Source organism: Oncorhynchus mykiss, chromosome 10 (assembly GCF_057628025.1).
Source record: "Oncorhynchus mykiss isolate SJ-2025 chromosome 10, ASM5762802v1, whole genome shotgun sequence".
NCBI lineage: Eukaryota > Metazoa > Chordata > Actinopteri > Salmoniformes > Salmonidae > Oncorhynchus > Oncorhynchus mykiss.
The window spans coordinates 42783161-42927339 of NC_143031.1; the positions used below are offsets into that span (position 1 = coordinate 42783161).

General features: G+C 43.1%; 5 protein-coding genes, 1 long non-coding RNA gene, 1 other non-coding gene and 1 pseudogene across 10 annotated transcripts; 4 read left to right on the forward strand and 4 right to left on the reverse strand.

Annotated features, from left to right (window-relative positions):
- Positions 1–10868: 10868 nt before the first annotated feature.
- Positions 10869–50839, forward strand: LOC110533930 (A-type potassium channel modulatory protein KCNIP1). 3 transcript variants are annotated; one of them, XM_036990353.2, is made up of 8 exons: positions 10869–12099; positions 46097–46221; positions 46999–47068; positions 47920–47990; positions 48135–48242; positions 48332–48436; positions 48605–48667; positions 48902–50839. In XM_036990353.2, the coding sequence occupies exons 1-8, from the start codon at positions 12012–12014 to the stop codon at positions 48947–48949; spliced, it is 678 nt and encodes a 225-aa protein (XP_036846248.1). In that variant the 5' UTR covers positions 10869–12011; the 3' UTR covers positions 48950–50839. The 3 variants fall into 3 exon arrangements, with proteins under 3 accessions (XP_036846248.1, XP_036846249.1, XP_036846250.1); XM_036990354.2 differs by lacking the exon at positions 10869–12099 and adding an exon at positions 22819–23423; XM_036990355.2 differs by lacking the exon at positions 10869–12099 and adding an exon at positions 30075–30433.
- Positions 50840–58100: 7261 nt separating this feature from the next.
- Positions 58101–62541, forward strand: LOC110533931 (nucleophosmin). Its single transcript, XM_021618522.3, has 11 exons — positions 58101–58329; positions 59435–59514; positions 59635–59754; positions 59870–59963; positions 60169–60275; positions 60540–60580; positions 60661–60709; positions 60796–60876; positions 61089–61220; positions 61389–61463; positions 61728–62541. Exons 1-11 carry the CDS (start codon positions 58281–58283, stop codon positions 61776–61778), a joined length of 879 nt encoding a protein of 292 aa, XP_021474197.2. The 5' UTR covers positions 58101–58280; the 3' UTR covers positions 61779–62541.
- Positions 61578–61648, forward strand: LOC118937078 (small nucleolar RNA SNORD61). The gene has a single exon (XR_005034474.1). It is a non-coding gene; the product is annotated as a small nucleolar RNA SNORD61 (small nucleolar RNA).
- Positions 62542–64277: 1736 nt separating the features above from the next.
- On the reverse strand, positions 64278–72991 carry LOC118966777 (T-cell leukemia homeobox protein 3). The gene is made up of 3 exons (XM_036990356.2): positions 72261–72991; positions 69842–70079; positions 64278–65770 (listed from the first exon to the last, which is right to left on the reverse strand). The coding sequence occupies exons 1-3, from the start codon at positions 72700–72702 to the stop codon at positions 65557–65559; spliced, it is 894 nt and encodes a 297-aa protein (XP_036846251.1). The 5' UTR covers positions 72703–72991; the 3' UTR covers positions 64278–65556.
- A 19782-nt stretch (positions 72992–92773) lies between these two features.
- LOC110533933 (UDP-glucuronosyltransferase 2A3-like) lies at positions 92774–100406 on the reverse strand (annotated as a pseudogene). The gene is made up of 3 exons (XR_016484059.1): positions 100295–100406; positions 95078–95188; positions 92774–94465 (listed from the first exon to the last, which is right to left on the reverse strand). The product of XR_016484059.1 is annotated as a UDP-glucuronosyltransferase 2A3-like (transcript).
- A 6288-nt stretch (positions 100407–106694) lies between these two features.
- On the reverse strand, positions 106695–109970 carry LOC110534922 (cornifelin homolog B-like). The gene is made up of 5 exons (XM_036934573.2): positions 109887–109970; positions 109286–109401; positions 109107–109142; positions 107366–107487; positions 106695–107151 (listed from the first exon to the last, which is right to left on the reverse strand). Exons 2-5 carry the CDS (start codon positions 109386–109388, stop codon positions 107032–107034), a joined length of 381 nt encoding a protein of 126 aa, XP_036790468.2. The 5' UTR covers positions 109389–109401; positions 109887–109970; the 3' UTR covers positions 106695–107031.
- A 7675-nt stretch (positions 109971–117645) lies between these two features.
- On the forward strand, positions 117646–119800 carry LOC118966778 (uncharacterized). The gene is made up of 3 exons (XR_016483711.1): positions 117646–117714; positions 118056–118431; positions 118663–119800. It is a non-coding gene; the product is annotated as an uncharacterized LOC118966778 (long non-coding RNA).
- A 4975-nt stretch (positions 119801–124775) lies between these two features.
- LOC110533934 (claudin-7-B) lies at positions 124776–132851 on the reverse strand. The gene is made up of 4 exons (XM_021618523.3): positions 132179–132851; positions 126188–126352; positions 126007–126091; positions 124776–125836 (listed from the first exon to the last, which is right to left on the reverse strand). Exons 1-4 carry the CDS (start codon positions 132399–132401, stop codon positions 125677–125679), a joined length of 633 nt encoding a protein of 210 aa, XP_021474198.1. The 5' UTR covers positions 132402–132851; the 3' UTR covers positions 124776–125676.
- Positions 132852–144179: the final 11328 nt, after the last annotated feature.

The window sequence follows — 144179 nt, forward strand, 5'->3', positions numbered from 1 at the left end:
AAATCCTCTCCGATAAATACTGATGGCCCACCTTGGTGCAGGACGTCGCCCACCATGTCAACTCATGTTGGGTATGTACTCAATCCATATCTCCCAGCATGCTCCAGCAGGTAACCTATACCTATACTTCCCACCAACCACCGGATCTCATCCTCCTCTCATGTTTCCCTCCTCGGGCCGGTGGTTCCTGGTCCCTAGGCTGATGCCGTCCCCCGCGACACACCTCCACCTCCCCTGGACATCGAGGGGTCCCGGTGGCGGACATGCCTACTTCTGCTTCCTCCCGCTACTAACTACCGGTCCTGCAACCCACATTGCGCACACCTGGCAACCATCATTGCGCACACCTGGCAACCATCATTGCGCACACCTGCTTCCCATTTATAAGCACACCTGGACTTCCTCACCACCCTGATTACTCTTTCTCCATATGTCCAGACGCTTGTATTGTTTGGTAACTCTCCATGTTCGTTATTATTAAACTCACCATCTGCACCTGCTCCCTGACTCCCTGCGTCTTCATTACAGCCCTGTCCCTATGCCTGTACCCTCACTGGGGCCTGCTGCTGTGATGAGCATGCCACTCTCATCTCCCCACATGTACCCGAGAGACAAATGTGTTCTGATATATAACATTTCAAAATGCAATTGCTGGGAAAACACAGCTTTGAAAGCTTCGTCCCCTTTGTCACCGCTGAAGAGAGAAGCATCTCAGCTTTCTGTAAGTACAATTAGCATTTCTCAATTCTCAATAGCATCTATTTTAGAGTTAGCTTTCTACTGCGTGCCTTTAAAAGCACACAATGTGTACATCATAAGGCCACACACAGCAGAGCGGATGTTAAACGTATCACACGGTATAATCGGCATGTTAACTTCAAACCTCACAGGCTGTTTCAGGGAAAAACAAGATCAATCAATTTTACACAAATTTGCTTATATTCGTACACACATTCCACAACACATGCACAGATACTGGGAAATACATTAGATACATACGTAGTTATCTACACTTCAATGCAAACATGAGATCACTGTATGAGACATCTCTTACTCCAGTACAACGATCTGGTTTTAACTGAGTGTGAACTGAGCTGATATATGACAGCTAGTGTATTATGAATTATGCATGTGTCATGTGTCATGTGTCACGAGGTGGGAAGGTGACAACATGTATTAAGACATGGTTTTCCATTTTTCCATTTCAACACATTCCAGTTTCTATTTTCCATTCAATTGCTTTGTTTCCACGAATATCATTTATTTGACTTTTTACTCTGAAACCATGCTAGTTAAAATCATCAAAACAAAACAAAGAAAACAAAGGGGCACAGGAAGTGGTGCAGCACGGAAGGCAGGCATCCATCTTCTCAACACTTCCATTTTATCTTACAGAACCTCCATTAGCCATGAGTGTTGCTAACCTCCATTAGCAAGTATGTGTAGCTGCATCCCAATTTGGTGACCACAGAATGGGCGAGTGGGGCGAGTCGAAAGGAGTAGGTGTATGGAAAGTGAATCAGCTAATTGGGCAGAGTGTTTGCCACTTAAGACCGTTTTGCTTGACTGATTGGGCTGCACTACGAGTCGCTAGTAAGCCGGCATCCAGTGCACCGGTGTTGTGCCTGCTTCCTATTGGGTATCATGGTCGTGTCGTAGGTGGTAGCTACGTGGTCATTCTTCCTCATATGATTTTATTTCATGTATGATAGCAGCTTATACACAAAAAAAAAAAACTAACATTGATAACCATCTAGATGTCAGCTTGATACATACATAAAGTCTACTACTCAATGGGGATGGCATAAATGTCAACAACACAGCAACAGCACATGGACAGAGTGCCCTTCACTCCCGCTTGACAAGCACTACTGTCCGACAACGGCGTGGAAAGTCGCTACCTAGCCAATATTAGGTTCACAGTCACAGTAAGCACACACATACAATGTATGAAGCAACAGTACACCCATCATCAACACTTTTAATACAAAATAAATCATCTTCAATGTTATAACTCAAAGAGTACAGTTATTTGTGTAAAACTAACAGTGAAATTAGACTCCGACTAATCGTCTGGCTTAAAAACAGAGGTCCAAACTCTTTCGGTACGGTAGCTCAATGTACGGTAGTTGCATCATGGTATGAAAGGAAAGAAAAAAAACACAGCTGAATCAAAACGGTCTAACCTATAGCAAAGCACTTTCGACACACCCACCCCTTTCCACAAGCCCACTACGTTCCTTTCGACACACCCACTCACCCATACTCCGGTCGCCATATTGGGATGCAGCTACCCCCTTCTCAAACAAAGCCCTACATTCACGAACAAAACCTAGGATCCACCATGCCTTCGGACTGCATTCACAAAACCTAGGATCCACCATGCCTTCGGACTGCATTCACAAAACCTAGGATCCACCATGCCTTCGGACTGCATTCACAAAACCTAGGATCCACCATGCCTTCGGACTGCATTCGCTTCTTGTCGGCGGCCGCCGAGAACACAAAAACAAGAGAGTTTGAATACACAGATTCCAAATCACATGACTCATCAATTATCCAATAGATATTCTTAATTTAGATTGCATGCAAATAGCTTACCACTGTGACACATCTGATGTACACTGAGTGTACAAAACATTAGGAACACCTGCTCTTTCCAGACCAGGTGAATTCAGGTGAAAGCTGTGATCCCTTTTTGATGTCCACTCCAGTCAGTGTAGATAAAGGAGACAGGTTAAAGAAGTATTTTTAAGCATTGAGACAGTTGAGATGGATTGTGTATGTGTGCCAGAGGGTGAATGGGTAGGACAACATATTTAAGTGCCGTTGAACAGGGTATGGTAGTAGGTGCCAGGGTGCACCGGTTTGGGGTTGTCAAGAACTGCAACGCTGCTGTGTTTTTCACTCTCAACAGTTTCCCGTGTGTGTCAAGAGTGGTCCACCACCCAAACGACATCCAGCCAATGGCAGGCCAGTGGTCGAAAGCAAGTCATTGATGAAAGAGGACAAAGGAGGCTGACACAAATTGTGCAGAGCAACAGACGGGCTACAGTTAGTCAACTGACAGTCCAGTACAACATTGGTGCACAAAGACCCATAAAAAAATTGCACAACTTGTCGTACCTTGACATGAATGGGGTATGGCAGCCGACAACCTTACAGATTTCCTCTTCTCTCAGCAAGAATTAAGAAACTGCAATTGCCGTGGGCTAAGGAATGAAAACACTGTACACTGGAGAATTGGAAAAACATTGCCTGGTCTGATGAATCCTGGTTCCTGCTGTTTCACGCTGATGGGAGGACCACGGTATGGAGAAAACCATGAGTACATGCATCCATCATGCCACGTGTCAACATTACAGGCTGGAGGTGGTGTTGCGATGGTGTGGGATGTGTTTTCAAGGTACACATTGGGCCCCTTGATAAAAGTGGGCCCCTTGATAAAAGCTAAACCTCTGGAACAAGTTGACTTTCTCATCCATAGCCTAAAAACGCATATTAAGTGCAAGGGCACTATTTACCTCACATCTCAAGGCAGGGGGGAATTTAGGACGTCTACTGTGGATCGCTAAAATATCCTAATGATTAAGATCACACTTACTCAATTCAAATATTATGGTTTGGTATGGTTTAGAAACTTGGGAATCAAGTGTTAGAGTTGCGTAAATTTGAATCTGGTATCAGGATAAATATGACAATGAGTCACCGATTGTATACTATGTATTTTTTTATTAGCTAAGCAATAAATGGCAAATGCAACTTTCGTATATACGGGCTCACTGTAATACCATGCAGGGCAGAACAGGGAACTGACAGGATATACGTAAACAGTTGTTCTTATACTGTGATAGACATAGTTCCAACCTGTCTGTTGGCCTATCACAGTAGAGGCTGAGCGTGGTTTAGACTTGCTCAGCCTATCGCAGGCGCTCAGGCGAGTCCCCGCCTCTTGGCGCTTCTTGGAGTCCTCCCTCCGTCGATGTATAGATTCTTGCTGTTCTGGTATCGCAGCCTAGTTATAACAGTTGCTCAGTTCCTGCTATTGTGTTGTTCATCTCATTTTCCATCTCATTACCTGATTAACCACAACTTTGTAAGATACAGGAAGTAACACCATGTGCTCAATATTGTCACATACAAACACAAGGACAAAGCATCTGCTGGGCTGTTATCTACAGTTTTGCAACATGCAGGTCACACCATGTTACTCAGTTCTTGTCACACACACACAAACAGGCAAGTAGATGTAGCAAGCAGTTGTTTAATCTCATGATGATGCTCAAGTGCACAAATGCAGATACCTCACACAGCCAACATCAGATAATATTTAATCATATATATATAGTAATGGCTATAATGTAAAATAGAGAATCCCACACAAGCTCGAGACATCAGTGTAGCCTGTTCTAGTGACACCCCATCCCGGATCCGGGAGCGTAATCATCGATCGGACACTAATTATTATAATGCAACGGACATAAATATTACTAGAAAATATTCCTATTCATGAAAATCACAAGTGAAATATATTGAGACACAGCTTAGCCTTTTGTTAATCACCCTGTCATCGCAGATTTTCAAAATATGCTTTACAGCCAAAGCAAGACAAGCATTTGTGTAAGTTTATCGATAGCCTAGCATAGGCTATGTCCAGCTAGCAGCAGGTAACTTGGTCACGAAAATCAGAAAATCAATCAAATTAAATCGTTTACCTTTGATGAGCTTCGGATGTTTTCACTCACGAGACTCCCAGTTAGATAGCCAATGTTCCTTTTTTCCAAAAATATTATTTTTGTAGGCGAAATAGCTCCGTTTGTTCTTCACGTTTGGCTGAGAAATTGACCGGAAATTGCGGTCACGACAACGCCGACAACGCTCCATAATATCGACAGAAACATGGCAATCGTTGTTTATAATCAATCCTCAAGGTGTTTTTCAAATATCTGTTCGATAATATATCCACCGGGACAATTGGTTTTTCAGTAGGACCGATTGGAAAAATGGCTACCTCTGTATTTTACGCGAGCCATCAGGTGACCACTTACACAATGTAGCCGCTTACGGGTATTCTTCAACATAAAGGCGTAAAAATACGTCACAATGCTGTAGACACCTTGGGGAATACGTAGAAAAAGTAATCTGGTTGATAGCCCATTCACTGCTCAGTAGGGACGCATTGGAACACAGAGCTTTCAAAACATGAGGCACTTCCGGATTGGATTTTTCTCAGGCTTTCGCCTGCAATATCAGTTCTGTTATACTCACAGACAATAATTTTACAGTTTTGTAAACTTTAGAGTGTTTTCTATCCTAAGCTGTCAATTATATGCATATTCTAGCATCTTGTCCTGACAAAATGTCCCGTTTACTTTGGGAACGTTATTTTTCCAAAAATGAAAATACTGCCCCCTAGTCACAAGAGGTTTTAACATCTGGACTTGTCTTCACGCCTAGAAAATAACATCCAGGCTTACGTCATAGCTGTCAAATTATAGAAACATTTGTGTAGTACTAGTCTTGTGTGAATAGCCTAAATTCGAACTCCTGCAGAATTAAGCATTTATTGCAGTAAAATTATACACCAAATGTAGGCAAAATATGGATAGCTTCTACCCCTAACCATAAGACTGCTGAAGAGCTAATCAAATGGCTACCCAGACTATATGCACAGTCACTTTACCCCTACCTACATGTGGGGCCATATTACCTCGACTAACCCGTACCTCCGGACATTGACTCGGTACCGATACCCCCTGTACATAGCTTCCTTATTGTTATTTTATTGTTTCTCTTTTATTTTTTACTTTAGATTATTTAGTAAATATTTTTCTTAACACTTGTTTTTCTTAAAACAGCATTGTTGGTTATTAAGGGCTTGTAAGTAAGCTTTTCATGGTAAGGTTGTATTCGGTGCATGTGACAAATAACATTTGATTTGATTTGACTTGGCAACAGGAGTGGAGAAATATGTTTTATTTATTTCTGCATCTTTAAGGAATGTAATGCTCAGTTAGATACCATCTGTTGAGGTGCTGTCTTAATCATAAAAGCATCATTAAAGCTGATGGTATTTCAACCACATCAAATATGCATCAAAGCGGAACTGAAATCTTATCAGAAACACACTGGGTTGTTTTCACAGCTTTCTGATCAAACTGATGTCATTTGGAAATGTTTCACAAATCTTTCCCGTTTTTTTATTTTGCGTTATTGTATTTACTCCTCTCTCCCTAAACTTATTTGCTCTGCGGAAAATGACAGAGAACCTTCCCGATGTCAACTAGATTTAAGAATTCATTCTATCGAATGAATTCCAAAATGTCGGAAATGATAAGCAAAAACATATGGGAACAACAAAAAAATACTGCACCCCCAGTCAAAAAATTGCTCTGCAGTCTTAGACTGTAGCCTATAGCGCATTTTCTATATTACTTTAACACACATGGTCGGGTGGTTGTGGATGGGTTATCAGGGTGCTGGTGAAAAAACAGCTGATCCAAGCACCACTAGTGTGTATTACTAACTCGCTACACTGTCAGTTCATGGCTGGACTATTTTTATTTTGACTAAAGACCAATTAGTGAAAGAAAAGAAATATCAGAATTGTGCTGCCTGTGTAAACACAGCCTATGTCTCTCACTCCCTCTCTGCTTTTAATGCCAATCTATATTTAAACCAGCTAAAAGAGTGCATCATTCACTTCACATCAATCAAGCCCTCCTCCCACAGACATGTTAGAGTCCCCTCAAGGAGCAAGACTCTAACCCGGACCTTATAAGAAATCCTGCTATGCCCTCCGACGAACCATCAAACCAGCAAAGCGTCAATACAGGGCTAAGATCGAATCATACTACACCGGCTCCGAGATGAGCTAAATAACTTATATGTTTGCTTCGATGCAAGTAACACTGAAACATGCATGAGAGCATCAGCTGTTCCGAAAGACTGTGTGATCACGCTCTCCGCAGCCAATGTGAGTAAGACCTTTAAACATGTCAACATTCACAAGGCTGCAGGGCCAGCCAGATTACCAGGACATGTACGAGCATGCGCTGACCAACTGACAAGTGTCTTCACTGACATTTTCAACCTCTCCCTGACCGAGTCTGTAATACCAACATATTTCAAGCAGACCACCATGGTCCCTGTGCCCAAGAACACTAAGGTAACCTGCCTAAATGACTACCAACCCGTAGCAATCATGTCTGTAGCCATGAAATGCTTTCAAAGGCTGGTCATGGCTCACATCAACACCATTATCCCAGAAACACTAAACCCACTCCGATTTGCATACCATACCAACAGATCCACAGATGATTGCACTCTATTGCACTCCACACTGCCCTTTCCCACCTGGACAAAAGGAACACCTATGTGAGAATGCTAATCATTGACTACAGCTCAGCGTTCCACACCATAGCACCCTCAAAAAAAATGTATAAGCTAAGTACCCTGGGACTAAACACCTCCCTCTGCAACTGGATCCTGGACTTCCTGACAGGCCTCCCCCAGGTGGTAAGGGGAGGCAACAACACATCTGCCACACTGATCCTCAACACTGGGGCCCCTCAGTGGTGCGTGCTTAGTCCCCTCCTGTACTCCCTGTTCACCCATGACAGCACGGCCAGGCACGACTCCAACACCATCATTACGTTTGCTGATGAAACAACAGTGGTAGATCTGATCACCGACAACAATGAGACAGCCTATAGGGAGGAGGCCTTGTGGTGCTAGGCTAACAACCTCTCCCTCAACCGTGATCAAGAGAAGGAGATTATTGTGGACTACAGGAAAAGGAGGGCCCAGCATGACCCCATTCTCACCAACGGGGCTGTAGTGGAGCAGGTTGAGACCTTCAAGTTCCTTGGCATCCACATCACCAACAAACTAACATGGTCCAAGACAAAACCTATTCCTCCTCAGGAGACTGAAAAGATTTGGCATGTGTCCTCAGATCTTCAAAGGTTTTACAGCTGTACCATCGAGAGAATCCTGACGGTTTGCATCACTGCCTGGTATGGCAACTGCTAGGCCTCCGACCGCAAGGCACTACAGAGGGTAGTGCGTACGGCCCAGTACACCACCGGGGCCAAGCTTCCTGCCATCCAGGACCTCTATACCAGGTGGTGTCAGAGAAAGGCCCTAAAAATTGTCAAAGACTCCAGCCACCCTAGTCAGAGACAGGTCTCTCTGCTACCGCACGGCAAGCAGTACCGGAGCGCCAAGTCTAGGTCCAAGAGGCATCTAAACAGCTTCTACCCCCAAGCCATAAGACTACTGAACAGCTAATCAAATGGCTAACCAGACTATTTGCATTGCCTGCTGCTACTCTCTGTTATTATCTATTCATAGCCCCTTTAATAACCCTACCTGCATGTAAATAATTACCTCAATTACCTCGAGACCGGTGCCCCCGCACATTGACTCTGTACCGGTACCCCCTGTATAGAACCCCGCTTTGGTTATTTACTGTTGCTATTTCATTATTTGTTATTCTTATCTCTTACATTTTTAGGGATTTTCTTAAGGGCTTGTGAGTAAGCATTTCACTGTAAGGTCTACACTTGTTGTATTCCGCACATGTGACATATACAAATGTATTTGATATACTCTCCTCCTCTAAGTATCCCCCCCCCCCCCCCCCCCCCCCACCGAAGTTCCTGCTCCGTATTAGACGTTTACAATATAGGCTTTATCATTTACAACCCTTAAAAATAACCTCTCCCTCTCCCTCTCCCTCTCCCTCTCCCTCTCCCTCATTCTCTCTCTCTCTCTCCCTCTCCTCTCCCTCATTCTCTCTCTCTCTCTCTCCCTCTCCTCTCCCTCATTCTCTCCCTCTCCCTCATTCTCTCTCTCTCTCGCTCTCTCTCTCTCTCTCTCTCTCTCTCTCCCTCTCCCTCATTCTCTCTCTCTCTCTCCCTCTCCCTCATTCTCTCTCTCTCTCTCTCTCTCTCTCTCTCCCTCTCCCTCATTCTCTCTCTCTCTCTCTCCCTCTCCCTAGTTCTCTCTCTCTCTCCTTCGTTCTCTCTCTCCCTCGTTCTCTCTCTCCCTCTCCCTCTCCCTCTCTATTTCTCTCTCTCCCTCATTCTCCCTCTCCCTCTCCCTCATTCTCTCCCTCGTTCTCTCTCTCCCTCTCTCTCTCCCTCTCCCTCTCTCTCCCTCGTTCTCGTTCTCGTTCCCTCTCCCTCATTCTCTCTCCCTCGTTCTCTCTCTCTCTCCCTCTCCCTCATTCTCTCTCTCCCTCTCCCTCGTTCTATCTCTCCCTCTCTGCAGATGAATTGTTTATTATTATTGCTATCCTGGTATGCAGCTGTGTGCCTGTAACTGTACAGGCAAGACACTGTGCATTGCCTACATGCTCTCCTCTCTTTTCCTGCCAGTACCTTTCTGTGTGTTGTTTCCATTCAGTGGTAGGTGGCTGTATACAGTGGGGTCCGGAATTATTGGGTCGATTGATAAAGCTGATCAAAAAATATTGTATAAAATGAACAATACAAATACTGAGCTATATTGTATGCTCCAAAACATGGAAAGATTAGTATTATATTATATATTATACTAATACAATTCCTCAGATAATTATTTTATTTAAGAAGTAAAAAATATATAAAGAGATCCCCTGTTTTCAATAATCCAGCACCCCTCCGCCCGCGAGGATAATGACACTGAGACTTTTTTGAAAATGGTTTATGATATTGGAGAACACATTGGGAGGGATCTTAGACCATTCCTCCATACAGAATCTTTCCAGATCGTTAATATGCTTTGTCAACGCTTAGGGACTGTCCTCTTCAGTTCAAACCACAGGTTTTCAATAGGGTTCAAAAGTCCGGAGACTGAGATGGCCATTGCAAAAAGTTGATTTTGTGTTCAAAGGCTCAGTGTCGTTATCCTCGCAAGGGTAGAGTGGCGCAGTATTGAAAACAGGGGATCCAATCATTTAGACCCATATTACTTCTTAAATCAAATATATTTCTCTGATGAATTGTATAATATTATATTTCCATTTTTTTAACAGGGTAGGTGCCAGGCGCACCGGTTTGTGTCAAGAACTGCAATGCTTCTGGGTTTTTCACGTGCAACAGTTTCCCATGTGTATCAAGAATAGTCCACCACAGAAAGGACATCCAGCCAACTTGACACAACTGTGGGAGGCATTGGAATCAACATGGGCCAGCATCCCTGCTTTCGACACCTTGTAGTGTCCATACAATTCAATATTAAGAAGGCAATATTAGGAAGGTGTTCTTAATGTTTTGTACACTCAGTGTAGCTAGTGTTCATATTTGAACAGCTTTAGTAATGACAAAATGAGATATGCCTTCTCGTGGGGATAATCCACTTTTCAAACTCACACCATTCCAGATAAGAATATCTCTATGGACCGAGCAAGTCCCAACACTAATCTGCACTTTAATTAGAACTATGAAAGGCTTTTTAGAAGCATATTTTCTCCTCTTTGCATACCTATTTCTCACCAATCCCCCTTCCATCCATCCTCCATCCCTTCCTCCCACAGCCTCTTCGCACAATAATCGCAGTAACTTGCCCTACTACTGTCATCTCAGTGGCTTCCTCCTCTAGCAGTCACAATCCCTGTAGCTGGCTGGTGTATTAACCCAATGACGGCAAGCAATAATCAGTGGCTTAAGGCTCACTTAAAAAGGATGAAATAATATACATTAAAATAAAGAAAAGATAGATTCAAGGAAGAGGAAGAGGGAACCAAGGGATGTCAATTGTTGTCTCATCCTCATGTGGCTATGGGGGGGTAGGAAGAGGTAGGAAGAGTGTGAAGTAGCAAGAGTGTGATGAGACAGAAAATGAGAGAGAGACCAACAGAGAGATAGAGAGAGACAGAGCACATGTGCGAAAGGGGAGGAGGGAGAGCGAGGGAGCAAACAGCGGTGGAAGTGGGTGGCGTTCTCTGCTGCAGGGATCTGTCCAGGAGCAGAGCTAGACAGCGGCAATACACAGTAGTACAGAACCGAACAGAACAGAACAGCACAGACGCAGGGCTCCAGCTATAAGCAGCCCAGAGAGGACCAGGCAACAGAGAGAGAGAGATTGAGAGAGAGGTATATAAAGATAGAGAACCCGCTGTCCACAGAGCCCTCAAGAGGAACACCCCAGAGACTGAGGGAGAGAGAGGGGTGATCAAAAAGACAGAAACACAGAGGGGAGGAGAGAGGAGAGGACACAGGAGAGAGGAAAGGACACAGGAGAGTGGAGTGGACACGGCATCTCCACGGACACAGAGAACTTTCTGCAGCGCACAAATCTCTCTACGATGGTCTGCATTCTACGCCTTCCTGAGCCACTCAATTATTAATCTTTCCCTTCTCATCTGATGTTGAAACATAACTTTTCCTTTTAAAAGTCTGAGAGACCGATGTCTGGGTATTTCTTACCTACCAACATATATTTGTTCCTGATATTGCTGGCTGTTTTTCTGTCTGTGGAACAGAACAGGCTTTGGGTCTTACCAGTGTGCCTGAGTGTGTGTGTAAGTTGGTGAGTGTGTGAGTCTGTGAGTGTTAGTGAGAAAGTGTGTAACTGAGCGTTTGAGTGTATAAGTGATTGAGTGAGTGTTAGTCTGAGTGAGTGAAGGATTGAGTTTTGGATTCAATGTAAGAAAGGCCGGAAGACAGGTACTGTACCTCTAACTTAAAAGCAACTTCATCTTTCCTCACAGTTTTCCCCATGAGGATTCTCTAAATGGGACTTTGAAATCTCTTCTCTAAGGGCCTCATCAAGAAGATATGTGTTTTCACACTGGATAATTTTAAAGGGTACATCTTTTGCGTGTAAGGAGCCAGTGAAGGAGACATTTCTCCACCTTAGGCTCCTGTCAACTCTTTGAAGGAGGCATTCCTGTCACATATAATGAACCTTTGAGAGACACTTTGTTTCTACTCTTCTCTACCACATCAGGAGTGGGTGAGGAGGACAGTGGCAGATCAGCTCCAGTGAGGCTCCAGTGGCCACGTCGGCCAGTCTCTGTCAGGATGGCTGGCTGTACCTGCCGCTGCAGACAGGGGGTGCTGAAGTTCATTCAGTCTCTACGCAGACTTGTCTCTGGGACGCTTACCAAAGGTACTGCACCCGCCTCATCTAACACGCCTTTACATCCTCTGTTTTATTTCAGTTCTCTTGTTTTCCTTGGCATCCTCTTTTACTCTCACGCCAGCTATGTACTGTAGATATGATATTGTAAATATTATGCGCGAAAGGAAGTAACTACGTCTGGTCATTTCCATCTAGAAGGACCCATGAGCACCAATGTGAAGTTTATCGGAGCATATCAAATTGGGTGTCAAATGACAGCTAAGAGACTATATATTTATTTTATTTTAATTAAGGTATAAATAACATTTTCAACCATTTGAAATTGTAAAAATGTAGAATAAGCAAAGGCTTTGATTTCTTGTCAAAGACATTGAAAAGGGAGGTTTAGAAAACGGGAAAAAGGCTAAAAATGTATTACAAATATAGTACCAGTCAAAGGTTTTGGACACACCTACTCATTCAAGGATTTTTCTATTTTTTACTATTTTCTACATTGTAGAATAATAGTGAAGACATCAAAACTAAGAAATAACACATATGGAATCATGTAGTCACCAAAAAGGTGTTAAGCAAATCAAAATATATTTTAGATTCTTCAAAGTAGCCACCCATTTCCTTTATGCCAGCTTTGAACACACATTCTCTCAACCAGCTTCACCTGGAATGCTTTTCCAACAGTCTTGAAGGAGTTCCCACACATGCTGAGCACTTGTTGGCTACTTTTACTTCACTCTGCAGTCCAACTCATCCCAAACCATCTCGATTGGGTTGAGGTTGGGTGATTGTGGAGGCCAGGTCATCTGATGCAGCACTCCATCACTCTCCTTCTTGGTCAAATAGCTCTTACACAGCCTGGATGTGTCTTTTGGTTCATTGTCCTGTTGAAAAACAATTGATAGTACCACTAAGCGCAAACCAGATGGGATGGCGTAGTGCTGCAGAATGCTGCTGGTTAAGTGTGACTTGAATTATAAATAAATCACTGACAGTGTCACCAGCAAAGCACCCCCACCCCATCACACCTCCTCCTCCATGCTTCACAGTGGGAAATCATCCTTTCACCTACTCTGTGTCTCACAAAGACATGGCGGTTGGAACCAAAAATCTCAAATTTGGACTCATCAGACCAAAGGACAGATTTCCACCGGTCTAATGTCCATTGCTCGTGTGTCTTGACCCAAGCAAGTCTCTTCTTAATATTGTTGTCCTTTAGTAGTGGATTAATGTCAGCAATTCAACCATGAAGGCCTGATTCACGCAGTCTCCTCTGAACTGTTGATTTTGAGATGTCTGTTACTTGAACTCTGTGAAGCATTTATTTGGGCTGCAATTTCTGAGGCTGGTAACTCTAATGAACTTATCCTCTGCAGCAGAGGTAACTCTGGGTCTTCCTTTCCTGTGGTGGTCCTCATGAGAGCCAGTTTCATCATAGTGCCTGATGGTTTTTGCGACTGCACTTGAAGAAACGTTCAAAGTTCTTGACATTTTCCGGATTGACTGACCTTCATGTCTGAAAGTAATGATGGACTGTTGTATCTTTTTGCTTATTTGAGCTGTTCTTGCGATAATATGGACTATTTTACCAAATAGGGTTATCTTCTGTATACCATCCCTACCTTGTCACAACACAACTGATTGGCTCAAATGTATTAAGAAGGAAAGAAATTCCACAAATGTACTTTTAACAAGGCACATCTGTTGATTGAAATGTGACTACCTCATTCCAGATGACTACCTCATGGTGACTACCTCATTCCAGATAACTACCTCATGAAGCTTTTTGATAGAATGCCAAGAGTGTGCAAAGCTGTCATGAAGCAAAGGGTGGCTACTTTGAAGAATCTCAAATGTAACAAAATATTTTGATTTGTTTAACACTCTTTTGGTTACTGCATGATTCCATATGTGTTATTTCATAGATATGATGTAGAAAATAGTAAAATCGCAAAACATGGTTGGGTCACCTGCTACTGTCCTACCGTCCACTGCCATACTGTTCAGCTGATAACTGTTTTCTTTCTCTTCTGGTCGTCTGGTGGTCAAAGTAAGAGTATGAAAAGTCTGGACAACCCCTACCTCGCGCTCTTTCTCTTCTCTCTCCCTTCAGTTAATGTCACCTCTCCCATCTCTTACTGACACCTACCCATGAGCCCCCTCTCTTTCCATTTACTTTAACCAGCATCCTCACCCCTGAGCACCGGCCAACATGGGATGTTCATGGACGTTGAAAAGTAGTTGAAATTTGGGCCGTCCGCCCTGGCCTTGATTTCAACGTCCACAGACGTCGCTTTTTGGTCCTTCATTTGGCCCAAACCAAATCTGAACCAATTATAGATGTCTGTATTTCACAAGTTTGGACAGCACAGTACAGTACTGTACAGTACATTGATTTGATGACAGTTCGGTACAGTACAGAAAAGTAGAGTATAGTTCATTACAGTACAGTCCTATACTGTACTGTACTGTTAATTAGAGTATAATATAGTGGAGTAGAGTTCAGTACACAGCAGAGCAAACTAGAGTTGAATACACTATAAAGTACTGTCATGACGTTGGCCTGGGGGGTAGGTTTATGACAGTCATAAATACCTCTTCCCCCCTTTTTCCTCTCTCTACTCTACTGAGGTTAGATTTGCAAAACCTTTGGTTAACATAGAGATTCTGGGAACATCAGAAGGTGGGGGGAAATTAACTATATTCTGGTAATCCGAACAATGGAACATATAAGGTGGTACTTAATGAATATGATGTCAGTTCGGTTGTCATCTGAGACATTCTCGTCAATGAAACTTTGACATTAGCTAGGTGCTGGGTCAAGCCTGAGGCTGACAGTAGAGAACAGCAGTATCACATCAAACCATTGATGCCACTATATGACCACTCTGACTAATACAGCTCCTCTTATCACATACAATCTATTGTCCATTTCATCTTCGTCTTTCTCACACTGTCCAATCTAGCCGGTGTCTGTGCTTACTGGCTGTAAGCACGGGCTCAGGATCCTCAGAGGACTAAGAGACTGGCTGTAAGCACGGGCTCAGGATCCTCAGAGGACTAGGAGACTGGCTGTAAGCACGGGCTCAGGATCCTCAGAGGACTAGGAGACTGGCTGTAAGCACGGGCTCAGGATCCTCAGAGGACTAGGAGACTGGCTGTAGGCACGGGCTCAGGATCCTCAGAGGACTAGGAGACTGGCTGTAGGCACGGGCTCAGGATCCTCCGAGGACTAGGAGACTGGCTGTAGGCATGGCCTCAGGATCCTCAGAGGACTAGGAGACTGGCTGTAGGCATGGGCTCAGGATCCTCCGAGGACTAGGAGACTGGCTGTAGGCATGGCCTCAGGATCCTCAGAGGACTAGGAGACTGGCTGTAGGCATGGCCTCAGGATCCTCAGAGGACTAGGAGACTGGCTGTAGGCATGGCCTCAGGATCCTCAGAGGACTAGGAGACTGGCTGTAGGCATGGCCTCAGGATCCTCAGAGGACTAGGAGACTGGCTGTAGGCATGGCCTCAGGATCCTCAGAGGACTAGGAGACTGGCTGTAGGCATGGCCTCAGGATCCTCAGAGGACTAGGAGACTGGCTGTAGGCATGGCCTCAGGATCCTCAGAGGACTAGGAGACTGGCTGTAGGCATGGCCTCAGGATCTTCAGAGGACTAGGAGACTGGCTGTAGGCACGGGCTCAGGATCCTCAGAGGACTAGAAGACTGGCTGTAGGCACGGGCTCAGGATCCTCAGAGGACTAGGAGACTGGCTGTAGGCATGGCCTCAGGATCCTCAGAGGACTAGGAGACTGGCTGTAGGCATGGCCTCAGGATCCTCAGAGGACTAGGAGACTGGCTGTAGGCATGGCCTCAGGATCTTCAGAGGACTAGGAGACTGGCTGTAGGCACGGGCTCAGGATCCTCAGAGGACTAGAAGACTGGCTGTAGGCACGGGCTCAGGATCCTCAGAGGACTAGGAGACGGGCTGTAAGCCCGGGCTCAGGATCCTCAGAGGACTAGGAGACTGGCTGTAAGCACAGGCTCAGGATCCTCAGAGGACTAGGAGACTGGCTGTAAGCACAGGCTCAGGATCCTCAGAGGACTAGGAGACTGGCTGTAGGCACGGGCTCAGGATCCTCAGAGGACTAGGAGACTGGTTGTAGGCACGGGCTCAGGATCCTCAGAGGACTAGGAGACTGGCTGTAGGCACGGGCTCAGGATCTTCAGCTTCAGTTTCTTCAATGAAGACTAATGAAGTCATTCAGCCTCTGGCAACTGGTCTGTGTTCTCAATGATCTCACCTGCTGAATAAGGAGGAAACAACCTGTCCACTTTCTCTCTTACTCTGGGCTGGAACATCTACACTACAGACAATCCATCAGTGCCAAAGGAACCAGGCATTATTAGATGGCAGTTCAATTAAAACCCAATTGTGAACCTTTCACTGAAGGGATGTCTAATCAAATGGGGGCCATCGCGCTCTCCCAGAAGTTCGGTTGGTGTGTAAAACCCCTGAATTCAGATTAGCAAATAGGTGTGAGGGGTCCCCAGGAGGGATTTCTGGCAGAGCCTGATAAAACTCACTGGTAGTGTGTCAGGGATGATCATTTCTTCCCTCTCTCTCTAGGTGCCACGGTCGGTTACCATGGTGGTGAGTCTGTGTTGGATGGTGTTTTACGGTGAGCGAAAGCGAGGCTAGCTCTTATTTATCACCCTGGTTTACAGCTCTGTGTGACAGTAAGCTCTGGAAGATAATGAAAAAGTGCTTGACATTTTCAGAGAATGACAGTGCGATCAATCTGGCTGTTTTGGGAAGGGTACAGGTGTAAAACCACTTCCCTCGCGCGTTGGATAAAGCATTGCGTGTGTGAATGTGTGGGTGTGTTTCCTTGTGTTTGAGTCAGTGTGTGTGTTTTGGATTCTAAACCTGAATTCATGCAGGACTAAGTCCTTCCTCTCCCTGCCCTCTCCTTGAGGCTGAAGCCGCAATTGAAGTGTCCGTTTACAAAATGTGCCTCACTGCTTCCATTTCAAGGTTCTCTTTCTCTCCCGCTCTCTCCTTCCCACTAAGTACCATTACCTTGTTTACTGTATCCTCTGTCCTTTCATCCTCTCATTACAAATATTCCAATTCCAGCCAAGATGATTCCTTCTTCTCTCATATAGCACCACTGGAATATCCTGGTGCCAAATCGTCTCCGGCAGAGTCTTATGTAAATGTAACATTAGATCCAGCAAGCCTTTATTCAGGCCCACCACACTAGCACGCAACCCCCCCCCCCCCCCCCCTTCTACCTCTTAGCTTTCCTCCCATAATGAGCAAATAATGACTGCATGATGATTATGTGTGTGTATATTTCTGTAGGTTTTTGTGTATTTCTGCAAGAGTGCCTGTAGGTGTATGCCTGGGATGCATCGTAACCTCAGGCATAAGCACAAGCAATGCTGATAGGAGGTATCTCAGGTCAGGTCCTATCTGCAGGCTGCATGGGCCTGGCTGGCGTGCCATGGGACTGCTGCTCTGCTACACCACTCATCCAGTCATCCGCTCAGATACACTCAGAGAGAGCATGGGAGAGATGGAGTGAAAAGAGTGCCCTGCCTTCCTGGCCTCTCATGGACTGTATTTGGATTGCTATATATGACGAGTATTGGTGTGTGTGTGTGTGTGCGTGTGTGTGTGTGTGTGTGTGTGTGTGTGTGTGTGTGTGTGTGTGCGAGAGAGAGAGAGAGAGAGAGAGAGACTTTTCTAATCACAGCAGGCCCTAAACAACAGTAAAGGTCCATGTTTTCTATTCAACCCTTTGAGGGTTGTTTGGACCATTAATTAAGGGCATGTTTTTTGTCTCCGTTTAAATGGCTGTATGATATGCAATATATATATATATTTTATTTTTTTACTTATTTGATCACTTAATTCTCTCCATGTACATTGTGAAGACAAGGTGTAAATATTTCCTGGAACATTATCCAGTGATTGCTGGTGTTCTGTACCTTGTGTTTGGCGCATAACATCCCAGTCTCAAGGTGTTTGTATGAGCAAATGTGTCCATTGGACTGTGGCAGATCTGATTTGTTCAGGCATATCTAAACTGCTGAATTAATAAACAAATAAATTCCAAACTAATTACCATAGACATGTGAGTGAGCTGTAGCAGTTACCATGGTTATGGTTAACAGTTATTTTTTGAAAGACCTTTCAGGGGTCTTGAGGGGAAACTTGAGGGAGTGAAGCGAGACATTGAAGTGAGAGTGAGAGCAACAAGAGAGGCGCTGCTGACTGCACCTTATGCCCAGTCACTCAGCTCTCTCCCAGAGGATTATGGGTAAAGTTGGGCGTCTCTTTCTTTTGAGAGACCAGAGGAGCACAAACTGAACACACACTCACACACTTGGACGCAAACAGAGACAAAGACACATTCTCTCACGAACATGCAAACACAACAAAGAGTCTTACACACAGATACACACACACTCACAGAAAAACCCACACGACACACTTCAAATGGGCCCACACTCCTTAATACGGGCACATCTACGTTCCTATGAAGGTTATAAGGTCTGATCACGCACATTGGCATACACTCGGGTGAGTTTAGTTAGAACATCTGGACCCAGGTCCCCACTGGTTGGGGTGTGGGGCCACAGCAAGGTCATTTGTCCCCCTCCGTTATATCCTAGCCCTGCCCCTTACACCCTGGCTAGACTGGCCACATTGCGTGCAAGAGCATTGCACCATAAATGTATGCGTATATGTTATTCAATCATTTCATCTACACTGCTCGCGCACGTCAATGAGCATCTGCGTTGCTAAAATGTAACTCATTTCAATTTGAGACGCTTGACACGCAGCGAGTACTGCCTCTCCCATCTCCTTATTGGTTTTCACAAAGATCCCACGTGGCTGCTTGAAAGAGGAACAAGGAGAGATTAATCAAAGACAACTAAATAACAACTCAAATCTGTGGATGAATCATTTTAATAGAGAAACACACAATTGTGTTCTACAAAGAACCAGCTAAAAAGTGGACCATACTGTATGCATGTCAGATATAATAAGAAACCAATATTAATCTCCCAGGACAAACTAGCTAGCAACAGCTAGCTAGCTAAATATACATGAATGTTTCATGTGTGCTTCGACCTGCCCTAAAATGAATATAATTGATTCACAGTTGGTTTTGGTATTTTAACTTGATGGTGTCTGGTGAGGATAGACAAAATCCTCATGTGCACGATGATGTACACGGCATGTTGAACCAAGGTGTTAGGTATTTAATCCCCCTCTCTCTTACCCCCAGTTGCTCTCTGCAGCATCACTCTTCCCCCTCACCATCATGACCATGCTCTCCCCCATCTACCACCGCAGGTACAGTGACATTCTTTGACTCTTCATACTCACTGTGACTCAACCTTCTCTACAGTACATCCACCTGAACACCCTGCTCACTTAGATGTACACAGGTGACTTTCCTTTCTTCTCCTCCACTTACACCCTCTCTCTCTCTCTCTCTCTCTCCCTCCCTCTCTCCCTCTCTCTCTCTCTCTCTCTCTCTCATTGTAGTAGATTGAAGCTGACAGTGTGCACGTCACCACTTTTAATTTTTAAATCCTTTCTCCTCCCTTTTTACGTAATATCATTCCCTCTCAGTTTATTTATATATCTGGCCTCCTCTCTCGCTCTCTCTCTCTCTCTCTCTCTCTCTCTCTCTCTCTCTCTCTCTCTCTCTCTCTCTCTCTCTCTCTCTCTCTCTCTCCCTCTTTTAAACACTGCCCTCATTTCTATCTCTCTCCTATACATCTTGTTCTTTCTCTCCGTCTCTTTGGCCTATCCTCATTTGCCATCAGTATGGTACTGTATATTACAGTACAGTTTGGTATAGTGTAGTATGGTACGGTACATTACAGTACAGTTTGGTATAGTGTAGTATGGTACGGTACATTACAGTACAGTTTGGTATAGTGTAGTATGGTACGGTACATTACAAAATGATATAGTATATAATGAAATAGAGAAAAAATCCACTCTTTGTTTTTTACAATTTCAATAAACTGTATGTACGTCTGGTATTCCATTCGCTTATAAGGAAATGAGATGGCCCTGGCTTGAAGTGGTGGTGACAGGAAGACTACTGTAAAGCTACTGAAATTGTGTGCTATGCTGCCCTCTGTTGGTCATGAATTTGCACCACAGCAACGTGTTACTACAGTAAGTGCGTGTTTTGTGTGTGCTCGGGTGTTTGCATGTGTTTTTGATGTGCTAAGTATGTATGCTTGATTGTAATACAACTCGTAGAATCTCAACAGCCTTGGTAGAGATAAACTGATCTGTTAGAGATGCAACTCTCAAACACAGAAAAATAACCTCTCTGAGTTGACAAAATGTGAATAAAATGCTATTTTGCTGTTCTTTGGTGATCAACTTTCTATCTCATTTTACCACAGATGGAAATGTGCTCCTTGCTCTATCAGGGGCCATGGAGAATGGAGAATGGCATTGAGTGAGAGACAATATCTGAAACAGAGTGAAACCAAACAGAATAGAATACGGAATAGGGGGTCATTTGAGTGTATGCTATAGGGTGAGTGTATGCTATAGGGTGAGTGTATGCTATAGGGTGAGTGTATGCTATAGGGTGAGTGTATGCTATAGGGTGAGTGTATGCTATAGGGTGAGTGTATGCTATAGGGTGAGTGTATGCTATGGGGTGAGTGTATGCTATAGGGTGAGTGTATGCTATAGGGCTATAGGGTGAGTGTATGCTATAGGGTGAGTGTATGCTATGGGGTGAGTGTATGTATGTGAGAGAGAGTTTGAATTGGATAGGTGTGAAAAACAAAATGTTTTGACTACGAGAGAGAAAGAAAAAGAGAGAGAGAGAGAGAAAGAGAGAGAGAGCGTGAACATGAGGATGTAAATAAATGATAAGAAAAAGACAGGAAGGGGGAACATAGAGAGAGCGTCGGGCTATGGGTGAATATTTATGAATGGAGAGCGGAAGCCTAAGTGTACTGTCCCACTCTTCCTGTAGTATTTAACGATTAACCTCCCATTAAAGTGTCTGATTAATCCTGATGGATTTAACTCCCTTAAAATAAAGGTCAAATTAAATTAAATATGTAGAGGGCAAAGACTCAGGGAATCTTGGTTCATGTCTCAACAGTAGTACGTCTGGATGCCTTGTAGAGAGAGGGCAAAGACTCAGGGGATCTTAGTCCATGTCTCAACAGTAGTACGTCTGGATGCCTTGTAGAGAGAGGGAAAAGACTCAGGGGATCTTAGTCCATGTCTCAACAGTAGTACGTCTGGATGCCTTGTAGAGAGAGGGAAAAGACTCAGGGGATCTTAGTCCATGTCTTAACAGTAGCACGTCTGGATGCCTTGGTTCTTTTCTCTCGTTCATCCACTCAGGTATTCATGTCTGATATCACTATTGAATAGCTAGAATCATTCAGAAAGAGTCATGATCCAATAGTAGAGACTAGTAGAGAGCACCGTCATTATAAACCAATTACAGACCCTCTCCTCCTGACTCACCTCTGCTGGTTGGTTTCCCTGTCCTCACTGTCCTCGGGACCCAGTGTGAAGAGCGGCACAACGTGGGCAGAGCAGGAGGGGGAGAGATGTTAAGGTTAAGGTGAGAGCAAGAGGAGAGCTACGGAGAGATGAAAGGACAGATTAAAGAGCGTTTAATGGAGGCCCAGAAGCACTAAGGCTTTGTTACACATTTGGCCTCTGACAGTACCATCCACGTAGACAGGGAAGAAATGAAAACGCTCATATTTCCTCCCTGATCTCTAACACTCCCTCCTCTCTTTGAGGCTATTTTCTCATCTAATCATCGGTTTCTGTATCCCCCTTTCTCAGTCTTTATCTCTTGCCCTCATTGAAATAGTCACTACCAACACATCACCTTTTCTCTCTCACAACATTATACCACCAAAAGTGAACCAGAGACATGGTCTCAAATGTTATTGGTTTTTCCTCCAAATAATCATTGTTCAGTGCGTTCAGGTGCACTCCAATCTGTATTGTCCTGGTGTGTGGTCATCTCTCTGTTCTCACCGTAGGGGGACATCGAGTCAGTGATACAGATGAACACTCCTCCTTTGACCCCCCTCCCAGGGGATTGTAATGAACTATCTAATTTCATCTCTGCTCTGCTCTCTCCTCGGTGTGTGAGGGCCACCGAGTGAGTGTGTGTGACCCTGAGAGGTCCATAAAATAGCTAGTGTGGGGCAATGTTCATTGGCAAAGGGTAGAGGAACTATTTCTGTGAAGACTTACAAGTGAGCATGTGTGGAGACAAACGACAGGACATGGGCAGGAGCGAGCATTCAAGGATGTGTTGTTAATTAATCTGCTCACAACTTTTCGTTAGCGCGTCACACTTTAGTGTGCTGCATTTGAATGAGCATGTTGCCCATTTGTTTCCAAGTATGTTGTGTTTTATTTATGCCGTTGACTTTTATGAATGACAGACAGGCGACAGGAAGGGATGAAGGGTTCTCAAGAGGGAAACTGTGAAGAGAAACCCATTGATTTGTCACGCAAAGAAATGTCCCCTTCAAGTCTTCAGGGATTGTGTGAGATAGAGGGTAATGGAGAATTGAGGCGAGAAGAAGAACATATGTAATCAAATGTCAAATGTCCCACTTAAATCACAATGTGTGACTTGGCCTGTGTGTGTGTGTGTAACTCCCTGTGGACGTGTGACACTTTTATCCATAACCTCCTCTCCTCACTCCCATCTCTCCCACGTATCGCCGTGTGCAACACACGCAGCCCTCTTTATCCACAACATAGAAAGTAGAGGAGGAGGAACTAGAGAGGAGGATTCAGAAAGTAGAGGAGGAGGAACTAGAGAGGAGGAGGAGGAAAGTAGAGGAGGAGGAACTAGAGAGGAGGATTCAGAAAGTAGAGGAGGAGGAACTAGAGAGGAGGAGGAGGAAAGTAGAGGAGGAGGAACTAGAGAGGAGGATTCAGAAAGTAGAGGAGGAGGAACTAGAGAGGAGGATTCAGGGAGCAGAAAAACAAGTTCGGAGAGAGAGGGGGAGAGAGGAAGAGCGAAGATCACAGCATTTTGAAACAAAGACCATGGTTTACCGCAGAGAGAAGCACACACTGGTGTAAGAGAACAGCAGGGGCTGAGACCCGCCTGTAGAGGGGTAGAGAACAGCAGGGGCTGAGACCCGCCTGTAGAGGGGTAGAGAACAGACTAACAGCGAGGAACTCGGAAAGACAGTGAAGGAGAGAGGTCGAGAAATCCAAAGTCTTGAGAAGAGAAGAGGACCTAGACATTGAGATGGGGGTTGTGCTGGGGACTTTCTCCGTGCACACCAAACAGGTCGACTACAGAAGACGAGGTATGAGAACACCTGAACATGTGTGTGTGTGTGTGTGTGTGTGTGTGTGTAGACACATGAGGAGTTCTAGACCAAGTCAATAGCACAGCACTCTCCAAGAGATGCATTTCAGAGGTTTATTATAACCTGTTTACCTATTGATTGTTCATTGATGTTGTTTATGAGGATTCAGCACATCAGTCTTTAAACACATTACAACTTTGATGTGAGAGCACTGTGTGCATTTGTTTTAGAGGAGTTACTTTGTGTTAGTGTGTTTAATGCCGTATGAGGCTGCTGAAGAGTACAGAGCTGGTTACCAAACCAAGCATGTTTTAGGGCAGTTCATGTGTGTGTGTGTGTGTGTGTGTGTGTGTGTGTGTGTGTGTGTGTGTGTGTGTGTGTGTGTGTGTGTGTGTGTGTGTGTGTGTGTGTGTGTGTGTGTGCGCGCGTGCGTGCGGTATGTTGTGGTGGCATTTCTGTATATTTTCCCTATGTTTTGGGCCATTATCAAAGTGTTACAAAGTCTCTTCGTGGTTACAATTGGCTGCGAGCTGTTTTGAATGGAAAGAGAGGGAGTGAGACAGTGCCAGTAGAAAGCAGAGAAAGAGAGGTGAAGAGGCTGTTAACATGAGATGAGAAGGGGAGATACAGGAAGAGAAGGGTGGGAGAGTCGGATGGTTACACATCCATGATTATTCACGCCTTGATGTTTAATTCATCGCTGCTGTATGTATGAATACACACTCACTCACTCTCACACATGCACACACACGCAGGCACACACAAACAGCCTCACATCACTTGCTCGGTTTGGTAACCAAGACACTACCTTTCAAGTGAAAGTGTGCGTATAACCTGTTGACGTTCAGATGGTTGTCTATACTACTCTACTGTATGTGGTCTGATCATCTATTTCTGCTGGTAAAGCAATGGTGACACACAGGACGGTGTTAGGAATTAGTGGAGAAACACTGATCTATTGTCAATACTGAGATGCATACAAAGGCATCTGACAGAGCCCAAGGATAACCAAAACACCAACTGATTTCATGGGAATGCCTAATATAGTAGATATTGGCTATTGGACCGCTTCTTATCATAGTTATCAACATCCCTTCCACAAGAATAGAATGCATCATATAACCGTTTGATGTAAATCTGCACTTTGTTGTTGCGTCCTTACTCTCTCTCTTCTCCAAGCCTTCCAGTCTTTTTGCTATATGAGAGAGAGAGAGAGAGAGAGAGAGAGAGAGAGAGAGAGAGAGAGAGAGAGAGAGATCCTTTCAAGTATGAAGAGAATGTTGAAAGGGCTGTAGAAAAAAGAGAGGGGATGCATTTTTAAACGATGGGAGGCTTTTTTAGAATACTGACACGCAGACACACGCAGAAAGAGAGAGGTAGAGAGATGTACAGTGTTGGTACAGATCCAATGGGATTAGAAGTTCTGGGAAAAAACACAAAATCCCTCAGAATGTTTGAAGCCCTTTTTTCAAAACCACAAGAGCTTTCTGGTGGAAAATGTCCTGTCCTACTGTAACTCTCTCTGTATGTCTGTCAGTGTCTCAGTCTCTTGCATAGGCAGGAAGGAGATAGGGGTGCTGTTGAATGAGTCATGGATCCTGTGTAGACTGGTTATGGTTGCTGGCTTTGTTTCTGTGTATGCCTGGTTCAGATGAACTCTTATACTGTGGGGACTGACTCTGATGGCCTGCTTTCAGGACTAAATAAACCAGGTTGGTGTGGTGTGAGAGGACTGGCTATGAATTGAGTAGTAAGATGCAGACACAGCTAACTATGTATTGGCAGGCTCTGAATGCTCTAATATTTATCTTACACCAAATTAAGCCCAGAGGGGATTCTGTCTGTCTAACTACTGAAGCTCTCCCTATCCCCCCTCTACTTCTCTTCTCTCCCTATCCCCCCTCAACTTCTCTTCTCTCCCTATTCCCCTCTACTTCTCTTCTCTCCCTATACCCCCTCTACTTCTCTTCTCTCCCTATCCCCCCTGGACTTCTCTTCTCTCCCTATTCCCCTCTACTTCTCTTCTCTCCCTATCCCCCCTCTACTTCTCTTCTCTCCCTATACCCCCTCTACTTCTCTTCTCTCCCTATCCTCCCTCTACTTCTCTTCTCTCCCTATCCCCCTCTACTTCTCTTCTCTCCCTATACCCCCTCTACTTCTCTTCTCTCCCTATCCCCCCTCTACTTCTCTTCTCTCCCTATCCCCCTCTACTTCTCTTCTCTCCCTATTTCCCATCTACTTATCTTCTCTCCCTATCCCCCCTCTACTTCTCTTCTTTCCCTATACCCCCTCTACTTCTCTTCTCTCCCTATCCCCCCTCTACTTCTCTTCTCTCCCTATACCCCCTCTACTTCTCTTCTCTCCCTATCCTCCCTCTACTTCTCTTCTCTCCCTATCCCCCTCTACTTCTCTTCTCTCCCTATACCCCCTCTACTTCTCTTCTCTCCCTATACCCCCTCTACTTCTCTTCTCTCCCTATACCCCCTCTACTTCTCTTCTCTCCCTATCCCCCCTCTACTTCTCTTCTCTCCCTATCCCCCCTCTACTTCTCTTCTCTCCCTATTTCCCATCTACTTATCTTCTCTCCCTATCCCCCCTCTACTTCTCTTCTTTCCCTATACCCCCTCTACTTCTCTTCTCTCCCTATCCCCCTCTACTTCTCTTCTCTCCCCATCCCCAGTCTACTTCTCTTCTCTCCCTATCCACCCTCTACTTCTCTTCTCTCCCAAAACCCCCTCTACTTCTCTTCTCTCCCTATTCCCCCTCTCTATTTCTCTTCTCTCGATCAATCCCCTCTCTGAATACCAATTGTCCCATCATCATACTAAGGCAGTAACACATATATTCTCACAGCATGTAGAACACTGAGAGTTATGCAAAAAATATTCACTACTCAAATGCTACAGAGATAGGGTTGAGTAGAATCCCGCCATGTGCAGAGGAAAGACTGTATTAGTCTCTAATAGGCCGTTCTGTGCTCTGTAGCCAGAAATCCAACATAATTGGGACGAATCGGAATCTCAGTTCCTGAAATAGTTTGTTTTTCTTATAATTAATTAGGATGTGAAGTTTTGATTTAACTTCAGGAAACTCTCTCTCATCTCAAACCTCTCAGTTAATGAGAGCAAACATCAGACAAAGCAGGGAACGAAAACAAGCAGCTATTTATACAGACCATTAGAGACAGAGGAGGCTCCAGCTAAAGGAACTGGGCTCCGAGACACACAAACACAGCGTGAGTTTGTGCATGAGTGTGTGTTTGTGCGTATGTGCATACGTGCTTACATGCATTCACAACTATGTGTGGATGATGGGATTTTGTCTACGTTTTTCTACATAATTCTAATTTCCATCATTATCTTTTTTCTCCTGAAATGGAGAATCCACATCTCCTCTACTCATTCCTCCTCGCTGGCACTGACATGTTGTTTTTCGGGAAAATACACATGCAACAGCAAGGCAGGACCCTGCCATATGTCAAAGCAATCATGCATGAAGGGAAGCAGAGGGGTATTTTAGAGGTCATCGTGTGTGTGTGTGTGTGTGTGTGTGTGTGTGTGTGTGTGTGTGTGTGTGTGTGTGTGTGTGTGTGTGTGTGAGAGAGAGAGAGAGAGGGGGGGGGGGGATTTTCCTATGGTTTGCAAAGAAGGGTACCTATTGGTAGATGGGTGAAAATAAAAAAAAAGCAGACATTGAATATCCCTTTCAGCATTGCAAAGTTATTAATTACACTTTGCATGGTGTATCAATACACCCAGTCACTATAAAGATACAGGCATCCTTCCTAACTCAGTTGCCAGAGAGGAAGGAAACCGCTCAGGGATTTCACTATGAGGACAATGGTGACTTTAAAAGAGTTCAATGGATGTGATAGGAGAAAACTGAGGATGCATCAACAACATTGTAGTTTCTCCACAATACTAACCTATTTGAGAGTGAAAATAAGGTACAGTATAACACATATTCCATAACATGCATCCTGTTTGCAATAACTTTGCAATAATAAATACTGCAAAAAATAAGAAATTAACTTCATATCATGAATACAAAGCATTATGTTTGTGGCAAATCCAACACAACACATCACTGAGTAGGGTAACACGCCGTCATTTATTTTGCCTTGTCTTCCAGGAACATTTTGTGGGGTGAGGCTTTCAGGACTGTTGCCGACTCAGCCTTTCTTTTCCTAGGCCTCGCCTTTCTGTAATCCTTGGCCTATTACCTCTGCCGCTGTTAGTCGTTATAGAACTGGTACTTTAAACAAAAATAAACAAACAAATAAACAACAACAAAAACTCATTGGTTCAACAAGCACTTCTTTCTAAACACTCTATATGTTACTATATATTTCAGAGAATTTGTGATGACGTTTTTTTTTCTTGCCAACGTTCGGAGCAAGGTCACTGGAGACCTGTGGGTGCTGGCTAGGCTGTGGGGTGGAGGTTGTGGCAGAGGTTGTGGCAGAGGTTGTGGTAGGGGTAGAGGTCATAATGGGGGTGAAGCCAACAGCTCAAACCAGACAGTTCTTTGTGGGATACGGATGGATAATTCTGGGTGCTGTTTCATAAAGCTGTAAAACAAGTCTATGCCTGCCAACCACCTTTCTTTACTGAATGCGTTATGGATTCCTGTCCTCTCCGCCAGGTCAAAGGCCAGTTTCCGGACAGCCGGGGGCTCTTTTCATTTCTGGGATATGACTCACAAGCAGTTTAAAACCCTGAGGCCCTGCCGAGACAAGCAGGTCAAAACCACCCCAAATGGCAGGGCCTCAGGGTTTTGACCTGCTTGTCTCGGCAGGGCCTCAGGGTTTTGACCTGCTTGTCTCGGCAGGGCCTCAGGGTTTTGACCTGCTTGTCTCGGCAGAGACTCAGGGTTTTGACCTGCTTGTCTCGGCAGGGCTTCAGGGGTTTGACCTGCTTGTCTCGGCAGGGCCTCAGGGTTTTGACCTGCTTGTCTCGGCAGAGACTCAGGGTTTTGACCTGCTTGTCTCGGCAGGGCCTCAGGGTTTTGGGTTTCACATTAAAAGCATGTGCAGTAAATGCCCTGCCCTATTCTGACCCCTAACAATTACCGCTATTCTGACCCTAACCTTCTAACCCTAACCCCTATTATAACCCTATATATTCTCACCATAACCTTCTGACCCTAATCCTAACCCCTATTCTGACCCTAACACTTACCCCTATTCTGACCCTAACCTTCAGACCCTAAACCTAACCCCTATTCCTTACAATAGCCCTAATATATTCTCACCCTAACCCTAACCCATATTCTGACAATAACCCTAACCCCTATTCTGACCCTAACCCTAACACCTATTCTGACCCTAACCCTGGCCCCTATTTTAACTCTGACCCCTAACCCTAATTCTAACCCTGCTAACTGGGAGTTATCTGGCTATACTAGCAGACATTACCTTATGCTAACTAGCTGGCTAGTATTTATTTCACCTCAGATTGACTAAATTACTGCTAGAAACAAATGATCAACCATAAGGGGGCATCTCACATCCATTGTGGGGGGGGGGGGGGGGGGGGGGGGGGGGTCCTCTTGACCCCATCATACTAAGTGGCAAAACATTTGATAAATGTACCTCAAAATCGTTTAGATGGAATGACTTCAAAAATGTTGATGAAACAGAGGTCATTTATAATTGATCAAGACTAGTGGCAGCTAGAGGAACTGTATAATTATTTTAGGGTTTATCTTGTGGTTTTTCTGAGAATTACGGGACACACACACACACCTAGCACCATAGTACCTTACCACTTTTCATTTTTCAAGCATGGTGGTGGCTGCACCATGTTATGGGTATTCTTGACATCGGCAAGGAATAGGGAGTTTTTTTGTCATAAAAATAAATGGAATAGACCTAAGCACAGGCTAAATCCTAGATTGAAACCTGGTTCAGTCTGCTTTCCAACAGACACTGGGAGACAAATTCACCATTCACAGGATAATAACCTAAAACACAAGGCCAAATATATACTGTAGTTACTTATTAAGACGACATTGAATGTTCCTGAGTGGCCTAGTTACAGTTTGGACTTAAATCTGCTTGAAAATCTATGGCAAGACTTGAAAATGACTGTCTAGCAATGATCAACAACCAAGTTGACAGAGCTCAAAGTCATTTTCAAAAGAGCATGTGCAAATATTATACAATCCAGGTGTGCAAAACTCTAAGAAACATATGAAGAAAGACTCACAACTGTAATCGCTGCCAAAAGTGATTCTGACATGCCACTCAGGGGGTTGAATACTTGTTTTTCATATTTTCATTACAAATGTTAACATTTGTATTTTGTGTAGATCGTTGACAAAACAGATGTCAATGAAAATCATTTTAGGGGTGTGAATACTTTCTGATGGTACTATCTAGAGAGCTCTCATTTAGCAAGATGAGAGGCCACATAGCTTTAGATATTCCACCCTGTCATAGAGTAGACATGGAGGGAAGGTACGAAGGAGAGAAGATGAAGTAGCATAGTGAATGTGGGTAGTATGGATCACTCTCAGCCTGACATACTCTACATCCATACCATTCACTAGTCTGGAGGTGTGAGCACAGCAACAGTTACTGACACCGCATAACAACAAGGTATGAGGAGAGAGGGAGGGAAGGATGGAAGAGGGAGGTGGGGGTGAAGAGTGAAAGACAGGGAAAAAGAGAGTGGGGTGACCGAGGAGTGAATGAGCGCAGGGTGGGAGGGGCATGGAGAAGCAGGAGCAGCTTGTGTGCGTTTGGGGAAGGAGAATTTGAGCCATTTTTTCGTTCACTCAGAAACGACGGCAAAAGGACAGGGGCAACGCCATAGTGAGGCCCGGCGTGGACCCGACAGAGAAGAGACAGGAGGAGGGCAGAGGTATAGAGAGGGAGAAAGCCATAGAGGAGGACTGCTCAGTCCTCAGTTTGTTTGAACAGGCGGGTTTCCACGTCGACAACATGGGCGCAGTGGTCGGCACGTTGACCATGCAGACTAAGCAGAGGAGACGACCATCCAGAGGTATGTTAACTACAGTGCATTCGGAAAGTATTCAGACCCCTTGACATTATCCACATTTTGTTACATTACAGCCTTATTCTAAAATGGATTAAATACATATTTTTCCTCATCAATCTACATAGAATACCCCATAATGAATAAGCGAAAATGTTTTAAATAAAACATGTAAATACCTTATTTGCATAAGTATTCAGATCCTTTGTTATGAGACTCTAAATTCAGCTCAGGTCTATCCTGTTTCCATTGATCATCCTTGAGATGTTTCTACAACTTGATTGGAGTCCATCTGTGGTAAATTCAATTCAATTGAGACTTGATTTTGAAACGCCTGTCTATATAAAGGTCCCACAGTTGACAGTGCATGTCAGAGCAAAAACCAAGCCATGAGGTCAAAGGAATTTTCCGAAGCGCTCCGAGACAGGATTGTGTTGATGAACAGACCTGAGGAAGGGTACCAAAAAATGTCTGCAACATTGAAGGTCCTCAAGAACACAGTGGCCTCCATCATTCTTAAATGGAAGAAGTTTGGAACCAACAAGGCTCTTCCTAGAGCTGGCCACCCGGCCAAACTGAGCAATCGGGGGAGAAGGGCCTTGGTCAGAAATGTGACCAAGAACCTGATGGTCACTCTGACAGAGCTCCAGAGTTCCTTTGTGGAGATGGGAGAACCTTCCAGAATCTCTGCAGCACTCCAACAATCAAGCCATTATGGTAGAGTGGCCAGACGCAAGCCACTCCTCCGCTTGGAGTTTACCAAAGGCACCTAAAGAACTAAGACCATGAGAAACAAGATTCTCTATTCTGATGAAAACAAGATTTAACTATTTGGCTTAAATTCCAAGTGTCACGTCTGGAAGAAACCTGGCACCATCACTACGGTGAAGCATAGTGGAATCAGCATCATGCTGTGGGAATGTTTTTCAGTGGCAAGGACTGGGAGACTAGACAGGATTGAGGAAAAGATGAACAGAGCAAACTACAGAGAGATCCTTGATGAAAACCTGTTCCAGAGCACTCAGGACCTCAGACTGGGATGAAGGTTCTACTTCCAACAAGACAACGACCCTAAGCACACAGCCAAGATAACACAGGAGTGGCTTCGGGACAAGTCTCTGAATGTCCTTGAGTGGACCAGCCAGAGCACGGACTTGAAACCGATCTCGGGAGAGACTTGAAAATAGCTGTGCAGCGACACACCGCATCCAACCTGACAGAGCTTGAGAGTATCCTCAGAAAAGAATGGGAGAAAAGAATGGGAGAAACTTGCATCATTCCCAAGAAGACTCAAGGCTGTAATCGCTGCCTAACGTGCTTCAACAAAGTACTGAGGAAAGGGTCTTGCACTTATGTAAATGTGATATTTCCAAACACTTGTAGAAACCTGTTTTTGCTTTGTCATTATGGGGTATTGTGTATAGATTGGTGACGAGAAAACAAACAATTGAATCCATTTTAGAATAAGGCTGTAACGTAACAAAATGTGGAAAAAGTCAAGGTGTCTGAATACTTTCAGAATGCCCTGTACATCAATCAGACAGACCACAGAGAGACAGAGAGAGAGACAAACTCAAAAGACAGACACATAGAAGTCGACAATCACTGACAAGCAGGGACACCCTAACTGGATAGAGAACCTGAACTACACTCTCATGGTTATGACTGAATAACCATGGTCTTTAACCAGCAGCTAATGATCATGAGTTTGGCTGTGACATGTCTTAGTCTCTATGGGAACTCTAAGATCGCATGTACAGGATAATGCTATTATTATTATTATTAGTAGTAGTAGTAGTAGTAGTAGTAAGCAACTTACTTCAAACTGCACAGAGAGACATAAATGGTATCCACAAGTTCATCTGACTCTGGGGAAGTAGATAAATGGCCTCATTGCCAACATCCCAAAGCATCCCTTTAAAAGCATGAGACCTTGCGATGTTTTATTATCAACTAATAATATATTGGATCTTTCTATGTGACTTTGTTTAAATCTGATGGTCAACGATGATCGATTCAGATCATAATTCACCATAATAAGATGATAATATGGCAATGCAAGGGAGACATTATTGCTTAGAACAAGTCTTAGACTGCTTTATTGCAGCATTATAGTGCATTAGAGTTGTGGGCCTCAGGTCAAAGGTTACCCTCTCTAATATGTCTGATAGAAAAACAGTTAAAAACAGTTAATTCAGTAAGGTGACAAATTAAGTGCTAGGGGGCTACATAAATGGATGACATTACTGTTGAGGAACAATGTCCCCTCATACTGCCCTAATGGTTGTGTAGTAACAAGTGTGGACAGGAAGAGAAGTCAAGGGACAGAGCAATAGAGAAACTGAAAGAGTGAGAGTGACAAAACAGAAAAAGGAGATAGAGATGGATAGCGTGTCTGACACAAGTGAACGCAGAGGAGAGCGAGGAACAGTGACCAAGGGAGGACTATGTGTGTGAAATATGTGCCGTCTTTCCTGAGGTGCACATTGCATGCTGTCCCACAGGCACGGTTGAAAGATTGTTGTCATATATAAGGATGCCCTTGAGAAAGACAGGGTTCAGAATCCTTGCTCCTGACTCAAAGGCCTTTTATTACAGTTGGTGTGTGTCAGAGGAGGCTGGTGGGTGGAGCTACGGGAGGAAAGGTTCATTCCAATGGATGGAATGGAATCAATGAAACGGAGTCCACGTGTTTGGTACCATTCCATTAATTCCATTCCAGTCGTTACGATAAGCCTGTCCTCCTATAGCTCCTCCCACCAGCCTTCTCTGGTGCGCACGTGTGAGCATGTGCGTGTGCGCTTGCTTGCGTGTGCACAGATGCACATGCATGTGTTCTCAAGAGGAGCAGAGTGAGAATGTGCGTATGTGTTTTGCATGTGAGCATGTGCATTGACACTCAGCTCACATCTCATACCTCTTCCTGTCCGTATGCTTGAAAGGCTGTTGTCATGGAGACTGCAGGGTTGTGGGGGCATAAGAGGGGAATGTGAACAATCATCTGTGTTGCCTGATGGATGGATTATGAAGTGATGGTACTATGATATGAAGTAGACACTCCAGGGACTACTGCAATGAGTCACACTGTGTGGTATTACATGAGGGGCACCACCAGAATCATGTTAGGCATGGCTTTCTACAAATACCTCACATGTAGTGGGAGGTTGTATACTGGAGGGATATGGATATTTTGCCCAGACTTATTCTCAGTGATGAAATTCTCTGAATTGTTTGTTTTCTTGTTTTAAAATGGGGTAGTTGTTTAAAATGTGTTTATATTAATGGTAGATGTTAACAGAATTCCAATATACTGCATGTTCTTTTTAAATTAAAAAAACCCATTTGGCAATCTTAAAAATGTTAATAGCAATATGAGTTATGGCTTGTGGGTGAGGGGGGAAATTCTGTATTCATACATCATCGCATTGACAATCAATTAGGAGGATTGATCTCCTTGATTAAAATCCTGCCATTAATTAAGGCTGACGTATGTCAATGCATTTAATCCCACAGATTAAATGTATTGATATGCGCAGCAGCAGGCGGCTGTTGGATTCATCTCAAAAATCACTTGGCAACTCTGGGAAAATTATTTGACCATCACTAACACATCCAATCCCCTTCAGCGGTTTGTGAGAGAAAAATCTCCTTCAAACAGCGTGTTTTCTGCAGAGGAGAGACGGCGTGTGTTTTTCTCCTGGAGAGGAGAGACGGCGTGTGTTTTTCTCCTGGAGAGGAGAGACGGCGTGTGCTTTTCTCCTGGAGAGGAGAGACGGCGTGTGTTTTTCTCCTGGAGAGGAGAGACGGCGTGTGTTTTTCTCCTGGAGAGGAGAGACGGCGTGTGTTTTTCTCCTTGAGAGGAGAGACGACGTGTGTTTTTCTCCTTGAGAGGAGAGACAACGTGTGTTTTTCTCCTTGAGAGGAGAGACAACGTGTGTTTTTCTCCTTGAGAGGAGAGACAACGTGTGTTTTTCTCCTGGAGAGGAGAGACGGCATGTGTTTTTCTACAGGACAGGAGAGACTGCGATTGTTTTTCTACTGGAGAGGAGAGATGGAGCGATGAATAGATGGAGTGTGTGACGCAGAGGTTCTGACAGCAGTGTCAGATAAAGAGACATTCCACCTTGGGGATCTAAAACTACTAAACTCAGTGCCTCCTCCTTCACCACTCTCTAAACAGCCATGTCAGAACAGGTGCTGATGAATATTCATTGGATGAGAAACCATGAACTAATTAAGTACTAACCTCAGACAATCTCTCTCTGACTGTCTGATTTGCCCACTGGCCTACGTCCCGTCTGGACCTGGCTGTGACTCATGGGAGATGTCTCCTAATTGTGACTGACTGCTTAAAGACCTATTTCCACAGAGGATGTATCTGGTCCTGATCATCATGGGACTGAGTCACAGGAATTGTTGTCTTTCAGATAATTGGGTTTGTTTTGCAGTGATATGTGGTATTGAAGCTCTGTCCGAAGGCTGTTGTGCATACGTAATCAGACTGTAGTTGTGGCAGTATTCTGTGTATTATAAAAGTATTGAGGCCGTTAGTATTGAGAGGCCTAGTTTCTCTTTGTACCCAGGCTGAGCAGATTGCGGGTATGTCCCTCAACATCATGCTGGGTTTGGTTTCATGGGGTATCTCTTTTTTTTACTCCAATTTAAATGAGGTATGTGTCTAAATCTTCCACCCGCTTCTCCTTATCCCTCCCTGTGCCCTCCAGACATCATCTGGATGCCTTTATTCTTCTCTGCCTCCATGTGTGTTTGTTTGTGTCCTCCTCTCTCTCACTCTCTCACTCTTTCTTCTTCTCCTTTTTTCTTCATCACTTCAGCCTGCTGCCTTTTCACACATTCACTCTATCCTACCACCCACTATCTCCTACCCGCTTTTCATCCTCTACATCATTCCCACCTTTTCTATCTCCCCCTCTTTCCCTAGCTCTTTGTTGAGGACTCTATAGCAGTGAGGGGCAATTTTGATGGGTGTGTGGGCCACAAAAAATCTGAACTCATCATGAGGGGCTGCAGTGGCTTGGGGGTTTGTGTACAGACATCCCCACATGCAATCATAGCCTGCTCTAGCCTTTTGGGGGAACTAAATGAGAAAAAAAATGAAGTTTTGGAGTTCATCTCCTGAAATTCTACACATTTTGCCATGGGGTAGAGAGAAATGTTTCCAGTTTTTTATATATCAGTCGGTAAAATCGACCATGATTACTACATGTTTAGATAGCTGGCTAGACTAACTTACTAATAAAAAAAGTTTAGCTGACAAGGGCTAATTGAGTGACTGTCAGTGACTGACATAACATATAGTGTGTGCGCGCGTGGGTGCGTGCGTGCGTTACATGTACAGTATCAGTCCAAAGTTTGGACACACCTACTCATTCAAGGGTTTTTCTTTATTTTTTTACTTTTTTCTACATTGTAGAATAATAGAAGACATCAGAACTATGAAATAACACATATGGAATCATGTAGTAACCAAAAAAGTGTAAAACATAAAAATATATTTAATGTTTGAGATTCTTCAAAGTAGCCACCCTTTGCCTTGATTACAGCTTTCACACTCTTGGCATTCTCTCAACCAGCTTCATGAGTTAGTCACCTGTAATGCATTTCAATTAACAGGTGTGTGTCACGTAATATCAAGGTGGGTGGAATCAGGCGCAGAGAGCAGGTTACAGTGAGTCGATAGTTATTTATTCTCCGAAAACCAAACACCCAAATATGCAGGGTGAAATAATCCAACACAGGATCAAAATATTATCGGAGAAAATAACACACACGTATTAACCCAAAATACATGAATCCAAAACAATCCCGCACAAAACAAGGGCGGGACAACCTACTACATATAAGGACGTTAATTAAACTAAAATACACACAGGTGAAACTAATAAGACAAAACCAACAGACAAACGAAAAAGGGATCGGTGGTGGCTAGTAGGACGGTGACGACGACCGCCGAGCACCGCCCGAACAGGCAGGAGAGCCAACCTCGGCGGAAGTCGTGACAGTACCCCCCCCCGACGCGCGGCCCCCGCAGCGCGCCGCCACCGTCCTCGAGGACGACCCGGAGGACGAGGTGCTGGGCGATCCGGGTGGAGGCGGTGGAAATCTCTCAGGAGAGAAGGGTCCAAAATATCCCTCACCGGAACCCAGCATCTCTCCTCCGGACCGTACCCCTCCCAGTCCACGAGGTACTGTAGGCCCCCCACCCGGCGTCTCGAATCCAGAATGCCCCGAACTGTGTACGCCGGGGACCCCTCGATGTCCAGGGGGGGCGGAGGGACCTCAGGCACCTCACCTTCTTGCAGGGGACCAGCCACCACCGGCCTGAGGAGAGACACATGAAACGAGGGGTTAATACGGTAATACCTAGGAAGTTGTAACCTGTAACACACCTCGTTTATTCTCCTCAGGACTTTGAACGGCCCCACACACTGCGGCCCCAGCTTCCGACAGGGCAGGCGGAGGGACAGGTTTCGGGTCGAGAGCCAGACCCTGTCCCCCGGTGCAAACACGGGGGCCTCACTGCGGTGCTGGTCAGCGCTCCTCTTCTGCCGTTCGCCCGCTAACCGTAGTGAGTCCTGAACGGCCTTCCAGGTGTCCTTGGAGCGCTGTACCCATTCCTCCACCGCAGGAGCCTCGGTCTGGCTCTGATGCCATGGGGCCAGGACCGGCTGGTAACCTAACACACACTCAAAAGGAGACAAGTTAGTTGAGGAGTGGCGTAGGGAGTTCTGGGCTAGTTCAGCCCAGGGAACATACCTTGCCCACTCACCAGGCCGGTCCCGGCAATAGGACCGCAGAAACCTGCCCACATCTTGGTTTACGCGCTCCACCTGCCCATTACTCTCGGGGTGAAAACCTGAGGTTAAGCTGACCGAGACCCCCAGTCTCTCCATAAACGCCCTCCATACTCTGGACGTGAATTGGGGACCCCGATCAGAAACGATGTCCTCAGGCACCCCATAGTGCCGGAAGACATGGGTAAACAAGGCCTCAGCAGTCTGCAGGGCCGTAGGGAGACCGGGCAACGGGATGAGACGACAGGACTTAGAAAACCGGTCCACAACGACCAGGATCGTAGTACTTCCCTGGGACGGGGGAAGGTCGGTAAGAAAGTCCACCGATAAGTGTGTCCACGGCCGTTGTGGAACGGGGAGGGGTTGTAATTTCCCTCTAGGAAGGTGCCGAGGAGCCTTGCTCTGAGCACACACTGAGCAGGAGGAGACATAAAATCTCACGTCTTTAGCTAGCGTGGGCCACCAGTATCTCCCTCTCAGACTCCGCACTGTCCTCTCAATGCCAGGATGACCCGATGAGGGGAGAGTATGAGCCCACCGAATCAGCTTGTCCCGGACCCCCCTCGGTACGTACTGAGTTCCCACTGGACAGTTGGGGGGGGCCGGCTCTGACCGTGAGGCCTCCTCTATCTCCGCGTCCACCTCCCATACCACCGGTGCCACGAGACATGACGGTGAAATGATGGGAGCTGGCTCAACGGGCCGCTCCTCGGTATCATAGAGGCGGGACAGCGCGTCGGCTTTGGTGTTTTGGGAGCCTGGCCGGTATGAGAGGGTAAACCGGAACCTGGTAAAAAACATAGCCCATCTAGCCTGACGTGGATTTAGTCTCTTCGCTGCCCGGATATACTCGAGATTACGATGGTCAGTCCAGATGAGAAAGGGGTGTTTAGCCCCCTCAAGCCAATGTCTCCACACCTTCAGAGCCTTGACTACAGCTAACAACTCCCGGTCCCCCACATCATAGTTTCGCTCCGCTGGGCTGAGCTTGCTCGAAAAGAAAGCACAAGGTCGAAGCTTGGGTGGCACGCCCGAGCGTTGGGACAGCACGGCTCCGACCCCAGCCTCGGACGCATCCACCTCCACTATGAACGCTAAAGAGGGGTCCGGATGCGCCAACACGGGCGCATTGGTGAACAGCTCCTTCAAACGAGTGAATGCTCTGCCCGCCTCTGCTGACCAGCGCAAGCGCACCGGTCCTCCCTTCAGCAGCGAGGTGATGGGAGCAGCCACCTGACCAAAACCCCGGATAAACCTCCGGTAGTAATTGGCAAACCCTAAAAACCGCTGCACCTCTTTCACCGTGGTCGGAGTCGGCCAATTACGCACGGCTGTAACGCGGTCATCCTCCATCACCACCCCAGAGGTGGAAATACGATATCCCAGGAAGGAAACGGACTGCTTGAAAAACTCACATTTCTCCGCCTTGCAATACAGGTCATGCTCCAGCAGTCGCCCAAGTACCTTACGCACCAGAGACACATGCGCCGCGCGTGTGGCAGAATAGATCAAGATGTCATCGATGTACACTACCACTCCCTGCCCGAGCAGGTCTCGGAGAATTTAGTCTACGAAGGATTGGAAGACGGCTGGAGCATTCTTCAACCCGTATGGCATGACGCGGTACTCATAATGACCAGATGTAGTACTAAATGCAGTTTTCCACTCATCTCCTCCCCGGATACGCACCAGATTATACGCGCTCCTCAGGTCCAGTTTTGTGAAGAAGCGCGCCCCGTGAAATGATTCCACCGCCGTAGCGATGAGAGGTAGTGGGTAACTAAACCCCACTGTGATGGAATTTAGACCTCTATAATCAATGCACGGACGCAGACCTCCATCCTTCTTCTTCACAAAAAAGAAGCTTGAGGAGACGGGTGATGCGGAGGGCCGAATGTACCCCTGTCTCAGCGATTCAGCAACGTATGTTTCCATCGCTACCGTCTCCTCCTGGGACAATGGATACACGTGACTCCTAGGAAGTGCAGCGTTCTCCAGAAGGTTTATCACGCAGTCCTCTCGACGATGAGGTGGTAATTGGGTTGCCTTCCTTTTACTGAAGGCGATAGCCAAATCGGCATATTCAGAGGGAATGCGCACGGTGGAGACTTGGTCTGGACTCTCCACCGTAGTCGCACCAACGGCAACTCCTCTACACCTACCTGAACACTCCTCTGACCACCCCTTAAGAGCCCCCTGTCGCCAGGAAATCACCGGATTGTGTTGAGCTAACCAGGGAACCCCCAACACCACTGGAAACGCAGGTGAATCTATAAGGAACAGACTAATCTGCTCCTTATGATCCCCCTGCGTTACCATGTCCAGTGGCACCGTAGCCTCCCTAATCACTCCTGACCCTAATGGTCGGCTATCTAAGGAGTGCACGGGGAAGGGTTGGTCTAACGACACCAGGGGAATCCCTAGCCTTAACGCAAGCCCACGATCCATGAAATTCCCAGCTGCGCCTGAATCGACTAGCGCCTTATGCTGTAGAGAGGGAAAAAACCCAGGGAAAGAAGTCAATACATACACATGACCGACAGGAGGCTCTGGGTGAGTCTGGTGCTTACTCACCTGGGGTGATCGAGCAGTGCTCCGCCTGCCATCCCGACTCCCAGACGAGTTCCTCCAGCACCGGTCTGACGTGTGCCCTCGTCGACCACAACTGGTGCAGGAGGACACTCCTCCTCCGGTCCCCCTCGAAGCTGCCCCTCCTAATTCCATAGGGATAGGGGCAGGAGGGCTGGGAAGTGGAAACGACAGGGCCTGATCCGAACGCCCGCGGGCAGCCAGCAGATTGTCGAGACGGATAGCCAAGTCAATGAGCTCATCCAGTGTGCAGGTGGTGTCCCGACATGCCAGCTCCCTGCGGACGTCCTCCCTGAGACTGCATCTGAAATGATCGACCAAGGCCCTGTCGTTCCATCCTGCTCCTGCGGCCAAGGTCCTGAACTCCAGAGCGAAGTCCTGTGCGCTCCTCGTCTCCTGCCGCAGGTGGAACAGCCGTTCACCCGCCGCCCGACCCTCTGGTGGATGGTCAAAAACAGCTCGGAATCGGCGGGTGAACTCTGGGTAATTATCCCTCGCCGAGTCCGGACCATTCCACACTGCGTTGGCCCACTCGAGGGCTCGCCCAGTCAAGCAGGAGACGAGGGCGCTCACACTCTCCTCTCCAGAGGGAGCAGGACGCACGGTAGCCAGGTATAGTTCCAGTTGAAGGAGGAAACCCTGGCACCCAGCCGCCGTTCCGTCATACTCCCGTGGGAGTGTCAACCGAAGAGCCCCGGAGCCCGATGTGGTCGCAGGAACAGGAGGTGCTGGAGAAGGGGGTGCTAGCGATGATGTGGGAAGACCACTCCTCTCCCATCGATCCATCCTCTCCATCATTTGGTCCATGGCAGAACCAATCCGATGAAGCACGCTGGTGTGGTGGAGGACTCTCTCCTCCATCGATGGGAGAGGAGACGCGGCTGCTCCTGCTGATTCCATGGGTGGTGCGGGATTCTGTCACGTAATATCAAGGTGGGTGGAATCAGGCGCAGAGAGCAGGTTACAGTGAGTCGATAGTTATTTATTCTCCGAAAACCAAACACGGTCAACCCAAATATGCAGGGTGAAATAATCCAACACAGGATCAAAATATTATCGGAGAAAATAACACACACGTATTAACCCAAAATACATGAATCCAAAACAATCCCGCACAAAACAAGGGCGGGACAACCTACTACATATAAGGACGTTAATTAAACTAAAATACACACAGGTGAAACTAATAAGACAAAACCAACAGACAAACGAAAAAGGGATCGGTGGTGGCTAGTAGGACGGTGACGACGACCGCCGAGCACCGCCCGAACAGGCAGGAGAGCCAACCTCGGCGGAAGTCGTGACAGTGTGCCTTAAGTTAATTTGTGGAATTTCTTTCCTTCTTAATGCATTTGAGACAATCAGTTGTGTTGTGACAAGGTAGGGGTGGTATACAGAAGATGGCCCTATTTGGAAAGAGACCAAGTCCATATTATGTCAACAACAGTTCAAACAAGTAAAGAGAAATGACAGTCCATCATTACTTTAAGGCATGAAGGTCAGTCAAGGTAAAAGATAAAGATATATCTCGTAGTTAGTGAGGAATGAGTGTCTTTGTGAGAGTCTGTGGGTGAGTGTGTGAAGTCTGTCTCCTGTAGAAGAGCCGTCTAGTCTGTATGATTCATCTCATCATCTATAATCCAGATGATCATAAACCTGGAGGGCTGTCCTCTTCATCTGCATGATCAGTGTTGGTACTGATACGTGATCTGAATTGACTGACAATCATTTAAATCAGTTCAAGGATGGAATCAAACGAAACCATGTCCACCTGATACAGTAGAGGACCTAACCCTCTAATAACCAAAACACAATTTGTGAAGTTGATCGAATGTAAGGATTGCGTGGAGGATCAAAAAGAAGAGAACACAATTGAATATAAGCTGTACTGCACAAAGGGATTCAAATGATAAAGAAAAGCCTATCCAGCACGGGTGTTCGGGATGGCGGCGAATACACAGTGTGTTCAGGGACCTATTACCATGGAGATGCCAGCAGGAGCTAGGCACTCTGGATCAGCTGATTCAGCTGTAAGGGGATTGAAGCTTTGGGCAGATTCTGTTGGAATGATGTATTATACCAATGAGGTACAGACAGACAAGAACACTCAATGTGATGTAGTAAGATCTGTGAAGTCTGGCTCATTAGGAGTTACAGGTGGGGTTTGATCAGTACATCAGTCAGTCGTGTCTCTTCAATCTGAATGATTGGGGGGGATCAGTGTCTCCCTCTGTGAATTAAAATGTCAAAAATGTCAAATGTAATTGCCAGCTTCCACTTCCTCTGCAACAGTCCCTTCTTCATTTTAATGTCCCTCCCTTGCACCCCTTCTCAAAGCCTCAGTGATGCTAACACAGTTACTGCTGGACCTGCAGGGTAGGGTGTGTGTGCGTGTGAGGTTTGAATATTTTCCAGGTATTTTACAAATGTTCCATCCCAAGGATAAATCACTTTTCTCCCAGGTAACCCAGTGTTTCCCGCCAAACAGGAAGTGTCATGTAAAAGCATTATAAAGCATATAAATAGGCCTGTCTGGATGTGTTTGGAGATTTGATAAAAAAAATCCAAGCCTGATGAGCCCTACATTAAAGACATTTAATGAGCCCAAGCTCAAAAAAGACCAAAGGATTGGGGGCTTTTGATATATGATATAGGCTACTTATCAGGAATCAAGGTAAGACCCAAATGCAGACTGTGTGAAGTAGCAATGTTTATTGTAACCACAGGGACAGGCAAACAACAGGTCAAGGCAGGCAGGGGTCAATAATCCAGAGCAGAGGCCAAGGTACAGGATGGCAGGCAGGCTCAGGGTCAGAGACAGGCAGTAGTCAGGCGGGCGGGTACAGGCTCAGGACAGGCAAAGGTCAAAAACCAGGAGGAAGAGAAAAAGAGCGAGTAGGGAAAACCAGGAGCTGAGACAAAACGCTGGTAGGCTTGAACAAACAAGTCGAACTGGCAACAGACAGACAGAAAACACAGGTAATAATACACAGGGGATAATGGGGAAGGTGGGCGACACCTGGAGGGGGGTGGAAACAAGCACAAGGACAGGTGAAACAGATCAGGGCGAGACACTACATATTATGAAAGGTGTGTGTATATGCAGAAGGCTTTCACTTCTCTTCACGAAGATTGAATTGAGACGGGTCTGAATAAATAACTGCTATAGCCTACGACCACCACACGTTCGCTCTTCTTTCAAACTACTTCTATTGGCTGCTGTATTTAACATTCAGCAAACAAGAGTTAGCGTCCCTCCGAATAGTCTACTGATATTAGAAATGATATGACGTCCAGCAAGCTATTCTAGTCTAGCTTTTCCTGCATGGGACTTCAAGATCTAAGGAGTGTTTTTTAAAGAGTGGGGTCAGCAGCGCACAGGTGTGTGCGTATTGCGCAAGAAACATAAGTTAGAAGCTTATTATGAAAAACCCATAATTAATTAGCTAAATATACAGTAGGGCTAATACTGCATTGAATGTATTACCTGAAAGAGGTAGGCTAGGAAATCTATACAGTGCCTGTATTCAGACCCCTTGACTTTTTCCACATTTTGTTATTTTACCGCCTTATTCTACAATGGATTCAATAGTTTTTTTCCTCATTAATCTAAACACAATACCTCATAATGACAAAGCAAAAACAGGGGTTTTAGAAATGTTGGTTAATTTATTAAAAATATCACATTTACATAAGTAAATGTACTCAGGACCCTTTACTCAGGACTTTGAAGCACCTTTGGAAGCGATAACAGCCTAGAGTCTTCTTGGGTATGACGCTACAAGCTTGGCACACCTGAATTTGGGGAGTTTCTCTCATTCTTTTCTGCAGATCCTCTCAAGCTTTGTCAGGTTGTATAGGGACCGTTGATGCACAGCTATTTTCAGCTCTCCAGAGATGTTTGATCGGGTTCAAGTCTGGGCTCTGGTTGGGCCACTCAAGGACATTCAGAGACTTGTCCCGAAGCAACTCCTGCATTGTTTTGGCTGTGGGCTTAGGGTCGTTGTCCTGTTGGAAGGTGAAACTTCACCCCAGACTGAGGTCCTGAGCACTCTGGAGCAGGCTTTCATTAAGTATCTCTCTGTACTTTTCTCCGTTCATCTTTGCCTCAATCGTGACTAGTCTCCAAGTCCCTGCCGCGGAAAAACATCCACACAGCATGATGCTGCAACCACCATGCTTGACCATAGGGATGGTGCCAGGTTTCCTGACGCTTGGCATTCAGGCCAAACAATCAAGCGGGCTGTCATGTGCCTTTTACTGGTAGAGTGGCTTCTGTCTGGCCACTCTACCATATAGGCCTGATTGGTGGAGTGCTGCAGAGATGGTTGCCCTTCTGGAAGGTTCTCACATCTCCACAGAGGAATTCTAGAGCCCTGTCAGAGTGACCATCGGGTTCTTGGTCACCTCCCTGACCAAGGCCCTTCTCTTCCGATTGCTCAATTTGGCCGGCCGGTGTGCCTTTCCAAATCATGTCCAATCAATTGAAGTTACCACAGGTGGACTCCAATCAAGTTGTAGAAACATCTCAATGATGATCAATGGAAACAGGATGCAACTGAGCTTAATTTTGAATCTCATAGCAAAGGGTCTGAATATTTATGTAAATAAGGTGTTTTTTATTTTATTACATTTGCTAAAATATTTAAAAACCAGTTTCCGCTTTGTCATTATGGGGTATTGTCTGTAGATTGCTGATGTTTTTTTTTAAATTAAGGCTGTAACAAAACAAAATGTGGAAAAGGTTAACAGGTCTGAATACTTTCCGAAGGCACTGAATATAGGGCTATACATCAATCTAGAACAGGATTATCTATTTTGGGGTTCATGGAGAGAGACAAAGACTGCGAGAGAGTGCTTGAGCGTGCCCTGATTTAAAGCAATGATATTCGATTGATAGGCTGTTTTTAACTCTGCAGATGCAATTAAAAAATATATATCTTTACAATGAAAAAATAAGGTGACTCCTGAAAGCCATAAATTTGACACTCATTCAGTTTTTATATTACTGTAGCACAGACTATGCTGCAGCAAATGTAGGCCTACCTGTCGCAATAAAAAAAAGTTACTATGATGAGATAGATGACAGGTCTACATGCATTGTGAACTGCGTCCCATATCGAGATGGGCTGTCTGTCCCCACCCTGAGCGTTGATGATTCATCATGCAGTGGCCGTAGAGATGCCACATTTAGACATTGCTTATCATTTAACAGTTCCAATTTACGCCATGCTGTTCATATAAATCATTTATTATAATTTACCTGTTTCTCAAGGGTATTTATCCTGATTAAAGGGAGTGGTTTTGGGTGGTAAATCCCGATAAATTCTGCTCATAGTGTAGTTCATACATGCATAATCTATGACACATCCAGCACAAAGCTTGTGTGTGTGTGTGTGTGTGTGTGTGTGTGTGTGTGTGTGTGTGTGTGTGTGTGTGTGTGTGTGTGTGTGTGTGTGTGTGTGTGTGTGTGTGTGTGTGTGTGTGTGTGTGTGTGCTTGCATGTGTGATGGGTTGATGATAGACTCCTTTCATGATATGCAAGAGTCTGTGTTTTGAAATAGCGACGTGTATTTGTGTGTTTTAGTTCTGAGAGGAGCACGTCTCTGCATGTTTCCTAGTCTCCTCCAGTGGGCCAGAGGCTGTCCCTCCCCTGCCCCCTCCTGAGAGAACGCTAGCTCATCACATCATTACCCAACATTCATCTCTCTCTGGCACCCAAAGCACAAAGTTACCATCCGTAGAGTTCCCCAAATCCATAACGGGGAGACCTCTAATCCTCCCTCCCTCCCTCCCACCTCTTCCTCCATACAATCTCTTCTCTTCTGAAACCTTCTCCCCTGGCTCATTTCTGTATTCTTCCTCTCCCAACATCATACTCCCCTTTTCCTCCTCTCATATTGAACTCCTCTTCTGTTTGTTTAACTTGCCATGCCTCATCTTCCTCCATTACATCCCTCTCTCTCTCTGCTCTCACAATCTTCTCTAGAATTCTTCTGTAGGCTTCTCTTAACTTTCCATATGTTTTGCTGTCTGACTCTCTCACCACCTATACAAAGACTCGAGGCGGGGTAACTTTAAAGCTTATTCTTTCTGGCAACAATGATATGATGTACTGTGAAATAAACTGTGATGTTTAAATGATGATGCATCTGTGACATTTCACGCTGGTTTATTTACATAAACACACAATTAATATCTATCTCCCTCCCTCCCTCACATACTCACTCCCTCATTCCCTCCCTCCTGCCCTCTCTCTCTCTAGACAAGATTGATGATGAGTTGGAGATGACCATGGTGTGTCACAGGCCAGAGGGTCTGGAGCAGTTGGAGGCCCAGACCAACTTCACCAAGAGAGAGCTACAGATCCTCTACCGAGGCTTCAAGAATGTACGCACCTCATCCTCCCTCCTCCCTTCCACTGTCTGTCTTTCTTCATCTTCCTCTCTCTCTCTCTCCCTGTCTTTCCTCCGCTATCTCTCTCCCTGTCTTTCCTTCACTATCTGTCCCTGTCTTTCCTCCGCTATCTCTCTACCTGTCTTTCCTCCGCTATCTCTCTACCTGTCTTTCCTCCGCTATCTCTCTACCTGTCTTTCCTCCGCTATCTCTCTACCTGTCTTTCCTCCGCTATCTCTCTACCTGTCTTTCCTCCGCTATCTCTCTACTAGTCTTTCCTCTGCTATCTCTCTCCCTGCCACTCTTAAGTATACATTCCTGCCTATGTTGCCTCTCTTCTTTACAAGTGTTAATGTCAAAGCACTCTTATCTCTTACTCCGATAAGTACATGCATTCAGCCTCGTGCCGTCATCACTTCATATGCTGCTAATCAGTTTGTACAGGCATGCAGCTAGAGGAACTAAGTCTGTCATACACCATAACAACAATTAAATGCTGCGTTACCCATATACACCCAATGGGAAAATATATGTAAACATATATTCTCTACACACAAACATGCTCAAACACCCACCGACACATTGACACACCCCCACATACAAGTTATATACAAATTGCTAGTTAATTAGCTGTTAGATTTGATTGACATGTTAACTCTGTAACCAAGGGTGGTGCCATTTGAGTGTAAATGATTGGTTGATCTGGGCGCTCACCAGAAGAAGCTGCATTATTTCGTTGTTTGAAGTAATGTTCTCACATGGTTTCCACAGGAGTGCCCGAGTGGAGTGGTGAATGAAGAAACATTTAAACACATCTACGCCCAGTTCTTCCCCCACGGAGGTACAGTAAACCAAACACTGCTCATTTAAACACATCTACGCCCAGTTCTTCCCCCACGGAGGTACAGTAAACCAAACACCGCTCATTTAAACACATCTACGCCCAGTTCTTCCCCCACGGAGGTACAGTAAACCAAACACCGCTCATTTAAACACATCTACGCCCAGTTCTTCCCCCACGGAGGTACAGTAAACCAGACACTGCTCATTTAAACACATCTACGCCCAGTTCTTCCCCCACGGAGGTACAGTAAACCAGACACCGCTCATTTAAACACATCTACGCCCAGTTCTTCCCCCACGGAGGTACAGTAAACCAAACACCGCTCATTTAAACACATCTACGCCCAGTTCTTCCCCCACGGAGGTACAGTAAACCAAACACCGCTCATTTAAACACATCTACGCCCAGTTCTTCCCCCACGGAGGTACAGTAAACCAGACACCGCTCATTTAAACACATCTACGCCCAGTTCTTCCCCCACGGAGGTACAGTAAACCAGACACCGCTCATTTAAACACATCTACGCCCAGTTCTTCCCCCACGGAGGTACAGTAAACCAGACACCGCTCATTTAAACACATCTACGCCCAGTTCTTCCCCCACGGAGGTACAGTAAACCAAACACCGCTCATTTAAACACATCTACGCCCAGTTCTTCCCCCACGGAGGTACAGTAAACCAGACACTGCTCATTTAAACACATCTACGCCCAGTTCTTCCCCCACGGAGGTACAGTAAACCAGACACCACTCATTTAGACACATAACATGCCCTTTCTTGTTTGCGACTCATTTACAAGCACTCTGGGATAAAAACAAATCTCCTGCCCGTATCTGGTTGTGTTGCAGATGCCAGCACTTACGCTCATTACCTCTTCAATGCGTTCGACACGACAAGCAATGGATCCATCAAGTTTGAAGTACAAACCGCACACCACCACTATCACTCAGAGAGTGCTTTAAATAAAACATGTCTTTATCTTATTTGTACTGGAGTTATCACTCAGGCCAAACTCAGTATTTTGGTGACTTTAATCTCTCTCCCTATGTGGTGACTCACTCAGGAGTTTGTAATGGGACTGTCTACACTGCTGCGGGGCACTCTGAGAGACAAGCTGGAGTGGACTTTTCATCTGTACGACATCAACAACGATGGCTACATTAACCGAGAGGTCTGTGTGTTTATTTACATGTCAGTTGCATTGAAGGATTTGCATATGACGTACTTGTTAATACAGCGTTTTGTATTTCTGTGTAAAAGGAGATGACTGAGATTGTGAGGGCCATTTACGACATGATGGGGAAATATACCTACCCTGCACTCAAGGGAGATGTCCCGAAGCAGCATGTGGATGCTTTCTTCCAGGTGACTTTACCCGACGTCACACAGTACAATGTAATACCAAAACAGATGCTTAATGCAGAGAGTTATGAAACCCTTAGGTGTGCGCAACAGTTTAGACCACATAATAACAATTTCATACGTATTGAAAAAAAATAATGTACAATTCTCTCACCTCTTCCCTCCCCACAGAAAATGGATAAAAACAAAAATGGAGTTGTGACTTTAGAGGAATTCATTGTCGCATGCCAGGAGGTATGTATAGTACAGGCGTATGTTTATACATTTCGATATTGCTGTCGGTGTCTATGTAAGATGCTATCCCTATTTCATGATATGCTTTGAGTTCCATCATTGCCCCCCCCCCCCCCCTATGGCTTCCATAAGAGAACCCTCTGTCTGGCGTAGTGTGAAATGGGGACATCCTGTGGTAAAACAAATGATTTACAACATTCTGTCTTTACCGTCTTTCTCCTCTTCTCCCCTCAGGATGAAATGATGATGAGATCCATGCAGCTCTTCGAAAATGTGATGTAAAAAGGGCGCCGGGCGGAAGGAAGGAGAGAGAGAGAGTGTTGAAAAAAACAAGAGAGAATTCTGCGTGTGTGCTTCAGTCCGTGCGCTCTTGTGCGTACGTCCGAGCGCGCGTTTTGTTTATCTGTGTGTGTCTGTCAGAGTGGATGAATGTGTATGTATGTCTATCTCTCTCATCCTCTCATCTAACTTGTCAGCGTCCATGTGTTTGCCAAATAATGTCTCTGCCTGGCTCCATGCTGTTCTATGGATCAGATGAAGCCAGAACCGCCCAAATGACCAGCTGAGAGCAACAAGCTCTCACAGTCTCACTGCAGAATTAGACATTCATCCACGTTCTCAAAACGTCATATTTCTAAGTGTTTTTGTTGCTCATGCTGCTCTGTATCGTTCCATTTCTCCAAACATCAAATTTAGAAGTTAAGGGTTAAGTTTAGGCACTCCTTCTGAATGGTTAAGGTAAGGGTTAAGGTTTGGGATGGGGTTCAAATTAAAAATGTAAAACCTATATCCACGACTGTGATCAAACACGCAACCTCTGATCCAGAGTCAAGGGATTTACCCAAGCCTACTTGATGGTAATAGCGCTCCCTGTTGCCCCTAGTGGCCAGTTTTGAAGATATTTCCTAACGTCCTCAAGTCAAATTTCCACGTCAATCTTGAACGACCTGGCTGCTGAGAGACCCCTGGACTTGATTGTCATATTGCTGAGCCCGGGAGCATGCAGGTGAATTATCTGGATAATGCTTCCTGCCTTTTTATGTGACATGAAGGTTTGTAAATCAGATGATCATACAACACAGACTGAAGTGTGAAACAGCTGAGAAATCTCAAACCTATACGCTGCTCCCTGCTTAATATGTGGAAACCCTACCTCCGGAAACTACACTGGGCTACTTTGGGTTCTTTTGACTTTGTTCTTTTTGCCAAAATAGATGCATGCTTGACCCAGAGGGATCCCTCCCATAGAAATAGAATCGTGATTCTACTCTATGCGCCCGACCATCCATGTGCTTGACCGGGACATGGACCTTTAATAACCTCTTGACCTCTGTATTTAACTCATGCGTCCAGTGAATGATTTATGGACCAATATGATCTACTTATCTACTTGTTTATTAACGTGTTTATGCTGTAAAATATGAGGTTGTCCGAATGTATTATTTGTTTGTTTTAAGTGTCATATGTTGTGTCCGTTTTACTATTGTTGTGGTGACCTCCGTACCTCTGTGTTGGCTTTGCTGTTGCTCTCCCGTCTATTCCTGTAGTTGTCTGTCTGTCCCTGACGGATGCCTGTTATAATGTGTGCTTACAAATACACCCAATAGACTTGGTTTATGACTATGATGATACATAATCTTGTATGTTGGCTGGATCTAACTAATGATGGGAAATGACCATCTGCGTAATGCAATGTGAATGGTGTGGCTTATCTGTTGAAGTGTGCATTTACAGTATATATGTGTCTAAACCCATTGAGGAAAACAGAAATGTGAAGTGTTATTATGGAGTGAGGGAATGTGTCAGTAAAACAAAGGTATGGAGAGACACTGAGACACAGTAGTTAGCTATAAAAAATATCAAAAATTATCACAGACCAACGCCACCACTCTTCTAATGTCGAACAATTATTATTTTTCTTCAAGGAATTACTCATTTGTGTTGACTTTGTCAGTTCCTCCTCAGTGTGCAAGATGGTAAATATATTGAATTAGTTTAGCTCCAGGTTTCAAAGGGGCAAAACAATATGAATACAAAATGTAAGCAACAGGTGCACCTCATACAAAACTCTATCTCAGACTGGGACCGATGGAAAGATTTAGATTGGAGAGAGTTTCAGCTTTCATGTTATGTTGTACAGTGCAAATGCTACCAATAAAATGTTTTAGAGAATATGTTGTGTTCATTCTCTGTGTGTGTGTGTGTGTGTGTGTGTGTGTGTGTAGAGAGAGAGAGAGAGAGAGGAGAGAAAGGGGGCTCTCTGAATCAAATAAAACATTAAGATAATGATTGTATATATTAATAAATATGCCTCTTTCCGTCAAAAGCTGTGATGAAAGGACTAGACTAATAAAAATCTTCCTGCATTCTAGAAAGAAGATGTGGTTGGAACAACCTTCCTGAGTTCCAGGAAATGCCCAGTAGGGGTTAAGGGGGTTTGAAATAGGAAGAATCAGGGCTGTCTAGCAGCTCTCTTATGTGGAGGCAGTGCAGATAGTTTAAGGAGTGGCAATGGGATGCCCTGCAGCCTGCAAGAACGTCTTATTCATCAGAAATACTGATAGTGAAGAAAGTAGATTTATTAGAATAGTTTCTGTATTCTGTAAGTGTGTCTACCACAATACGTGCGCATATTCAACATAACTCACAAACAAAACTTTGAGCTGTGAATATAACATTTTACACAAATTAAACCATAATCTGTGAATGTAAAAAATATTTCCCAAATTAAACCATAAGATGTAATATTCACGATTAATCACAAATGAATCCATGATCTGTAAATATATTCAACATAGCTCAAAAATAAAGCTACTATTTGAACAAATGTATAACGATTTGTGAGCAAATGATTAGAAATCCCGAACAATTACAACTGTGGAATGTGCATTTGCACATTCAAAAAGTGCTTGTGGAGCTGTAATTTATTTAAAAATGTATCATTTTTTGACAAACTTTCCGTCTGTGGATGTATTACCATCTACAAATCTGTGTTCAAATGAGAGTCAGCTATCTCCATTCATTGAGATAATCTTTGTGTCATTCTCATTCAGTAATTTCTTGGGAGAACACTTTCTAGCTAGATAAACTTCATCAAATGTGATTATAAGGATGATTATTCATTTTTAGTTTCATTAAATAGTGGTATATAGGTGTAGGGTTAGTTGGTGGTGCACTTTTTTACTTTTCCCCTTCCTTTTGTATATCCCAAAATGTAACGTGATTGACCACACACTACCGCACAGTAGGTGGTGGCATGCATAAACAAAGTGTGAGAAAGCCAAGATACCAAAAAAGAAGAAGAAGAATTTGAGTATAACATTTATTTATTCAAAAAATGATGTTAAAATGTTCAATAAATTACTTTCATATGAATGTTAAATTCGATCATTGGGGCATGCAACACAGAGTGTGTGCTTTCGACATGAGCCCACTAGCCTAGTCTGATTCATCAGGTTGTAATACACCATGAATTGGTATATACAGGCTGAGACATTTGTTGTGTAAATGTTCCTTAGAAGCCAGAATGTTGAATAAAATAAAATGTAAACTTGCTCTACCGGTTGTCTGTGCTGTTTGTCCTTCTGCTGCGTGAAATTTTTGACTAAATATCCACAGAGTAGGGTTATTAAACCTCTTGAGTGTAGGGGGCAGTATTTTGATGTACCCAAATTAAACTGCCTATTTCTCAGGCTCAGAATCTAGAATATGCATATAATTGTCCGATTAGGATAGAAAACACTCTAAAGTTTCCAAAACTGTCAAAATATTGTCTGTGAGTACAACAGAACTGATTTGCAGGCAAAAACCTGAGGAAAATCAAACCAGGAAGTGGCCTCTATTTTGAAAGCTCCATGTTCCATAGCCTGCCTTCGCTCCATTTAAAGGGGTATCAACCAGATTCCTTTTCCTATGGCTTCCCCATGGTGTGAACCGTCTTTAGACATAGTTTCAGGCTTTTATTTTGAAAAATGAGCGAGAACGATCACATCGCGTCATTGTATGGCTGGGTGCCAGTAGTGTTTTGTTTTTTTGACTTTCGTGACCAATCTACTTGGCTGCTAGTTGTTTGTAATATTTTTCCTACTGAGAGAGATGTGCTTACATAAACGCTTGGTATGCTTTCGCCGAAAAGCTTCATTGAAATCTGACACGCCAGGTGGATTAACAACAAGCTAAGCTGTGTTTTGCTATATTGCACTTGTGATTTCATGAAAATTAAATATTTTTAGTGATTTAATTTGAATTTGGAGCTCTGCAACTCAGCGGTGGTTTACGAAAATTATCCCGCTAACGGGATGGGTGCTTCAAGAAGTTTAACCTGCCTGTTCAGTATATTGGTTTGTACTTCCATTAGTTTATTTTTTTTATCGAATGTGACTAACACTTCCACAATATGGCCGAGCCTAACAGAACCACAGCCCGAACGGAAAACACTTCCACGATATGGCCGAGCCTAACAGAACCTCAGCCCGAACGGAAAACACTTCCACAATATGGCCGAGCCAAACAGAACCACAGCCCGAACGGCAAACACTTCCACAATATGGCCGAGCCTAACAGAACCACAGCTCGAACGGAAAACACTTCCACAATATGGCCCGAGGCTAACAGAACCACAGCCCGAACGGAAAACACTTCCACAATATGGCCGAGCCTAACAGAACCACAGCTCGAACGGAAAACACTTCCACAATATGGCCCGAGGCTAACAGAACCACAGCCCGAACGGAAAACACTTCCACAATATGGCCGAGCCTAACAGAACCACAGCCCGAACGGAAAACACTTCCACAATATGGCCGAGGCTAACAGAACCACAGCCCGAACGGAAAACACTTCCACAATATGGCCGAGCCTAACAGAACCACAGCCCGAACGGAAAACACTTCCACAATATGGCCCGAGGCTAACAGAACCACAGCCCGAACGGAAAACACTTCCACAATATGGCCGAGGCTAACAGAACCACAGCTCGAACGGAAAACACTTCCACAATATGGCCCGAGGCTAACAGAACCACAGCCCGAACGGAAAACACTTCCACAATATGGCCCGAGGCTAACAGAACCACAGCCCGAACGGAAAACACTTCCACAATATGGCCGAGGCTAACAGAACCACAGCCCGAACGGAAAACACTTCCACAATATGGCCCGAGGCTAACAGAACCACAGCCCGAACGGAAAACACTTCCACAATATGGCCGAGGCTAACAGAACCACAGCCCGAACGGAAAACACTTCCACGATATGGCCGAGCCTAACAGAACCACAGCCCGAACGGAAAACACTTCCACAATATGGCCGAGGCTAACAGAACCACAACCCGAACGGAAAACATTTCCACAATATGGCCCGAGGCTAACAGAACCACAACCCGAACGGAAAACACTTCCACGATATGGCCGAGCCTAACAGAACCACAGCCCGAACGGAAAACACTTCCACGATATGGCCCGAGCCTAACAGAACCACAACCCGAACGGAAAACATTTCCACAATATGGCCGAGCCTAACAGAACCACAGCTCGAATGGAAAACACTTCCACAATATGGCCGAGGCTAACAGAACCACAGCCCGAACGGAAAACACTTCCACAATATGGCCCGAGCCTAACAGAACCACAGCCCGAATGGAAAACATTTCCACAATATGGCCGAGCCTAACAGAACCACAGCCCGAACGGAAAACACTTCCACAATATGGCCCGAGGCTAACAGAACCACAACCCGAACGGAAAACATTTCCACAATATGGCCCGAGGCTAACAGAACCACAGCCCGAACGGAAAACTCTTCCACAATATGGCCCGAGGCTAACAGAACCACAGCCCGAACGGAAAACACTTCCACAATATGGCCCGAGGCTAACAGAACCACAGCCCGAACGGAAAACACTTCCACAATATGGCCCGAGGCTAACAGAACCACAGCCCGAACGGAAAACATTTCCACAATAAGCCGAGCCTAACAGAACCACAACCCGAACGGAAAACATTTCCACAATATGGCCGAGCCTAACAGAACCACAGCCCGAACGGAAAACACTTCCACAATATGGCCGAGGCTAACAGAACCACAACCCGAACGGAAAACATTTCCACAATATGGCCGAGCCTAACAGAACCACAGCCCGAACGGAAAACACTTCCACAATATGCCCGAGCCTAACAGAACCACAGCCCGAACGGCAAACACTTCCACAATATGGCCGAGGCTAACAGAACCACAGCCCGAACGGAAAACACTTCCACAATATGGCCGAGCCTAACAGAACCACAGCCCGAACGGAAAACACTTCCAGAATATTGCCGAGCCTAACAGAACCTCAGCCCGAATGGCAAACACTTCCAGCTGATTGAGGAAAACGTGCTTCGGTCGATGTCTTACGTTCGGCTATTGTTTACATATTGTCCATCACGGGCAATGTCAAGAGATTGAAAATACAAGCGACAGAACTTGTGGATACCTTATCTCCACCTAGTACCGCCAAAAAGGACGAACATCATGTACAACTGGAGAAGTAACCTCATATTCTATGAAACATTCTGAATTTTAGAGAATATTGCAATTTTTTTACAGCGACTTCTTTCAGACTGATATCATGGAGTAACCATGGTAACAGTTTGATGTTTAGGCAACCCACTATCCAAGTTAACTAACTGGCAAACGTTGGACACTCACAAAGATAGCAGGTGATCTCGTCAACTGTTTAGAAAAACAACCAAAGAAAAACGAATTAGTTCATTGTTAAGAACTGCTCAGTTTTAAAATCCTGAAATGGGGATCTGCCTAGCCAGCTAATGATAAATGTTCAAATCCTATTTTTCAATATGTGATTTGCTTTGCAGGACGAAGCACTCTTTCCCAACTGGTGTGGAGGAAAGAAATTGTACTGTTATCTGATTAAAAACGTTAGAAATTCAACTAGCTATTTTCTGTTCCATTTCGGCTTGCTTGCAAGAAATGCCTGGTTTTCAAACCACATGCAACAGCTTGTTAGCTACTCCCATTGCTTTGGGACTATGCTTTGTCTCTTGAGTGTTCTGACTTCTGAGAAATGGTTTACCGTTTTATTGTCGCTACAACACACTACTGTCAACTTGGGGTGAAGTAGCTAGCTAACCAACAACAACTGGAATGCCACACTCAGCCTTCAGGTGCCTTTTTAAAATATGTGTTTTATTTAACCTTTAACTAGGCAAGTCAGTTATTAAGAACAATGCCTTTAGCAGCACTGCAGTCAAGTAAACAAACTCACAAATTGCTTCCTTATGTCTAAAATAGCTGGACAACCCATCATTGTTAAATTGACTACTATTTCAGACAACAAAGACTATAGCTATTATTACACACAAAACCAAATACTATAGCTCGTGTGCCATTATTGATTGCATGCACACCCCCTGTTAACCTACAACCAAGCTTACCTTGTTATGAGCTGAGCTGGGGCTAAGTGCTAGCAACCTCTGGCCCTGAAGATCATCCCTCCATGAAGATGCATACATTGTTGGCTAATTTTTAGTTTCGTTTTTTTGCATTTGTATAATTGTTTCTTCCTAAGTTATAGAACAATTAGGGGCCGGTGTGTAGGGGCCATTTTGGCCTGTTTATGAGTTGTGTATACTTTCTTTCAAGGGTTATTTTGACCTGTTTTGTACACTAGAGGAAAGGGTTATCACAACATATGTTGGGGTCACTGGTCTCATGTGTGTATATAGGTAGCACAGGTGGCCAGGAAGGGTTATCACAGATGAGAGGAGAGCACATACAGTTGTTACTGTATCACATTGCCTTAACTCCCTTATCTTACCTCATTTGCCCTCACTGTATATATACTTTTTGTTTTCTTTTGTTCTACTGTATTATTGACAATGTTTTGTTTATTCCATGTGTAACTCTGTGTTGTTGTATGTGTCGAATTGCTATGCTTTTTCTTGGCAAGGTCGCAGTTGCAAATGAGATCTTGTTCTCAACTAGCTTACCTGGTTAAATAAAGGTGAAATAAAAAATAAAATAAACATATATAGCTCATGGAACGCATCTCTGCACCTTTTGTATAGGAATGTGTTTTGGAGCTATTTATATACGCAATAAATGGGAACTTCGCCCCAAAAGAGTAACGTTAGGATTTTTTTTATTTTTGCTGATGGCTGATTTTTGTGGACGCATTATGGACAGCTCTTCTATGCCAGTGGCAGTTCATAGGGAATCTAAACTATGACACCTAATGTCATAAATCTCAAAGTGGATAAGAAAGGTTTGCTGAAAGAGGTTCTCTTGCAAAGCAAAGACCCTTGAGCAGATTGCTGTATTGTACTCTAGGGTTTTTTCTGGACCACACGATTGTTTTACTGCTTGAGCGACCTGTGTCTGCCTTAAATTATGCCGAATCTTAAAGAGCGGCTGAGCTTCCGGATTTGCCCTTGTTTTAGATTTGGTTCATTAAGAAACACTAGAGGCCATGAGTGAATTCAAAAGTGAATTAATTTCAGGGTGTAGTTTGTCGTGGGTGTTCGTAGGTGGAAAGAGTTAGACAAATTATTTGGCCAATTAGCTTCAGCTGTGCATCACGTGACAAAGTATATCCCAATGAATGGACTGGAGAATTGTTTTATGTTTTATTCTGTAAGCACAGAATTGTTTTTATTTAGTTAATCATTATTTTACCAGGTAAGTTGACTGAGAAGACATTCTCATTTACAGCAACAAGCTGGGGAATAGTTACAGGGGAGAGGAGGGGGGATGAATGAGCCAATTGTAAACTGGGGATGATTAGGTGACCATGATGGTATGGGGCCAGATTGGGAATTTAGCTAGGACACTGGGGTTGACACCCCTACTCTTACAACTAATGCAATGGGATCTTTAGTGACCACAGAGAGTCAGAACACCTGTATAACATCCCATCCAAAAGTCTGCACCCTACACAGGGCAATGTCCCCAATCATAGCCCTGGGGCATTGGGATATGTTTTAAGACCAGAGGAAAGGGTGCATCCTACTGGCCCTCCAACAACACTTCCAGGATCATTTGGTCTCCCATCCAGGGACCAACCAGGACCAAAGCTGCTTAGCTTCGGAAGCAAGCCATTTGCTCACATTGTTCTGCATTAGTTCAAATTGTAGTTTTATTCATGAGCTATGTTGAATATATTTACAGAGCATGGATTTATTTGACTTATGGTGAATTTTTTTATTTAACTAGGCAAGTCAGTTAAGAACAAATTCTTATTTACAATGACTGCCAAACTCTAACCTGGACAACGCTGGGCCAATTTGTTCGCCGCCCCATATGCTTCCAAATCCCGGCCAGTTGTGATAGTCTGGAATCGAACCAGGGTCTGTAGTGACACCTCTAGCACTTACACGCAATACAATTTGATGTATCCCTAATTTCCCCGTGTTTATTTTTTTGTGTTGAAGTTCCCCAGTTTTTCACCCTACATAGTAGGTGGCAGCATGCACCTCTGTGTGTTTGCGGAATGTCATAAATACAATAGAAGAAGAAGAAAGAAGGCGTGGCGATTGAGCCCGGGTAGTGTGTCTGCGTAGTGAGGGGGCCTGTCAGTTTTTCCATTATCTTCGAAGTGCCCTGTCTCAGCAAAGAAAATGAATGGTCTGGACGAGGAACAAATGGGACCACAAACCTTTCTCTATGGTGAGATACTCTATTTGAACTGACAATAGTTTTTCGGAATCACTTTTATTTAAATAAACATATCAGTAAACTAGCTACTGTATCGAGGAAAAACCGCTGTTCATCAGACACAAGCAACACGAGGTACAGCAAGCTAATATTAGCACAATTAGATAACTTTACCACTAACGTTAGTTGTAGCTCTAATGGGGGACATGTCGGAGTTTTATCAACGTATGGCCTAAATACCATTGCATTACACTATTTGGTAATGGAACTTGCTTACCCAGTTGTCAACTTTAGTTTATCCACGAGATATCAACTTAGCTAACGTTAGCCAGCTAGCCGATAATTAGCACATGTGAGCTAATTCTAGTTGGCTAGCCATCCTAGCTAGCTAGTCAATCATCTTGAAACCACATTTGTTGCGTTATATTTTGAAGGTCTTGGTGTCCCGGTTGATTTGTATGTGTTTAACGTTAACTGGGCCAGACTTATTTGTGATGGACATTAGCTTCTCACTGGGTACCCCTCCATGCTTATCAAATTTCTCAACACGTGCTTTAGGTTAAAGATGGCGCACAAGGCCCTCTCGATAATGTCCATGCAGCGCAACACGAATTTGTGAACATTGCCCAAATTTCTAGTGTTGGCTAAAGTTATGTTTATCTGTAATTATTCCCCTTCATGGAGGTAGTATATTTGAAGTGCATTGATCATGGCATGCTTTGTCAGGGATTTGGGGGTAACCGTTCCAGATTGAAATTGATTGGACACATTTTTTAAATTAAACGTGGTATGTCTTTGTCAATTGTGTAGTCAAGTGAAACAAAAAAATGTTGCTTAAAGGCCTGTCTACCTACCTGTTTGGCTGGCTAGTTTCATTGACATGGTGAGGGTGCACGTGCGCATTCAACCACGTGGGTTGGTGACCCACGTTTGCCTCACCTCAGTCTACCTTTTTAAGGAGATTTAAAAAACAGACTTCTATGGAGTCTTTTTGTATCGGCTATTTAACTGTCTCAAAAAAAGGCCTGAAACCACACCATGGCATCCCACATGTTGCACACCCCAACGTTGTACCCCTTTACTGATTTACTATGTGATTTACTATTTTCCTCAACAGGGTGCGAGTTGAAATCTGGGAAGGATGTTGTCTTCAACCCAGAAGAGGATGACTTTGAGCACCAGCTAGACTTAAGGATGGTGAGTGTTACAGCTGTCTTTTTGCAGAATAAAATATAAATTACTTTCCAGATATCTGTTTTTCCTCATAGGAATGAGAAACAATTTCTAAACTTGGTGTCTCTTGTTGATTGCTCTTAGCTGTGTGTGGACCTCAGCACCAAGGATGAGCTGCACATCGTGGAGGTGGAAGGACAGGACACAGAGGGTCAGAAGGTTAAGGCTGTGCTGGCTTCACTCAAACCTTCCACCCTGCCAAGTGTGAGTAGTCAGACCTAAAGTATCATCAATACTTCTGTGCCATTCCTGAGTGAGAGATTGTGGGTGTATGGCCTGTGTAGAGTTCATGTTAAGTAACAAGTTAATTGTCTTGCAGGTGTGTCTTGGTGGGTTCGCAATCACACCCCCAGCAGTTTTCCGTCTCAAGGCTGGATCTGGGCCAATCCACATCAGTGGCCAGCATCTTGTCAGTGAGTATGACTTTGTTATAGGACAGTTTTCCCATGGTTTCTTTAGTGATGCCATGGCATCTGTTGTCGAAGATGATATTTGTTGTGCTGATTTACTGATGCATTTTCAACACTGCTTACCAAAAGACTGAGACTGAAGATGACCATTCCCTTGTATGGAGAATGTAGCTTGTCTACTCAAAGTTAACTGAAATCATTCTACCAGTGATGGGGGGAGATCAGTCTTTTGATGAGGATGAAGATGATGAAGAGGAAGAAGAGGTACAAACGTCCAAAAAAAGGCCTGCGTCAGCACCGGCTCTTAAATCTCAGGTTAGTCCCGACTACTGGCCTTCAAGCCAACACACTGTCTGGATAATCACTTGTCACCGTGTACATGTCTGCTGTGTTACTGTTGCGTTGGCCTCTGTAGTCAAAGATGATATTTGTTGAGCTGATGATCCACTGAAGCATTTTCAACACTGCTTACCAAAAGACTGAGACTAAAGTCGGCCACTCCCTTTTCTTAGCATGTTCCCAGTCTTTGCTCTTGCTATACACATCCTCACCTCGTCCTTCCCTTTCTCCCCTTCACAGAAAAAGATGAAGATGGATGTTGGTGACGAGGATGATGAGGAGTAAGTCTGTTTGACTAAAGCACCTGTTCCTCGCTGAGGTTTTATATAGAGTTGAGTTGTAACATGTGACTCCTCTTTAGGGATGATGATGAGGATGAAGATAGTGAGGCTGAAGAATCTCCTGTTAAGGTGAGTGCATTTTATTTAAGCCTATACTTATTCTGCCCTTGAGAAAGCATAGAAAATGTCACAAGAAACCTCGCTGTTTTTATCAGGCTAAGAAGACTCCATCCAAACCTCAGACTCCTGCCCACGGTGGAAAAGGCTCTAAAGCCAACACACCAGCCGGAAAACAGGTTAGTCCTCTTACACATATTTTGCCCTACTGTAAATTGGCATCTCGTCGAAGATGATATTTGTTGAGCTGATATTCTACTGATGCATTTTCAACACTGCTTACCAAAAGACTGAGACTGAAGATGGCCATTTGTGTTTCTGAGAGCATTATTGTAGTGATTCATGTTCTCATATTACATGTCTTGTCTAACAATTTGTCTGGTTTTCACAGGTAAAGACCCCCGGCAGCAAGGGTGGACAGACTCCTAAAAATGGACAGACCCCCAAAGCAACTAGCAAGACCCCCAAACAAACTCTCCATGTTTCTGAGCTCAAGGTCAAGATGATGGCGACTGTGGAGAAGGTTGGTGTCTGTTAGATTATGAGAAACTTAATGCGTATGATATAATCTGGAAATACACAGGCCTTCAGTGATTAGCTGATCTTATCTGATGTATGCTAAAGAACTGTTAACCGAAAGACTAGGGACACTTCTGAATATCTAGACTAATGTCAAGTCTTGCTATTTCAGGGAGGGAAGTTGCCTAAACTCCAGTCCAAGTTTGAGAGCTTTGTGAGGAACAGCTTCAAAGTCACAGAAACCAAGGTATGTTAATGCTGCTCCAGGACATCATGGTGTTTGTCAAGAACACAGGTTAAATGGAATGTTTGGGAAATGAATGACTGTAGCGCTGTCAGGGAATCGAAACACCCCTAAAGAGCAATGAAGACTATTTTGGTTTTGATCAGCAATGAGAAAAAACACCAATACCTCTAAGAAGTTCTGAGCTCTCATCAATGACATGTTTTCTAACAGTTGCGCAGTTATGATTATGCTTCAGTAAATATTTTCCCCCCCAATCTTTTTCAGACCGTAGAGGAACTGTGGCAGTGGAGACAAACTGTTGAAGACGGCAAATAACTTTTTTCTTAAACCATTTTTAGCCATCTCATCAATTCCCCCCCCCCCCCCCCCCCCCCCCCCCCCCGCCTGCCTACTCTGCCCTCTCTTGGCCCTTCCTTCCCATGTCTGAATCAATGCTCTGTTACGCTACACTGCTGCAGCATTTCATCTCCAGTGCCCTGCTAGAGTGGAGCTAATGGCACTGAGCCCCATCACCCCTGGCCCTACCAGCATCACCCTCTCCAAGAGGACGGGAGGGGTGGTACTATTCCAGCTTTCATGTGGAAGGACCTGGGGAAACCCATTTTCAACTTTGCATTTTGTAAATGTGTAAATTAAATCCTTGCTACTGTGTTGTACGTAGCATTCTGAAGTTTGTCAGAACTGTCCCTCTGGCATTTTGGAATCTGTTCATGTTTGTTTCATTTTGAATTATTTAAATGATGGGTAAAGTGAAATGGCAAGTGTTGTCCATCCATAAGCTGTTGAATTTGTCGACGCTTGTCCTTCCCTTCCAGGTGGTAGGCTCTAAGGTCTGAGACATTAACTTTTGCCAAGTATTGTATTGAACGGTTTTAAGAAATTCTCACGTTTATATTTTTTGCAGTAAGGGTAGAGTGAAGCAGCTAGTTCCCTGGTGACATGAATGTCATTTTGAAAGTAAAAATATTCCTGTTTTATTAGACCTGCATCTCATCTGTTTTAATTGTTATACATGAAGTATATGATCAGTTCTCCATCCACAGAAATATTCTGATCTGCAATTAAAAGTTCTGGGGAAGATTGTCTCTAAGCTTTGTTATTGATGGTAGAATTTCAGTGTGAAGCCTGTAATGAGATCCTTTACATGAGCCTCTACAGGACATGTAGATAATAATAATATAGACCCCGAAGTATGAACTACATTGTTACATGAAATTATGGTATTTTGAGGATATACTTTTGGTCTACTCTGATAAATAGGCGTGAACATGAAATAAACCTAGATGTCTGGTAGACATCTGCTTTGCTGTTGGCCCACTGTCTTAAACTATGAGGCGGCACTGTTACTCCTTGTGCAGACCTGCACGCTCCATGACCTGTCATTGTTAACAACTCGATAATGCTACGATGCAGAGAGAACTACAGCTGCGATGTGGACTGCACTGTTAAGGGCTTGTAAGTAAGCATTTCACGGTAAGGTCTACTCTTGTATTCGGTGCATGTGACAATTGAAGTTTGCTTTGATTCACAGAAATGCAATCTATACTTTTGCATCTCGGACTGCGCTCTGTCATACCTGGCTCCTACCAGGTGACATGGACAGGCCAGTGTCCATACCTTGCCATCTCGCTGTATACATGTTTTCTCATCTCGAGGTTCACTTAAGTTACTCTAAAATGTCATGGGTTAACTATTTAATCTTAAATCAGCCATTGCCCCCTCCCCCCTACTGACAGGTAATGGAAGCTTGTGTGCTACAAGGGAGGGTAAAGAACACAAGCATGACCCTATTGGAGCATTTCTAACCTATTGATCTATGGGTAACTGGGTCGATGTGTAATGCTTAACACAATGTATGCTACCCAACTTGAATGTTTCAACATTTACACAAACTGAGGGACATAACTTCATGGACTCACACCCTAAGTATGGTTTTATCCCTGTTCAAAGTATCTGACAGGGAGACCTGTTCTCCACTGCATCACTCTGACAAATACAAGACACCAGCCAGTAAACCAACTACCACTATGCATCTATTGCTTTGGTCCCAAATAAGGTGGACAGATGGTAGGTTTGGAATGTCACCCAATCTCATGAGTCACTATAGACTCCGGCCAGCAGAGGGGGCTGGTGTATAAGTAAGCCCTTTCCTGACAGCCTTGGTTGTGTTGCATCCCTGAGGGGTGATCTCATCTCATCCTCCCTCCCAGATCTGGAGCAGGTCCAGGAGGTCAGGAGACTTCCTGTATCAATTATCCTGAGCAGAGAGGCTTTATTAATGGCTGCTCTCCCTAATGGCCTCTCAGACTATCAGGAAGAGGGTTCGTCCTCTTGCACCATCACGTCTGCTCAGCTCTAGTGTGTATGAGTATGAATAGGCCTATCTAAATAGCTGTTGGTGATTCTGCAGCTTTATATGGCGATTCTGAGATATCTTTTGTGATGTCACATTCTTCACCACATTCATAATGGACACAGCACTGAGACCTATCAATCTCCCCCCAGGTCAGCTGAATGTGAGTCAACAGCACTCAGTGGGGTGGGGTGGGGGCTTTAATGGGGAGAGCCTTTTTACGGTCTCTGTGGATCTCCCCCTGTAAGTGCCTTAGATCTGTCGTAGGCTAAATCCTCCCAGGTCAATGTGTTTGTGTGCGAGAGAACGTTAGTGGTATCGATCTTTCTGCTGCTGTTTTTGTTTGCATTGTATTTGAGTGTAACGAGCATGTTCTGCAGACATTCCACTTTCTATGTAAACAATAAAGTAGCTATGGAGACCAACGGAAGGGCATTGAAAAATAAAGAGTGGTTCAAAGCTAAAACAAGAGAATGCTTTTTTATTATTATTAGGTTTTGTTTAGTTATTTACATATTTGTCAAATATGATACACGGGGAGAGATGCTGTTATCATCCATCTATTTCACCGCGTCAAATATTCTCAGATGACTCATACAACAAAGTCCTTTACACCACATTTGAACTAAGTCAACCAGACTCTCCACCTCTCAGGTCTGATATACCACCCTCATGCACCACACTTCCCAGTGAATGGGTCCAGCCTGGCATGAATAAAACAACACTATAAATAATTAGCTTCCTCTTTTACTGGATTGCTTCTTGTCCCACTGGCAAATGTTATTATTCTAAAATAGCCCTTGAGCTGTGTATTAACCCTTCAATGAGTTTTATATATATATATATAGAGAGAGAGAAAAAAAGTAGATGTCTTGCTAGTGTTCTGGGTGGCTCCTGTTTGAAGAGGTAGCAGTTATCTGGTTTGTCCAGACATCACTAAACACTTGCCCTATAGAACAGCAAGCAGTTGATTCTACAATATCTCACTTGTGGCTATCTGGTTTTATAATTTGCCTTCTTATTCAAATGTAATTATTCACCCTAATCGAGCTTTAGAGTGTTAATAGATTGGAATCAAAGCGTGTAATACATTCAGTGGCTTTTTAGGGTCAGTGTTTGCCTAAGTCTGTCTCCACCCAGTACAAAAAACATCCTGCTAACCAGCAGTCTAAAGAGGAAACAATTAGATGGAATTCAAGATGGAAAATGAGAGGATGATGAGAATGATTCCATGCAACAACGACATTTTATATATTCTCAGAACATTAGTGTATTCTCTCTCTCTGTTTCCCATCCATTTCTCATCCTTTGCAGACTGGTCGGCTCTGAGATGCAGGGGCACAGAGCTGATAGTGTAACTGTAGTGGTGAAGGAACAGATGGGACGTGGGAGAAACAGATGAGCCAATCTGTGCTGTGTCAGTCAGTCAATATGTCAGTTTGGAATTATAGGGCTGGCTCAGTGACGTGTGTCACGTACATCGCCACAGCTCATAGGCTACCACCCAGGATGCGTCTGACACAAAGGACCCAGCAAACATTCTGCATGTCCAGATCATATCAGGGTACTTAGGAACTGGAGTTTTTGTTTAATCTTCAGACTCCCTCAGACACAATTTGGCTATGTTCTGGATGGACAATAATAAATCATTCATTTCAATTTGCTCACGGATCACCTTTGTGCAGTTTCTTAGATATCAGTCCGAGTGTGTAATGTCCAGAGGGCCCCACCCTGTCCCTGTCACACTAGAGCGGTGACACGGCCCATCTTTGCTGCTTCCTCAGAGGCCCACGGCTGCAGGTTCTGCAGGGCGAACAGGGAGGAGTTGTGGATGCAGAGTGGATCGGACGGAACCGAGTCACTCAAGGACTTCTGGAAGGCATCATGCTGCAGCTGGATCATCAGCCGATTGGCCTGCTGCCGCTCCGCCTCCCTCTCCTCAGCTGTCTGTCGCCTGGCAACGAAGACAGGGCGGGTAGGGAGAGGACAGGGACAGAACAGACATAGGCAGGACACTTATTAAGATCCACTGTTAGAGGAATTGGTTACACAGACAGAAAATGTGATGCACCCAGAGACATGGAGGCCAACATCAGAACAGGGACACTGATGACGACCACCTGTCAGCAGCTATCACATGGTTGATTCAGTAGAGCAGGAGAGACACCACAATGGCATGAGCCATAATGAACCATGGGAGAAACCAGAGAGGACACTGACCTATGTTGCCAAACAGAACATGATTGCACATTATTGCACTCAAGATGGAGCAACTCTTGCAGATAATATAGATAACAGAACCTTCTGTGTACATTTTATATTTTGCAGACACCACTATAAGAAATACTATTATTATTCATTCTAAAAACAGTAACGTGTTGATTATTTGCAAACGTGTCAAATTGTTCATTTATTATTCGTATTTGACCTTTGACATTTTCCAGTGGCAACCTGTGCAGTAGCTAGACTAGACGACAGTATCATCACGTAAGCACATTTTTCTGGAAATATAAGACAGTTCAGTGTATTTCAGTGGCATTAATCGTGCACCAAATTGTTTCATAACAGGCTGCAATGTTGCATGTATTTACGTTTGATAAATTTGCACTGAGCCTGACATCTTTTTTCGACCGTGTGTAGGCCAAAGCTACTGTGAGCGCAACAGTGTGTCCACAGCTGATGACCTGGCAAAATAAATTCTTAGCCTATACGGTAGGTTAGGATAGGCTACGTTTCATAATGATATTACCCACTGGCATATGCCTCCCCCTTTCAAAATACAAAATTATCTCAGCCTCATTGAAAAATGTGTAGAATAGCATGAGATTAGCTATAAAACTGCAAATGTATCTCTCTGCTCCAAATGATACTTGAATGTAATGAAATTCCAAAGATCTGGAAATCATCATTTGTCTTACCACTTATAAAAGGGCGATCCAACTCTTTAAATAATTATAGGCCAATATCAAAGCTGTCACCCCTGGCGAAAATACCTGAAACCCTTGTTAGTGAGCAGCTAAAATAATTTTTATATACTAACTCTATTTTATCAATGTACCAATTCAGCTTCAGGAAGAAGCATAGCACAATTACAGCAGCCATGAAGGTTTTAAATGATATCACTGAAGCCCGTGACAAAAAACAGCACTGTGTTTCACTTTTTATTGATCTCTCTAAGGATTTTGATACAGTTGATCATGCTATACTGAGGCAGAGATTGTCAAGCGTAGGTCAGTTGCATGGTTTGCTAACTATCTGTCTGACAGAACTCAGTTCACTCAATTTGATGGGTTCAAGTCTGTCAAATTGTCTGTCTGTAATGGTGTGCCCATAGCTCTGTACTTGGTCCCCTCTTATTCACTATTTATATAAATAATTTAGACAAAAATTATCAAAATGCGCAACTTCACTTTTATACTGATGATACTGTTATTTATTGTTGTGCCTCGTCTCTCACAAAAGCTTTCCAGAACATGCAAACTGCTTTTTATACTGTTCAACATACCTTGTGTCAATTGAAGCTTATCCTCAATACTGACAAAACTAAACTAACTGTGTTTTCTAAAGCAAGAATAGACCTCTGAACCTTTCACCTATTACTACCTGTCAGGGCAATGAGATTGAGACTGTAACCTCATATAAATATATTGGAATGTTAATTGATGACGGCCTCTCTTTTAAATTGCATATTCAACAAATTACAAAAAAATTGAAGCTGAAGTTGGGATTTTATTTTAGGAATGAGGCCTGTTGTTCTTTTGAAGCCAGAAAGAGGTTAGTATCAGCTATATTTATGCCTTTACTAGACTATGGGGATATTTTATATATGAATGCTTCCACTCAGTGTTGGAGATCAATTGACACCGTTTACCATGGAGCATTGAGATTTATTTTAAACTGCAAAACCCTTACGCACCACTGCACTTTATATACAACGATTGGCTGGCCTTCTCTAGTCAATCATAGGCTCAGTCACTGGGATACTTTATTTACAAAGCCATTTTGGGTTTACTACCATTTTATTTGGGCATTTTTATTGTTCAGAAATGTGGTGGGTACTCTCTTCGTTCGCAGGACTTTATCCTGCTAAGTGTTCGAAATGTCCGAACTGAATTTGGTAAAAGGGCTTTTATGTACTCTGCGCCATAGACTTCGAACACCTTAAAAAAAGACTTTCAAACTGGAGGAACTTGTCTCGATTAGTGTTTTTAAATCATCGATGAAGGATTTTGAGGCTGATTCCCTGACCTGTCAATGTTTTTAATGAGCTGTTTTATGATTTTGTTATACTCTTGTGAATTCTATGTTGTTTTGTTTTACTATATTACCTGTAGTTTTTCTGCAGGTACTACTAGATTACCTGATTTCCTGTAGTTGTTGTCTGTTTGTAATTGTGTAATGACTTGGTGCTGCCTATCTTTTTTTTATTTGTATTTATTTATTTCACCTTAAATTTAACCAGGTAAGCTAGTTGAGAACAAGTTCTCATTTGCAACTGCGACCTGGCCAAGATAAAGCATAGCAATTGGCCAGGACGCTCTTGAAAAAGACATTTCAAATCTCAAAGAGCCCTTCCAGGTTAAAGAAAGATTAAATATTTAAAAATGGCAACATGTGGAATTGCAGAAAACTATTGAAATGTCATGGCAAAATGTGTAAAATAACATGAGATCAGCTATAAAACAAATCTTTCTGTTTGCCCCTTAGCAAAGTGTGTAGAATTTTGGAAAGTTAGCTGTCCCTCCCTTCTCTCAGACCTTGCGGAAACTGCCGGTACACAGCTGATATTACCAAAGTTGTAGGCTAGTTGTACACTTTTTGGCTATATAACCTATGGTTTTCTTCATCAAATAAATGCAGATATTTGTGTCAACATAGCTCACATAGATTTAGCCTAGTCCTACATAAGACAAGCTAATTCATTTTTGTTATGAGTCAAATGATAAGCCTATGTCAGTAAGCACATCTTAATACTGACCCAATCCAACACATATGACACCAGAGCCATGCCTGTGCAATACTCATAAAGCTAGCTCTTTCAAACTAACTCTCTTAACACTGTTTATTGTACTCAGGCTTATTGCTCCAAGAATGCTCCTTTGTGATATAACATCACAATTTATTTTGTGTCCCTACATTACATTTGATTGTGTGGGTGTGCAAGTGATCCACTTAATACTTTATAGGTTAAGCTATTACATCTGAATGTTTTATCTCCGAAACTGTCAAGCCATGTTTTACATATGTCACAAGATCTTTGATCCAAACACTTTGTCCAATATTACTGATACTCTATAGAGCTGAGTGAACGGTGTTAGGAAAACCATAATCCACGAACTGTCCCTAGACTTGTGTGCTGACTGCAGAGCGGAGTGGGCAAACTATGGTCCGTGGGCCAGATCCGGCCCACAAGCTCATTCAATCCGGCCCGCTCGAGGTTTGAGTAAAGAAAATATGCCATGTTGGGTTAGAAAAACACTCCCGGCCACTCTTCAACGTCTAAAACTAAATAGAAAGTATGGAGAAATTATAATGGACTTTTATATATTCTAATGACTGCCCTTTTTCTGGCACGCAAATTGATTTTGACAAACAGTGCGGTCCTCTGTTGAATTTCGAAATCTCAATGTGGCCCTTAAGCCCAAAAGTTTGCCCAGCCCTGCTGTCGAGGGTCATGGTTGTGTTTGTGAGGCTGAGCTGTCCAGTAACATAAAGCGGAGTGAATATGCCTGTTAGGTTTTGCGTACCTGAGTTATTGGGTACCCATTAGCATTGATGCACAATTAGCTGGGGACCTAACACACCTCTATAACATGTATTAGAAGTCAAAGTTACTGCGGATATTGTATTCAAGCTATCATTTCTAAAATTGAAAATTAACATCAGAAAGTAGTAACTGATTATATGTTTCTCTGCTGACCACTCTAGAGTAAAATGTAGACTAGATCCTCATCTTTCTCCAGAGAAAGCACTCAGAAAACAACTCATCTTTTCCCTCCTACCCCTCTCCAGCCCAGTGTCTCACCTCCACTTGGTCCTGCGGTTCTGGAACCAGGTCTTGACCTGTGCGTCGGTCATCTTGAGGGTCTTGGCGAGAGCGGCCCGTTCAGCGCTGGCCAGGTACTTCTGTCTATGAAAGCGTTTCTCCAGCTCACAGATCTGCACCCGGGAGAAAGATGTCCGCGGCTTCTTCCTCTTCGGAGGGGTGCGGTTCTGATAGGGGTGACCAATCCGCCGGGTCACTGTGAATGGCGTCAGTGCAGCTGTGTGTGTGTGTGTGTGTGTGTGTGTGTGTGTGTGTGTGTGTGTGTGTGTGTGTGTGTGTGTGTGTGTGTGTGTGTGTGTGTGTGTGTGTGTGTGTGTGTGTGTGTGTGTGTGTGTGAGAGAGAGAGACATTGGACAAACAAAGAAAGCAGGTCATGAACAGGTTCACAAGATCTTATGTTGTGTTCAATTTGTTGAAGGACATTGTAGTCCGCATGAGAATCTCTAAATTGACACTATAATCAAAAGAAATGTACAAGCTCATTGGTTTGACCTATATACCACCCGTCCCTCTCTCGCATAGAGGTGGAATGTTGGAGTACAGCTGAATATGCTTTATAGGTGTTTTATGGGTCTTTAGAGGCCATGTTTTTTCATTGAGTAACTCTAATCTAATTCTAATCAACGCAAAATCCAAGTTGAGCATATGTTTAAATTATTCTTATTTATTTTGAAACATGGCTAAATGATCAATTCAGTGTTAGTCCATGGTTAGTTGATAAAAGTACTGCTCAAAAGATTGTTGTATTATATTTCCTCTGACACAGTGGGTTATTGCCTAGTAGTAGCAGACATTGCTGTAACAGTCAGGAAAATAAGATGTGTTGACAGTCAATAAGGCTGATGATGTCGATGAAAAGAGGTTGAGTCTTTTTCCCCATTCAATTCTGATGTGGAGAGTTTCTTCCTTTTGTCACAAAACACTGACAGGCAATCATCTATAACCCTTCTGCAATATTAATGACACTTTACATAGTGCCCCCCGGAAGATAAACAAAGGTTCTGATGCATGTTATAGGACATCCACTGAGACAGACTGGGAAAAATTATTTACGTTACAGATTTACTTTTTTTCCTGAAGTGTCCCATTTACAATTATTTTATTACAACGTGACAATGGCAAACAGTAGGCCTACCATAAGTATTGGCCAATTATCTCATTTCTGTCAATGTAGGAATACCTTAGTAACTTTCAAGTATTTTCTACTGTTAATTCATTTAGATGTTCCATGTAAACATTTAGTTTGAATAAATAGAAACAGAAAGGCTTTACCCCTTCTAGTACCCCAAATTATGGTTTACAATACTGCAATAACTGTATATGTTCTGTGGAAATAATAATAATAATTATTATTATTGTTAATTATAGGCCACATTTGAGTAATAATAACAATAATAACACACACACATAGGATTCAAAATCCAAGCAAAAACTGTTCCTTCAGTGGTAACAAAATTAGGTCGAGTTGCTAAAGACATGTGTTGTAGCTAACACCCTACGAAGAAGTCTGAAACACTTGTGCAACGTATCTGAGCACTTTCGATAACAGCACACCCCTCCTATTGATCTAAATCGAAATATTAATTCCACATTTGGATAAAATGTGTTTCTTTTCATAAACGGTTCTAAATTTATGAAAATGTAAATAGTTATAGTTTAATGCGAGTATACAGTTTTGGTCTTCCGGTGAAATAGGCCTGTGTTTATTTATTAGAATAACACGGGTTGCATTTTTATATTTGTGATCAGTTCATATTTTCTTGTTCAATTGTGTGGTAAAACCTGCATGAAAAGTGTGCTTATTGTTATATTGACATATTTTTAATGGTGCAGCTTGCAAAGTATCGTTGTGCCTAACGCATCGCTTTGAGAGAACGAACCTAACTCGGGTAGTATTTCTACCACATGTTTTAAAGTTGTTTTCATGTTAGTCTTTCGCCTTTGAGTTAGGCTAAACCTTACTTTGAAATATGAAATAATATAGTATAATGAATAATTCAGTGTTTCCTTATTTGGATCTGTTTGCATTTTCTTTGCATGCTATGTTCCTGTTGATTTTATTTAAATCCGTATTTTCCCTCAATAGGAAGCTTTCAGAATTAGGCTACAATTCAAGTTAATCTGGTGACCTGATTCGACTAGTCCTGTATAATTTATTTGTGGAACTGGGTAAATCCATGTAAACTCCACGAGTGAAACGAAAATTCCCCTTTGAAAAATAATAGGCTAAAACTTATGAAAACACTGAATTTACCGAGTTGAAATGGAAATGACCACAGCCTGGTGATGATCAGGTCTGCTGCAGTACATCCTATGTGATTGTAGGGCCGGTTCCCCAGTCCCAGATTAAGCCGCCCCTGGACTAAAATAGCCTACACATTGAATGGAGATAGTTTACCTGCGAATCTTTCCTTTGCGAATCTTTGGCTGCTCTCCATCCAGGGGAAGCTGATGCTGCCTAGCCCTGGTACCGCGCTGGCTATAGGAGGAGGCACTGCGGCGGCCAGCGGCCTGTGCGCCGGGACTCGTATCACCCCTCCTGGGGTGAAAGTCAAGTTCACTCCGTATGCACTTGATTCTTCGTATGATGATGCGATTCCATGGAAAGAACCGGAAAGAGAAGTGAAGGGCGCTGCACTGGCTCCACTTGGACTAACGAGGTGGTAACTTCCTCCACTTGTGAAGTTCCCAGTATCCGAACCACTCCGGGTGGTGTTCTGTGAACCGTCCTGGTCGGTACCACTGAGAATCTGGTCAATGCCGAAACTAATAGGTTCATGCTGGGGAGGTTGTGAGGGCTGATTTACGCCGCTGGGGCTTGAGCTTGGCGCCCGCTCCATTCTCGCTCCCAAAACCTTTCCAGTACCTTTACGCAGTCCTCGGACAGAGCCGATGTTGCATAAGGTTATGATGTAGCCTAAGAGTAAAAATGTGTTATGTTGAGTTAAGCATCCAGCTCTTTCCCGATTAAATCTCGTTTTGGATAGTTTGCGTTCTATGGCTTTCTATGGCAGCGAGTTTTCCACCATCCTTCGCGGCTCTGACGGATCCGTCCATTTGCGATTTGCTGATGTTTGGCACACTGACTTTGCAGGGCAATCGCAGTTCGGATCAATTCTATTTCGCCCACTACACCCCCCGAACGCAAAAGTGTTTCCTCTGTCCCTCTTCCGATTGGTTAGAGTAGCTTTCCTGCACCTTATTGGTTGAAGTTTTAACTTTAATTTGCTGAATTGAATGGGAGCTGAGGGAACATTCCAAAGTGACATCATTTCTTAAAAAGCGCTCATTGCGGCGGATTCATTATTATGTTGGCTGTAGGCCTATTGTCTACCACCAATGTGGTGGTCCATCATAACCACGGCTTATGAAAAAAGGGAATGCTTTCAGAGATTTAATGACAATGCTTTGATAGGCTTAATGATTAGCATGCATATTCCAATTTAGCGTATTTCTACATCAGTGGCAACCCAATGGGCACAGACAACATTTCAACTTCTAGTTTTGATTTACGTTTGGTTGAGTTGTCAACTAACATGAATTCAAAGTGAAATCAACAAAATACGTCAGCATGTCATTGAATTCAGGACACAAGTTGGGTGAAAAAAAGATTAAATGTCTTTAAAGATGACTAAGCAGAAATCGCTCCACCATTTCCTTGTTGCTACAATTCTAATACTTCGCTTAATTTCAGTGTATGTAACAAAACAAGCAAGTACAGTGTAGAGAATAATTGTACCATCTAAACCACTGTGAAATATATTTTCCATAAACAAAGATATTGTATTTTCAGCTGTTTGAAGCTGGTATACAAAACCAAACGTGTACATAGAACATATCTACCACATTTTAGACGTGCTTTCAACGAGAATGACAGATCTATAACACACAGTCTATGCGAATTAGGTTGGTTCATTCAAAAAGTTAAACATTGCAGCTTTAAATTGATGACTTTCTCAAATTCAATCAGTTTTCCACGTTGATTCAATGTCATCACATTGCATTTTTTTTGTTAAATTGACCTGGAAACAACGTTGATTCAATGTCATCACATTGCAATTTTTTTGTTAAATTGACCTGGAAACAACGTTGATTCAATGTCATCACATTGCATTTTTTTTTGTTAAATTGACCTGGAAACGACGTTGATTCAATGTCATCACATTGCATTTTTTTTGTTAAACTGACGGGGAAACAACGTTGATTCAATGTCATCACATTGCTTTTTTTTTTTTTTAACTGACGTGGAAACAACGTTGATTCAACCCGTTTTTGCGCAGTGGAAATGAGGGAACTGAGACTTGCAGAACTCCTCATCAACAGCCACTCATTTGTTGATTGGACACAACCATAGACTTTTCACCGGGGCCGAGGTAAACTTGATTCAATTCAGAGTGGAAGTTCGATGGTTTTCATACAACGAAAATGAACTGATTTGATTTACTATAAAACATTAAGCTCTATTATTATTATTATTATTATTATTATTGCTATTATTATTATTATTATTATTATTATTATTACTGTTATTATCATCCTATTAGGCTGTTATTAATTATATACATAGCGTAGAATATTGATTCGATGAAGAGCTGAGATGGTTTTCACGTGCCTTATACGGTTGATCTGAAGATGGGATATCATAGGCCTATTTTGTAAAAAAAAAAGATATATATATATATATATATATATGTGTATATGTTTCATTCACTTAAACTGTCGATTCATATCAGTAGCGAATTTGAGCTTTGATCTTGGAACCCAGATTTGTATAATGCCTTATACGTCGGCTATAGCCTAATAGTAGATCAGCTACTTCTAAATTCTAAACTCCATGCACTCCAACGAAGTAGCTGGTCGTTTCAATGCTAAATATTAGCCTGAAGGGCACGGGCCTATTTACTATTCTGTGTGCATAAAAGCCATGATTTCTTTTTGTTTTCAAAAGGCATGTTTTTCAGATTCAGTGAAAACAACTAGCTTATTAAAAATCACACGCATCGCAACGGTTTATTATGCCAATGTTTCAGGTTAGGATATAGGCTAAAATTAGACCTGGTATTTGTTCAAAATGATGAATTGAAAATATTGCCATTATTAGGCCTATTAGTTCGTTATACGAATTCATGTTAAACAGGGCTCAAGTTCAGTTTTTAAAGATTTTGTGGGGTTACTTTGTGCTGGCGGTCAAGAGTGGCACGGGGACACCGTTTATTTATACCGGAGGAAAACAGTTTCCACTCCACGCGCTAACTGAACGGGGAGCGCCAGGACACCGGATCTGCTGACATGGGATCTAAGTGGTTCCTTGTAATCTGCCGCGTAAAAGCGATTATGCTCCTAGGGCCTGGCCACCGCGTTTGATTAGCTTCAGGGGATTCAAGCTGACCGAGGAAAAATCCGTTTACTTTGAAGTAGTTGATATTTTAATAGACCATTAGTGAGTGCTGATGCTAGGAAGCACCATTCCACTGAGACCTGCGCTCAGCCAGTGGCTGAGGACACTTACGTCATCCCATGGCGCTTAGTGGTGAACATGGATAACCCTTCACGGCCAGCCCAGAGCCCTCTCTGACCCTTGCTTAATGTGCATGTTTAAAGCATCTATTGTGTCCAATGCATATTGCATAACCCCCAATTATTTATATTTTATTTATTAAAAAACGTAAAATACTGCACTCATTCGCCATCCTCATCACCATCCCCATTAGACCTATGCTTACTATTGGGGCATTGACAACGACCAGAAGACATGAAGAAAACTGAAGGACTAGGAAAAAACATGCCATATTCTGTATACTCGACCATTGATCTCAGATCCCGGAGTAAAATTTGTCAGTCTGCCTGCACACCGCAGAAGGCGCATATGACGCACAATGTAAACCAAATTAAAAGCAGCTCCATTAAAGCCCAGAAAATAATATGGTAGAGAACGACAAGAAAAACAATGGCAAAATATGAAAGGGCATTAAGCGTTAGAGCTTTATATAAAAACGTAGTTAATATTTCATAAGAGGAGACAAGAGTGGCAAAGAAAAAAAACGAGAGACGGTAAACTTTCATTAAGCAGGTTATTTCGCTGGGAGGGAATTTCGGCGTTTTTCTCTTCCATTCCTTTTATTGCAATCATACTGATATCTCTCTCACTCCAACCCCTCCTCATTCAACCCATTTCCCCCTCCCCGTCTCCCTCATTCTCGGCTTTTTTTAAACGTAGTAATAAAAATATACTAGATCCTTTTTAAATGCACTATTACTTATCATAGCCTTTTCATATTGTACCATCAGAGGCGTTTTAGAGGCGCTATAAAAGCGCATCATTTATTATTCAAAAGCAGCATCGTCTTTTTGCATATTGTCTGCTGCGCTTTAGCTGCGAGCCTGCCAGACTTCCCATTACCCATGCATGGCGAAATTGATAAAGGCAGACACACGCAATAAAAACAGCACCAGGGGCGGTCCGGCACGCGCACCCTCATATGCAGATCGCAGTAATTACTCTAGCATCTCGCATGCCTCTGTTTCTTATCTTTTTTTTTGTGGAAGATGGAGGGATTTCATGCTTTCATTTATTTTGGGTCAATCCATCGGTTTGATCGCCCATTTCTCAGTGGGTTTCAAAAGTTGTGGAGGGAAAATAACAGTCTGTCTCACAAGCACACCCAAGGTTAAACACTTTGGCATGCTGGAGGTATGAGGCAACTTCAATGTGTGTTTTAATCATGTAAAGTAATATGTGTTTGGCCTCAACTCCGGATTACATCCAACACAATGGCATACAGTTATGTAATATGGAGTCGCTGGCACAGTAATAAACCTGAAAAAGCTCAGTGCGGTGTTTGTGTGAATATTGCCTTTCTTACCACAGCTTGTGTTAGCTTATCCCATTGGTGGCCAGTGTCAATAGTACAATATTGATAATTGTACTGAAGAAGTAGTGAACAAAGCAGTCACCAGATGAACAATGACATAGAGAACTGATTAGATTGAACGTTGCTGCATTTTCTAAATTTAACCTTTATCATACTAGGCAAGTCAGTTAAGAATAAATTCACCTAGGAACAGTGGGTTAATTGGCAGAACAGATTTGTACCTTGTCAGCTCGGGGGCTTGAACTTGCAACCTTCTGGTAACTAGTCCAACGCTCTAACCACTAGGCAACCCTGCCACCCCATTTGAGGACCAGGTCGCTCTGGATAAGAGCCTGAAATGTCAAATGTAAATCTAATGAATGAAAGTTTGTGTTAATGAACTACAATTAGCTACACACATGCGCACCAGCACCTGCACAAACATGCACACGCACACGCACACACACACACACACACACACACACACACACAAACACACACACACACATCCTCCCCCACTCGCCCTTCCTGAGGTCATCAATCCCAAGGATGTTTTCTCTATGCCCATCAGTCTGGAAGTATCTGCTGCTGTTGCAGACTTTCCATTACCCACACATATGCCAATGGACTCACTCAGAGTACTCACAGCTGCACAGACATTAGCAGAAAATAGACATACACACACACAAATGCACTTACATACCGACATATGCACGCACGCACGCACAGTTGTTCAAACAGCATCTGCTCTTAAAACAAGGCCTCCATTACTTATTAATGGCCTGCAAATGACATGCAACCAGACACACTCACACAATTTAAAGCCAAAACAAACACATTCACGGCATCAATTGTCCTCCAGTTTTATTAATTGATTCATATTTACAGTAGTCTGCAAAAAAAAAAAGTAATTTATGGTGTTTTTCAATTCTAATCTTCTGTTGCATCTGCCGCTGAGATGCTGAGAGTAAAACAAATCTAATTGCCCTGTTTACAGTGGGGTTTAGAGGGTAATATGACACCTCAAGGATATGTAGGACCTCAGAAATGTTCACACCAATCCTAGAATCTCCAGGAAGAATGAATAGCAGGCCTACCCTCTGGTCATATATTCAATTGTATAAATGTCTCCAATGTATATGCAGCCCTGTTAGTTATAGCTAGCAAAAATGCTTTCATTTGTGTTCTGAAACATTCATTTAGTAATTGTATCACGAATAAAATATAATTGACATACAATGGCTGTAAAGCATAAGGGAAGGATTTAATACAAACACCAGTTGTGTTGTTTTACAGCTGTTCGGTCAGTCTGATTACCTGTTTATACAGGCATTGGACACCATTCAAGTTCATTTGGGAAATTAGGGACATAGTGCCATGTTGTTGTACTGTCTGAGTATAGTTATAAAGTGTTATAAAAGTTACAATTAGTCAACTAAGGGAATTAGAATTTAAAGGTAATGTAAACTGTCAATGTGTTTCCCAATGTGATCAAATTGATTTTGAAACTTTAGCGTGAAAGGATGAAGCCAACATTAAACTTTTCTCAAGAAAGCGGGAACGTGATTTAGATTAGCAGCAAGTCTGTTTTCACCGGGGAACAATGTTGACCATTACCCTGGATGTTTACAGAGTAATTCAACTACAGTGACGGTGATGGTTCAATGGACAAAAATGGGTAAATGTGCCTCGTGGTCTTCTAACTCCGTCCCAGGGGTGAGGGAGAGGAGGAGGAGAGACGGGGAGGCAGAGGAGGAAGGAGGAATAAGAGGAAGCAGACCTCAGCATTTGCGGCCTCCAGCAGAGTCCAGTCAGACAGTTAGGGTTGCAGAAATGCCTGCTGCACTTGATTATGGAGGCTGAAAGAAAAAAGGGATGGCTAAACACAGTGGAGGGGAGACAGATAATGATAGTGAGACTGACAGCTGTTTAAGACAATGGTCCCTGCTCCAGAGTAACCTGCTAGTTGGGAGTATTTAAGGAACAAAGAGCAGAAAGAGGGTCTGCCTGAGGGAGGAAATGTATACCCTCTCTGCCCACTACCCCCTGGAGAGATGCTCTGCCTCTCTCTCTCTCTCTCTCTCTCTCTCTCTCTCTTGCGACAGGGTACGAGGGCTGGCGGGGGGGGGGAGATAGACGCTCAGACAGGCAGACAGACAGTAACATAGCAATCATGTTCACAGGGCTGAGTGTGTGTGTATCACATTACCAGGCTGGACCCTTGCCCCGCTCAGCAGAGCCACGCTTGATTGAGCCGAGTTTAACGCGCCACGCTCTGTGGAGACGAGCTGCAATCGGAAGCGATCTCCTTGTCTTCCTCATGGTTGATTGTGTGTCTTGTAACCTCACTAAACAGAGGGGTACAGGGCTTTGGTTTCACATAACGGCCCGGTCGCGTGAGAGGGCTTAACATGTCATGCTCTGCAGATTGACGACACTAACGCAGGGTTGGTTATGTCTCTTGTCCGGATTTGGATATTGAAGTTTGTCTTCAGTCCTTTTCAGCTTGTTGTCATTGTCGAAGAAGGTTTAGTGTCCAAGAGTAGTGTGTATACTTGGGTAGAGTTTGATACTTGGGTAAGTGGAGATTAGTTTTAAAATGCACATGTTTGAGTGTCTCTGAGCTCTGTAACACAATAGAGCATGATGGGGGAGAGAGGGGAAGGGTGTTGGGTCTGTAGGACAGGGTTATGGGACAACAGTGATGGAAAGGTGAGAGGCATGATACGAGAGGTACGGTGTTGATACGAAAACAAATCCTTGGATCACACGGTGTGTGTTGTAGGAAAAGGCTTTTACATGAGAATGAAGGATTCATTCGTTTTTTGAATTTCTAGATTTGGATCATGTAAAGAGTAGTGAGGTGGATTTAGGTAGAATGTAGTTCTCGATGATAGGTCCGTGAAGGACATGACGCAGATCGCTGATGTTAAGTGCTGTGGACTGCAGAACCGCTCCCCTGATGGTTGAACGCGTGGCTGCTTACCACGCTAATGAAAAACAAGGAGGAAGGGGTGAGGGGTAGTGGGGTGGGGTGGTGCGCTGAAAAGCATAGGAGGAGATGGGTCATAATGACAGATATGGAGCAATAATGTGTGTTATTGTGTGTGCGCTTGAGTGTGTGCACGAGTGTGCGTGCTTGTGTGTGAGTGTTCATGTGTGTCTGTGTGCATTCGTGTGTTTGTGTTTTGCTCACGCCCACCCGCGGGGCAAGGGATGTCTGTGTGTGTGGTGTCAGTGTCGGCAGCACTGTAAGCCTTGTCAACGGCACTCAATAAAAGCCGATTATCCTCTCTTGTCGCTGTGCCTCCCTTTGTCCTCCTAACGACTGGCTTTTGACCTTCTCACCCTGCCTGCTGCCTGCTGGTGGGGGGGAGCCAGGACCAGCTGCCACCAGCAGTGGCCTCCCTCTCCTTGGCAGCAGCGTTACTTCAGCCCCCTGCTTTTTCCTGGCCTGCTGGGCCCTCAGGGTGGAGCAAGCTGTTGAGCCACCAGTTTCCCCCTGCTGTCCCACCTGCCCTGCCTGGGGGCAGTAGCCCAGAGCCCTGCCCTCTACCTCTTCTGGCTCCATCCCCTCTCTGAGTGCCTCGCCTGGGGCTCCCAGTAGCCCACAACCTCCCTCATCCATCCATCTCTTTCCTTTCTCTCTCTCTCGCCCTCCATCTACTCATAAACGCTCTCTTTATTCCACCCTTTTAGCGCTTTGTTTGTTTACGATAGGCCTCATCCATCTCTTTCTCTCCCTTTTTCCTCTCTCAATGCTCCCCTCCATTTTCCCTCTTAGCTTGAAATATCCCTCAGAGAGAGATGGCTAATATATCTGATAGAGGTAACGTCAGTCCATCCAAACACTCTGGATTTTGGATCCTGTGTGTGTGTGTGTGTGTGTGAGTGTGTGTGTGTGTAAGAGTATGGGGGCTAGTCACCTAACCTGGCGCAGAGGTTAGTGAAGGGGATTTGTGACTGGGAATATTCTTAAATAAGGGGTTTTGTGAATATCATCATACTAAATGGATGGAGTAGTCATTAAAGCCCAATACAACCAGCCATGAACTCACCGATAATGTTTTGTAAATGCAGGATATCACCAGCTATCACCTGCTTATTACGTTTGAGGTTTGCAGGCACACACAAATGTACTTTCATACGTACATACCACAGGAGGTTGGTGGCACCTTAATTGGGGAGGACGGGCTTGTGGTAATGACTGGAGCGGAATCAGTGGAACGGTATCAAATACATTGTTCGCTCTGTTCCAGCCATTATTATGAACCGCCCTCAGCAGCCTCCACATCACTTTTTCAAAACACAGACACTTTCATATCAGGAATGGAGTCGACCACAACCCCAATGACACACGCAAGCAGACACACGTGCACACGTGCACACACACACGCACGCACGCACGCACAGACACACACCGCCCACACTTGTTTTAGTCCTGTCTCACTCTCCTCCCCTCCCTCTCTCACACAAGCATGATGGATGGGTCTCAAACACACACTTTATGAGCTCTGGATTCATCTGGAGTCAGAGCACTCTGGTAGAGGGAGAGAGGGAGGGAGGTAGTTGTAGCTGTGAATGGAGGGGTAAGGACTTAGGAAATAGCCTGAGATATTAGTGGGTCAAATGCGGAATACCTTTTTTTGAAAGTTCACAAAAATGCAGAAAAATGAAAAAAACATGTTTCCCTTTATGTTGACTATTTGGACTCATACATAAAAATGCTATCCTAAAGAGTACCTACTGTACTTAGACTAGCCATTTCCCTGGTGTGTCTGAGGCAGTGTGTAACTTGGTTGACTTATGTAGATTTGACATTTTAGTAATTTAGCAGATGGTCTTATCCAGAGCGACTTACAGTTAGTGCTTTCATCTGAAGATAGCTAGGTGGGACAACCACATTTCACAGGCATAATAAGAACACTTTTCCTCAATAAAGTAGGTATCAGCGAAGTCTACACTAGAAGGGGGGGGGAGAGGGGTCGAGGTGAGGAGGGTGATTATTTAAGATACTGTTTGAAGAGGTAGGGTTTCAGGTGTTTTTGGAAGATGGGCAGGGACTCTGTAGTCCTAGCTTCAGGGGGAAGCTGGTTCCACCATTGGAGTGCCAGGACAGAGAAGAGCTTGGACTGGGCTGAGCGGGAGCTGACCTCCGGTAGGGGTGGGAGGGCCAAGAGACCAGAGGTGGCAGAACGGAGTGCTCGGGTGTAGGGTTTGAGCATAGCCTGACGGTAGTCAATGGCAGGTCCTCTTGCCATTGAAACCTAGGTGGGCTGCAGCATTCTGAATAAGTTGCAGGGATTTGATGCCACAAGTGGGGAACCCAGACGGGAGATGACAAGTGCCTGGATTAGGACCTGTGCCACTTCCTGTGTGAAGTAGGGTCGTACTCTACGGATGTTGTAGAGCATGAACCCTCAGGAGCGAGTCACTGCTTTGATGTTTACAGAGAATGACCATGTGTTGTCCAGCGTCATGCCAAAGTTTTTTGCACTCTGGGAGGGCGACACTGTGGAGTTGTCAACCGTGACGGAGAGGACTTTGAGCCGACAGGCCTACCCAGGGAAGAAGAGGACCTCCGTCTTGTCGAGGTTGAGCTTTAGGTGGTGGGTCGACATCCATGAGATATCTGCCAGGCATTCAGAGATGTGTGTCATCTCCTGGGTATTAGAAGGGGGAAGGGGGAAAGGAGAAAAGTAGATCATAGTAATAATAGGAGAGACCATGTGAGGATATGAGGGAGCCAAGTGACTTGGTGCATAGAGAGAAGAGGAGAGGGCCTAGGACCGAGTCCTGGGAGACACCAGTAGTGAAAGTAGGTGGTGCAGACACAGATCCTCTCCATGTCACCTGGTAGGAGTGGCCTGCAAGGTAGAATGTAATCCAAGAGTGTGCAGAGCCTGAGACGCCCAGTCCTGAGAGGGTGGAGAGGAGGATCTGATGATTCATGGTGTCGAAGGCAGCGGATATATCTAGGAGGATGAGAACAGAGGAGAGAGAGTCAACTTTGGAAGTGCGGAGAGTCTCCATGACACAGAAAAGAGCAGTCTCGGTTGAGTGACCCGTCTTGAAGCCTGACTGGTTAGGGTCAAGAAGATCGAGCTGGGAGAGATAACGAGAGAGTTGATCAGAGCACGCTCAAGTGTTTTGGAAAGAAAATAAGGAAGGGATACAGGCCTTGTTTTTTACGTCAGATGAGTCGAATGTTGGTTTCTTGAGGAGGGGACTGGGGCCATTTTTAAGTTAGAGGGGACGCAGCCAGTGGTCAGGGATGAGTTGATGAGGGAAGTGAGGAACGGGAGATGGTCTCCAGAGGTGTCTGGAGAAGGGAGGAGGGGATGGGGTCGAGCGGGCAGGTTGTCGGGTGGCCAGACCTCATTAGTCACAGGAGGGGAGAAAGAGGTCAAAGCATAGGGAAGTTCTGCGTGAGTGAGACCCGTGGACTCAATAGGCTGAGTGAATGAGGAGTGCATGTCATTAACCTTCTTTTCAAATTTGTTGACTAAGTCATCCGCAGAGATTGGGGGTAGAGGATTAAGGAGGGAGGATAAGGTGGAAAAAAGTTTTCTAGGGTTAGAGGCAGAGGCTTGAAATTTAGAGTGGTAAAACACAGATGGATTTAGCAGCAGATACAGAGGAAGAGGATGGTAGAGAGGTGGGGGAGAAAGGATGATAAAGTCTCAGGAAGTTTAGTTTTTCAGCAGCCCTGTTCTGTAAACTAGCAACGAGTCACTCAGCTATGGAGCAGGAGGGGAGGACTGAACTGGCCAGGAGGAAAGGGGATAGTGCAAGTCATAGGATGCAGAAAGGGAGGAGAGTAGAGTCGACATTGCATGACTCTTCAGTCACTGAGCCACTGAACTTTGCCTGAACAAAGTTTCATCTAGTCTCCGCCATCACTGGGTCTCAGAGACACGAACAGGCAATGAAAACTCAGTTACTGTTGGTTACAAAGGACCTAAGAAGCCTGGGTCTTAAGTCTGCTGCTGATTCAACGTGTGTGTGTGTGCATGTGTGTGCACGTGTTTGTGTGTGTGTGTGTGTGTGTGTGTGTGCACGTGTTTGTGTGTGTGTGTGTGTGTGTGTGTGTGGGGGGGGGGGGGGGGTCTCTCTCTCCTCTTTCCTTTCCTCTTTTATTTCTCTCCCTCTCACAGCGATTAATGCCCGGAGGAAAAGACAATAAATCCAGGACGTGCTGAATGAACGCGATTCATCATATTCATTTTCCTGTCGATACAATTATGAAAAGCCTCTGGCCTTTCTCTCTTCCTCTGGAACTCAATTCTACTCTGGGAAAACGCAATTAGCGCAGTATGAGTGGGAGAGGGCTATCTCAAAATCCCTCGCCCTCTCCTCCTCCAAAACTATGTCCTGTTCCCCCTCTCTCTCTCTCTCTCTCTCTCTCTCTCTCTCTCTCACTTCCTCAGAAATGTGAATTCAGATATTCCATATTGGTTGGAAATACATTGTGTAAATATTGTCAGTGCATATTGTTTGATGCTGAGTTTCTCCCTCTGTCCCACCAGCGTCAGCCCTTCTCCTGAGAATATGTGGAGCAGAAAAACTGAGCACTGCCCCAGACGGACTGACACCCACTGGTCCTCTGTAGTATTGCAGTAAGTGCTAGGATTTCCTCTCTAAGGCACGTCAATATTAATTGAGCGTTATGTGGATCTCTGGCTGTGCTTCTCTGTCAGCCACTGCATCCTAGCTTGTCAATTAGTGTGTTTGTTAATGGGTCAGTAGATCTCTGAGCGTCTAAGTGATTATCACCCAGTAATGGCCTGAGTGATCAATACCATCTTAATCCACAGAGAGAGAGAGAGAGAGAGAGAGAGAGAGAGAGAGAGAGAGAGAGAGAGAGAGAGAGAGAGAGAGAGAGAGAGAGAGAGAGAGAGAGAGAGAGAGAGAGAGAGAGAGAGTCCAGCTCTCTGACCACTTACCATACTTTATCACTTGTTCATGAAGCTGCACTTTACCAAAGTATGATGCAAGTTGCGTTACAGTTACTGTGAGATGCAACACATAGGAACATATTGCTGAGGTAAAATAAATCAAGGAATGGATATGGAGGAATTCTGGAAGTCCCTTTGCAAGCTAAATTATTCATCCCTTGCTTTCTGAAGAGAGAGAGAGAGAGAGAGAGAGAGAGAGAGAGAGAGAGGAGAGAGAGTGGGAGAGAGAGAGAGAGAGAAAGAGAGAGAGAGACAGAGAGAGAGAGAGACAGAGAGAGAGAGAGAGAGAGAGAGAGAGATGGGCCAAGGTGAGAATGAAAGAGAAGAGGAAAGATAGATGGTGGAGTGAGAGAGCGAGAGATGGACAGAGAGATGGAAAGAGGAGGAAGCTGGGCGGATGGGTAAGCAATAAGAGAGGCGACTCCAGGCCCTCTAGCTGTTCTCTGAAAGACGATTTAACATTCATTAACACACATCTTTAACTGGTTTCAATTGTACTTTCAGCAGCAATAAAGACCAAGTGTTCCTTAAGCCATCTCTCTCATGTTCACTCCTCCGCTGTCCTCAAGTCTTCCTCTCATCTCAGGTAATTCATGAGGTCCACACTCTGACTCTATGCTTCAGTTTCATCTCTCTCCCCTCTCATAATATTTTCCTCTTTCATACCCTTATTAATGAAGACAGAGATGGGGGGGGGGGGGGGGGGGAAATAGGGAGATTGTTAACCATTGAAAAGACGGATGAGAAAAATAAGATCATTAGAGAGGGAGTATAAGACACAGTAGTGATAGAACAGGGGGAAGAGGAGAGGAGAACAGATGGGATCAGGGAGGAGAGGGAGAGGACAGAAAGAGAGAGAGGAGGTTGGATCACAGGAAAGTGAGGCGAGGTGCTGCGTGGAGGCTTTGGGGGTGCTGGAGTGAGACAGTGTCCAGAGACAGGGCCATGTGTGGGGACAGTCGTCCTCTGTGGGTCCTTGCCCCCCTCTCCCCATCTCGTCCACCCCCCTCCCGGTGCTAATTGATTCTGGCTGGGCAGGGCTGATTGGTGTGAGGACTCCTGGGGGTGGTCGGAGGGGAGAGACAGCTGTCCCTAAGTAGGGTGGCAGGGGACGACTCCCTCACTGTGACATGGCCACACCAGCGCCCTCTATTGGGCTGGAGCAGAACTGCCCCAACCCCAGATCTGCCCCAATCCCAGAACTGCCAGACAGACAGACAGACAGACAGACAGACAGACAGACAGACAGACAGACAGACAGACAGACAGACAGACAGACAGACAGACAGACAGACAGACAGACAGACAGACAGACAGACAGACAGACAGATAATAAAAATTTGAATGAGAGAGAAGAGAATAAGAAGAATTTAAAAGATCTTGTTTGTGATGATCTGAATAGTGACTCAGGCCTTGAAACCAACAAAATCCACTGGAGCCACCTGTGCATAAACTAAACGGTCTGGTAATAATGACAGTGATTATAGAGGCTAGACAAAAATGAGCAGGTTAAACCAGATGAGGGTTATGTTATGATGGAATCCGGTAAATTACAGAAATGGGGTACCGCAAACAAGACCATGTGAATGATACATTTGATGACTTAAATTGAGTTTATCAATCAATCAAATGTATTTATAAAGCCCTTCTTACATCAGCTGATGTCACAAAGTGCTGTACAGAAACCCAGCCTAAAACCCCAAACAGCAAGCAATGCAGGAATAGAAGCACACGTTGGCTAGGAAAAACTCCCTAGAAAGGCCAGAGGAACCAGGCTATGAGGGGTGGCCAGTCCTCTTCTGGCTGTGCCGGGTGGAGATTATAACAGAACATGGTCAAGATGTTCAAACGTTCATAGATGACCATCAGGGTGAAATAATAATAATCACAGTGGTTGTCGAGGGTTCAACAGGTCAGCACCTCAGGAGTAAATGTCAGTTGGCTTTTCATAGCCGATCATTCAGAGTTTCTCTACCTCTCCTGCTGTCTCTAGAGAGTTGAAAACAGTCCGGGACAAGGTAGCACGTCCGGTGAACAGGTCAGGGTCCCATAGCCGCAGGCTGAACAGTTGAAACTGGAGCAGCAGCACGACCAGGTGGACTGGGGACAGCAAGGAGTCATCAGGCCATGTAGTCCTGAGGAATGGTCCTAGGGCTCAGGTCCTACGAGAGAGAGAGAGAGAAAGAAAGAAAGAGAGAAAGAGAGAATTAGAGAGAGCATACTAAAAATTCACACAAGACACCGGATAAGACAGGAGAAATACTCCAGATATAACAGACTGGCCCTATCCCCCCGACACATAAACTTCTGCAGCATAAATACTGGAGGCTGAGACAGGAGGGGTCGGGAGACACTATGGCCCAGTCCGACGATACCCCCGGACAGGGTCAAACAGGCAGGATATAACCTTTATTAGCTATGTATAATTGTTCTGTGGGAAATGTCTGAACATGACTGGGAAAGTATGGGTTGTACGTAGACACTCAGCTTCATCTCCAACAAGGTGTTCAAATCGTATCATCAGGCAATAAAATGAAAACTTGTTTAAACCGGTTGAAATCAAAGTATGAACAGATCAGTTGATGCGATGGTGTATACCAAGTGAATCAATGCATGGAATTCACAAGTGTGAAAGGAAACAAAGCAAAACAGAGAAATACAGAGTGCGTGTGTGCTATTTGTCTGGAGATTGTTTGTGTGTGTGTTTAGTAATTGGCTGAATATGGAAGATAGTTTTGGTGCTGCCCTCACTAACATGGCAATAAAGCCCAAATAAGCAGCATTATTAAGAAACACTCAGTTGAAAGGCACAGAGGGGGTGGGAAAGAAAAAAATAGAAAACGGAAAAGTATTGGACTTTTTCTTTGCTCATTTTTTGTCTTTAAAAGTCCAAATGACCACTCAAATTGGGTAGTGCATCATTTCCTGTCAAGCTGGTGAAAGGGTGGCGGACAGCCCTAATTCATCATTTAGTGATTTAATAGCTCAGAAATATATTAAAATAATAAAAAGAAGGCTGAAATGCCCTGGATCTGCGGTGATAAATAGCCCTCCCTGTACTGATCGGATTAGGGGCGCTAACAGATATATTGCGGTCAGGATTCACGCAGGCACGCGCAATTGTTTTCCAATAAAAAGTTGCATATTAAATTCCGACACAGAAAAGGAGGGGAGAGGTCCCTCCATCTCCAAAGCCGAAAGGAAAAGAGAGGGAAGGAAGAGAAAAGAAAGAAAAAAATGACGAAGTCAGTCTTCAAAAGAATTTGTTGGTTATGTTTTCTCACCATCTTGTGCTCACGCACACTCTTGTGCGTAACGTGTTGTGTGTGGTCTCACGCCAGGGATAAGAAGACTCTAATTGTACACAGACTCATCAGGATGAGCTTAATTGTAATTAATTAGTTCATTTGTTTATGGAAATGTACGCAATTAAGTCGTATTGTTTACTAAACAGATCATTGTCTAAATCAGGGAGGTATGTTGTGAATCTGAAAGCAAATTATGTTCTGGTAATTAAGCCCATTAGTCCAAAAGTGTAATTAACAGTTCCTAATTAGGAAAATCTTCAATTCTGAGGATACCTAATATGTATGGACTCCTCAGTTGGCAGCTGACAGACAGAGAGACTGTAAAGATAGCCAGGATTGGAAAGTAACCAAGTACATGTAATCAGTTACATGCTATCTGATTTTTTTAAATGTATTATCAGATTACAGATGCTTTAAACAAAACTAGATGATTACTTCTTGGATTACTAATTCAGAAAGGATGTTTGTGAAAAAAAGAAAGAAAAGAAAGTACATTATGACACATTTCTGTTTTTGAAAATGACATTAAATTCAGGATTGAAAAAAGGTGCCAATTTGTTACCCCTGAGCGAGTCTGACCACAAGTCAGAGACCACTATGATGTCAGAGACCACTATGATGTCAGAGACCAATATGATGACACATCCAATGTGTTTGATGGATCCTTCTTGTCTTCTTCGTATGGCTCTTAAGGGGAAAGCCATCCAAAAGTAACTGAAATTAATCAGATTACATTATTACAATTTGGTAATCCAAAAGTTACGTTACTGATTAAATGTTTGGACAGTTAACTAGTAACTGTAAGAGATTACATTTAGAAAGTAACCTACCCAACCCTGAAGTTAGTTACAAAGAAAGAGGGGTAATCCTGACGTTTTCTATGCCAAAATAATGGATATTTTGCTCTTCATATTATAGTTAAATAGGAGATGAGTAGTAGTATAGTGTATGTGTGTGTGTGTGTGTGTGTGTGTGTGTGTGTGTGTGTGTGTGTGTGTGTGTGTGTACATGCTTGCATGCATGTGTGTGACTGAGGTCAGAGGTGTTGGCCACATAGGGGTTAAATCATTTTCATTATTACTTCTGAGATCGGCCTGAGGGGATGCAAGTATGAACGATTAGAGGAAGACGGAGAGAACGAGAGAGAGAGGGAGGGAGAAAAAGAGCGACTGCAGGGTCTTATAAATCATAAGAATCATAACCCCGGGACACACGATGACAAAGAGGGGGGAGACGAGACACAGTGCAGGAGGAGAGGACGACCCAGAGAAAAGAAGGATGGATAACGGAGAGAGCAGACAAAGACCGGTGTGTTTTAGAAAGAGAAGGGAAAACGACTGGGGGGAGAAAGAAAGGCAGAGGGGAGGGTCTTATGTCTAAGGGATGCCAATTTGGGTGTAGACCATTCATCTGGTGTTGGTGAATAATCAGTAATATAATCTGAGTTGTTCAGCTAGTCTGTGTGTGTGTGTGCATGCGTGTGTGCGTGCGTGTGTGTGCGTGCGGGTGTGTGTGAGAGAGAGGTGCTCAGATATGAGCTATTTCATGCTTCAACTCAATCTAACAGATCTTGATAAAAATACATGTTTGAAAAGCACAAAGAGAATGGTGTTAGTGTGTTGTGGCTTTCAATCTGTGTGATAAACACTGAACCTGCACAGTCGGGTGGACATAGAGAATGACATTTAACACTGTGTGTGGAGTAATGTTTGTGAATATCTCGGAGAGTGAGAGCGAGCACATTATTAGACCATGGAACATGAAATGAAAAATCTTCACATCTCTTCCTCATAATAACAAATGAAATCAGGACGACAGTAGGCACAGCTTAAGAATGGTAGAGAACATGCTGAACGTAGACTTCGAGTCAATTATTTTTACCGCTCTCTCGTAAGACTCGTTATACCAGACACCATCCACATTAGGGAAGTGAAGAGCCCAATTTGTTTCAACGCAAGGACTTTGAGAAGAGTGGAATGGAAATGGGGCGAGAGGGGGCAGTTGAAGAGGAGAGGAGAAATGAGGAGTAAGGATGACTTGTTTTGGGACAGTGAGCGGCCCTAAAGGAATTTAGACAGGAGGATTTCATGTGAGAAACAAATCAACAACAAGTTAACTGTTATGGAAACAGTTGACAGACGTGTAATACTGAGCGAGGATAAAAGAGGTGTGTTTGTGTGAGTGTGTGTGGGCGTGCGTGTGTGTGTGTCGGTCAGTGAAAGGGTTTTGAGAGTGACAGGGAAGATCAATGTGGCGATATGAATGGTCAGGCTTGGAGGGAAGGGTTTGATCGTGGTGTCTTACTCAAATTGGTTTTCAGTTTTAATCTCTTCATGGTTCAAACAACTAGGGCAGTTTGATTAGCACTAAGTAGGCTGCTGTAATACGTTTCCGTGACCTGCAGGATTCCTCATCGCTTGAGTACAGGCTAAGGACCTTGCTATCTTAAACTGCTATTAAGACCATCTCTCTCGCTCTCTCTCTCCCTCCCTCGCTCTCTCCCCCGCTGTCTCTCTCTCTATCTGTGTTTGTGTATGCCTACTTGCGGACTTGTCCCTTCCCACTTTCTCTCCCTCTCTTAAGACTAATGAGCTAATGAAAACAGCAATTTGTGAGAGCAGCGTCTTCATTGCTATTCCCATCATCTCCGACCAACCGGGGGGTAGGAGGGGAGGAGGAGGAGGGTAGAGGGATTGAGGGAGAGACAGCTTATAATGAGATAAGAGGAGTCATTAGAAACTTACATTAGTGACTACAGTCCTTCTCAGTGTACATCTTCAGTTAGCTACAGTGATATCTCTTCATTCTACATCCTTCAATCTCTTTATTTGCATGTGTTTTTTTCCATATGTATTTTTTCTCTGTGCTGTATGAACACTTCATCCAAGCTAGCCATCTATGTATGAACAGATGGGGCGGTAGGTAGCCTAGTGGTTAGAGCATTGTAACCGAAAGGTTGCTAGATCAAATCCCAGAGCTGACAAGGTAAAAATCTGTCTTTCTACCCCTGAACAATGCAGTTAACCCACTGTTCCTTGGCTGTCATTGTGAATAAGGATTTGTTCTTAACTGACTTGCCTAGTTAAATAAAGGTACAATTAATGTTTGACTCTAAAAGATGAAAGCTCAGTGTAGGGATCTCATCTGATGTGTTACTCTGTCTCCCTCTGCTGGTGATTTTAGGATAACACAAATATCCCTTGCAGAGGTCTCCCTGCAAATACAGTATAACACACACCGGAAAACGAAAGGAGAATAAATGCATTGCATTGGTATCGTACCTATACATTGGACGCAATTACTGTAATCACTGTATATTTATGCATAAGAAATACATGCCTTTGAGTAACTATCAATCAATCATTTCTCCACTGAGTGATAGACTAACAAAGCAGATGCCATTCCCCATCCGTCCAGCACACATTATGGATGGTGTGACTTCAGGGTGTGTCCTCAAACAGACATCATTGGCCTCAACTAGGGCATACTCTTCTTGAAGAATGTTTTGGAGGTGCTAAAACGACGGAAAAAGAAATAGGGAATAACAAATGTTGAAGAGAAAACCTATGATGCCTCATAGGTGCTTATTTTCTTTTGTTGTTGTGTAGTTTCTGTTATTGGTACTTGCAAAGCACATTCAATTTACAGACAGTGCTCAGGTCTCTGATGTGCTCTGAGATACAGTGTCACTGCTGTGTGGAGAGACGGACCAAGGCGCAGCGTGCTCGGAGTTCCACACCTTTATTTTTGTGAAACTTACAAAACAAAAAGGAAACAAAGAAGGAACTGTAACATAAGCAGTGCAACATGCACTAACTCAAAACAAGATCCCACAAAACACAGTGGGGAAATGGTTGCCTAAATATGATCCCCAATCAGAGACAACAATAAACAGCTGCCTCTGATTGGGAACCATACCAGGCCAACATAGAAATAAAACACCTAGATAGGAACACCAATTCCACCAATTCTGTTGAAAACATTTCTTAAACGGAAGCAAACGGAAACAAAACACAGATGAACATACAGCTAGAAGAGGCAGTATTGAATGTGTCACTGTCTTTCCACGTGTCACTGTCTGTAACCTCAAAATGCTCTCTCGACCTGTGTGCAACGACATTGTAAACTCTCATTTATCGGCTAGGTTGTAACAACCTCATGATGGGTGCAGGGGAAATTAGAGTATCACGTAGTAGCCTAAACCTATCGATGTCACATTGAGGTGGGTGAATAGAATATGAATGACAGTCATCTAATAAGCTGTAATAGAAATAAGGCAATGCTCATGAGAAAAATGTTGTCCTCCCTCATCATAAACGGCACTGACCGCCACTGTTGAAATTGTAAACAATCACTTCAGATATTATTAGATGCATTGTTAAGCCATCATGAATTGACTTAAAATACATAAATCCCATTATGATTTGTTTTATATTCATGCACTCAAAAACAAATGTATCAGTTTCAACATATCATTTTGCTTTTAGATTCGTCTTAGAACATGGACAAAACAACACTAGACAATCTTATTTCCAGCACGTTCCATGCTGCTCTGTACTTTTTAGACAGGTATTTTGTCTCTGGTGAGATAAGCTTTCTTTCAGCAAACAACTGAAAGTGACAGCAATCAAATGTATGGGACAATGCACTATGCAACCTGTATTATGTACCAGTATTGTTTATCAAAATCAAATCAATGTCTAAAGCCCTATTTACATCAGCAGACGTCACAAAGTGCTTATACAGAAACCCAGCCTAAAACCCCCAAAAGCAAGCAATGCAGATGTAGAAGCACCTTTTGCATTATGATCCACAGAGAATTGTGAGTGAGAAATACAGTACAACTTTTGTTTGACTTTTTTTTAAATCTACATCAAAACATCTGTATCTTAGGACCAGGTCTCCCAGGTTCTTGTGTTTTGCTCTTCACTATCTGGGTTTTCTCAGTTTTTTCCTATCTGCATGTGACATTTTCTCTGTTTTCTTTTCATCTAGTTGTGTGTTTTCTACTTTTTTTCTTATGGTTGTGTTCTCTGGTTGGGGCATTGACTTCTTGGACCTTCGTTTGAGTAGCACTCTGAAAAAGGTAGTAGAGCCAGCACATACATACCAGGGCATGCTGTAGGCCTCAGTACGCAGGTGGGCATCTCCTTCGTTCCTGATCACATACCCCACCCAGAAGGCATCACGCTCCAGGGCGTGGAGAAGCTGGTCCCGGTTTAGGGTGCAGAGTCTCTCCATGCTGCGCTGGTAAGAGGGGTTCTTCAGGATGTCTTGCAGCGCCTCCAGGAACTCCCATTCAGTGAGCATGGCTGCATCCAGCAACCGGGCCTCCCTGCTGGCTTTGCAAACGCACCAGGTTGTCCTGCTGGTCAAACAGCAGAGGCAGGCCCAGCACAGGGACACCTTGGTAAATGGCCTCATAGACACCGTTGGTGCCTCCATGGGCCACAAATGCACGGGTCTTTGGGTGGCCCAGAAGGTCATTCTGGAGGAGCCGTCCAGCAGCAGGGTGTTGTTCCCTAGAGAGGACAGTTTTTCTCCAATGAACCTCCCCACCACCTCCTGTGGCAGTTGGGCGAAGGCGGCAGCGACAGCCTCAGTCACCTCCTTAGGCTGGAGCAGAGATGAGGGTTCCCAGGGACAACCCAACTACACCCTGCTCCCCAGAGCTCTGCATGAACCCCCTTATGTAGACCACATTAGGCATACTGGGCCACAGAAACTGAAACACAAGTTCACCCTCATCAGCCACACATCACCTGACTGCTGCATGGGCAGCAGGTCACTCCCTCGGGGGAATATTGATCCAGTATGTCACTGTAAATGGGTTGGAACAGCAGGAGGAGGTTGATGATGTAATGTAGGAGGTTCTGTGATCTCTGGAGGAGACCCATGTTGTCAGTGAGCCCAGAGCCTGGTACAGGCACATACGAGATAGGAGAGGAGGCTTTGTAGAAATGGTCCTCTCCAAAGCTCATTCAGTACACATTGTAGAGCATGGTTGAAGAAATTCGCTAAGATGAAACCAGCATGCATGCCAAGGTCTGTGAGCATGAGGTCAAAGCTTGAGTCCTTGAGCTGTGCCATCAGGGCCCGGAGAGCATGGTTATGGTGGCGCTGTCAGCAGCTCTCTGATCTGGATCAGGCCTGTGTCCCTCCAGGACATTACGCACAGCCTGCTCAAAAAGGTCGAACTCTGTATCCTCCGGCTTCACCGTGACTGAGGTGTAGTGGGGTGAGGTCTCCCTGACAAAACCAGCTGTCAGCCTGTCGTATGACGGTCATCTGTTGGCCCCGCCCATTGAGTTCCTTCACCAGCACCTCCATGTTGACCCAGTGGCTACCATCCATAGGGAACACCAGGATCCTGCTGCCATGGCAACTAGGGGCTGGTGTGAGAAGGAGGAGCAACAACGATAGGAGGAGCCAGACAAAGATGGGCAGGACCAGGGCTTTCAGCACACGTTCAGACATTTCTTTCACCTGAATAGAAACAGTATCGTAGTCATGGGAAATGGAAATAATTTACAGAAAAGTGTATTTATTTTTAATAGCAAAAAAAATCATGCAATGTTTAACAGTAGTACAAGTACAGTATTTTATGGTGTATAATATATATTTGGAAGGTTGGAATGAATTGTAAATAAACTTTCAATGTTTTATATCATTCTTACAAATGAATGGTTACATTCTGTATGTTGATTTTGATTGCTGTGTTGTTGAGGTTTTTCTAGCTAGGACAGACTTGCGGGTGGCACACAGATGTGCACCTGAAAAGCAACCAACCAAGTAGGGCCCATGAGCTCCAGTAAAGGCAGACAGGTAGTCTATCTAAACTCTCTAAGGTGGAGTAGGCAAAGCAAGGACAACACCAGAAACCATAGCAACCTACACAAACAGTCAGACACACCTCATCAACAGAGAGAGCAACAACAATACCACTCTTTTGAGACACAAATAGTTTTGTAACTCTTACTACAAGGAGTAAAAACAGTCATAGCCTGATTGTGTCTGTTATTCATCAGTGTTGCAGTGGTGGCTTTGTGAAGGATACTCAGGGGGGCTGATGGGATATGATTTCCAATGGATACTCACAGGAAGGAATGTCCAGACAGCAGTCGAAGAGGCCAGTATTCCAGCCCTTCAGAGAAGGTGCTGCCACCTGCTGATGGACTATGATATTTGCTGCATGGTGATCAGACCTGCCTGCAGACACAATGACACAGAAGACAACACTCTTAATAGTCCTTTTCTTGTGGGGGAAAATATGTCTTGTAATAACACAGAAGTAGCGACATACAACAGACTTTACATATGATGCATATTGTTGGCTTTTTACTCGTGACCCAATGATTTTGTTTTTGTTTACATAGCATCAGCATGGTTGAGGGAACAAAAATGGATGGGGTTGGAATGCTGTTAACAAGCCTAAACCACCTAAAAGTAACATTAAAGCTAAATAGAGTAGCAGCATCAGGACGCCTTCAATATTTTCAAAATAAGTATTGTTTTAATTGTTGTGCTGATATTGAGTTGTATGTTCACATGATATTGCCTCAACATGCCTCAGCAGTATGCTTCCTCAGGCTCTAAATGTCAACTTTGTATTGTTCTCTGAGCTCTAGCAGGACATACCTGGCATCTTGTGGGTTGGTTTGGCTTTTTAAAATATTTTTTCAGCGTCAAGTTCAAGCCTAATTATTGGCTGCGCTGTAAATCATTCAAGGTGAGTTCCACTTCTTTTTGAACTTCACCTAACATTTGTGTTGCATGTAATTCACATTTGACCAACACTTTTTCTGAGTCAATGAAACAAGTTGGGAAATAGCAAGTGATAGACAGATGACTGATAAAAAATAAATACAAAATACAAGTGAATTACTGTTCTACTAATAGAATCCACTTCCTTTCTAACTTCAGTCATGGTCCAATCATGGACCAGATGGAGGGTTCTGTCAAATCTATCCAACCAGATAAACAGGTGCAAAAATATCACTAATAATGAGAACTTAATCCCCATTCTTGCTCTTTGGTTAAAAGCATCATATTTCAACTGATATCTATGTTTTGAATTGTAAATGTTCCTTAACAAGTAAATTGAATAAAATAAAGTAGTTGCTGAAAGGCACAATGGGCAATATGTTTATTAAACTCATGTATCTTAAGCCAACATAGCATTTTAAATTGCGAGTCTTGGTAAAATAAACTTGTTCTGTGAGTAACTAGTTGCTAAATCCTATTTAGTTCGCACCCCTCAGAGTTTTTTGTTTTTACAGTGTACAGAAGTAAACTCATAAAAATGTTGCCAGGAATGTATAGCAGCGTGACACAATTGTGGCTTCCTGTTTACTCATTCACAGTCCAGCTGTAACCTTGTAGAGATATGACCAAATCTTCCACAAAATAACTGCACCCTTTTTACACTATTATCAATTATTTATAGATTTTATTACAAAGAAACATTTTTGGATCTATACCAAGCTAGCACATTCGGTTCCTTGGAAGTTGTGGGAACGTGTGTTTTTGGTTTCACATTGCTTGTGGGAACGAAGCCATAAGCTTCCTGACTGGTAAAACTGAATTTATATTTTTAAAAAAAATCTGAGAACAGAAGTGAACATTTTGACTGTTCTGGGAACAATTATTTTTTAGGTTGAATGGAGGTTCTGAGAATGTTTTACTCTTGTTACTTGAAAGGTTACTGGGAGGTTTTTATTAGCACTCAGAGAAATTCAATTATGGGTTATGTGGAGGTTAAAACCTTCACTGAATGTTTCAATAACACTTTAAATAACACTGCTAGCTTATTTTGGGTTCACTTTTTTGAAAACCAAGCACAGATAGGACACATGGAAATGCATTTCCTTAGGCATTAATCATGTGAACACATTTCTTTTTTATTGTGACACAGCATCAGTGAGATTCAAACCTATGATGTTCTGGTCTCTATCAATTGAATTAGTACACTGTGGCACCAGGATTAGTTGATGCTGAGAACGGAACACATATGTTTTTAAATAGCATTCTTAGAACATTCTCGGAACGCTCGTTAAGTTTTCTTCACCATCTGAGAATGGAATTTAAAGCTTATTGATGTTTATGTGCGCACTTCTATTTTGTAGAACACTCCCCGAATATTGCTATGAACTGACATAAAAGAGAACCATACATTCTCTGAACGTTCTGAGAACGTTCCCAGGATTTAGTAAAAATATGACAATAAATTGAACCACATGGGAACTTGTGTGGATTGTGCTAAGAAAATGTCAGTACTTACACAGAACACTCCACACACGTTCCCATGTGGTTCTACTTAAGAACGTTGTTTCTTAAAGTTCTCTGAACAATTTGAGAACATGACTTTTAATGGAACCATGAAGAAGCCTGTAGGAAACGTTATGCTGAAGTCCTGAAATTCCCACAGAACAATGTTGTTGTTTAAAGTTCTCTGAACAATTTGAGAACATGACTTTAGGAGAATATTCCATCAACGTGGTTGCCATGTCGCTTGCAATGTTCTCAGAATATAAGATCATGTTCTAGACACGTTTCGTGAGAACATTGCAAAGAACATTCATGTTTCCAGTTTTCTGAGGGTTAGAAGAATTTTCCATCAACGTCCCACCAAACATGGTTGAGGTTTTTGCTTCCATACATCCTAACTAATAGAAAACTGGACACTCAAACATCTGGGGAACATTACGGGTTACGGGTTACATTACAAATACATTCTCTCTCCCTGGAATTGTTAGCTGGGATGACAGGAGACGAATTTGACTTAGTCATGAAGCACAATACAATATGTCTGGAATAACTGCAGGTATATATGTCTGGAATAACTGCAGGTATATATGTCTGGAATAACTGCAGGTATAAATGTCTGGAATAACTGCAGGTGTGCAAGCTACTTAACAGAAAGCTCACACAAAAGCTGCAAAACCTGAATGAGGGCCTTTCGTTTTGATTAACGGAAAACAAAAGTGTTACAACTGGAATTAGGTTGGTGCTTTGAGTATAAATGTAGAGAAAGTGCGTTTACAAATAAAGTTCAGATCAGTTCAGATCTGTTTAAACTGAGATAAATTCAAATGTAGTTTGATTGAGAGGGCATTGTGGCAGTGGAGATTAACAGCAGACTGGGCCAATGACGGATATATACAGTATGCCTTGACTCAAGCAGCATTCACACTATGCCTATCTGCCCGCCACTGGGAACAGACGTCAATTCAATGACTATATCACGTTGGTTCAATGTAATTTCATTGAAATGACGTGGAAACAACATTGATTCAACCAGTGTGTGCCCAGTGGGAATCATCTGAGGGGCCAATGTGCTGCTCTGGTCATTGGATTACTACTGTTGTTTTCATAGTAGTAGTAGACTACCTGTAGGTTATCTGCCACCATGAATGTCTGGATGACAGATTAAGTTATTTCTCCATGAAAAGGATCATTCACATGATGCAACAGGAAATACAGAAAGGATCAGTTTTAACAAGGCCAAAAGACGGAACCAAGGCCGGCTTGAAAATACTATGCAAATGAGAGGGTTGAGTTGAGTAACATAATGACATAGCCAAGATGAATACCAACTCCAAGGCAATGGAGAGAAACATACATTTTAGAGAGGTGGAGAAACAATTTGTTTTACGCCTCTAAGGTGTTATGCAATCATTGTCACAAAATGGCCCCCCTGGACAGTCAGAACAGACATCTTCCTGCAGATACAGACATACATACCTACAGTTGAAGTTAGAAGTGTACATACACCTTAGCCAAATACATTTAAACTCAGTTTTTCACAATTCCTGACATTTAATCCTGGTAAAGATTCCCTGTCTTTAAGAATGTGAAATGTCAGAATAATAGTAGAGAGAATGATTTATTTCAGCTTTTATTTCTTTCATCACATTCCCAGTGGGTCAGAAGTTTACATACACTCAATTAGTATTTGGTAGCATTGCCTTTAAATTGTTTAATTTGTGTCAAATGTTTCAGGTAGCCTTCCACAAGCTTCCCACAATAATTTGGGTGAATTTTGGCCCATTCCTCCTGGCAGAGCTGGGGTAACTGAGTCAGGCATTTGGAAATTGCTCCCAAGGATGAACCAGACTTGTGGAGGTCTACAATTTATTTTCTGAGGTCTTGGCTAATTTCTTTTGACTTTCCAATGATGTCAAGCAAAGAGGCACTGAGTTTGAACGTGGGCCTTGAAATACATCAACAGGTACACCTCCGATTGACTAAAAAGGATGTAAATTACCATATCAGTAGCTTCTAAGGCCATGACATCATTTTCTGGAATTTTCCAAGCTGTTTAAAACTTGTTTTTCAACCACTCCACAAATTTCTTAGTTTTGACAAGTCGGTTAGGACATCTACTTTGTGCATGACACAAGTCATTTTTCCAACAATTGTTTACAGACAGATTATTGCACTTATAATTCACTGTATCACAATTCCAGTGGGTCAGAAGTGTACATACACTAAGTTGACTGCACCTTTAATGACTCCAACCTAAGTGTATGTAAACTTCCGACTTCAACTGTATGTATCAGCATGGGTTACTTACACAGTGGCACTCCACTCTAATACTTAAGTTAATCATGAAAATATGCAGCCTAACAGCAGGAAGGAGAGACAAACACATTGATATTTAAGTCTGACTGACTTAATGAGAAACTGACTGACAGGCAGAGACAGTCATTACTGAGCTGCAAACAGAGAGACTGATATACTGTACACAGACATAGCTGACACACAGGGGTTCAACCTAAATTAATGTGATTTGTTTCATACTGATCTACACAACCTTCTCCACATATATATATATATATATATATATATATATACACACTACCTTTCAAACGTTTGGACACACCTTCTCATTCAAGGGTTTTCCTTTATTTTGACATTATTATGATTTCTATAATTTAGGGTTTAGGCATATAGCCTGCAGTTATTCCAGTTGTGTTATCCAGCTAGCGTTATACTAATAATGGGGCTTGCTAACACTAACAAGCTAGCTAGTGTTTACATTGAAAATTAACAACTCTTAATACTAGTGTTGACACAAGTAGCTAGCTAGCTAGCTAATGTTAACATGCTGGGTGTGTCTTATGTAACACCCTTGCGTAAAGATACCCTGAGAACAAGGTTCAGGGAAGATAAGACCATTGAGCCCAGTTAGCTAACCTAGCTAGCTAGCTAATGTTAGCGGTCAAGGCATAGAAAGTATATTCTGTATGTTAAAGACATGCTCCAGAATTTAGTTCATACATGCGTAATCTATGAGCAGAATGACTGTTTTACCTCAATTAGCCACAAAATCCCTAGTTTGAAAGTGACTGTTTATTGGAAACTGTGTGGCGCCATTTTCCCCCACATGGGACAGCCCCTAGCAATTTGAGTTCCAGCCAATGAGATTCAGCCCCTCGACATTTGAGTGACAGCTAGCAAGATGCACATACAGCAGAGCGAGAGAGAGCAATGATGTGGTGCACACATGTGATGTGGTACGCAATTTTGGGGACCACTTTTGGCTCATGAGCACTACTTTCAGAACTACAACCTCTTTAACTAAGTTAACTAGCTAGCCTAGTTGGTAGGCCTACCAAAAAGAGCAGCTAATGTTTGCTAGCTAGCTTGGGTATTATGCTTAACATAAGTAGTTCGCTAGCTAGCTATTGTTAGTTAGCTAGCCAACACCAGACTAGATAGCTGGCAAACGCTAGCTAACTACCTATAGGCTAAATCATTCAGCACAATTTCTGTATTCGAAAAGCCAAACAAATTGCATCTCTCTTTGTGGACATTTGTGTCTCCTTTACAACACTCTCTTTCATATTAATCTCATGTCTGGATTTTGCACACTGTCACTATGCACTATCAACATAAATTGTGGGCACGTCATCGTTATTTTGAGCACGTTGCAAAGATGAGCAGATCGTGGCGTGATACCTTATTTCCTGGGATAAATATATAAGTGCACCAATGCATCCCATCCAAGAGTGAGAATGTTCCTCAACCGTGAAACCCTTGCAAGGTTCCATGATGAAATAAGAGGTTGTCTTATGACCATTTTAAGTAAATTTATAACCCGTTATTCAACCAAGCTTAATAGGCTCACAATTTGTCAAGCACTGAATGACTATCTCACAATTTTAGTCATACCTGTTTACTAACGTGTTAAATATTTTTGAATTACGCTTAACCCAATGAGTCCCACCTTATTGCCGGTGCGTTTTGGACTTATAACTCCTTTTAAACATTGTATGGTTGAGCTACAGACTTCTGGGTTGAACAATTGGATGTGTTTATCCCTTCCGCATCCATAGATACCATTAGTCTGTGATTAACGAGGGTAGAGCTGCGTTTGGGAGACAAGGGCAGAATCCGAAGGAGACCGAATGGTTTGAGCTACAAACTCTGGCGAACATGCACATGTAACAAGCTCACATAGTTGCTGTCACGAACTCCAAACTCCAGACAGTTCTCACTGACTGGTTGGATATTCATTTCCCAGTGGGCAAATCATTTCTGTACTTACAGCATTCATATACATTTACTTTATCAGGTTTTTGCTTTATTTTTTTAAACTTTATTTTTGTACATTATTTTATTTTAATTTTAATTTTATCTGTCAATAAAACTAATGAATGCAACTGTTTATGTCAAAATGTTTTGTGTTCTACTTGTAGCCCTGGTTGTCCTGAAAAGAAAAGGGTAAAGCCATAGCTGCAGGAAGATGTTTTGAGTAGAGGGTGCTGAGTGCAGGAAGATGTTTTGAGTAGAGGGTGCTGAGTGCAGGAAGATGTTTTGAGTAGAGGGTGCTGAGTGCAGGAAGATGTTTTGAGTAGAGGGTGCTGAGTGCAGGAAGATGTTTTGAGTAGAGGGTGCTGAGTGCAGGAAGATGTTTTGAGTAGAGGATGCTGAGTGCAGGAAGATGTTTTGAGTAGAGGGTGCTGAGTGCAGGAAGATGTTTTGAGTAGAGGGTGCTGAGTGCAGGAAGATGTTTTGAGTAGAGGGTGCAGAGTGCAGGAAGATGTTTTGAGTAGAGGATGCTGAGTGCAGGAAGATGTTTTGAGTAGAGGGTGCTGAGTGCAGGAAGATGTTTTGAGTAGAAGGTGCTGAGTGCAGGAAGATGTTTTGAGTAGAGGGTGCTGAGTGCAGGAAGATGTTTTGAGTAGAGGATGCTGAGTGCAGGAAGATGTTTTGAGTAGAAGGTGCTGAGTGCAGGAAGATGTTTTGAGTAGAGGGTGCTGAGTGCAGGAAGATGTTTTGAGTAGAGGGTGCTGAGTGCAGGAAGATGTTTTGAGTAGAGGGTGCTGAGTGCAGGGGGGAAAATCCTCTTTATAATTAAGTAGTTGCAGGCTAACAATGAAATACAATTTCTAATGTGATAAGTAGCCTAAGCATAGGACAAAATTCGGTAACAGTATCACTGCAGCCTAAAGCAAAGTGAAATAAATTTGCCAAAATGATATACAGTGACTTGCGAAAGTATTCGGCCCCCTTGAACTTTGCGACCTTTTGCCACATTTCAGGCTTCAAACATAAAGATATAAAACTGTATTTTTTTGTGAAGAATCAACAACAAGTGGGACACAATCATGAAGTGGAACGACATTTATTGGATATTTCAAACTTTTTTAACAAATCAAAAACTGAAAAATTGGGCGTGCAAAATTATTCAGCCCCTTTACTTTCAGTGCAGCAAACTCTCTCCAGAAGTTCAGTGAGGATCTCTGAATGATCCAATGTTGACCTAAATGACTAATGATGATAAATACAATCCACCTGTGTGTAATCAAGTCTCCGTATAAATGCACCTGCACTGTGATAGTCTCAGAGGTCCGTTAAAAGCACAGAGAGCATGAAGAACAAGGAACACACCAGGCAGGTCCGAGATACTGTTGTGAAGAAGTTTAAAGCCGGATTTGGATACAAAAAGATTTCCCAAGCTTTAAACTTCCCAAGGAGCACTGTGCAAGCGATAATATTGAAATGGAAGGAGTATCAGACCACTGCAAATCTACCAAGATCTGGCCGCCCTCTAAACTTTCAGCTCACACAAGGAGAAGACTGATCAGAGATGCAGCCAAGAGGCCCATGATCACTCTGGATGAACTGCAGAGATCTACAGCTGAGGTGGGAGACTCTGTCCATAGGACAACAATCAGTCGTATATTGCACAAATCTGGCCTTTATGGAAGAGTGGCATGAAGAAAGCCATTTCTTAAAGATATCCACAAAAAGTGTTGTTTAATGTTTGCCACAAGCCACCTGGGAGACACACCAAACATGTGGAAGAAGGTGCTCTGGTCAGATGAAACCAAAATTGAACTTTTTGGCAACAATGCAAAACGTTATGTTTGGCGTAAAAGCAACACAGCTCATCACACTGAACACACCATCCCCACTGTCAAACATGCTGGTGGCAGCATCATGGTTTGGGCCTGCTTTTCTTCAGCAGGGAGAGGGAAGATGGTTAAAATTGATGGGAAGATGGATGGAGCCAAATACAGGACCATTCTGGAAGAAAACCTGATGGAGTCTGCAAAAGACCTGAGACTGGGACGGAGATTTGTCTTCCAACAAGACAATGATCCAAAACATAAAGCAAAATCTACAATGGAATGGTTCAAAAATAAACATATCCAGGTGTTAGAATGGCCAAGTCAAAGTCCAGACCTGAATCCAATCGAGAATCTGTGGAAAGAACTGAAAACTGCTGTTCACAAATGCTCTCCATCCAACCTCACTGAGCTCGAGCTGTTTTGCAAGGAGGAATGGGAAAAAATGTCAGTCTCTCGATGTGCAAAACTGATAGAGACATACACCAAGCGACTTACAGCTGTAACCGCAGCAAAAGGTGGCGCTACAAAGTATTAACTTAAGGGGTCTGAATAATTTTGCACGCCCAATTTTTCAGTTTTTGATTTGTTAAAAAAGTTTGAAATATCCAAGAAATGTCGTTCCACTTCATGATTGTGTCCCACTTGTTGTTGATTCTTCACAAAAAAATACAGTTTTATATCTTTATGTTTGAAGCCTGAAATGTAGCAAAAGGTCGCAAAGTTCAAGGGGGCCGAATACTTTCGCAAGGCACTGTAGGCTTAATTACTCTATACAGAAATAAATAATAATTCAAAGTACTTTTCCAGACAGCATGATTTCCACCGCTTCTTTTAAAGCGGTGGAATGTTTCAAGCCTATATGCCTAGTTGGGAAGCCAACAATTTGAAGCTGTCAGTGAAATGCAATGCATCTAATATATGTGTGAAGATAATGTGTCTTGAGTATATTTTGAAATGGTACTTGAACTCCGTGAAGTTTTTATTTGGGCTGCAATTTCTGAGGCTGGTAACTCGAATGAACTTATCCTCTGCAGCAGAGGTTACTCTGGGTCTTCCATTCCTGTGGCGGTCCTCATGAGAGCCAGTTTCATCATAGCTCTTGATGGTTTTTGCGACTGCACTTGAAGAAACTTTCAAAGTTCTTGAAATGTTCTGGATTGACTGACCTTCATGTCTTAAAGTATTGATGGACTGTCGTTTCTCTTTAATTGAGCTGTTCTTGCCATAATATGGACTTGGTCTTTTACCAAATAGGGCTATCTTCTGTATACCTCCCCTACCTTGACACAACACAGCTGATTGGCTCAAATGCATTAAGAAGGAAATAAATTCCAGTTAAATTAACTTTTAAGAAGGCACACCTGTTAATTGAAATGCATTCCAGGTGACTGCCTTATGAAGCTGGTTGAGAGAATGCCAAGAGTGTGCAAAGCTGTCATGAGGCAAAGGGTGGCTATTTGAAGAATCTCAAATAGAACATGTTTTATTTGTAACACTTTTTTGGTTACTACATGATTCCATGTGTGTTATTTCATAGTTTTGATGTAGTCACTATTATTCTACAATGTAGAAAATAGTAAAAATAAAGAAAAACCCTTGTGTTCTAAAACTTTTTACCGGTAGTGTTCACTGAGTGTACAAAACAGTAAGAGCACCTGCTCTTTCCACGACAGATTGTCCAGGTGAATCCAAGGGAAAGCTATGATCCCTTATTGATATCACTTGTTAAATCCACTTTAAATCAGTGTAGATGACAGGGAGGAGACAGGTTAAAGAAGGATTTTTAAGCCTTGAGACAATTGAGACATGGATTATGTCTGTGTGCCAGTCAGAGCGTGAATGAGTAAGACAAAAGATTCAAGTGCCTTTGAACGGGGTATGGTAGTTGGTGCTAGGCACACTAGTTTTTTCACACTTAACAGTTTCCTCTATGTATCAAGAATAGTCCACCACCCAAAGGGCATGCAGTCAACTTATTATTTATTAGGACAATGTTTTTTGTTTTGTACACAGTAATTGGGCCAAAGTGGGGGGGGGGTCCAACTCAATATTAGGAAGGTGTTTCTTTAATGTTTTCTGCACAGTAATTGGGCCGGACTCACACTCATTTGATTGATTTCATACAATATTGCACTTCACTAGCGATAGCAAACGTTAAGACAGATAGAAAGGGAGCCAGACAGGAGGAATAGAGATTAATGTGATTTAAAGAACCTGTATTTTCATCACGATGTTTTCTGTTTATTTGTTGGCTTTATGTATTTTGACTCAGTTGACAATGGAGGTTATAGGCCTACTGATACATTGGCCTAGCCTACTTCTTTAGCTGCCAATGGCTCTTGGTAAATCAATGTGTCCACATGGCAGAGGCTGGTGCTCTCGCATTAGTGGAATTTGAACTTAGCTTTCTCATTTTAATTCTGATTTTGTATTATTAATCACGATACAATGATTAAGAAAGTAAAAAGTTATTGAAATTAAACTATTCCACAAAAAATGGCTCGCAGGTTGGTAGAAATTGTAGGATGCATTTTCTCTCTTCCCCAAACTTGAAACTCTCATGCTGCCTAGGAATACGTTGTTATGAAATAGTGCACTTTTCTTTGTAGGCTGTTACGTTCCCTAGCAAGAAACCAAAAGATGTCGCTCGAACAGAAGGGGAAACTAACAGAGTCACTAACAACCAAAACGAAACAGGAGGGGTTCTGAAAGACACTCGATGGTGTCCACTGAAAGTTGACGAGCAACAACAACTGTAACCCAACTGTAAGACACCCACCATGAACGCCCACTAAATTTGCCCAAGTAGAGGCAAACAAAATTAAAACCCACACAATTTAAAGACAGGAAGCAAACAAAAAAGGAGAGCAAAATGAAAACAGAGATTTTAGAAATCAAATAGGTAGAGCCATCCACTCTTAAATATCACCTGTGCAAGTACAGCTGAAACACCTTCTGACTAACGAGATGACAAGCTAGCACAGATGTAATACATATTGACTAATGAGGTGATGCCAATCGGTGTGCCCAAGGTGCTAATGTTCAACCTCTAAATATAAATGGTTAAACCAAAGCCTGTAACAAGGCCTACTGCAAAATTACAACGAGAGAGAGATAATGAGAAGGGTGTTGTAACTAAGATTGTGCCTATTGAAACTCGGCTTATCCATCGCGGCGATCCATCACGGAGAAAAGCGCTCACCTCAATCCAGCACCAACGGATGGATGGAGATAAGAGAAGAGGGAGAGGGAGAGAGATGGAGAAAGAGATATCTGACTTAACTCAAACTAAACTGTGTTTCGTACCGTCTCGCTCTACACAAAATACATATATGAAGATATTCAAACAAACAGAGATGAACAGAGATAACAGGAAGGAAAAATGTTAGCATTTGTAAATATATTTATTTTATATATATATTTTATAGAATAAAACATTTATAATATATGTCCTTATTGGGGGCATAATAGTTCATAGAATGACGTATATACATCATTTTAAGCATGCATAAATATTGTTTTAATATACACTGTTTACAATGACTTCTTGTCAAACAATCTGACAATTCGGGCATGTAGGAATAAATATACATTCTATAAACACAGAAACATGACTCTGAAAAAGGTTATGGCTGTATTGGGATGACTACGGTGATATTGAGGTTATGGTAACATGTTGGTCATCCGTTCCTACTTCCTAGCACTGACCAGGACAATGGGGATGATGCGGCTCTTCATCTCTCTGGACATCTGGCACCAGACACAGCAGTTGCAGCAGGTGGCGTTCACACAGTCGTTATAGATAGTGCCCTGGAGACACAGTCAGCAAATTTACAACAATGGTCATATAGCAGACATTGGAATGGCCAAGCACCAGAAAAGAGAAGGGAAAATGATCACTAACTATTAAAGCTATGAATATCACAGTGCACTAGGTAGGTGGTTGGTGGTGTATAATAATGTACTTTTCAGTTCGGTAATGTAATGTTTTTTTCCAGAAGCAGCCAACTCTTAATGTACTTACTTTGATGCCGTAGCGCTGGCGCATGGACACCCTCATGGACATTGTGACGGGTGGGATGATGCCGAAGATGTCCAGCAGAGGGAGACAACGACACTGTCCGTACTCCCTTGTATGTACAGTGCCTTGCGAAAGTATTCGGCCCCCTTGAACTTTGCGACCTTTTGCCACATTTCAGGCTTCAAACATAAAGATATAAAACTGTATTTTTTTGTGAAGAATCAACAACAAGTGGGACACAATCATGAAGTGGAAGGACATTTATTGGATATTTCAAACTTTTTTAACAAATCAAAAACTGAAAAATTGGGCGTGCAGAATTATTCAGCCCCTTTACTTTCAGTGCAGCAAACTCTCTCCAGAAGTTCAGTGAGGATCTCTGAATGATCCAATGTTGACCTAAATGACTAATGATGATAAATACAATCCACCTGTGTGTAATCAAGTCTCCATATAAATGCACCTGCACTGTGATAGTCTCAGAGGTCCGTTAAAAGCGCAGAGAGCATCATGAAGAACAAGAAACACACCAGGCAGGTCCGAGATACTGTTGTGAAGAAGTTTAAAGCCGGATTTTGATACAAAAAGATTTCCCAAGCTTTAAACATCCCAAGGAGCACTGTGCAAGCGATAATATTGAAATGGAAGGAGTATCAGACCACTGCAAATCTACCAAGACCTGGCCGTCCCTCTAAACTTTCAGCTCATACAAGGAGAAGACTGATCAGAGATGCAGCCAAGAGGCCCATGATCACTCTGGATGAACTGCAGAGATCTACAGCTGAGGTGGGAGACTCTGTCCATAGGACAACAATCAGTTGTATATTGCACAAATCTGGCCTTTATGGAAGAGTGGCAAGAAGAAAGCCATTTCTTAAAGATATCCATAAAAAGTGTCGTTTAAAGTTTGCCACAAGCCACCTGGGAGACACACCAAACATGTGGAAGAAGGTGCTCTGGTCAGATGAAACCAAAATTGAACTTTTTGGCAACAATGCAAAACGTTATGTTTGGCGTAAAAGCAACACAGCTGAACACACCATCCCCACTGTCAAACATGGTGGTGGCAGCATCATGGTTTGGGCCTGCTTTTCTTCAGCAGGGACAGGGAAGATGGTTAAAATTAATGGGAAGATGGATGGAGCCAAATACAGGACCATTCTGGAAGAAAACCTGATGGAGTCTGCAAAAGACCTGAGACTGGGACGGAGATTTGTCTTCCAACAAGACAATGATCCAAAACAAAAAGCAAAATCTACAATGGAATGGTTCAAAAATAAACATATCCAGGTGTTAGAATGGCCAAGTCAAAGTCCAGACCTGAATCCAATCGAGAATCTGTGGAAAGAACTGAAAACTGCTGTTCACAAATGCTCTCCATCCAACCTCACTGAGCTCGAGCTGTTTTGCAAGGAGGAATGGAAAAAATGTCAGTCTCTCGATGTGCAAAACTGATAGAGACATACCCCAAGCGACTTACAGCTGTAATCGCAGCAAAAGGTGGCGCTACAAAGTATTAACTTAAGGGGGCTGAATAATTTTGCACGCCCAATTTTTCAGTTTTTGATTTGTTAAAAAAGTTTGAAATATCCAATAAATGTCGTTCCACTTCATGATTGTGTCCCACTTGTTGTTGATTCTTCACAAAAAAATACAGTTTTATATCTTTATGTTTGAAGCCTGAAATGTGGCAAAAGGTCGCAAAGTTCAAGGGGGCCGAATACTTTCGCAAGGCACTGTATACAGGCATGGCAGGGACAACACCAGAATCCAAAACAGCCTGGCCAAAGTGAATGAAGCACCAATCGAGAAAACACAGTTACATAAACTATGAATTTTAATGATACGCGCACTAATACTCTTACATACAAATATACACAAACAAATGTGATCACACAAACACATGCGCACACACACACTAACAGTCTGCCATGTCATCGGTGCAGTCACAGATTCCGGAACTCCACTGGTCAGACTCTTTGGACTCCATGATGGGCAGAGGCTGATCGATGACGAATGAAGGCATGATGACTTCTTACCTACAAAGACAGAGATCAGAGGACATCTTCAATAAACCACTCATGGCTTTGGTTTGCTTTGAGAGACAGTTCTTAAGCTGTTCTCATCATTGTACAGAACTAATGTCAGTAATCAGACAATTCTTAATTCCCAAAAGATATCACATTCATTAATCATTCCATCAAACTTCAATCCCCAAAAATAATTCAAAAAGTGTCTGGTCCTCTGTTATTACCGAATGATTACAACATCCTTTTCCATCAGGAAAACATAATCAAATTAGATCTCAACCATAACTGATAAAACATGACTTGGATTAGAGAGTAAACTATGGAGCCAAAGAAATGATCTGAAACACAACTAGGATTCCTCTCCATATAACCTTATTGAATCTCACAAGTGCATTTTTATCTTAAAATGTTTATTGATAAAATATAATACATGTAAAAAATAAAAGTCCATTGATAGTCAAAGTCTGAACATCAAAAAGATGGCCACCTCTTACCTGTGAGAGAGAGAGCTTTGAGACTGAACCATTGATGACATCAGCTGAACTGACGTCTGACACAGGATTTTCTGAATAAGAGCTGTGGAAGAGTGGAGGAATATTTGACATGAAGTAATGTCTCAGATACATTCCTAGAAACCGCACCAGCCTGTCAATCCTGAACCTTCCAGGTCAGGGTTAGACTCTCTAGAACAGAGTCAAAAAGAGGGTGAGGCAATTAGGCTACTTAAGGTCAAAGAGTAAGGGTAACATGACATAGTAAAAGCAAATCACCAGAACTATCACACCACACAGGATGACACAAAATCGAAGCTAGCCATGTTCGATGGAAATTAAAATTAGGAGTCCTTTCTGTTCCATTCAAACAGCAGGCTAGGAAGTATGGCTGGAATGGTGCTCAGCGGGTTGACCGGCTACACTACAGCCATCAGAAATGTATGTTCACTGCCTGAGTAAATTCGGGAGGACTATAACCTTCTCAAGGAGCGGCTGAACCAGCTTTTTGGTCAGTGGAACCCCCCGCCCACAGTCAGAAGGAAGTTGGGAGAGCTTTGCCAATCAAAGGAGTCGTCGGTTGAATTTGCAGAGGAAGTGCGCTTAGGAGTTGCCAGAGTACTCTCTCAGGCAGTTCGAGGGCAGCAGTCTTGAGAGTCAGGAGAGGAGACACAAGGACGTTTAGCACTGCAGCAGGTTAACAGGACGAGAGTCCGCTCATCAAGTCCCACCCGCACTGCTACAGGGCCGTGTTACCAATGTGGTGAGGAAGGACACTTCCGGAGAGAATGTGTGAGGCCCCTCAGCCTAACCCCTCCCCATACCCGGGGTGGTAAAGAACTTGGCCAAGCTACTTCTGCAGGTGGGCTTGTCAGCCAATGGAGCCAGTCCCCTACTGTACAAGTCAGCTGTACTACAAACAGAGGGCCAAGTTTGCAGATATCTCTGACAGTCAACGGCATCCCAGTCCAAGCTGTTGTAGAAACTGGAGCTGAAACAACAATCCTCTCTGAGAGCCTTTACCAGCAGTTCCCTGTGAGTGAGCAGACAGCACTCAAGAAGAAACTCCTTTGGAATGCTGAGTCGGGGAAAGACATGACTGCCATGGGTGGACTGAAACTTAGATTTAAGATCTGCACCAGGAGCTTTGAATGGGAGGTGTACATGGCCCCTATACATGACACTTTCCTCCTCAGCCTGGACCTGTTGAGAGCTGCAAATGTAACTATTCATGCCAATGGAAGAGTCTTCATCGAGGGGGAACTTTTGCCTGACAAAATCGTTGGAAGCGACAGACCAGACTACTTCGTAGCTCGGGTGCTCCTGGAGAAAGACACAACCTTCCTACCAAAATGTGAATGTTTAGTCTGGGGTGAAGTTGACCATCCAAAGCCCGGTGTCTCTACTGTATCTGAGCCTCTAAGTATCAACGAAGCAGTGTCCTCCAGAAGTGTCGTCACAACCATGGAGCAGAGGGTGCCTGTCAGGCTCTGCAACCTTTCGAGCAACAAGGCCACTCTACCAAGAGGAGCTTGCCTTGGTTTCCTGGTCGAAACATTCACTGATGACCCCTCCAGTCCATCTTGTCCAGCTGAGCAGAAAGTGCCCAGCGACCAGAAATGAGAAGAGTGACTGCTGCCACAGACCTACCTGAACATCCCCGGGCCATGTTTGCTGCTTCAAGCAACAAACTCAGTGGGAAACAACAACATAGGATGATTGAGCTCCTGCTGGAGTACAAGTCCCTTTTTGAAATGACCAACACTGACTTAGGTTACATGTCTGCTGTCACCCACAAGATAGACACTGGAGTGGCTAGGCCAGTACGTCAACATGTTTGACAGACAACTCTTGGGTTCCAAGGAGAAGAGGAAACGTGCCTCAAAGCCATGCTGGAAGCAGGTGTCATCACACCATCCTCCTCAGAGTGGGTATCCCCCGTCATCTTAGCTTGTAAGAAGGATGGTGGAGTCCCCTGGTGTGTCAATTACCGCTGCCTCAACAACCTGACAGCCAAGGATGCATACCCCTTGCCCAAGATTGAAGAGTGTCTTGACATCCTTGTCGGAGCAAATGTTTTCTCCACATTAGATCTTCAATCCGGGTATTGGCAGAGAACAGTCGATGAAAAGGACCGGGAGAAGACGGTGTTTATCACTAGATATGGGCTCTACCAATACACCTGTATACCATTCAGCCTTTGCAATGCCCCAAGTACGTTTCAGAGGGCCATGGAGCTCGTCCTCTGTGGACCCTAATGGGAAACTCCTACTGCTCTATCTGGATGACACCATCATCCTGGGGAGAAGAGTTGACGAGAGCCTAGAACGGCTTGCAGATGTCTTCCAATCCCTTCACAGCTACGGACTGAAGCTGATGTAATCTAAGGATCAAGTTACCCTGGAGAGCCCTGCACTAAGAAAGTACTGGCTGTGCTGTCCTCAAGTTGAACTATGCCAAGGTGTTCTCTACTACCACTGGGAGAAAGCTGGCGGACTCAGCCCATCTTCATTGTTGCTGGTGCCAGCCTCAATGCAGACTGAAGTGTTGCAAGCTTGCAACGACCTGTCAGAGCTTGCCACGACCCTTCTCCACCAGAGCTACCACTGGTATGGAATGGGAGGAGATGTCCACCTGTTTATAGAGAGATGTCAGCACTGCAATTCTCATAAATCTGCAGGTCCCATTAAAAGAGCCAAGATTCAAACTAACAGCTGGAGCACCTCTGGATCGTCTCCATGTGATCATGCTAGGCCCATTTCCAGGATCCAGTTCCGGAAACAAGTACATCCTCAACATCATCGACCAGTTTACTCTGTGGGTTGAATCTTTTCCTGTTCCTGACAAACGAGCTAAAACAGCTACTAAGAGACTGGTATATTACTTCAATGCCAAACTCGAGGTGCACACAGACCAAGTTTTCGGTTCAAGAGTGTGTGCAGGCTCTTGCAGATCTCAAAGACAAGGACAACCCCCTATCATCCGGCTTCCAACGGTTAGGTTGAGCGGTTCAACCGCATACTACTCCAGATGATCTGCTGCTACGTGGACCAGAATCAGCAAAACTGGGATGAACACTTGCAGCTCCTGACATCAGCGTACCCCAGCTCCCTTTAGGCAATCACTGGGTTCACTCCAAACCGACTGATGCTTGGAAGAGAGATCCATCAACCTCAGGATATCTGGTCTGGTGCAGCAGAGGTAAAGTATGACAGGATGGAAGGCCCAGCGTTCCTCTACAACCTGGAGAAGGTCTAAAGGAAGCACAAAGAACTGCAAGGGAGCATTTCAAAGCAGCTCAGCAGAGTCAAAATAAAATATATGAGAGAGGACTTACACTGTCGGAGATCTTGTCTACAGTTGAAGTTGGAAGTTTACATACACTTAGGTTGGAGTCATTAAAACTTGTTTTTCTCCACATATTTCTAGTTAACAAACTATAGTTTTGGCAAGTCGGTTTGGACATCTACTTTGTGCATGACACAAGTAATTTTTCCAACAATTGTTTACAGACAGATAATTTCACTTAAAGTTCTCTGTATCACAATTCCAGTGGAAGAAGCCACAGCTTGCTTTCTTCCGTGGAGTTTCCAGTCAAGTTATAAGTCAGAGAGACTGTGGACTTTGTTTATTTATATTTATTGTTTAAGCCAGTCTACAGCAAGTTTAGACCGTAATGACGGTAGTTATGCCATACTGTAGGTTAAGGGGTTAGGGTTATGGCATTTGTGCCCAACCTTCTTTGACTTGAGATCTACTTTTTCATTTGTCAGCCAGCCTGATGAGATCTACCAGTCTCTAAATCTAAACTAACCAACAAAATGTATGAAACGCAACACATCGCTGATTATGGACCTGCTGCTATGATACCTATTTGGTACCCAAATATAATTTGGACCAATAACATGTTTTCCACAAATAAGTGCAACTCATTTAATTTCCTACCTTAGTGTGACTTTTGGCATTGTGTGAAGGCAAGTAGGTTTCATAGTCAGGGCTGTAGCAGCTTGTTGCAAGTCTCATGCAGGCCACAAGGTGGTCACCAGACATAGTAGGTCTGTACTTAGACTTTGTTATCTTCATGTGAGAAAATGCAGATTCACAGAGGTAGGTTGATCCAAAAAGGGCTGATACGTTGAGAGCACATCGTCTTATGTTGGTATACTTCTCCTCTAGCAGTAGCTCCCTGAACTCTTCCTTTCACAGTGGTTGACCTGGATTTCAGCTGAATGTCATTTTGAAGGGTGAGAAATTTAGTTTCTGCTATTGTTGTGTCCAACTGAAACGGTGATTCCATTTTGGATTCAATGACCTCCAGATTTATGTCTGTGCCAAACGGAAAGCACATATACTGTAAGTGGCAATAGGCTCAAGTGATGCAAAGTCAGTGAAACGGCTGTCAAACTCAGATAAGATGCTCTGGACTTGCTCCACATAACATGCACTGTCAAGCTGTGCTGTGTCCTTGCCCTGACGTTCAAGTTCTGAATGCATGTGTTGAAAGAAGTGCAGGTCCTTACGTTGCAGCTTTCTTGTGAGCAGTTGTAGTTTCCATTTAAAAGTGTTCACAGAGCAGATCATGTCGATTACGTTTGCCTTTTCCTTGCAGCTCTACATTGAATTCATTAAGCATGTAAGTTAGGTCAGTGAGAAAAGCTAAATCCAGGAGCCACTGTGTGTCCTCTAGCTGTGCATATTCTGCATGTTTGGAGACCTTGAGAAACTCCTTGATTTCAGGCATCAAGTCACTGAATCTCCCTAAAAATGTATAAAATGTACCGCACATCTGTGTGCAGCAGCAGGCCTGTGTGCTCCGCTTCAGTCTCTTCTAAGTGAGCCCGAAATAGCCTCCGCTGTAGGCTTCTTGCTTGAGTAGAACACACAATCTTCATTGCAACATCCATCACTTTTTTCATGTTTAACATCTTTATGCACAAAGCTTGCTGATAAATTACGCAGTGATAACTAAGGAAATCCGGGAAAGAATCATCCTGTTTGCACAAGGCAACGAACCCACTAATGCGGCCTACCATAGCGGATGCCCCATTGGTAGGAATGAAAACAAGCTTACAAAATGGGCATTTGGAATTTGTTAGCAAACCTCATAAAAGCTTGAAAAATATATTTGCCCCTTGTGTGCTGTGCCACCAGAGACTCTGGGTTCGAGCTCAGGCTCTGTCGCAGCCGGCTGCGACCAGGAGGTCCATGGGGCGACGCACAATTGGCTTAGCGTCGTCCGGGTTAGGGAGGGCTTGGCCGATAGGGATATCCTTGTCTCATTGCGCACTAGCGACTCCTGTGGCGGGCCGGGCGCAGTGCACACTAGCCAGGTGTACAGTGTTTCCTTCGACACATTGGTGCGGCTGGCTCCCGGTTTGGATGCGCGCTGTGTTAAGAAGCAATGCGGCTTGGTTGGGTTGTGTTCCGGAGGACGCATGGCTTTTGACCTTCGTCTCTCCCGAGCCCGTACGGGAGTGGTAGCGATGAGACAAGATAGTAACTACTAACAATTGGATACCATGAAATTAGGGGGTAAAATTTATAAAATAATAATGATTTTTTTTAAATGCATAACTGTGCCACATCTACCATATCTGTGGAGTCGTCAAACTGGAGGGAATAACACTTGCAGTTGTCAATATCCTTCTTCAGTTGATTCTCGAGGTTCTCTGCTATTCCCTCGCATCTTCTTGTCACCGTTTTCTGGACAACTGAATGTTATTGATGGCAGCCACAATAAATGCTTCATCGATTGCCTCCCCATCTTTGAATGACTTTTTATGCTTAACAAGAACGCGACTCACACGATAAGATGTTGCCGCCTGCGCTGTCAGTTGATTTTTTAGTTTTTGTACCTTTCTTCTTCGTAATTCAGTCTTTGCTGGAAAATCTATTTCCTGGGTTTTGTGTGGTTTTAAACTGTTGTTCTATGCTACTTTTCTTTGGGTTAAGGATGCTATTTTGGCAGATGAGACACACATATTTTGAGTTTGACTTGACGAAAAAATAATAATAAAATAAAATAATTATTTGTGGAAATGACCCATTTTCTGTTTTTTCTTTGTATTCTTCCCTTCACTCATTATTGGTGCTGTCGACCACACAACTTAAGAACAATTTAACAACGAATCTGACTACAAAGTTTGCTAGCTAGCTACCTGCCTGGCATCACTGTTACCTCGACTTGGAGTTGGCGGGTTGCATCTGACTAAGCATACGTAAATAAGTGGGCAGGGACGGGTCCTATTTTACGTAAATCACGTGACTTTTCAGACATTGCTGTGAATGGAGGATTGTCGAAACATTAAAACAGAGATTATAGGCATTGTGTGGCTGAATTTTAGTAGATATATAATCATCTCACGATCAACTGGCAAGCACTCCACGATAGACCTGTAGATTGCGATCGACTGGTTGGGCACCCCTGGGTTAGGGCAAGGGATAGCTAACATGCTAAGTAGTTGCAAAGTAGCTAAAAAGTTGAAAGTAGTTGTAAAGTTGCTTAAATGCTAAAGTTGTCTGTGATGAGATTCGAACACACAACCTTTGGGTTGCTAGTCGTTCGTGTTAAATATCGTACTAATTTTGGTGTCCCTGATTTATGTTTACTATGTTGCATCTATTCTTAACTGCTAAGCAGGTAGCTTAGCGGTTTAGAGTGCTATACCAGTTATTGAAAAGTTGCTGGTTCAAATCCCCAGATCAACTAGGCACTTAACCCTAATTGCTCTTATAGGTCACTCTGGATAATAGTGACTGCTAAAGGATGTAAAAGTAAAAGAAACCAGGCTGGGTAACTAGTCTGACCTAAGAACAATGTCCAATTGCTGGTACAAGTATGTTGTTTTTAGAAAAGGGGCGTACCAGGGTAACTGATTATAAATAAATGTTTCTACATGACCAAATATTTGATCAACTTACCTCATAATAATTTTATTAGTGACTTAAAAAATGTTGATTAGAATTTTAACTCTTGTGCACCCAACATGTTCAGGAAGATATTAGGGTCACAACACCAAAACACTTGATTGCATTTTCCCCTTTTATCGACCTCTCATTTCCAGGAACTGAGGATGTCCAGGAAGGACATTAATAATGGAGATGTGATAATCAAACAGAACTGTCCTACTACTTTGACAAACCTTTCACACGTGGGCTATAATTGCAGCAGGGGAGTGAATGGACAGACATGTTGGACATTAGTGTGTTGCAACAACAACAATAAAACAGCTAGTCCTGCAATGTACTACACCAAGTCTTTCCAACATTCTCTCACCATGCGAAGCAGGATATTACCTTCACCAGAGAAGTTTGATGACTCATACAAACAGAAAGACCAATTTAACACATCTAAATGAATAAGGCCAGATGTCTGAAATATGCAGGCCTATTCTGTGACTGTGTCTGCCCGAACAATGTCTCTTCTAACTCCACCCAGTCAGCTAAATGGAGGCACTTGTTTAATGCTGTGACTATGATCAGATTCACAACCTCTTTAGTCTCTTTATTATTTGCCTGTTTGTAATGGAATTCCATAAATACGAGTGTGTGAGTAATCTCATACTCATACATCGATTTTTTATTTTATTTTATTTTACATGTTGCCACAATTCCTGCAACTTCAATTCGTTCATCATGACGCTATCAGGTGCGGGTTTGGGAAATCCCGGATGGTAATAACGCATTTATCATTGACGGTCTACACCTTTAAGACGTCGAAACTGTGCGTACTGGGAGTGGGCATATGTTCAACTGTAAAATCACAACAACACATCGCAATTGGGGGCTATGTGAAGAGGACTCTCTTCAGTGACCACTAGTTATATAAAAGGTTTGAAATAATGTACACCAATATTTTACCAGATTAACTGAAAAGTGAATCATGCTGAAACAGTATTGATGGGGAAATGAATTTGGGATAAGTTTTGCGCAATGGTCGAGCAAGCGTCTTGGTCTGCAGACGTCAACAAATTTAGTGTGACAGTTTCACGAGCTGATATTTTTCGTTTTAATTTGCCTCTAGAATGTTGTAATTTAATAGTCTGACATTTATGGCAGAAATGTGTTGTGGATCAGCAGGGATACTGTGCCGGCAAAGTGTGAAAAATGTATTCAGTTGATTTTTATGAGTTTTGTTATGTACCACATTCTCCATTTTAACTACGTCTTCAGCCAAGAACAACGACATTTATCTCATCAACACTAAAATATCTGCCGGTATCCTGCATGCTGTACTGTTGTGGAAGCAAGGACAAGGAGAAGCAGCGCTCGGACGCTGCTGAGGTGTCGAGAATTCTAGAGACAGAGAAAAACCGAAAGAACCGCGAAAGCGCACCTCAACCACTGGAAATGTACGGAATAGCGGGAATACCCGAGTTTCTACCCCCCTCTGGCGTACTCCAGCCCAGCTCAGTAATCCCACTCGAGTCTGGTGAGGTGCCTGGTTTGGGGAGTCGATTCAACAGGGGTGTGCTGAGCTTTGACTCCCCCCAGCGGAGACGAGGCCAACGGGCCCCGAAGCTAGGGCAAATAGGACGTTCGAAGAGAGGTGAGTGCGGCAGATGAAGCAAGCAAAAGATAAGGAACGAGAATTGAGACGAAAGAAACTGAAAATATAGTTGGTCTAAAAGATAGTTTCATTCTAGGTTTATCGATAAAATAACCAAGTTAGTCTGACCAGAATATGTACTTATTTTAATTGTATGATTATACAGAATCAGACGCACCTTGTATGTCTTTTCTCCTGCTTTTAATATATATATAATATTTTTTTTTACAGTGGTGATAGAGGATGAGGACTTGGATGACGTCATGAACAACAATGGCCTCCCCATATCAATCAATATCTCTCCTGTTGCCTAAACACTGTCAGACTGTCCAGACCTCAAGAAGCTATCGTGCACATTTGTGAAATTCTGAGGCGAGTACCACTTGTTCTGGACCATACCCAGTTCAGGTGCCCATTGCAAAGTTTACAATAGCAGCATGCGCATCACCAGTAGTTTAGCTCTTCCCGGAGGGAAGGTGGGTGTCCCTAGGAAATAGAGAGAACACGGTGCATCTCTGCTGCTGTTCTGGTTTTGAACGGGAGGGGAGCAAGTTGGATAGATTTAGAGCCAGACAGTCTGAAACATAAGCACACACGAGAAGGCCCTACCCATCAAGACCTGCCCCTTAAAAATGAGTTGACCTATGCTTTTTCATTGTTTCACATATTATTTTGACAAATACACTTTATTTTAGCCTTTGATGGTCGACAACACTGTCTCGTTTTGGTGCAAGTGAAGTGTCTGTAAAATCTGTTCTAAAAGATGATAGATAGATACACTGATACACTTTCATTTGTCATGCACGTCCTAATTAGAAACTTAGTAAGCCTATACCCTGCCTATGTTGTAATGTATTTCATTTTTACCCTTGAGTTACTAGACAAAGGAGTTCTCACTGTGAACTAGTGAACTTCTATGTATCCCTGAATAGAGGTGTAAAGACAACGCTTTTTAAATTTTTTTTTTTAATTAGCTTCTTGTCCAATGTCCTTCACCAATCACCATAATAATCTAATCTGGTCTAAAAAAAATAAAAATCGTATGACATTCAGACAAGTTGCCTACCTCTGCTCTTGGAGTATGGAGTATCATTCATTTTGGTGGTTCATGTAAAACCCAGTTACGAATCAGAATGATGAAGTAGATCGCAACATGGAGGAGAAATGTGGTATTTGGTGCATGACTGACCGAGCTGTGAGGAATACATTGTTTTGATATGGAACCATTGGTCAGTTTGGCTAAGACTTTTTCCCGATAGCTGTAAAGTTATACAATTATGTCACTAAAAGGGTTAGGCCTACTTCAACTCCAGTTACAGTAATTCAATTCTTCAGTAAAACAAAAATAAATTATATGCTTGGACTGATACTAAAGTGAGTGTTTGTTTTTTTACTCTTTGCATGAAAGAGTCTAATAAGTGGCATGTGTTATTGTAAAACCTTGATTATACTTCTTGGAATGTGATATGCTGTTGTACAGTGATAGTACCACAAGATGGAGATAAAGTCGAAGGGACAGTGCTCTGCCCAGAACTTTTGTCTCACTCAACTAGTACAGACTAGTAATTCATTTGGAATAAAAACCTGTTTGGGTAGTCTTTGGAAATGAACCTATTTTTGGGTAGTCTTTGAAAATTAACCTAAGTCACAAGATCACTGTTGAAGACAATGAGAACATTTTTGGTTTGAGGAGAAGTGTTATTTTTGGCAAAATGTAGATCTGAGAGAACTTTGTGGATGTACCCTCCCCTACATATTTATTTGGACAGTGAAGCTAAAACATTTAACTAGCTCAAATGTTTCAAATGAGGCGACAGTACAGAATGTCACCTCTTATTTGAGGGTATTTCAAATCAAAGTTTATTGGTTGCATACACAGATTTGCAGCTGTTATGGCAGCAGCTAAACTAGTGGTTAGAGCGTTAGGCCAGTAACCGAAGGTCGCTAGTTTGAATACCCAAGCCGACAACGTGAAAAAACATTTTGATGTGCCCTTGATCAAGGCACTTAATCCTAATTCGCTCCAGGGGGCGCCGTACTACCAAGGCTAACCTGAGAATACAGTATAGACTTAAACAGTGAGTAAACAACAGAATATGAGGTGACCCGTGTTCAATGACTCTGTAAATGGGGAATTAGTCTCAAGGTGCAGGGCAGAGTACCGGGCAGGCAGCCGGCCAGTGATGACTGTTCAACAGTAAGGACATGGAGATAAACTGCTTCTTTCAGTCTCTCGGTCTCTGCTAGAAGGGTGACTGAGGTCCTTGATGATGTTATTGGCCTTCCTTTGACACTGAGTGCAGCGTGCACCCGGTGATGCGTGCCCCCCATGATGCATTTTTTCATACATACACTATGTGACCAAAAGTACATGGACACCTGCTCTGAGAATATCTCGTTCCAAAATCAACGGCATTAACATGGAGTTGGTCTCCCCTTTGCTGCTATAACAGTCTCCACTCTTCTGGGAAGGCTTTCCACTAGATGTTGGAACATTGCTGCGGGGACTTGCTTCCATTCAGCCACAAGAGCATTAGTGAGGTTGGGCACTAATGTTGGGCGATTCGGCCTGGCTTGCAGTCGGCGTTCCAATTCATCACAAAGGTGTTCGATAGGGTTAAGTTCTTCCACGCCGATTTCAACAAACTATTTCTGTATGGACCTCGCTTTGTGCATGGGGGTATTGTCATGCTGAAACTGGAGGGGCCTAGCCCGAACCATGAAAAACAGCCCCTGATCTTTAGTCCTCTTCCACCAAACTTTACAGTTGGCACTATGCACTGGGGCAGGTAGCGTTCTACATGCGTCCATTGGACTGCCAGATGGTGAAGCGTGATTCATCACTCTAGAGAACGTGTTTCCACTGCTCCAGAGTACAATGGAGGCGAGCTTTACACCACTCCAGCTGAAGCTTGGCATTGCCATTGGTGATCTTAAGCTTGTGTGTGGCTGATCGGCCATAGAAACCCATTTCTTGATTTGTTGGAAAGGTGGCATCCTATGACGGTGCCACGTTGAAAGTCAGGGCTCTTCAGTAAGGCCATTCTACTGCCAATGTTTGTCTATGGCGATTGCATGGTTGTGTGCTCAATTTTATATACCTGTCAGCAACGCGTGTGGCTGAAATAGACTAATCCACTAATTTGAAGGGGTGTCTAGATACTTTTGGATATAGTGTATCCGTTTACAAATCAAGCACTTTATTTATCTAGTCCTCCCATTTGAAGGTGTCATAGATATTTGGACAAATTCCAAATACTATAAAGCAGTCAAACGTTCAGTATTGGGTTCCATATTCTTAGCACACAATGACTACATCAAGCTTTGAAGTTTGTTTTGGTTGCGTTTCAGATTGTTCCCAATAGAAACGAATGGTAAACAATTGTATTGTGTCATTTTGGAGTCACTTTTATTTAAAGAATAGGTTTCTGAACACTTCTCCATTAATGTGGATGCTACCATGGATACAGATAATGAATGAATCGTGAATAATGAGAAAGTCTGAGGAACTAGAAAAAGGGACTCCAAAATGACAATACATTATTTACCGTTCATTTCTATTTGACACAATCTGAAACACAACCAAAACAAACTGCAGATGCATCCAAGTTTGTAGTCACAAGCATGACATAGTGCTAGGAACATTGGGTAAACATTTGACTACTTAAATACAAATGAATTTGTTCAAAAACTTATGACACCTTCAAATATGGGGGATCATATGCACAGTGCCTTCATTTCTAAACAGTAAAACATATGAAAATACTCTAAAAATAAAAAGGTGACATTCTGTACTGTCACCTCATGAAACATTTGATCTCAAATCCAAAATGCTGGAGTATAGAGCCAAATTAATATTTTAGCTTCACAGTCTAAATACATACATATGGGAGTGTACAATATGTTATGGAAACTTGCCTAGCAAATGGTGAGTTACAGCCAAACCGCATACAATTCTGTTGGATCAAGAAGTGCCCAAGGAATAGGTTCAGGATTGATTTTGGACAGGACATGTATATTTTTGCCTCTCTTATATCCAATGGCTTGGTATTTTGTGAAAGCTTTAAAAGGACAGAATGACTTTGGGGTAAAGCTCAGTTTGTACAACACCACCCTGAAGATCTCACAAGACAACACTGCAACTCACCCCCCCGCCCACAACTTACTGTATCAAGTTCCTCAAATTAAATCTCCAATCCAAAATGAAATCTAGAATTGGCTTCTATTTCGCAACAAAGCCTCCTTCACTTATGCTGCCAAACATACCCTCGTAAAACTGACTATCCTACCGATCCTTGACTTCGGCGATGTCATTTACAAAATAGCCTCCAACACTCTACTCAGCAAATTGGATGCAGTCTATCACAGTGCCATCCATTTTGTCACCAAAGCTCCATATACAACCCACCACTGCGACCTGTATGCTCTCGTTGGCTGGTCCTCACATGTTCGTCGCCAAACCCACTGGCTCCAGGTCATCTATAAATCTTTGCTAGGTAAAGCTCCGCCTTATCTCAGCTCACTGGTCACCATAGCAACACATTAATTAATGAACATGCACCTGTGGAACGGTCATTAAGATATTAACAGCTTACAGACGGTAGGAAATTAAGGTCACAGGTATGAAAACTTAGGACACTAAAGAGGCCTTTCTTCTAACTCTGAAAAACACCAAAAGAAAGATGCCTAGGGTCCCTGCTCATTTGCATGAATGTGCCTTAGGCATGCTGCAAGGAGGCATGAGGACTGGGCAATAAATATTGCCAGGGCAATAAATTGCAATGTCCGTACTGTGAGACACCTAAGACAGCGCTACAGGGAGACAGGACGGACAGCTGATCGTCCTCGCAGTGGCAGAACACGTGTAACAACACCTGCACAGGATCGGTACATCTGAACATCACACCTGGATGGCAACAACTGGCCGAGTTACACAAGGAACGCACAATCCCTCCATCAGTGCTCAGACTGTGCGCAATAGGCTGAACTGAGGGCTTGTAAGGCAGGTCCTCACCAGACATCACCAGCAACAACGTTGCCTATGGGCACAAACCCACCGTCACTGGACCAGACAGGACTGGCAAAAAGTGCTCTTCACTGACGAGTCGTGGTTTTGTCTCACCAGGGGTGATGTCAGATTTGCGTTTATTGTTGAAGGAATGACCGTTACTCTGTACCCTGTACTCCATTTGGAGGTGGAGGGTCCATCATGGTCTGGGGCGGTGTGTCACAGCATCATCGGACTGAGCTTGTCATTGCAGGCAATCTCAACGCTGTGCGTTGCAGGGAAGACATCCTTGTCCCTCATGTGGTACCCTTCCTGCTGGCTCATCCTGACATGACCCTCCAGCATGATGCTGCCACTAGCCATACTGCTCATTTTGTAAGTGATTTCCTGAATGACAGTAATGTCAGTGTTCTGCCATGGTCAGCAAAGAGCCTGGATTTCAATCCCATTGAGCACGTCTGGGACCTGTTGGATCAGAGGCTGAGGGCTAGGGCCATTCCCCCCAGAAATGTCCGGGAACTTGCAGGTGCCTTGGTGGAGGAGTGGGGTAACATCTCACAACAAGAAATGGCAAATCTGGTGCGGTCCATGAAGAGGAGATGCACTGCAGTACTTAATGCAGCTGGTGGCCACACCAGATTACTTTTGATTTTGACCCCCCCCCTCATACAAATATTTACACATTAAGTATGCAGAAAATAAACGCAGTTAACAATGAGGATGTTTCTTTTTTTGCCGAGTTTATATTACACTGGTCATCCCCAAAGCCAATATCGTCGGCCGCCTTTCCTTCCAGTTATCTGCTGCCAATGACTGGAACATATTGCAAAAATAACTGAAGTTGGAGACTTATCTCCCTCACCAACTTTAAGCATCAGCTGTCAGAGCAGCTTACTGATCACTGCAGCTGTACACAGCCTGTGTAAATAGCCCGTGCAACCAACTACCTACCTCATCCCCATATTTGTTTTTCCTGCTTTTTTGTACACCAGTATTTGTACATCCTCATCTTCACATATCACGCCAGTGTAAATTGTAATTACGTCACCACTATTGGCCTAACTCGTTTGCACACAGATTGTTCTATTGTGTGTTATTGGCTGTACTTTGTTTATCCCATGTGTAACTGTGTTTTTGTCACACTGCTTTGCTTTATCTTGGCCAGGTCGCGGTTGTAAATGAGAACTTGTTCGCAACTGACCTACCTGGTTAAATAAAAAAAATATTTCAGCCGAGTTCACATCTGGTTGGTTACAAAGCAACCTAGCTCGTCAGGATAGGACTAGACAAGACTTATAGCAACAGCTCTGCATTTCTTGTATTGAATCCCAAAGTATGCCCAAAACCACAACTTTATTTACAGAAGCCAAATCTCATAACAATAACTAAAATAAAATCTCTTAAAATAAACACAAAAAAAACAAGTTGAATATTCTGAAAGTGACAAAGGATTACAATTTTACCATCTTTGAAGCACACCTACTGTAGGCTACTAGCTAATAAAACAAACAAGTACTTGACCAAAGGGAGAGTATGGAGTCAAATGTTTTACCAAATGACTCACACTGATTTCCTTTACCACTGATAATAGCAATAACTGAACTACAGCAAATAGTCTGTCAATCTTGTAAAGATTTGGGGGACTCCGTCCCAGACCTTCAAATCATACAAGTCTTGACTGGTACCTCATAGTATGTGTTGTCTTAGGCATTGAAATAAAAATATCTAGCATAAACATTAAGTCAGACAATAGATGTCCCATCTGGCTCCTAGAAGATGTTGTGGGAGGTTTGGCTATTGTAATGCTATACCAAATCATGGTGGCCCTTTCATCATTACAATCATCTGGCTTGTCCATGTAGCCTACAGTAATAGACATGGGGAAAAGTGGAGTAATGGTGTGAGGGGGATATAAAACATTCTCACAGAGGCAGACGCTCACCATCTGCTCTCCCTTACAAGTAAATATAATGAGTAGTCCTCGAAAAAAGTCACATAAAAAAAAACAGATCTTAAAATTACAGCCTTACAATATCAGTAATTGAGGGTACATCGCAGATGAAATGTAAAACATACGTAGTTCAAAAAAAGACAATGTTATCTAGGTGGACTTGGCAGAGACCAAATGACATGTTGAGTTGGACTGATGCACAGTACATGTGGGTGCCTTTCCTTCAGCCTCCAGGCAGCAGGGCAGACAGAGAGAGGGGGGAGGGAGGGGGGGAGGGGTCTCCTGCTCAGACAAATTCCTTGGTGCTGCTAGGGGGGCGGGTGGCGGCGATGGGGTATTTGGGTGTAGGTTTGCCCTTGGGGCATGATGCTGCGAGCATGGCACCGCCAATTATGTCCAGGAAGGCTCCAGCCCAGGCAATGAAGATGGCTAAACCAAACTCATACCTAGAGGAGAAGAGGGTTTGTGTTGGTATCAGTACAATAACATACGTGACAGAAAATGGACCGCAACTTATATCATTCACCAACTCCAAGACGGTGAGTTAATGATTCCAGGTAACTAGAGGGGCAATAAAGAACGGAAGGAGGCCATAGAGGGATTCAGCAGTACTTACTTGGAGTTGACAGGGGCGAATGGATTGTAGAACTCTTTGATGATGTTATGAGCAAACCACGAGCAGGCAATAGTTGCAGACAGAGCTATGGAGAAGAGGGAAAAATGTTAGAGGTTAAAATATCCAACCATACAGAGAATTTAGAGCAATTGACATATCCGCCAATTTCAAGGTAACTCACATCCAATCAGCAGGATGATGCCTCCAGTCATGGTGATGCGAGACTTCTTTATTTTGTCATCTCCTCCACAGTTGCTGCACTTCATTCCCATGGTTGCCACCCCCAGTCCAGCCACAGTCACAATGATGCCCACAATCATCAGGGCACGCGTTGCCTGGAGCGCACCTGTAGAGGTGGGGAGGACAGAGTTAATACACCAGATGATCCCTTTAGGGTGATATGCCCTACTAAACTTTTTTTTTTTTCTTCTTTTCAACAGAGACGAGTTAAAGTTTATAGAGGAAGGAGAAGTACAAATGGTATAGTGAATGAATGACCATGTTAGTTGACAAAATGTTTGATTTGTCCACACAGACTTTAGAGGACTCTGCGACAAGTTGTTTTGGTCATAGGAATAAAAGGCTTAACTTGATTTTATAGGCATGTTTAGCTTTATTAGCCAGGTTATTAAGACCAGAAAGCAGTAGCCACTGAAACTCTTCCACACTGAACTCGTCTCTGCCTCAACCACTCTCTCTCCACCAATGTAGGCAGGTGTATAACCCGGTTTTGCATGAACATTGCCATTAAGAGCTTCCGCCATTTTAAAGTTGTCAAGTGGGTGGGGGAGTGATCAGACAATGATCAGAGCATAGTCTTCTTCAAATTGCTTTGCCTAGTTTGTAAATGGCTTTAAGCTATATGTCCACTGTCTAGTGGCCACAATAAATGAATGGCAAGATTTGGTTCAAAACTTCAGCACTGCAGGTGGTGTGGTAAGTCACCAATATTAGCTTCAAACATCAAAAGAAGATGTACTACTTTTAGAATTAGATTGCATCAATGGTGCTGCCCATGCAGTCACAGCTACAACATTGCGATCTCTATAAATCTCTATGGGTGCAACAGAATATCCAACGGAAACCCTCAAGGGTGGAGTGTGTGTGGGTGGGTGATTCTCATGAAACCAGTTTAAAAAAAATATGTCTGTAGCAAATTGAGAAACAAACCGTGATGCATCTGCAAATAATCAACTACCATTCCGGAGGACTAAGATCTCATTTTAGGGAAAGTGTTATTTTAAATACATAAATGTGCCTGAATTGTACAATTTCACCTCAAATTCCCGTAAAGCGTCCGGATTAAAACTCAGGTATTTTTTTAACACTTTAGAAAAACCTAATTTTAATAAAACACCAAATATGTTGAGGTAGTTTGTCCATAAATCATAAAAATGGTTTACTAGTTGAAGTTTACATGAAACTAATATTTATGCCTACAAACAGTGTGAACGTGTGTCATTGCCATAACACTTAAGTTCCTGTAAAATACTCCAATCAGTTTCTAATTAAGTTTTAGTCACCCATGATGCATCATCTAGGAGTAGCATAATAGTAGAATACATCTTCATTTTTACAGTTCCGTAAGAATGACCTGTGTTTGTGTGTTTGTGTGCAACCCCTCCCTGGCTCAGTCAGTAAGTCAGGAACCGGTCAGACCAGTCTTGAGACCGGGGGAGTTGGGTTTCACTGAGGGAGACACTCCCTCTCCATGCCGCTAAAAACATTTCCTTCCTCTATTGGCTAGCTAGACCCTCTTACAGCAGATAGATATGGATTTAGCTTACAACTGACATTGAGCACATTCACAAGAGCCCAAATCAAAATGGCTGCCTTGAAGTCAGCAAAGTTCTCCAATATTGCATTATAACACCCCAAACAATTCAGGAACCATTTAGACAACATAGCAACATTTGAAACTACTATTAAAATGTGGCTGTGGTTCTGAAAAGCTCCAATCAGTATTGGCATGAGAAAAACTGTAGGCATACTCTGCAATCTTCACTTACCAGGACAACATGAGGACATTAAAGTAAGCAGTTGGCACAACCTAACGCCTTACTCATATCTGGCCATATTTAATCTCCTGGCTATCAGCGCAATGAAATTGATATCAAACTATTATTTTCTGACTTGTTACATCCGACCACTGGTTTGATAACAGTGCTTATCAGAACTGGCTTGTGTTCATGTTTGCAGATACAATAAAGCATACAAGCAAAAGAGAGTAAGCGATAAGGAGTCTAAAACAATACAGCCTTATCAAAAGGTGTTGATACACAAGTCAAACAAAGTACTTTACAGCCACTAAAAAAAAACTACCATAAACAGTTTAGGGAACTCAAGCAGCCGGAGTCTGGGAGCATAGGGAACTTCACAGGTGTACCATAGGTGAAGTGTCAGAAGACATGAGTGGACTAGATGGCACACTGGCAGTAAGCCACACACTTAACTCTACATCTAGACAGCACAGGGTGTATACTGATGAAGAGTAATGGAGGACACATTTTTACATTGCGATATAGTGGATAGAGAAATGACCATAGAATACATGTACATTTTGCAAGACTAATTGATAAGATACAGGATCAAGCAATTTAAAAATCAGGGAGAATTGGTCAGTAAGTGTATTGTAGTCAGAGGTTAACATGTAGCTGTAGCTCCATGTCTAAAATATTTTAATGTCATGATTTACAGTGCTTTGGTATAGGCTAATCATATTCTAACACGCCCGGACATTTAGCTGAAGAGACCGTGCAGAGGAAAGGCTGTAAAAGTGAGCGGGCTATTGAAAAACAAGGGACGAGCATGTGTACGATTACCCTTGGACACTGAGTTGAGTACTAATTCTCCCCATAATACAACAGGGCCCAGTTTCCCAAAAGTATCTTAAGGCTAAATTCATCGTTATAACCTTTGTCGGAGCAACGTTAAATCTCCGAGCTGTTTCCCCAAAACCCAACGTTATTAACGTTGCACTTCAAAACATTGGTAATCAAATGCCTGCCTCGCCACTCGTAGAACAGCGAAGTGCGCAATTAGATGCTTTTTTACCCTCCCCCGTCACTACACAACGCTAAACATGACTCAGTCCCTCTGAAAGCCGATAACTTCAGAACAAAGTCGCAAATAATACAAAGATGCAAATAATACAAAGGTGCTTCAAATTAGGCTAATGTAAACAGCAGGCTATAGGTCTATTTTCATCATATTGAAATAGCATACATTTAGTGTCCAACTAATTGAGGTATATTTTGTTACTTGTAGGTACACTATCTCGATATATTTCACGATGTGTAGCCTAACGTGCCGGTGTTTTAATGCATTTGTTATTGGGTAGCCTAAGCTTTACAATTAGCTTCAATATTTGCAGCCATGGGTGGTATATCTCTAGGAAACTGATCCGTTGTCAGTACTGTGAATTGTGACGTTAAAGGAAAGATTACGGGAGAAAACGGATCCAAAAGCAGCGCTCACTTTCTTTCGATCCTACCAGTATCGACATGCTCCAATGACGCACTTAGCGACCTCTCTCTGCGTGGTGTTTTGGTAAACGCATGTTACATCGTCGGCCGTTGTAGGAAGCGCCATCACTTTAGGGAAACCGGGCCCTAGTCATTATCAGGTCATATGCATACTAAATTGATCTTGGTCTTTAGTGGGGTAGGATGAAAAAGGATAACATTGCTGTCAGTTTTATACAATATTAGGTTATAGAATGTATAATGTGTGGTCCTTGCTAACAGTTCTCTGTGCACGCAGTTTCATACAGTGCCACCCTTGCATATTCAGTGGCGTGTTGACTAAACAGAGCACGATAAACGTGATATTTACCCCCATGCCTGCAGCTCGCACACCCTCGATCACCAACTTGGTCTCAGTATTTCCTATTATTTTATATGTAAATCCAAGACACTCCATTTAGTATATTACGTTTCGAATAGTATGTATTAATTTGTGGATATCCATTACCCATTTCATATGGCATGTTCCAAATTGCAAGCTGTACAATATTCCAATTTGTTGTGGCTAATGTTAACTAGCTCTAGGGGTTCGGGTTAAGATTAAAAGTTAGGGGAAAGGCTAGCCAACATGTTAAGTATACTGAACAAAACATGTAAAGTGTTGGTCCCATGTTTCATTAACTGAAACAAGATCCCAGAAATTTTACTTACGCACAAAAAGCTTCTCATTTTGTGCACATCCCTGTTCGTGAGCATTTCTCTTTTGCCAAGATAATCCATCCACCTGACAGGTGTGACAAAGACGCTGATTAAACAGCATGATCATTCAGAACTTGCAACCCCCACACATTTTCCGGGTGGCGCACACATTGCCTTCATTGTTGTTTTCCTTCCTAACAATAGCCTTTGACATGTGCGTTGCCATCAAAGTGCCTTATTATGTTATCATTCTAATTTCTGTATATTGGTGTTGTCACTTCTATTGTAGCACACCATATGTTTGGAGAATAATATGTTTACATGTTTTCAAGTAATGTTGACAAATCTTGCATTCCGATTCTTGCATAGATTGTAATGGACACGTGTGTAAAATACTTTGAAGGTTGTACGAATTATGATGAGCTAATTAACAGCCATGTTTGTTGACATCATACAAGATATAACAAAATGAGGTGAAGGTAAGTGAATGATGGTAGATGACATACCCCCTTCAACTTGCATGCTGCAAACAGACCCAAATAATTTTGTAACCTGTGGTTGATGCATAAAAATGTTTAAACACGTGGTGCGCACAAACTACCCATCGTCGGCTTGCTTGACATTTTTAGTGCTTCTTATTTTGATCACTGTTGAACTCACTCGTGATGTGATGAATAGTACCTAGTAATTGCTATTAGCTAATTCATATTATGATTTCTGTCAGCCAAGAGTTGGCTAAATACGACTGCTTGCGTTAGGCCACTTTCCACAGTTAGCACTATGACAAATGTAGCCTACATTTTCCAGTTTGGATGAGAACAGTGTTATTGTCGCTTCTGTGAATGTCTGAACATTGCATCCAAAAATAAACTGGTGACATTGAAAAGACATTGTTGCAGTGTCCAGCTCAACACATAATAATTTAAGCACTCCAGATTTACGTTCATTATGTGACGTCTAATCTATGAGACTAGTCTGCAACACGCCCATGGAGCACTAGCCTATAAGGGTTAAGTTTAGATAGTGAACTGAAAGTGAGATTAAAAATGTAATATATCAACCCCATAGAGAAAGGGATAAAAAAAATAAAAATGTTTAAGATGGATAGCACGCAGAGGGTCTGAGTTGAATAGTAAATGGACAAAGCAACCAAAAGTTTACAATTGAGCATGGACACTAAATATGAGTCATAAATCCAGCAACAAGGTGTGTCAATTGCATAATATTATCAGGTTTCCAATAATGCATGGCGCATGCTAGCCCTTGTCATGAATCTGTTCCATCAAATTACACAAGTGTCAAAGAAGGAATCTTCTGTAGGGGGCAGTTTTGTTAAGAGAAGCGATGCTCGGTCTGAACATTAACACGCATCGCTTGCAGTAAGTTTTGGGAGCATAAGGACATTTCATATATCGGTGCGAAAATATTTTAACAAAAAAAAGGTTAAATTCATACACCTTTACAAGTTTAGGGTTCCCTCACGACCATAGTTCTAAGTTACAACGCTTGTTTACTGAAAACAAATATTTGACTACCTGTGCTAATTATCCGTCTCTGAACACCTGTGTGTAAACGAGGCCAGCCATTTTTTGTCAATGAAAAATAGGGTCTGCTGCAAGTGTTAAGTATACAGTAAGTGTGTAGTTTGCATTTCTGAAGTTGATTTGATATGGAAGTAGAGGAATTTGTGTTTCTTGAACCATAGCGCAATTAAATCAATTCACGTTTAGATGGAGTATTTGGCAGGTTTGGCCTCGAGCCAATTCGCCCTTTAAAAACAAAACATGTAAGACTCCTCTAAGTTTTAACGTTAGTTTCCTTTAGTCCAATATTGGGCAAGGTGCATGCCTCATCCACATAGCGTTAATTCCGTCGCCTTCAACATTCATACAGCATGTGCAACATAATACCTTATATTGCACTCATAGCTCTAAGATCCATACAGGGGCAAGGCAAACGTTCAATACACACACGTTTATATATTAAAACAAATTCATTAGCCTACTTACTGTCAAGTTGCAGAATTGAGTCGTAGACTTTGCATTGGATCTGGCCGGTGCTCTGAAATGCACAAGACATCCATAATCCCTGGTACATAGACACTGCTGTGATTATGTTGTCCCCGACATAGGCGGACATCTTCCACTGGGGCAGGATTGTGCCTACAATTAACCCGATCAGACCTAGTAGCGACAGGGCAAACCCCAAAATCTGGAGTCCCGAGTTGGCCATTATGAACTCCTTGAATCAAATTTAGTTTTAGGAAAGTCAGTGTTCTTGTAAAACCTGTAGAAAGTCTAATTGTTTTGTAGGAACAAAAAAATAAATGACTGTCCACCTGGTTGAGACTAGCAGTCCTCCACGCGTTCACACAATGGATGTCTTAAAAAAAAGAAGCTGTTGTTGTAAAATTTTTTAGAAAGTAGTCCGCGAAATATAAACCCAATTTGGTAGATGCAAAAGGGACTATTTCTCAGACACCTGTTGAATAGCCGCACCTTGAATATAATGAGGATTTGTCTGCGAATGGGCGTTTTTTAAAGTAGCTTCCTCCTCACAAGGGGCGGGGGACGCGCACAGTTTCGAGTCATCAACAGGTATCTTGAAGACCTGAGGTTTCATGATGTCATGGTATCAGTCACAGCAGAATAGACGCCAACCGCAATCTTTTTTTTTACGAATGCGATATGGTGAATTTAGTGCATTTCTTGTATTGTTTTCCATAAATCAATGGCTGCAACTCCTGTGCTCAGACATAGGCTAGCTAGGGCATATCCCAGGGCACAATGAATTATATTTTCCAGTTTGCCATTTAGCTTAAAGTAATGGGATATTTTTTCTCTCCACTGCATTGGATGACGAAAGACGCCTCCAGAGAACACTGTTTGCATGGAGATGGTGAGTTTATCGCCCCAAAACATCCCATACTGAAACTTAATATTTGAAATACATATATGTAATATATGTAATATAATTTTAAATAAATATATATAAATACATTTATTACTCACGTCACATATATTTCATAAATATATTTTCTTATATTCCATTTTGCCCATCTAAAAAATATACGTTGTAATATTTTACATATGTACATATATTTACATGTATTACTTATCCATATGTGGTAATATGCATTTTACATACATGTATTATTCAGATAATTATTGCCATATATGCAAATGTGTGGGCTAGAAATACATGTTGACAACATGCTGTGGTAGCTAGCAAAATATATCCCAAAATATATTTCATAAGTATATGTTGACATTTATTTTTATGAAATACAAGATGTATACATTTACCTTAGATACAGTAGTTAGGCAACATTAAAATGCAACGCATAACACTAAAAAGTTCAACACTATTACACAATAGCATGCTGTAGTATACTTTGAAAAGTTTTAATAAATGACTCATGACTGACAACTAAAGGAGTGCTTTTAATAATCTTTATTTTCAGCTCAAATAACTTGGTCCATTGTTGAATTGTGGCATAGGAGTCACTGGAAGGTTGCATCTCGATAAAAAAAAGAAAGTACAAATTACCTCTGTGCACTTCTCATCTGTATTTGAAAATAAGGTATTTAAAGATCAAATGGATACTTACAATGCAGATTCCTTCTCCTGGTCCATTAACAGACTAAGGGTGCGTTCATAAATTCACTCTGGGGTGCCAGAGTGCGCTCAGTGTGCGCTCTGGACATTTCTAATTCAGAACGTTGTCAGATTGTAAATTAGTAAAATCAGAGCGTTTTGCTCTCGGATTGTTCAGAGTGCACACTGGACGCTCTGGCCGAGGAGAAGGGTTGATCTGATCGTTCTGACCTCACAACGGCAGTCAAGCTAACTGGCTAACTACTTCCAGATATAAATGAGAGAACACCTCACTCTGACCATTTTACTCGCCCTAGCAGAGCTGGTTAGGCGGTGTTCATGTTACCCAGAGCTTTGATGACTGTAACTGTGCGAATGGCAACAATTGAAATATGTTTTTTTTGCCGACGTTTACTGACACCAGCCATATTCAACGGGTGTTGAGAGTTCGTAAATGTATCAGTTATCAGGTATTCTGCGCTCTGGCACACTGAGACGAGAGTGCTCTGAAATCGGAGTAGATAGCCAGAGCGAATTTACGAACAGTTAACAGTTACCCTGTGGATAATGCAGAGGCAGAGAGTCAGTAAAACATTTCCACAAGATGAAGAATAAGGTGTTAATGTTCATGAACACATTTGTATTTAATTGGGAACTAGCTAGCTAAATGAAACAAAATAATAACTTATATTGGCTGAGGTCTATGCATAGGCCTTGATCCTTCAAACCAGAAGGATCCACTGCAGAGAAAAATATGATAATTTTTTGCTCGAAATAATCATATTTATCCCTGCAGTGGATCCTTCTGGTTTGAAAGATCAACGGCCTATGCATAGACCTCAGCCAATATAAGTTATTATTTTGTTTCATTTAGCTAGCTAGTTAGTTACAGTCATCAAATTTGATCTTTAAATACCTTATTTTCAAATATAGATGAGAAGTGTAGCTAGCGATGTTGCTGTCAGAGAAACCCCAGATAGAACAAGGAGCTAGGATTAGTTGTGAAAATCTTTGGAGAAACCCAGCCCTCACTATAAAGCTACGTAGCTAGCTAGCTAGTAACAAGCAACACATTGCTTGGCAGGCATCATTTAATGAAAGGCCTAACCCAACTAAAATGTTTTGTATTGTTACCCTAATGTTTGAGTGTTCAGTTTTCCTTTAGTTAGGGGAGCATTCTATCTATGTTAGCAAAAACCTTCTGAGAACCTTTTTAGAATGTTTTGATGTTAAAGTTAGGAGAACATTCCCTTAATATCAAGCATAACTTACCTAGAATGTGGTTACAATGTCCTCAGAATATACAACATTAATGTTTATGGGACATTGCGAGAACATTCATGTCTCCAGTTTTCTGAGGGTTAGAACAATAATCCATCAACATCACATCAAACGTACACAAAAAAATGGTTTCCATGTTCTTAGAATATAAGATTTGAATGTTCTAGACATGTTAAATGAGAACATGTATGTTTGGTGGGAATTTGATGGAAGATTCTCTTAACCCACAGAAAACTGGACACATTAATGTTCTAGTGAGACTCTTAGGGGAACATTCTCTACATTTGTGGGAACGTTTGATGTCATGATTATTTGCATCAATCCAGCTGCCATTTATTTGGCAAACTCCATCACCTGAGCTACAGAAAGGGTAACTACACAAATTTCTTAGATTTTTCCCAGACCTTAAAAGTTGACTCCAAATGTGGTTCAAGCATTGTTGTGGACTTAGAACATCCATTTTTTAATTAAAAAGTGTAACTTTGAAAGCAAAAACCTGAAAAAATTTAGGAATTGCTGACAAATTTGACATGCTCATTTATCTACATGACCAAAAGTATGTGGACACCTGCTCGTCGAACATCTCATTCCAAAATCATAGGAATTAATATGGAATTGGTCCCCCTTTTGCTGCCATAACAGCTTCCACTCTTCTGGGAAGGCTTTTCACTAGATGTTGGAACATTGCTGCAGTGACTTGCTTCAGTTCAGTTGCAAGAGGATTAGTGAGGTCGGGCACTGATGTTGGGCAATTAGACTTGGCTCACAGTCAGCATTCCAATTCATCCCAAAGGTGTTCGATGGGGTTGAGGTCAGGGCTCAGTGCAGGCTAGTCAAGTTCTTACACACTGATCTCGACAACCATTTCTGTATGAACCTTGCTTTGTGCACAGGGGCATTGTCATGCTGAAACAGGAAAGGGCCTTCCCTAAAATGTTGCCACAAAGTTGGAAGCACAGAATCGTCTAGAATGTCATTGAATGCTTTGGAAGTTAAGATTTCCCTTCACTGGAACTAGCCCCAACCATGAAAAACAACCCCAGACCATTATTCCTCCTCCACCAAATTTTACAGTTGGCACTATGCATTGGGGCAGGTAGAGTTTTCCTGGCATCTGCCAAACCCAGATTTGTCCATCGGACTGCCAGATGGTGAAGCGTGATTCAGCACACCAGAGAACGCTTGGCCATGCGCATGGTAATCTTAGGCTTGTGTGCGTCTGCTCGGCCATGGAAACCCATTTCATGAAGTTCTTGTGCTGACGTTGCTTCCAGAGGCACTTTGAAACTCGGTAGGGAGTGTTGCAACCGAGGACAGACGATTTTTACGCATTAAGCGCTTCAACACTCAGCGGTCCCAAGCTTGTGTGGCCTACCACTTCGTGGCTGAGCCTTTGTTGCTCCTAGACATTTCCACTTCACAATAACATCACTTACAGGCAGTTCTAGCAAGGCAGAAATTAGACTAACTGACTTGTTGGAGAGGTGGCATCCTATGACGGTGCCACATTGAAAGTCACTGAGCTCTTCAGTAAGGCCATTCTACTGCCAATGTTTGTCTATGGAGATTGCATGGCTATGCGATCCATGTAATACACCTGTCAGCAACGGGTGTGCCTGAAATAGCCGAATCCACTAATTTCAAGGTGTCCACATACTTTTGTATATATAGTGTATTTCAGTAGTAAGTCTACCATTACCTACTTGCACAGTACAGCTTGGGTTTGCCTGAATGTGAAATACTAATATGGGATTAATCATTTTAGGTCATTCAGAGTACATAACTGTTTTTCATATAATTTTTCACACAGGGCGCCCTTCCTTTGAACCGTTGTGAAATTTTAGGTACATTTGAGTATTCACACTTCTCCAGGCACCACAACACCACTGACTAGAGTAAAATAGTAGCCTATGTTTTATTATGTTTGTAATTGGGGTTGTTGTTGTTCCTGCATGTCTCTCTTTCTCAACATCTCATTAATATCATGTCACTAAACACTTCTTTAATACAAGGTAACACAACATTCAAAGACGAGGTACGTTATTTGCATATAAGAGTAGGATAATGAATACACCCTAGGCAAAGACCATGGCAGAGACTGACCTGGGGTGTATTCATTACGTCTTACAATGGAAAACGTTCACTGTTTAAGAACAGAAGCAAATGGAACCAAATGGGGTGGGACCTATATGAATTTGTCCAATAGAAACTCTTGTTTTCGTTGCAAAACGTTTTCCATTTGGGGTAAACAGTATTTGTTGCAAAACGTTTCGCAACAGACAGAATTGGTGTGCCACCCAAAGCACAAGAATTTAGCAAGCAAATGTACAGGAGGGATACAAGTTAATCACCCTAAAGACATGTTGCCCCAAGCCAGGATTAATGAAAACACAGTTCATGTTGAAGTTGTGGAGATTACCTTCCAATCACCAGTGGTTTAAAGTACTTAAGTAGTTTTGGGGGGTATCTGTACTTTACGTTATTATTGAAATGTTGACAACATTTACTTCACTACGTTCCTAAAAAAGATGATGTACTTCTTACTAAATACATTTTCCCTGACACCCAAAAGTACTCCTTACATTTTGAATGCTTAGCAGGACAGGAAAATTGTCAAATTCACGCACTAATCAAGAAAACATCCCTGATCATCCCTACTGTCTCTGTCTGGTGGACTCACAAAACACAAGCTCTTCGTTTGTAAATGATGTCTGAGTGTTGGAGAATCCCCTGGCTATCCTTAAATGTTTTAAAATGAAAATACATTTGGCCATCTGGTTTGCTTAATATAAGAAATGTGAAATTATTTATGTTGCTTTTGATACTTAAGTATATTTTAGCAATTGCACTTAGTTTTGATACTTAAGTATATAGTTGAAGTCGGAAGTTTACATACACCTCAGCCAAATACATTTAAACTCAGTTTTTCACAATTCCTGACATTTAATCGTGATACAAATTCCCTGTCTTAGGTCAGTTAGGATCACCACTTTATTTTAAGAATGTGAAATGTCAGAATAATAGTAGAGAGAATGATTTATTTCAGCTTTTATTTCTGTCATCACATTCCCAGTGGGTCAAAAGTTTACATACACTCAATTAGTTAATTTCACTCCACAATAAGTTGGGTGAATTTTGGCCCATTCCTCCTGACAGAGCTGGTGTAACCGAGTCAGGTTTGTAGGTCTCCTTGCTCGCACACACTATTCCAGTTCTGCCAAAACATTTTCTATAGGATTGAGGTCAGGGCTTTGTGATGGGCACTCCAAGCTTTAACTTCCTGACTGATGTCTTGAGATGTTGCTTCAATATATCCACATAATTCCATCTATTTTGTGAAGTGCACCGGTCCCTCCTGCAGCAATGCACCCCCACAACATTATGCTACCACCCCTGTGCTTCACGGTTGGGATGGTATTCTTCAGCTTGCAAGCATCCCCATTTTTCCTCCAAACATAAGGATGGTCATTATGGCCAAACAGTTCTATTTTTGTATCATCAGACTAGAGGACATTTCTCTAAAAATATGATCTTTGTCCCCATGTGCAGTTGCAAACCGTAGTCTGGCTTTTTTATGGCGGTTTTGGAGCAGTGGCTTCTTCCCTGCTGAGCAGCCTTTCAGGTTATGTCGATATACGACTTGTTTTACTGTGGATATAGATATACCTGTTTCCTCCAGCATCTTCACAAGGTACGTTGCTGTTGTTCTGCGATTGATTTGTACTTTTCGCACCAAAGTACGTTCATCTCTAGGACACAGAACGCGTCTTTATCCTGAACGGTATGACGGCTGCGTGGTCCCATGGTGTTTATACTTGCGTACTATTGTTTGTACAGATGAACGTGGTACCTTCAGGCATTTGGAAATTCCTCCCAAGGATGAACCAGACCTGTGGAGGCCTACAATTATTTTTCTGAGGTCTTGGCTGATTTCTTTTGATTTTCCCATAATGTCAAGCAAAGAGGCACTGAGTTTGAAGGTTGGACTTGAAATACATCCACAGATACGCCTCCAATTGCCTCAAATTATCAGAAGCTTCTAAAGCCATGACATAATTTTCTGGAATTTTGCAAGCTGTTTAAAGGCACAGTCAACTTAGTATGTAAACCTCTGACCCACTGGAATTGTGATACAGTGTATTATAAGTTAAATAAACTGTCTGCAAACAATTGTTGGAAAGATGACTTGTGTCATGCACAAATGAGATGTCCTAACCGACTTACCAAAACTATAGTTTGTTAACAAGAAATTTGTGGAGTGGTTGAAAAACAAGTTTTAATGACTCCAACCTAAGTGTATATGTACTTCCGACTTCAACTGTATTTAAAAAAAATACTTTTACTCAAGTAGTATTTTACTGGGTGACTCATTTTCTGTGAAGGTATCTTTACTTTTCTCAAATATGACAAATGGGTACACCATTCTACTTCCTGATGAAGCATGTTCTAAACTACAGGACTGTTTTGCTAGCACAGACTGGAATATGTTCCGGGATTCTTCCGATGGCATTGAGGAGTACACCACATCAGTCACTGGCTTCATCAATAAGTGCGTTGATGACGTTGTCCCGACAGTGACTGTACGTACATACCCCAACCAGAAGCCATGGATTACAGGCAACATTCGCACTGAGCTAAAGGGTAGAGCTGCCGCTATCAAGGAGCGGGACTCTAACCAAAAAGCTTATAAGAAATCCCGGTATGCCTTCCGACGAACCATCAAACAGGCAAAGCATCAATACAGGACTAAGATCGAATCGTACTACACTGGCTCCAATACTCGTCAGATGTGGCAGGGTTGCAAACTATAACAGACTCCAAAGGGAAGCACAGCTGGGAGCTGCCCAGTGACATGAGCTTACCAGATGAGCTAAATAACTTCTATGCTCGCTTCGAGGCAAGTAACACTGAAACATGCATGAGAGCATCAGCTGTTCTGGACGACTGTGTAATCAAGCTCTCCGCGGCCAATGTGATTACGACCTTTAAACAGGGCAACGTTCACAAGGCCTCAGGGCCAGATGGATTACCAGGACGTGTACTCCGATTATGCGCTGACCAACTGGCAGGTGTCTTCACTGACATTTTCATCCTCTCCATGTCCGAGTCTGTAATACCAACATGTTTCAAGCAGACCACCATAGTACCTGTGCCCAAGAACACTTAGATAACCTGCCTAAATGACTACTGACTTGTAGCACTCACGTCTGTAGCCATGCAATGCTTTGAAAGGCTTGTCATGGCTCACATCAACACCATTATCCCAGAAACCCTAGACCTACTCATATTTGCATAACGCCTCAACAAATCATACAATGTGGTTTTCTGGATTTTTGTTTTAGATTCCGTCTCTCACAGTTGAAGTGTACCTATGATAAAAATGACAGACCTCTACATGCTTTGTAAGTAGGAAAACCTGCAAAATCGGCAGTGTATCAAATACTTGTTCTCCCCACTGTATGTGAGAATGATATTCATTGACTAAAGCTCAGAGTTCAACACCATAGTGCCCTTATAGCTCATCACTAAGCTGAGGACCCTGGGACTAAACACCTCCCTCTGCAACTGGATCCTGGACTTCCTGACGGTCCGTCCCCAGGTGGTAAAGGTAGGTAACTACACATCCGCCACGCTGATCCTCAACGTGGGGGCCCCTCAGGGGGGTGCGTGCTCTGTCCCCTCGTGTACTCCCTGTTCACTCATGACTGAAAGAAAGTCTAAGAAGCCTTAGATATGTTCTATGTGCGCTATTTCTATGCTTCCCATTCTTCCATTTCCTTTGTCTTTAACTTTCGGTTTTGTAACACTATTTTCTAACAGATGGTTCAGATGGTACAATGTTTCTATTCACTATACTTTATGTTTTGTCACATAAACTGAAATGATTAGACTATTAGAATTTTAGCAACCAGGAAATGGCAGAGCAATTTCGGGATAGTGCATCTTTAATCCGTCTATTTATCAAACTGCCTCCATCTCCTATCAAAACACACTCTCCCATTCAAAATGCGCTCCCTTTTGCTGCAACATTTATCTGTACAGTGTGGATTGTGTAAAGATATAAAAAAAGTGGAAAATCCTACCTGAATTGTCACTGTCTGCTGAAAGTAGCTACCAAAAGGCATTCTTATGGAGGACCAAACCTGCCATAATTGGAAATACATAAATATATGAATACGTAAATAAATGCATATATTAATAAATGCACACGTAAATAGATAAATACATAAATGGATGAATGCTCTCTCTAATTCTCTCTTTCTATCTTTCTTTCTCTCTCTCAGAGGACCTGAGCTCTAGGACCATGCCTCAGGACTACCTGACATGATGACTCCTTGCTGTCCCCAGTCCACCTGGCCGTGCTGCTGCTCCAGTTTCAACTGTTCTGCCTGTGATTATTATTATTTGACCATGCTGGTCATTTATGAACACTTGAACATCTTGGCCATGTTCTGTTATAATCTCCACCCGGCACAGCCAGAAGAGGACTGGCCACCCCACATAGCCTGGTTCCTCTCTAGGTTTCTTCCTAGGTTTTGGCCTTTCTAGGGAGTTTTTCCTAGCCACCGTGCTTCTACACCTGCATTGCTTGCTGTTTGGGGTTTTAGGCTGGGTTTCTGTACAGCACTTTGAGATATCAGCTGATGTACGAAGGGCTATATAAATACATTTGAATTGATTTTTGATTTGATTTGATGAATGAATGCACACAGAAATATATAAATAATTATTTAAATTATGAATCCCACTTTCATTATTTTTATTAATTTATATTATTTCTTCATTTATTTATTTATGTATTTCTTCCTCCAATATGATAATGAAGGGGTGTCAAGCAAACTTATGTGGGTGGTATCTAACACAACATTGGTTGATCAATGTCACGGTGCATTACTTGATTGTGTTTGCCTGGGGTGCATTCAACATGACAGAATGGTGTTCAATGTTTAATTCAATGGAAATGGTACTGTACTGAATTACCCACTGGTGTGCTGCACTTTCAAGTCTCTGGCTACCGCTCGCCTAATTGCAGCCATACTACTTACCAGGATAACTGGGCTGCTATAGCTATCTACCTGTTGTACATCTCTCAAGTGTGTAGTTTGATTATTTACTTTTCAGACCATCAGAGCCAGATAAACGCAATGGTGTGTTAGATACCACCCACATACATTTGATTGACACCACCTCATAATCATATTGGAGGAATAAATAAATATATATGAATAAAATGAATGAAAGTGTGAATAATTAGATAGATAAAGAACTGGATCAGCTAGAAAACAAATCAAGACAAAACAATATGAGAATATTGTCCCTACCGGAAGTCAAGGAAAAAGGCGACCTTTCCACCTATATGATCAAGCGGATATCGGAGGAGCTTGGTGTGGATGTATCACCTAAGGATCTGGAGTGATGCCATCGGTTTAGCATGAAGCAGAAGAATGCACTCCCAGGAATCCTAGTTCCACAATAAATGCTTGATTTGTTCGATAATGTCCATTATTTACGTACAAGAAGCTAGTTTTGTTAGCGCGTTTAGTACACAAATCCAAACGCTCGTGCAGGTCCATCCGAACGTCGGACGAAAACTTCAAAAAGTTATATTACAGGTCGAAGAAACTTGTCAAACTAAGTACAGAATCAATCTTTAGGGTGTTATCATAAATCTTCAATAAAGTTCCAACCGGAGAATTCCGTTGTGTGTAGAGAAGCCATGGAACGCAGGTCGCTATCATGTGAATTGCGTGTGACCAGGCCCTGGCTCTCTGCCAGACACCTGGCTCATTCAGCTCCCATTCAGCCCCACAACACAGTACAAGCCTCATTCAAGTTTCTAAAGATGGTTGACATGTAGTGGAAGTGCAACTACATCCATATCCCACTGTGAATTCAATAGGGGCTGGGTTGAAAATCGACCAACCTCAGATTCCTCACTTCCTGTTTGGATTTCTTCTGAGGTTTTTGCCTGTTATACTCACAGATATCATTCAAACAGTTTTAGAAACTTAAGAGTGTTTTCTATCCAATACTAATAATAATATGCATATATTAGCAACTGGGACCGAGGAGCAGGCCGTTGACTCTGGGCACCTCTGGGCACCTTTCAACCAAGCTACTCAATACTGCCCCTGCAGCCATAAGAAGTTAACCTTGGCACATCTAGCCACTGGGATTTTTGCCCATTTTTCAAGGCAAAACTGATCCAGATTCTTCAAGTTGGATGGGTTCCGCTGGTGTACAGCAATCTTTAAGTCTTAACACAGATTCTCAATTGGATTGAGGTCTGGGCTTTGACTAGGCCATTCCAAGACAATTAAATGTTTCCCCTTAAACCACTCAAGTGTTGCTTTAGCAGTATGCTTAGGGCCATTGTCCTGCTGGAAGGTGAACCTCCGTCCCAGTCTTAAATCTCTGGAAGACTGAAACAGGTTTCCCTCAAGAACTTCCCTATATTTAGCGCCATCCATCATTCCTTCAATTCTGACCCTGTGGGGATGGTGTTCTCGGGGTGATGCGAGATGTTGAGTTTGCACCAGACATAGCGTTTTGGCCAAAAAGCTCAATTTTAGTTTTAGTACCTTCTTCCATATGTTTGAGGAGTCTCCCACATGCCTTTTGGCAAACAGCAAACATGTTTTCTTTAACTTCTTGGATATAGGGGGCGCTATTTAAATTTTTGGATGAAAAATGTTCCCGTTTTAAACAAGATATTTTGTCACGAAAAGATGCTCGACTATGCATATAATTGACAGCTTTGGAAAGAAAACACTCTGACGTTTCCAAAACTGCAAATATATTGTCTGTGAGTGCCACAGAACTGATGTTACAGGCGAAACCCAGATAAAAATCCAATCAGGAAGTGCCGCATTTTTTGAAACCGCCTCATGCCAATGACTCCTTATATGGCTGTGAATGGGCCACGAATGAGCTTAGGCTTTCTGTCGCTTCCCCAAGGTGTCGACAGCATTGTGACGTATTTGTAGGCATATCATTGGAAGATTGACCATAAGAGACTACATCTACCAGGTGGTCGCTTGGTGTCCTCCGTTGCAATTATTATTGCGTAATCTCAAGCTGCAGTATTTTTCCGTTCGCTTCTGATGAGAAACCAACTGTCACGACTGATAT

What these genes read in the sequence shown, in the direction of transcription:
- LOC110533930 (XM_036990353.2), top strand. Translation starts at nt 12,012, where the DNA reads ATGGCTGGCTGTACCTGCCGCTGCAGACAGGGGGTGCTGAAGTTCATT. An exon ending in CTCTGGGACGCTTACCAAAG is followed by an intron (nt 12,100 to 46,096) that starts GTACTGCACCCG and finishes CTCTCTCTCTAG; the next exon opens with ACAAGATTGATGATGAGTTG. An exon ending in CCAGTTCTTCCCCCACGGAG is followed by an intron (nt 47,069 to 47,919) that starts GTACAGTAAACC and finishes GTTGTGTTGCAG; the next exon opens with ATGCCAGCACTTACGCTCAT.
- LOC110533931 (XM_021618522.3), top strand. Translation starts at nt 58,281, where the DNA reads ATGAATGGTCTGGACGAGGAACAAATGGGACCACAAACCTTTCTCTAT. An exon ending in ACACACCAGCCGGAAAACAG is followed by an intron (nt 60,877 to 61,088) that starts GTTAGTCCTCTT and finishes TGGTTTTCACAG; the next exon opens with GTAAAGACCCCCGGCAGCAA. An exon ending in TCAAAGTCACAGAAACCAAG is followed by an intron (nt 61,464 to 61,727) that starts GTATGTTAATGC and finishes AATCTTTTTCAG; the next exon opens with ACCGTAGAGGAACTGTGGCA.
- LOC118966777 (XM_036990356.2), bottom strand. Translation starts at nt 72,702, where the DNA reads ATGGAGCGGGCGCCAAGCTCAAGCCCCAGCGGCGTAAATCAGCCCTCA. An exon ending in CGCAAAGGAAAGATTCGCAG is followed by an intron (nt 70,080 to 72,260) that starts GTAAACTATCTC and finishes ACACACACACAG; the next exon opens with CTGCACTGACGCCATTCACA. An exon ending in AACCGCAGGACCAAGTGGAG is followed by an intron (nt 65,771 to 69,841) that starts GTGAGACACTGG and finishes CTTCGTTGCCAG; the next exon opens with GCGACAGACAGCTGAGGAGA.
- LOC110534922 (XM_036934573.2), bottom strand. Translation starts at nt 109,388, where the DNA reads ATGCCTTCATTCGTCATCGATCAGCCTCTGCCCATCATGGAGTCCAAA. An exon ending in CACCGATGACATGGCAGACT is followed by an intron (nt 109,143 to 109,285) that starts GTTAGTGTGTGT and finishes CACTTTGGCCAG; the next exon opens with GCTGTTTTGGATTCTGGTGT. An exon ending in GCCAGCGCTACGGCATCAAA is followed by an intron (nt 107,152 to 107,365) that starts GTAAGTACATTA and finishes CTGTGTCTCCAG; the next exon opens with GGCACTATCTATAACGACTG.
- LOC110533934 (XM_021618523.3), bottom strand. Translation starts at nt 132,401, where the DNA reads ATGGCCAACTCGGGACTCCAGATTTTGGGGTTTGCCCTGTCGCTACTA. An exon ending in CTCAATTCTGCAACTTGACA is followed by an intron (nt 126,353 to 132,178) that starts GTAAGTAGGCTA and finishes CCACCTCTACAG; the next exon opens with GTGCGCTCCAGGCAACGCGT. An exon ending in TTCGCCCCTGTCAACTCCAA is followed by an intron (nt 125,837 to 126,006) that starts GTAAGTACTGCT and finishes CTTCTCCTCTAG; the next exon opens with GTATGAGTTTGGTTTAGCCA.